Source organism: Salvelinus alpinus, chromosome 4 (assembly GCF_045679555.1).
Source record: "Salvelinus alpinus chromosome 4, SLU_Salpinus.1, whole genome shotgun sequence".
Taxonomy (NCBI): Eukaryota; Metazoa; Chordata; class Actinopteri; order Salmoniformes; family Salmonidae; genus Salvelinus; species Salvelinus alpinus.
Genome location: NC_092089.1, coordinates 4,725,986 through 4,835,985, shown reverse-complemented (window position 1 = coordinate 4,835,985; position 110,000 = coordinate 4,725,986). Strand labels below are relative to the sequence as shown.

General features: G+C 49.4%; 4 protein-coding genes, 2 long non-coding RNA genes and 1 other non-coding gene across 11 annotated transcripts in view; 2 read left to right on the top strand and 5 right to left on the bottom strand.

Moving 5' to 3' along the window:
- Positions 1 to 7,036, top strand: part of spag1b (sperm associated antigen 1b) — a 67,816-nt gene extending 60,780 nt beyond the window's left edge. Inside the window, exons 18-19 of the mRNA XM_071395564.1 lie at positions 1,081 to 1,491; positions 6,502 to 7,036. Coding sequence (XP_071251665.1) covers positions 1,081 to 1,491; positions 6,502 to 6,630 — 540 coding nt within the window. The 3' untranslated portion in view covers positions 6,631 to 7,036. The remainder of the gene's footprint in view (positions 1 to 1,080; positions 1,492 to 6,501) is intronic.
- Positions 7,037 to 15,885: 8,849 nt separating this feature from the next.
- Positions 15,886 to 75,427, bottom strand: LOC139572792 (E3 ubiquitin-protein ligase RNF19A-like). Its single transcript, XM_071395563.1, has 11 exons — positions 75,271 to 75,427; positions 45,743 to 46,589; positions 41,695 to 41,903; positions 40,792 to 40,936; positions 31,463 to 31,625; positions 28,811 to 28,925; positions 24,368 to 24,529; positions 22,857 to 23,070; positions 20,238 to 20,366; positions 19,782 to 20,104; positions 15,886 to 19,163 (listed from the first exon to the last, which is right to left on the bottom strand). Exons 2-11 carry the CDS (start codon positions 46,363 to 46,365, stop codon positions 18,610 to 18,612), a joined length of 2,637 nt encoding a protein of 878 aa, XP_071251664.1. The 5' UTR covers positions 46,366 to 46,589; positions 75,271 to 75,427; the 3' UTR covers positions 15,886 to 18,609.
- Positions 75,428 to 83,052: 7,625 nt separating this feature from the next.
- On the bottom strand, positions 83,053 to 89,028 carry pabpc1a (poly(A) binding protein, cytoplasmic 1a). Its single transcript, XM_071395561.1, has 11 exons — positions 88,220 to 89,028; positions 87,666 to 87,859; positions 87,358 to 87,473; positions 86,740 to 86,886; positions 86,407 to 86,503; positions 86,056 to 86,289; positions 85,540 to 85,903; positions 85,304 to 85,417; positions 84,537 to 84,761; positions 83,556 to 83,779; positions 83,053 to 83,446 (listed from the first exon to the last, which is right to left on the bottom strand). The coding sequence occupies exons 1-10, from the start codon at positions 88,410 to 88,412 to the stop codon at positions 83,562 to 83,564; spliced, it is 1,902 nt and encodes a 633-aa protein (XP_071251662.1). The 5' UTR covers positions 88,413 to 89,028; the 3' UTR covers positions 83,053 to 83,446; positions 83,556 to 83,561.
- On the bottom strand, positions 83,905 to 83,985 carry LOC139574897 (small nucleolar RNA SNORD72). Its single transcript, XR_011674854.1, has one exon. It is a non-coding gene; the product is annotated as a small nucleolar RNA SNORD72 (small nucleolar RNA).
- A 3,737-nt stretch (positions 89,029 to 92,765) lies between the features above and the next one.
- Positions 92,766 to 95,806, bottom strand: LOC139572790 (uncharacterized). The gene is made up of 2 exons (XR_011674484.1): positions 95,691 to 95,806; positions 92,766 to 95,475 (listed from the first exon to the last, which is right to left on the bottom strand). It is a non-coding gene; the product is annotated as an uncharacterized lncRNA (long non-coding RNA).
- A 1,969-nt stretch (positions 95,807 to 97,775) lies between these two features.
- The window catches only part of ywhabl (tyrosine 3-monooxygenase/tryptophan 5-monooxygenase activation protein, beta polypeptide like), a 25,862-nt gene continuing 13,637 nt past the window's right edge, over positions 97,776 to 110,000 (bottom strand). The window contains exons 5-7 of one of the 2 annotated variants that reach the window (XM_071395559.1): positions 106,157 to 106,252; positions 98,775 to 100,104; positions 97,776 to 98,318 (exon numbers count right to left, since the gene is read on the bottom strand). In XM_071395559.1, the coding sequence (XP_071251660.1) occupies positions 100,048 to 100,104; positions 106,157 to 106,252 (153 nt within the window). In that variant the 3' untranslated portion in view covers positions 97,776 to 98,318; positions 98,775 to 100,047. The remainder of the gene's footprint in view (positions 98,319 to 98,774; positions 100,105 to 106,156; positions 106,253 to 110,000) is intronic. The other variant, XM_071395560.1, reaches the window with a different exon arrangement.
- Positions 98,318 to 99,869, top strand: LOC139572789 (uncharacterized). 4 transcript variants are annotated; one of them, XR_011674481.1, is made up of 5 exons: positions 98,318 to 98,562; positions 98,643 to 98,681; positions 98,959 to 99,015; positions 99,095 to 99,195; positions 99,476 to 99,869. It is a non-coding gene; the product is annotated as an uncharacterized lncRNA (long non-coding RNA). The 4 variants fall into 4 exon arrangements; XR_011674480.1 differs by having other exon boundaries at positions 98,318 to 98,658; positions 98,817 to 99,015; XR_011674483.1 differs by lacking the exons at positions 98,959 to 99,015; positions 99,095 to 99,195 and having other exon boundaries at positions 98,318 to 98,658; positions 99,453 to 99,869.

Below are 110,000 nucleotides of genomic sequence, written 5' to 3'. Positions count from 1 at the left end.
CATTAATATATACACTATACTACTGTACCCATCACTGAGGTATGGTATACTACACATTAATATACACACTATACTACCATACCATCACTGAGGTATGGTATACTACACATTAATATATATACTATACTACTGTACCCATCACTGGAGGAGGACTGTACCCATCACTGAGGTATACTACACATTAATATACACACTATACTACCATACCATCACTGAGGTATGGTATACTACACATTAATATATACACTATACTATTGTACCCATCACTGAGGTATACTACACATTAATATACACACTATACTACTGTACCCATCACTGAGGTATGGTATACTACACATTAATATACACACTATACTACCATACCATCACTGAGGTATACTACACATTAATATACACACTATACTACCATACCATCACTGAGGTATGGTATACTACACATTAATATATACACTATACTACTGTACCCATCACTGAGGTATACTACACATTAATATATACACTATACTAAGGACACAGCTAATGTAATAATGGGTAGGACACAGCTAATGTAATAATGGGGAGGACACAGCTAATGTAATAATGGGTAAGGACACAGCTAATGTAATAATGGGGAGGACACAGCTAATGTAATAATGGGGAGGACACAGCTAATGTAATAATGGGGAGGACACAGCTAATGTAATAATGGGTAAGGACACAGCTAATGTAATAATGGGGAGGACACAGCTAATGTAATAATGGGGAGGACACAGCTAATGTAATAATGGGGAGGACACAGCTAATGTAATAATGGGTAGGACACAGCTAATGTAATAATGGGTAGGACACAGCTAATGTAATAATGGGTAGGACACAGCTAATGTAATAATGGGTAGGACACAGCTAATGTAATAATGGGTAGGACACAGCTAATGTAATAATGGGTAAGGACACAGCTAATGTAATAATGGGTAGGACACAGCTAATGTAATAATGGGTAGGACACAGCTAATGTAATAATGGGTAGGACACAGCTAATGTAATTAGGGTCCACAAAGCGGTGTCTAGATGGTCACAAGCTGTCTACTGGTCCTCCGTCAGGTTGAGGGGACTGAGGACGAAGACCGGCAGGCTGCAGAGCCAGACAGGACCAACGCAGCAGAATCAGAGACAGGAGAAACATCAACCCCAGGCCCACCAGAGAACCACTGTGGAGGAGGAGGAGGAGGAGGAGGAGGAGGAGGAGAGGCAATAACCATCAACCTCCAGCCCTCGAACGCCTATGAGTTCAACCAGTCCCTGAACGCAGCGCGGGCCCAGTCCAACCTCCCAGCCTGTGCTGAGCTGCTGAGCTGTGTCCCCCCTGAGACTCTGCCCGTCTACCTCAGTAATCAGCTGGACGGACACACAGTCAGCTTCATTATGCAGGCCCTGGAAACACATCTCCTACAGAAGGACCCTAACCTAGTCTACCAGCACCTCAACCATCTACATACTGCTGACAGGTTCTCGGTATGATCAAGAAGCTTCACCTTGGCCGACATTCAAAACAAACCACAATGCACCAGCATCTCACTGCATTCAAAACAACCCACAATGCACCAACTGCTCCTTGCCTTTTTAAAGTCTTCTATGCAAATGTGATCTTGGTGAACGTTTGAAAAATGTCCTTTATAAGTCAAGTGCAGTGAGATGCTGGTGCATTGTGGGTTGTTTGAAGTGCAGTGAGATGCTGGTGCATTGTGGGTTGTTTGAAGTGCAGTGAGATGCTGGTGCATTGTGGGTTGTTTGAATCCCGGAATGAATGTATTTTTCATTCTTGTTCAGTGTTTTGGATCTTTTAATTTAGATAAACTATACAGTCTGTTGTTAGGTTGTAGAACTGACGCTGCTGTTTTGACCACTGTGTGTCTCTTCTGTTGTAAGGTTGTAGTACTGACGCTGCTGTTTTGACCACTGTGTGTCTCTTCTGTTGTTAGGTTGTAGTACTGACGCTGCTGTTTTGACCACTGTGTGTCTCTTCTGTTGTAAGGTTGTAGTACTGACGCTGCTGTTTTGACCACTGTGTGTCTCTTCTGTTGTTAGGTTGTAGTACTGACGCTGCTGTTTTGACCACTGTGTGTCTCTTCTGTTGTTAGGTTGTAGAACTGACGCTGCTGTTTTGACCACTGTGTGTCTCTTCTGTTGTTAGGTTGTAGAACTGACACTGCTGTTTTGACCACTGTGTGTCTCTTCTGTTGTTAGGTTGTAGAACTGACGCTGCTGTTTTGACCACTGTGTGTCTCTTCTGTTGTTAGGTTGTAGTACTGACGCTGCTGTTTTGACCACTGTGTGTCTCTTCTGTTGTTAGGTTGTAGAACTGACGCTGCTGTTTTGACCACTGTGTGTCTCTTCTGTTGTAAGGTTGTAGAACTGACGCTGCTGTTTTGACCACTGTGTGTCTCTTCTGTTGTAAGGTTGTAGAACTGACGCTGCTGTTTTGACCACTGTGTGTCTCTTCTGTTGTTAGGTTGTAGAACTGACGCTGCTGTTTTGACCACTGTGTGTCTCTTCTGTTGTTAGGTTGTAGAACTGACGCTGCTGTTTTGACCACTGTGTGTCTCTTCTGTTGTAAGGTTGTAGTACTGACGCTGCTGTTTTGACCACTGTGTGTCTCTTCTGTTGTTAGGTTGTAGAACTGACGCTGCTGTTTTGACCACTGTGTGTCTCTCCTGTTGTAAGGTTGTAGAACTGACGCTGCTGTTTTGACCACTGTGTGTCTCTTCTGTTGTAAGGTTGTAGAACTGACGCTGCTGTTTTGACCACTGTGTGTCTCTCCTGTTGTTAGGTTGTAGAACTGACGCTGCTGTTTTGACCACTGTGTGTCTCTTCTGTTGTAAGGTTGTAGTACTGACGCTGCTGTTTTGACCACTGTGTGTCTCTTCTGTTGTTAGGTTGTAGAACTGACGCTGCTGTTTTGACCACTGTGTGTCTCTTCTGTTGTTAGGTTGTAGAACTGACACTGCTGTTTTGACCACTGTGTGTCTCTTCTGTTGTTAGGTTGTAGAACTGACGCTGCTGTTTTGACCACTGTGTGTCTCTTCTGTTGTTAGGTTGTAGTACTGACGCTGCTGTTTTGACCACTGTGTGTCTCTTCTGTTGTTAGGTTGTAGAACTGACGCTGCTGTTTTGACCACTGTGTGTCTCTCCTGTTGTCAGGTTGTAGTACTGACGCTGCTGTTTTGACCACTGTGTGTCTCTTCTGTTGTAAGGTTGTAGAACTGACGCTGCTGTTTTGACCACTGTGTGTCTCTTCTGTTGTAAGGTTGTAGAACTGACGCTGCTGTTTTGACCACTGTGTGTCTCTTCTGTTGTTAGGTTGTAGTACTGACGCTGCTGTTTTGACCACTGTGTGTCTCTTCTGTTGTTAGGTTGTAGTACTGACGCTGCTGTTTTGACCACTGTGTGTCTCTTCTGTTGTTAGGTTGTAGTACTGACGCTGCTGTTTTGACCACTGTGTGTCTCTTCTGTTGTTAGGTTGTAGAACTGACGCTGCTGTTTTGACCACTGTGTGTCTCTTCTGTTGTAAGGTTGTAGTACTGACGCTGCTGTTTTGACCACTGTGTGTCTCTTCTGTTGTTAGGTTGTAGAACTGACGCTGCTGTTTTGACCACTGTGTGTCTCTCCTGTTGTTAGGTTGTAGAACTGACGCTGCTGTTTTGACCACTGTGTGTCTCTTCTGTTGTAAGGTTGTAGTACTGACGCTGCTGTTTTGACCACTGTGTGTCTCTCCTGTTGTAAGGTTGTAGAACTGACGCTGCTGTTTTGACCACTGTGTGTCTCTCCTGTTGTAAGGTTGTAGAACTGACGCTGCTGTTTTGACCACTGTGTGTCTCTTCTGTTGTTAGGTTGTAGAACTGACGCTGCTGTTTTGACCACTGTGTGTCTCTTCTGTTGTAAGGTTGTAGAACTGACGCTGCTGTTTTGACCACTGTGTGTCTCTTCTGTTGTAAGGTTGTAGAACTGACGCTGCTGTTTTGACCACTGTGTGTCTCTTCTGTTGTTAGGTTGTAGAACTGACGCTGCTGTTTTGACCACTGTGTGTCTCTTCTGTTGTTAGGTTGTAGTACTGACGCTGCTGTTTTGACCACTGTGTGTCTCTTCTGTTGTTAGGTTGTAGAACTGACGCTGCTGTTTTGACCACTGTGTGTCTCTTCTGTTGTAAGGTTGTAGAACTGACGCTGCTGTTTTGACCACTGTGTGTCTCTTCTGTTGTTAGGTTGTAGAACTGACGCTGCTGTTTTGACCACTGTGTGTCTCTCCTGTTGTTAGGTTGTAGAACTGACGCTGCTGTTTTGACCACTGTGTGTCTCTTCTGTTGTTAGGTTGTAGAACTGACGCTGCTGTTTTGACCACTGTGTGTCTCTTCTGTTGTTAGGTTGTAGAACTGACGCTGCTGTTTTGACCACTGTGTGTCTCTTCTGTTGTTAGGTTGTAGAACTGACGCTGCTGTTTTGACCACTGTGTGTCTCTTCTGTTGTTAGGTTGTAGAACTGACGCTGCTGTTTTGACCACTGTGTGTCTCTCCTGTTGTTAGGTTGTAGTACTGACGCTGCTGTTTTGACCACTGTGTGTCTCTCCTGTTGTTAGGTTGTAGAACTGACGCTGCTGTTTTGACCACTGTGTGTCTCTTCTGTTGTAAGGTTGTAGAACTGACGCTGCTGTTTTGACCACTGTGTGTCTCTTCTGTTGTTAGGTTGTAGTACTGACGCTGCTGTTTTGACCACTGTGTGTCTCTTCTGTTGTTAGGTTGTAGAACTGACGCTGCTGTTTTGACCACTGTGTGTCTCTTCTGTTGTTAGGTTGTAGTACTGACGCTGCTGTTTTGACCACTGTGTGTCTCTTCTGTTGTTAGGTTGTAGAACTGACGCTGCTGTTTTGACCACTGTGTGTCTCTTCTGTTGTAAGGTTGTAGTACTGACGCTGTCTCTCTGTACTAACAGGTAGTCGTGACGCCGTGTTAACCTGTGTCTCTGTGTATTAACAGGTAGTCGTGACGCCGTGTTAACCCCTGTCTCTGTGTATTAACAGGTAGTCGTGACGCCGTGTTAACCTGTGTCTCTGTGTATTAACAGGTAGTCGTGACGCCGTGTTAACCCGTGTCTCTGTGTTTTAACAGGTAGTCGTGACGCCGTGTTAACCCCTGTCTCTGTGTTTTAACAGGTAGTCGTGACGCCGTGTTAACCTGTGTCTCTGTGTATTAACAGGTAGTCGTGACGCCGTGTTAACCCGTGTCTCTGTGTATTAACAGGTAGTCGTGACGCCGTGTTAACCTGTGTCTCTGTGTATTAACAGGTAGTCGTGACGCCGTGTTAACCCGTGTCTCTGTGTATTAACAGGTAGTCGTGACGCCGTGTTAACCCCTGTCTCTGTGTATTAACAGGTAGTCGTGATGCCGTGTTAACCTGTGTCTCTGTGTATTAACAGGTAGTCGTGACGCCGTGTTAACCCCTGTCTCTGTGTATTAACAGGTAGTCGTGACGCCGTGTTAACCTGTGTCTCTGTGTATTAACAGGTAGTCATGACGTCGTGTTAACCTGTGTCTCTGTGTATTAACAGGTAGTCTGGAAGCCGTGTTAACCTGTGTCTCTGTGTATTAACAGGTAGTCGTGACGCCGTGTTAACCTGTGTCTCTGTGTATTAACAGGTAGTCATGATGCTGTGTTAACCTGTGTCTCTGTGTATTAACAGGTAGTCATGATGCTGTGTTAACCTGTGTCTCTGTGTATTAACAGGTAGTCGTGACGCCGTGTTAACCTGTGTCTCTGTGTATTAACAGGTAGTCGTGACGCCGTGTTAACCTGTGTCTCTGTGTATTAACAGGTAGTCGTGACGCCGTGTTAACCTGTGTCTCTGTGTATTAACAGGTAGTCGTGACGCCGTGTTAACCTGTGTCTCTGTGTATTAACAGGTAGTCGTGACGCCGTGTTAACCTGTGTCTCTGTGTATTAACAGGTAGTCGTGACGCCGTGTTAACCTGTGTCTCTGTGTATTAACAGGTAGTCGTGACGCCGTGTTAACCTGTGTCTCTGTGTATTAACAGGTAGTCGTGACGCCGTGTTAACCCGTGTCTCTGTGTATTAACAGGTAGTCGTGACGCCGTGTTAACCCGTGTCTCTGTGTATTAACAGGTAGTCGTGACGCCGTGTTAACCTGTGTCTCTGTGTATTAACAGGTAGTCGTGACGCCGTGTTAACCTGTGTCTCTGTGTATTAACAGGTAGTCGTGACGCCGTGTTAACCTGTGTCTCTGTGTATTAACAGGTAGTCGTGACGCCGTGTTAACCTGTGTCTCTGTGTATTAACAGGTAGTCGTGACGCCGTGTTAACCTGTGTCTCTGTGTATTAACAGGTAGTCGTGACGCCGTGTTAACCTGTGTCTCTGTGTATTAACAGGTAGTCGTGACGCCGTGTTAACCTGTGTCTCTGTGTATTAACAGGTAGTCGTGACGCCGTGTTAACCTGTGTCTCTGTGTATTAACAGGTAGTCGTGATGCTGCTAGAGACGAGTGAACATGATCAGGTGACTCGGCTGTTTGACCGTCTGTCTGCTGTGGACAGTGATTCCTTCAGTAAGAACGATGTGCAGAACCTGGCCAACAAGTACATCTGACCTCTAACCTCTGACCCTGTCTGGCCTGCTGGAGCACGTCCCAAACAGGCCCCTATTACCTAGTGCACTATGGAGGGATTAAGGCGTCATTTGGGACGGTCGTAGGGCGCCTTCAACATCGCAGCAGACTTTAAATACGAGTCCAGACTGCAAATCACCTTGCATCATAAATAACTACAAAATATTATTTTATAGGTCAAGTCACAATTTACCCATGATACATCACGGTTTTGCTGTTCTCAAACACGGCCCTTCACTCTGGCCTGCGCCCTCCTGTCCTGCGTGAAGCTTCCGACATACTGGATCTATGCAACGTTACACAACATGACTCAGAAGCTGCTGAGCGTACGCAGGGCATTACGGACCCAAACCGACCTGTTTCTTTCTCTCAAGTTCTCTCGGATATAATATATCACATCTCTACTTACCGTTACTAGGTATTTCTCCTTCCAAAGACCTGTTTCTTTCTCTCAAGTTCTCTCGGATATAATATATCACATCTCTACTTACCGTTACTAGGTATTTCTCCTTCCAAAGACCTGTTTCTTTCTCTCAAGTTCTCTCGGATATAGTATCACATCTCTACCTACCGTTACTAGGTATTTCTCCTTCCAAAGACCTGTTTCTTTTAACCCGGATCTGTTTTAGCGTTAGTTGACTGGCAGTACATGTTGAAATGCTGTGAAATATTTAGCTTTTAGAACATTGATGCATAGATCTAATGTACAAGATATCTGCAAGCATCCCCTTCTGGGTCCATGTACTGCGGGCCAGCCCTTCTGGGTCCATGTACTGCGGGCCAGGTCCCTTCTGAGTCCATGTACTGCAGGCCAGCCCTTCTGGGTCCATGTACTGCGGGCCAGCCCTTCTGGGTCCATGTACTGCGGGCCAGCCCTTCTGGGTCCATGTACTGCGGGCCAGCCCTTCTGGGTCCATGTACTGCGGGCCAGGTCCCTTCTGGGTCCATGTACTGCGGGCCAGCCCTTCTGGGTCCATGTACTGCGGGTCAGCCCTTCTGGGTCCATGTACTGCGGGCCAGGTCCATTCTCCAGGCTGCAGAACCATTTCAAATCAGATAACAACCATAACAATTGTATGACTACTTTTCCAGGCTGCTTGACTGGCCAATAGGAGTTTGATTTGTACCGGGTTAGAAATCAAATGTGGAAGGGACAATGAATTCCAAGCTAGAACACATAACGACTTGAATTGACCGGGCTAGCGTTAGCCCCAGAGGCTATTCAGAAAACAACATTGTTGTATTACAGCTTTTATCATCCTGATATTAAACTAGATTAATGCATGCTGCATCAATCACAATATTAACCAGGCGTATAACAATCCAAAAAGCACTATTTCCTCTGGGGTTCAAGGAGTATTTACCATCCATTCTCTGTCTAGAAAGACAATGCTAGTTTTCCTCTGGGGTTCAAGGAGTATTTACCATCCATTCTCTGTCTAGAAAGACAATGCTAGTTTTGGCAGTTGCCTGCCAGTTCTGTGTATAACCCCACTTGTGTGAAAACAATGATGAAGCAACTTACAATGTGCACAATACTAATATGGGTATTATACGGTACTGCAAGTCAAGGTACATGCAAAGTAATTGTGTAAAAACATTTATCTTTTGAAGTTATGAAAATGCCCCAGCATCAGCCAGCCAGCCAGTCAGCCAGCCACCCTTCCATCTGCAGTAGTCAGCAGCCTAATGCTCTGTAACATGCAGCCAAAATGCCCCAGCCAGCCAGTCAGCCAGCCAGCCAGTCAGCCAGCCAGTCAGCCAGTCAGTCAGCCAGCAGAGCACCCTTCCTCCAGCAGTCTAATGCTCTGTAACATGCAGTCAAAATGCCCCAGCCAGCCAGTCAGTCAGCCAGCCAGCCAGTCAGCCAGCCAGTAGAGCACCCTTCCTTCAGCAGTAGTCAGCAGTCTAATGCTCTGTAACATGCAGTCATGCTCACAGTGGGGAGAAGAGAAGCAGCATCTTTGTCAGATGTGCCTTTGGATCTACACTGTTCTGTTGTGTACCCATTTCAGAGGTTCTGTTGTGTACCCATTTCAGAGGTTCTGTTGTGTACCCATTTCAGAGGTTCTGTTGTGTACCCATTTCAGAGGTTCTGTTGTGTACCCATTTCAGAGGTTCTGTTGTGTACCCATTTCAGAGGTTCTGTTGTGTACCCATTTCAGAGGTTCTGTTGTGTACCCATTTCAGAGGTTCTGTTGTGTACCCATTTCAGAGGTTCTGTTGTGTACCCATTTCAGAGGTTCTGTTGTGTACCCATTTCAGAGGTTCTGTTGTGTACCCATTTCAGAGGTTCTGTTGTGTACCCATTTCAGAGGTTCTGTTGTGTACCCATTTCAGAGGTTCTGTTGTGTACCCATTTCAGAGGTTCTGTTGTGTACCCATTTCAGAGGTTCTGTTGTGTACCCATTTCAGAGGTTCTGTTGTGTACCCATTTCAGAGGTTCTGTTGTGTACCCATTTCAGAGGTTCTGTTGTGTACCCATTTCAGAGGTTCTGTTGTGTATCCATTTCAGAGGTTCTGTTGTGTACCCATTTCAGAGGTTCTGTTGTGTACCCATTTCAGAGGTTCTGTTGTGTACCCATTTCAGAGGTTCTGTTGTGTACCCATTTCAGAGGTTCTGTTGTGTACCCATTTCAGAGGTTCTGTTGTGTACCCATTTCAGAGGTTCTGTTGTGTATCCATTTCAGAGGTTCTGTTGTGTATCCATTTCAGAGGTTCTGTTGTGTATCCATTTCAGATGTTCTGTTGTGTACCCATTTCAGAGGTTCTGTTGTGTATCGATTTCAGAGGTTCTGTTGTGTACCCATTTCAGAGGTTCTGTTGTGTACCCATTTCAGAGGTTCTGTTGTGTATCCATTTCAGAGGTTCTGTTGTGTACCCATTTCAGAGGTTCTGTTGTGTATCCATTTCAGAGGTTCTGTTGTGTATCCATTTCAGAGGTTCTGTTGTGTATCCATTTCAGATGTTCTGTTGTGTACCCATTTCAGAGGTTCTGTTGTGTATCCATTTCAGATGTTCTGTTGTGTACCCATTTCAGAGGTTCTGTTGTGTACCCATTTCAGAGGTTCTGTTGTGTACCCATTTCAGAGGTTCTGTTGTGTACCCATTTCAGAGGTTCTGTTCGTTGCAGAAGAAAATTGTATATTTAAAAACATTTAAAATGACTTGTCAAAATATTATAGTGTGTTCTTTCTTTCTTTGTCCACCTCAAAAGTAATCTAAATAAATGAATGTACCATGTTGAATTCAGGGAGACGAGCGGAGCGGCAGCTGTTTGTAGCCTAAAGCGATAGCTGCATGGTCAGCGGGCTAGAGGCTCAGCGGGCTAGAGGCTCAGCGGGCTAGAGGCTCAGGGAGGGAGACGCTTGGTTTAACCATTCTATAGCGATAGCTGCATGGTCAGCGGGCTAGAGGCTCAGGGAGGGAGACGCTTGGTTTAACCATTCTATAGCTATAGCTGCATGGTCAGCGGGCTAGCGGCTCAGGGAGGGAGACGCTTGGTTTAACCATTCTATAGCAATAGCTGCATGGTCAGCGGGCTAGAGGCTCAGGGAGGGAGACGCTTGGTTTAACCATTCTATAGCGATAGCTGCATGGTCAGCGGACTAGCGGCTCAGTGAGGGAGACGCTTGGTTTAACCATTCTATAGCAATACCTGCATGGTCAGCGGGCTAGCGGCTCAGGGAGGGAGACGCTTGGTTTAACCATTCTATAGCGATAGCTGCATGGTCAGCGGGCTAGCGGCTCAGGGAGGGAGACGCTTGGTTTAACCAGTCTATAGCGATAGCTGCATGGTCAGCGGGCTAGCGGCTCAGTGAGGGAGACGCTTGGTTTAACCATTCTATAGCAATACCTGCATGGTCAGCGGGCTAGCGGCTCAGGGAGGGAGACGCTTGGTTTAACCATTCTATAGCGATAGCTGCATGGTCAGCGGGCTAGAGGCTCAGGGAGGGAGACGCTTGGTTTAACCATTCTATAGCGATAGCTGCATGGTCAGCGGGCTAGCGGCTCAGGGAGGGAGACGCTTGGTTTAACCATTCTATTCTGCTAAATATGTAAAAACGTGTTTTAAGTCAAAAATGTAAATGGTTCTTTAACAATAAAACTGGGATAAAGAAATACTTTATACAGGCTTATTTCTCTGATACTATACGAATATATTAATGTTATGAAAAACTGAATAAAACTGAACACCAATTGTCCTCTTGATTCTTATTGTTACTAAAACTGATATCTGCCTCAGAATGCTGTTCGTTGACTACAGCTCAGCGTTCAACACCATAGTGCCCACGAAGCTAAGGACCCTGGGACTAAACACCTCCCTCTGCAACTGGATCCTGGACTTCCTGACGGGCCGCCCCCCAGGTGGTAAGGTTAGGTAACAACACGTCTGCTACGCTGATCCTTAACACAGGGGTGTGTACTTAGTCCCTCCCTGTTCACCCACGACTGCCACGCTGATCTTCAACACTGGGGCCCCTCCTGTACTCCCTGTTCACTCATGACTGCGCGGCCAAACACGACTCCAACACCATCATTCAATTTGCTGATGACACAACAGTGGTAAGCCTGATCACCGACAAGGATGAGACGACCTATATGGAGGAGATCAGAGACCTGGCAGTGTGGTGCCAGGACAACAACCTCTCCCTCAACGATGAGACAGCCTATAGGGAGGAGGGCAGAGACCTGGCAGTGTGGTGCCAGGACAACAACCTCTCCCTCAACGATGAGACAGCCTATAGGGAGGAGGGCAGAGACCTGGCAGTGTGGTGCCAGGACAACAACCTCTCCCTCAACGATGAGACAGCCTATAGGGAGGAGATCAGAGACCTGGCAGTGTGGTGCCAGGACAACAACCTCTCCCTCAATGTGAACAAGACTAAGGAGCTGATCGTGGACTACAGGAAAAGGTGGGCCGAACAGGCTGTAGTGGAGCCGGTCGAGAGTTAAGTTCCTCGGTGTCCACATCACCAACAAACTATCATGGTCCAAACACAGCAAGACAGTCGTGAAGAGGGCACGACAAAACCTATTCCCCCTCAGGAGACTGAAAAGATTTGGCATGGGTCCCCAGATCCTCAAAAGGTTCTACAGCTGCACCATCGAGAGCATCCTCACCGGTTGCAACACCGCTTGGTATGGCAACTGCTCGGCATCTGACCGTAAGGCGCTACAGAGGGTAGTGCGTACCGTCCACTACATCACTGGGGCCAAGCTTCCTGCCATCCAGGCCCTATATACTAGGAGGTGTCAGAGATAAGCCCATAAAATTGCCAGAGACTCCAATCACCCTAGTCATAGACCATTCTCTCTGCTACCACACGGCAAGCAGTACCGGAGCGCCAAGTCTAGCACCGTCATAGGATTCCACCTTTCCAACAAGACAGTTTGTAAAATTTCTACCCTGCTTAGAGCTGCCCCGGTCAACTGTAAGTGCTGTTATTGTGAAGTGGAAACATCTAGAAGCAACAACGTAGGCAACACAAGCTCACCGAACTGGACCGCTGAGTGCTGAAACGCGTCTGTCCTCGGTTGCAACGCTCGCTACCGAGTTCCAAACCGCCTCTGGAAGCAACGTCAGCACAACAACTGTTGGTCGGGAGCTTCATGAAATGGGTTTCCATGGCAGAGCAGCCGCACACAAGCCTAAAATCACCATGCGCAATGCCAAGCGTCGGCTGGAGTGGTGTAAAGCTCACCGCCATTGGACTCTGGAGCAGTGGAAACGCGTTCTCAGGAGTGATGAATTACGCTTCACCATCTGGCAGTCCGACAGACGAATCTGGGTTTGGTGGATGCCAGGAGAACGCTACCTGCCCCAATACGTAATGCCAACTGTAAAGTTTGGTGGAGGAGGAATAATGGTCTGGGGCTGTTTTTCATGGTTCGGGCCCCTTAGTTCCAGTGAAGGGAAATCTTAACGCTACAGCATACAATGACATTCTAGACGATTCTGTGCTTCCAACTTTGTGGCAACAGTTTGGGGAAGGCCCTTTCCTGTTTCAGCATGACAATGCCCCCATGAACAAAGCGAGGTCCATACAGAAATGGTTTGTCAAGATCGGTGTGGAAGAACTTGACTGGCCTGCACAGAGCCCTGACCTCAACCCCATCGAACCCCTTTGGGATGAATTGGAACACCGACTACAAGCCAGGCCTAATCACCCAACATCAGTGCCCGACCTCACTAATGCTCTTGTTGCTGAATGGAAGCAAGTCCCCGCAGCAATGTTCCAACATCTAGTGGAAAGCCTTCCCAGAAGAGTGGAGGCTGTTATAGCAGCAATGTTCCAACATCTAGTGGAAAGCCTTCCCTGAAGAGTGGAGGCTGTTATAGCAGCAATGTTCCAACATCTAGTGGAAAGCCTTCCCAGAAGAGTGGAGGCTGTTATAGCAGCAATGTTCCAACATCTAGTGGAAAGCCTTCCCTGAAGAGTGGAGGCTGTTATAGCAGCAATGTTCCAACATCTAGTGGAAAGCCTTCCCAGAAGAGTGGAGGCTGTTATAGCAGCAATGTTCCAACATCTAGTGGAAAGCCTTCCCAGAAGAGTAGAGGCTGTTATAGCAGCAATGTTCCTACATCTAGTGGAAAGCCTTCCCAGAAGAGTGGAGGCTGTTATAGCAGCAATGTTCCAACATCTAGTGGAAAGCCTTCCCAGAAGCGTGGAGGCTGTTATAGCAGCAATGTTCCAACATCTAGTGGAAAGCCTTCCCAGAAGAGTGGAGGCTGTTATAGCAGCAATGTTCCAACATCTAGAGGAAAGCCTTCCCAGAAGAGTGGAGGCTGTTATAGCAGCAATGTTCCAACATCTAGTAGAAAGCCTTCCCAGAAGAGTGGAGGCTGTTATAGCAGCAATGTTCCAACATCTAGTAGAAAGCCTTCCCAGAAGAGTGGAGGCTGTTATAGCAGCAATGTTCCAACATCTAGTGGAAAGCCTTCCCAGAAGAGTGGAGGCTGTTATAGCAGCAATGTTCCAACATCTAGTAGAAAGCCTTCCCAGAAGAGTGGAGGCTGTTATAGCAGCAATGTTCCAACATCTAGTGGAAAGCCTTCCCAGAAGAGTGGAGGCTGTTATAGCAGCAATGTTCCAACATCTAGTAGAAAGCCTTCCCAGAAGAGTGGAGGCTGTTATAGCAGCAATGTTCCAACATCTAGTGGAAAGCCTTCCCAGAAGAGTGGAGGCTGTTATAGCAGCAATGTTCCAACATCTAGTGGAAAGCCGTCCCAGAAGAGTGGAGTCTGTTATAGCAGCAATGTTCCAACATCTAGTGGAAAGCCTTCCCAGAAGAGTGGAGGCTGTTATAGCAGCAATGTTCCAACATCTAGTGGAAAGCCTTCCCAGAAGAGTGGAGGCTGTTATAGCAGCAATGTTCCAACATCTAGTGGAAAGCCTTCCCAGAAGAGTGGAGGCTGTTATAGCAGCGATGTTCCAACATCTAGTGGAAAGCCTTCCCAGAAGAGTGGAGGCTGTTATAGAAGCGATGTTCCAACATCTAGTGGAAAGCCTTCCCAGAAGAGTGGAGGCTGTTATAGCAGCGATGTTCCAACATCTAGTGGAAAGCCTTCCCAGAAGAGTGGAGGCTGTTATAGCAGCAATGTTCCAACATCTAGTGGAAAGCCTTCCCAGAAGAGTGGAGGCTGTTATAGCAGCAATGTTCCAACATCTAGTGGAAAGCCTTCCCAGAAGAGTGGAGGCTGTTATAGCAGCAATGTTCCAACATCTAGTGGAAAGCCTTCCCAGAAGAGTGGAGGCTGTTATAGCAGCAATGGTCCAACATCTAGTGGAAAGCCTTCCCAGAAGAGTGGAGGCTGTTATAGCAGCAATGTTCCTACATCTAGTGGAAAGCCTTCCCAGAAGAGTGGAGGCTGTTACAGCAGCAATGTTCCAACATCTAGTGGAAAGCCTTCCCAGAAGAGTGGAGGCTGTTATAGCAGCAATGTTCCAACATCTAGTGGAAAGCCTTCCCAGAAGAGTGGAGGCTGTTATAGCAGCAATGTTCCAACATCTAGTGGAAAGCCTTCCCAGAAGAGTGGAGGCTGTTATAGCAGCGATGTTCCAACATCTAGTGGAAAGCCTTCCCAGAAGAGTGGAGGCTGTTATAGAAGCGATGTTCCAACATCTAGTGGAAAGCCTTCCCAGAAGAGTGGAGGCTGTTATAGCAGCGATGTTCCAACATCTAGTGGAAAGCCTTCCCAGAAGAGTGGAGGCTGTTATAGCAGCAATGTTCCAACATCTAGTGGAAAGCCTTCCCAGAAGAGTGGAGGCTGTTATAGCAGCAATGTTCCAACATCTAGTGGAAAGCCTTCCCAGAAGAGTGGAGGCTGTTATAGCAGCAAAAGGGGGGAAACCAACTCCATATTAATGCCAGTGAGTTTGTAATGAGATGTTAGATACTTTTTGGACATGTCATTGATGTTTTGGATGAGCTGCGGGTCACATCCTCTTTTGTCAGCCTTCCTTCCTGCGGTGATAAGTGGCAGAGTAACAGCGCTGTTTGTCAGACCAGGAGACATCACGAAAATACGGTCTTCTCACGAAAACCTCTGTAACGTCCAAAAGGTTTGCCCTACAAACTAAATGTGACCCTCCTGTAGAAAGGGGAGACTCTCACGAAAATACGGTCTTCTCACGAAAACCTCTGTAACGTCCAAAAGGTTTGCCCTACAAACTAAATGTGACCCTCCTGTAGAAAGGGGAGACTCTCACAAATACGACAGTCTTCTCATCTGAAGGTAAACTGGTACCGGTTTTAAAATGATCAAATTACGTTTTTTGCACCCCAAAAAGGGGTTAAAATGTAGAAGACAAATATATATAATTCCTGAGCCTTCTTATATCTCATAGAGGACACCTTATTCCTTAATTAAGATAGAAACTCAAAATAGACAGTCAAAAAAATCTACGGGCTATAGCAGTAAAGACCAAATGCAGTATTTTATCAAATCATTTCCTGATATTTGTTTTTGATACCTACAGGGGTAATATAAGTCTAAATGATCCCTGGTACGACCCTCTTAAAACAATTCCACATGTTATCTCAGTAGAACCTCCTGAAGACTCACATGCTGGTCTGCGATTCATTAAACTAGATCAGCAGTTCCATGTCACTAATACTGTATTTCAGTGTCCTTCTCCAAGCCCCTAGAACACAGTGCAATGTGTTCCAGCAGTCATTCAGTCTCCACATTGAGACCATTAACAACAACCGTAGGGAGGAGAACGACCAGGAAAAGTTAAGAGATATTTAATTTTTTTAGATTATGCATTTACACACATTGTAAAAAAGGAAATTAGCAAACTAATATACAGATACCCTTAAATTAAATTCTAGCCTGGTCCCAGATCTGTTTGTGTCGTCTTTCCAACTCCTTTGGTCATTGCCACATCAAACACAGATCTGGGGACAGGATGTCATTCTGCACAAATTAGAATATCTACCTGGCACTAGTGTTTAAAGTATAGGACAGGAAATGGACAGGGCAGAGCATTAAACAACAGGAAATGGACAGGGCAGAGAATTAAACCAGCAGGAAATGGACAGGGCAGAGAATGAAACAGGAAATGGACAGGACAGAGAATTAAACAGGAAATGAACAGGACAGAGAATTAAACAGGAAATGAACAGGACAGAGAATTAAACAGGAAATGGACATTACAGAGAATGAAACAGGAAATAACCCCAAACAACACGTGTGAGGGGAGGGGAGGAGAGGAGAGGCAGCAGCATTTAAATCAGTCCAGAGATGTCATCCTTCAGCTTCATGTCTTCATAGCCCGGCAGGAGACACGGAACAGACGCCATGCGGCCCTGACACCACACTCTTCTCTATATAGTGCACTACCTGTGCACTGTGTCGGGGAATAGGCTGCCATTTGGGACACAGACAGGAATAGAGGAGGGGGGGAACCCAACTGATGATATCCACATACATACTCTGAGCATTGCAGTACATTTAATGTAACAAGTCTGGTTAACAGCAGGTGCGTAGGCAGACTCTGGCCTCCCGTTATTTGCGTAGCATTTGTAAAGCGTATTGGACAACAAAACACCAAAAAAAGCAGTCTGTATATATTCCTTTTATTTGACCACATGGTGTAGAAATGCTGCACCAGGTGGACTCTGGGCGATGGCAAACAGACGTCATCAAGGGTTACCAGGAACAAGACTTCTCAAGAGCCCGAGTGCTGTCTTTGGTAGGCAATTGAACAAGACGTGTAAGTCTAGCACAGTATTATGAAGCCCTCCTAGTCCGGTATCTCTCTCATGGTCAGAGAGACCATCTGAAATATGTTGTTTTAGGGTTTTTTAAAGTCTAGAAGACATGGGAGAGATGCAGACGATTAGAAAGAGGAAAAACTGCTTTTCCTTTTCAAAAGGCACAATGAGTCATAACCAATGTATATAAAACCCTGGATTGCTGATGTTATGTATTGGCCATTGAGACGTTTTGAAGCCACCGGTCGGCCATGTTGGCTCTCTCCATTAGGAGCAGGCCTCCATATGAATGAATGGAATTCCACAGTATTTCAAATCAAACATTTCAAGGACAACATAACGTGTATTTAAGTATTTTTTGTTGTTGTAGTTGGGGACAGTAACATTAATCTAAAAAGGAAAATAGACCTCCCGGGTGGCGCAGTGGTCTAGGGCACTGCATCCCAGTGCTAGCTGCGCCACCAGAGTCTCTGGGTTCGCGCCCAGGCTGAGCTGGGTTCGCGCCCAGGCTCTGTCGCAGCCGGCCGCAACCGGGAGGTCCGTGGGGCGACGCACAATCGGCATAGCGTCGTCCGGGTTAGGGAGGGTTTGGCCGGTAGGGATATCCTTGTCTCAGTATGTAAAATGTAATAAAAATGTATGCACTCTACTGTAAGTCGCTCTGGATAAGAGCGTCTGCTAAATGACTAAAATGTAAATGTTATATTTTTTATTTTATTTGTATGTTTAGCTCACATAATATAATGTAAAAGTTCACATTAAGGTGTCTGTAATGGAATACATGTTGTAAAAACCAATTAATAAATGCATTTCTTTAGCTTCCAAAACATATATATATATTTTTTTACAATGGAGAGGGGAGAGCCAAGATGGAGGCACGGTGGCTTCAACACAATGGAGAGGGGAGAGCCAAGATGGAGGCACGGTGGCTTCAACACAATGGAGAGGGGAGAGCCAAGATGGAGGCACGGTGGCTTCAACACAATGGAGAGGGGAGAGCCAAGATGGAGGCGCGGTGGCTTCAACACAATGGAGAGGGGAGAGCCAAGATGGAGGCACGGTGGCTTCAACACAATGGAGAGGGGAGAGCCAAGATGGAGGCACGGTGGCTTCAACACAATGGAGAGGGGAGAGCCAAGATGGAGGCACGGTGGCTTCAACCCAATGGAGAGCCAAGATGGAGGCACGGTGACTTCAACACAATGGAGAGGGGAGAGCCAAGATGGAGGCACGGTGGCTTCAACCCAATGGAGAGGGGAGAGCCAAGATGGAGGCACGGTAGCTTCAACCCAATGGAGAAGGGAGAGCCAAGATGGAGGCACGATGGCTTCAACCCAATGGAGAGGGGAGAGCCAAGATGGAGGCACGATGGCTTCAACCCAATGGAGAGGGGAGAGCCAAGATGGAGGCACGGTGGCTTCAACACAGCGCCCCCTGTCAGTCATCTAGTGTATATATAAACCATTGGTTATAACAGATATGAAAGTTATCTTATTATGTGAAGTGAAAGCTTCTTCAGCATTTTAATTTATAAACACATTTTTATTTTACTGAAGGTTGTAAAATATTTGTTAAACAATTTCAAGGAAGTGGCTCTCTGATTGGTGAGTTGTGGCTATTATAATTAACCCTTATAATAGGTACAAATCATCACTTAACAGAAGTGGCCTAATTATAAACTCATTTTAAACCTGATAAGAACAGTAAGGAGGGTGTGGCCTGGTTCATATTAAAAGTTAAACTTTGCGTTTTGAGAGCTTGAAGGTTCCTGAACGTTGCGTCCTGATCCCCAGCTTGACTGACCGTCCGCCCGGAGGTTGGTTGATGTTTTTCTCTGCTATCAGACACAGAGGGGAGACGGACACCTCCGGACAGGGGGAGGAGACGGGGGAGTGAGGAGGGGAGACGGACACCTCCGGACAGGGGGAGGAGACGGGGGAGTGAGGAGGGGAGACGGACACCTCCGGACAGGGGGAGGAGACGGGGGAGTGAGGAGGGGAGACGGACACCTCCGGACAGGGGGAGGAGACGGGGGAGTGAGGAGGGGAGACGGACACCTCCGTACAGGGTGAGGGGCCGGGGGAGGAGGTGCAGGGGGAGTGAGGATGGGAGAGGACACCTTGGGGTGAGGGTAACGTCTCCAGCCGGTCTCCCTCTACTTCAGGCAGAGGGCTGACTGTGGCCCAGCGGGTGTGGTAGTCAGAGGAGGATCCATGGCTACAGGACGTCTTCCTGATGTCCAGGTCAGAGCCACCGCTGAACTCTGACAAGTGGGACGAGTGAGAGTCGGCTACGGAGGGGAGAGAGCCGCTGAGGGAGGGAGAGGACAGGGGGGAGGGGAGAGAGCCGCTGAGGGAGGGAGAGGACAGGGGGGAGGGGAGAGGACAGGGGGAGGGGAGAGAGCCGCTGAGGGAGGGAGAGGACAGGGGGGAGGGGAGAGGACAGGGGGAGGGGAGAGGACAGGGGGAGGGGAGAGGACAGGGGGAGGGGAGAGGACAGGGGGAGGGTAGAGAGCCGCTGAGGGAGGGAGAGGACAGGGGGGAGGGGGGAGGACAGGGGGAGGGGAGAGGACAGGGGGAGGGGAGAGGACAGGGGGAGGGGAGAGGACAGGGGGAGGGGAGAGGACAGGGGGAGGGGAGAGGACAGGGGGAGGGGAGAGGACAGGGGGAGGGTAGAGAGCCGCTGAGGGAGGGAGAGGACAGGGGGGAGGGGGGAGGACAGGGGGAGGGGAGAGGACAGGGGGAGGGTAGAGAGCCGCTGAGGGAGGGAGAGGACAGGGGGGAGGGGGGAGGACAGGGGGAGGGTAGAGAGCCGCTGAGGGAGGGAGAGGACAGGGGGGAGGGGGGAGGACAGGGGGAGGGTAGAGAGCCGCTGAGGGAGGGAAAGGACAGGGGGGAGGGGAGAGGACAGGGGGAGGGTAGAGAGCCGCTGAGGGAGGGAGAGTCAGACTCGGAGGAGTTGGTGCTCTGCTGCTCAAGGAGCCGAGCGTCCATATCCTCCCTGGTCTCCTGTATCTCAGAGCCTCCTCCCTTCTTCAGCTTGCTTTTACTCTTCTTCCCCGAGGAAGAGGAGGACTTGGCGGTGCCATCCTGGCCCTCTGAGGGGCATCCAGAGGGGCAGGACCAGCCACAGCGCCCAGCGTCTCTCCCATCATCCATAGCGTGGCAGTGTAGTTGACCAGCAGACTTACCCGGCTCTATGTCCACCTGCACCTCCATACTGGTCCCGTCTCTACACAGGAGACAAAACACCACCAGACAGAAAGGAAGAGTCAAGTGGGACACACGTTTACAGGGTGAGACACAACACGTCCCCCGTGGAGATATCGTTGAACAGTTCATATTTCTAAAGACATTGCCCTGACCTGTAATGGAGCACGGATCCAGCCATTGCTTTGGTGCTGGTGATGTCACTGATTGTCCCCAAGCTGAAGGTGGCCGACTCTCCGCTGAGACTACACCTCTCCTTCTGGACATCCGCCTGGACCTCCAACCTGGAGCAGGGGACGGGAGGGGAGAGGACAGGGGGAGGAGAGGAGGGGAGAGGACAGGAGGGGAGAGGAGAGGGGGGAGGAGAGGAGGGGAGAGGAGAGGACAGGAGGGGAGAGGAAAGGAGGAGGGGGGGGAGGAGAGGAGGGGAGAGGAGAGGACAGGAGGGGAGGGGAGAGAGGACAGGAGGGGAGAGAGGAGAGGAAAGGAGGGGAGAGAGGAGAGGAAAGGAGGGGAGAGAGGAGAGGACAGGAGGGGAGAGAGGAGAGGACAGGAGGGGAGAGAGGAGAGGACAGGAGGGGAGAGAGGACAGGGGGGAGGAGGGGAGAGGAGAGGAGGGGAGAGAGGATAGGGGGGAGGAGGGGAGAGGAGAGGAGGGGAGGGGAGATGAGAGGACAGGAGGGGAGGGGAGAGAGGACGGGGGGAGAGGAGAGGACAGGAGGGGAGAGAGGACAGCAGGGGACAGGGGACAGGGGGAGGGAGAGGAGAGGACAGGAGGGGAGAGAGGACAGCAGGGGACAGGGGACAGGGGACAGACCTTGTGTATTTTGCCAGTCACGATACACACAATACAAGGTGCATACAGCCAGATGGATCTACAGCCACACAAACACCTGACAGTAAGGTTGTAATTATGTCCAGTCCTGCTGCCCAGTCTCTCATTAGCCGACCCGAACACTGACCCGCTGAGCTGGCCGACCCCCAACACTGACCCGCTGAGGTAGCCGACCCCCAACACTGACCCGCTGAGGTAGCCGACCCCCAACACTGACCCGCTGAGGTAGCCGACCCCCAACACTGACCCGCTGAGGTAGCCGACCCCCAACACTGACCCGCTGAGGTAGCCGACCCCCAACACTGACCCGCTGAGGTAGCCTACCCCCAACACTGACCCGCTGAGGTAGCCGACCCCCAACACTGACCCGCTGAGGTAGCCGACCCCCAACACTGACCCGCTGAGGTAGCCGACCCCCAACACTGACCCGCTGAGGTAGCCGACCCCGAACACTGACCCGCTGAGATAGCCGACCCCCGAACACTGACCCGCTGAGGTAGCCGACCCCCAACACTGACCCGCTGAGGTAGCCGACCCCGAACACTGACCCGCTGAGGTAGCCGACCCCGAACACTGACCCGCTGAGATAGCCGACCCCCGAACACTGACCCGCTGAGGTAGCCGACCCCCAACACTGACCCGCTGAGGTAGCCGACCCCCAACACTGACCCGCTGAGGTAGCCGACCCCCCAACACTGACCCGCTGAGGTAGCCGACCCCCAACACTGACCCGCTGAGGTAGCCGACCCCCAACACTGACCCGCTGAGGTAGCCGACCCCCAACACTGACCCGCTGAGGTAGCCGACCCCCAACACTGACCCGCTGAGGTAGCCGACCCCCAACACTGACCCGCTGAGTTAGCCGACCCCCAACACTGACCCGCTGAGGTAGCCGACCCCCAACACTGACCCGCTGAGGTAGCCGACCCCCAACACTGACCCGCTGATATAGCCGACCCCCAACACTGACCCGCTGAGATAGCCGACCCCCAACACTGACCCGCTGAGCTGGCCGACCCCCAACACTGACCCGCTGAGGTAGCCGACCCCCAACACTGACCCGCTGAGGTAGCCGACCCCCAACACTGACCCGCTGAGGTAGCCGACCCCCAACACTGACCCGCTGAGGTAGCCGACCCCCAACACTGACCCGCTGAGGTAGCCGACCCCGAACACTGACCCGCTGAGATAGCCGACCCCCGAACACTGACCCGCTGAGGTAGCCGACCCCCAACACTGACCCGCTGAGGTAGCCGACCCCGAACACTGACCCGCTGAGGTAGCCGACCCCGAACACTGACCCGCTGAGATAGCCGACCCCCGAACACTGACCCGCTGAGGTAGCCGACCCCCAACACTGACCCGCTGAGGTAGCCGACCCCCAACACTGACCCGCTGAGGTAGCCGACCCCCCAACACTGACCCGCTGAGGTAGCCGACCCCCAACACTGACCCGCTGAGGTAGCCGACCCCCAACACTGACCCGCTGAGGTAGCCGACCCCCAACACTGACCCGCTGAGGTAGCCGACCCCCAACACTGACCCGCTGAGGTAGCCGACCCCCAACACTGACCCGCTGAGTTAGCCGACCCCCAACACTGACCCGCTGAGGTAGCCGACCCCCAACACTGACCCGCTGAGGTAGCCGACCCCCAACACTGACCCGCTGATATAGCCGACCCCCAACACTGACCCGCTGAGATAGCCGACCCCCAACACTGACCCGCTGAGATAGCCGACCCCCCAACACTGACCCGCTGAGGTAGCCGACCCCCAACACTGACCCGCTGAGGTAGCCGACCCCGAACACTGACCCGCTGAGGTAGCCGACCCCGAACACTGACCCGCTGAGGTAGCCGACCCCGAACACTGACCCGCTGAGGTAGCCGACCCCGAACACTGACCCGCTGAGGTAGCCGATGCTGGCTCCAGTACTGACCTGTTCAGGTAGTTGACCATGGCGCTGCCAGACAGAGATCCGGTGATGCTGGCTCCAGCCAGGGCCATGGTGGAGGCGTTCTCACTCAGGTTGTCCCTCATGGCGCCCATCCGGTCCACGTGGCTCCCGCTGGCACTCAGACTGCCCGTCATGCCCCCCACGCTACCCTCTCCGATGCTGGGGTTGTTCCTGGTGTCCGCCACTGAGGTCGTGTCTGAGGAGACGGGGGAGAGAGGAGGAGTTCATCAGAGCTGCTCTATATAAAAACAAAAATAAGACTAGACTTTCTCTTGTTGGTTCCCTCCCTTCTCCGGCCTCGTCTTTTCTAGAAGGTCTGCAGCAAGGTCTTTCTCTTGTTGGTTCCCTCCCTTCTCCGGCCTCGTCTTTTCTAGAAGGTCTGCAGCAAGGTCTTTCTCTTGTTGGTTCCCTCCCTTCTACGGCCTCGTCTTTTCTAGAAGGTCTGCAGCAAGGTCTTTCTCTTGTTGGTTCCCTCCCTTCTACGGCCTCGTCTTTTCTAGAAGGTCTGCAGCAAGGTCTTTCTCTTGTTGGGTCTCTCCCTTCTACGGCCTCGTCTTTTCTAGAAGGTCTGCAGCAAGGTCTTTCTCTTGTTGGTTCTCACCCTTCTACGGCCTCGTCTTTTCTAGAAGGTCTGCAGCAAGGTCTTTCTCTTGTTGGTTCTCACCCTTCTACGGCCTCGTCTTTTCTAGAAGGTCTGCAGCAAGGTCTTTCTCTTGTTGGGTCTCTCCCTTCTACGGCCTCGTCTTTTCTAGAAGGTCTGCAGCAAGGTCTTTCTCTTGTTGGTTCTCACCCTTCTACGGCCTCGTCTTTTCTAGAAGGTCTGCAGCAAGGTCTTTCTCTTGTTGGTTCTCACCCTTCTACGGCCTCGTCTTTTCTAGAAGGTCTGCAGCAAGGTCTTTCTCTTGTTGGTTCCCTCCCTTCTACGGCCTCGTCTTTTCTAGAAGGTCTGCAGCAAGGTCTTTCTCTTGTTGGGTCTCTCCCTTCTACGGCCTCGTCTTTTCTAGAAGGTCTGCAGCAAGGTCTTTCTCTTGTTGGTTCTCACCCTTCTACGGCCTCGTCTTTTCTAGAAGGTCTGCAGCAAGGTCTTTCTCTTGTTGGTTCCCTCCCTTCTACGGCCTCGTCTTTTCTAGAAGGTCTGCAGCAAGGTCTTTCTCTTGTTGGTTCCCTCCCTTCTACGGCCTCGTCTTTTCTAGAAGGTCTGCAGCAAGGTCTTTCTCTTGTTGGTTCCCTCCCTTCTACGGCCTCGTCTTTTCTAGAAGGTCTGCAGCAAGGTCTTTCTCTTGTTGGGTCTCTCCCTTCTACGGCCTCGTCTTTTCTAGAAGGTCTGCAGCAAGGTCTTTCTCTTGAGTCAGCTAACAACTCATTCAGACTAAACATGAGGTTAGTCACAGTGTGTGTGTATGTGTGTGTGTGTGTGTGTGTGTGTGTGTGTGTGTGTGTGTGTGTGTGTGTGTGTGTGTGTGTGTGTGTGTGTGTGTGTGAGAGAGACGTACCAGTAGCTTGCGCCCCGCTCCCTGCGGTCATCTGGTTCTCGTCATCAAACTCGATGCGGACTCCTTTCCCGTTACCAGTGGAGACCCCACAGCCCCCGCTGCGACACAGAGAGATGGGCACCACGCCATAGACGTACGCCAGCATGATGGGCACACCGATGCCTGGACACACACACAGAGAGACAGTTAACCACCTCACACCCTTGGGAGGGACACTAGACAACCAGAGACCACTGTGTCTCCTAACAGCAGTCAGTCAGTCACTACCAGAGACCACTGTGTCTCCTAAGATCAGTCAGTCAGTCACTACCAGAGACCACTGTGTCTCCTAAACAGTCAGTCAGTCACTACCAGAGACCACTGTGTCTCCTAACAGCAGTCAGTCAGTCACTACCAGAGACCACTGTGTCTCCTAACAGCAGTCAGTCAGTCACTACCAGAGACCACTGTGTCTCCTAACAGCAGTCAGTCAGTCACTACCAGAGACCACTGTGTCTCCTAAGAGCAGTCAGTCAGTCACTACCAGAGACCACTGTGTCTCCTAAGAGCAGTCAGTCAGTCACTACCAGAGACCACTGTCTCCTAACAGCAGTCAGTCAGTCACTACCAGAGACCACTGTCTCCTAACAGCAGTCAGTCACTACCAGAGACCACTGTGTCTCCTAAGAGCAGTCAGTCAGTCACTACCAGAGACGACTGTGTCTCCTAACAGCAGTCAGTCACTACCAGAGACCACTGTCTCCTAACAGCAGTCAGTCACTACCAGAGACCACTGTGTCTCCTAACAGCAGTCAGTCACTACCAGAGACCACTGTGTCTCCTAACAGCAGTCAGTCACTACCAGAGACCACTGTGTCTCCTAAGAGCAGTCAGTCAGTCACTACCAGAGACCACTGTGTCTCCTAAGATCAGTCAGTCAGTCACTACCAGAGACCACTGTGTCTCCTAACAGCAGTCAGTCAGTCACTACCAGAGACCACTGTGTCTCCTAACAGCAGTCAGTCAGTCACTACCAGAGACCACTGTGTCTCCTAACAGCAGTCAGTCAGTCACTACCAGAGACCACTGTGTCTCCTAACAGCAGTCAGTCAGTCACTACCAGAGACCACTGTGTCTCCTAAGAGCAGTCAGTCACTACCAGAGACCACTGTCTCCTAACAGCAGTCAGTCAGTCACTACCAGAGACCACTGTCTCCTAACAGCAGTCAGTAGTGACTGACTGTCAACCAGGGTTAACACCAGCCACATGCTGGTAGATTTTGCCATTGTCTGATAGAATGTCTATTCTTCCCAGTCACATTGGCAGGTGGTCACACAGAGAATTTGGGATCTTTTATAAAATCCAAAGCCCACATGCAATAAAAACAATTTTAAAAATGGTGTGTTGTTTTAACATTACATTTATCTCCATTATTTTCCTTAGAAAACGTGGCTGTTAAAAATGTGGGCATCCACCTGGCCACGTTAAAGTTAATTTCCTCCCCTGCAGACAGAGACAGAGTAAAGTATACTGACCCCCTGCCACCACGGGGGACATGATGACAGACAGAGTAAAGTATACTGACCCACAGAGACGGCTGCCACCACGGGGGACATGATGACAGACAGAGTAAAGTACACTGACCCACAGAGACGGCTGCCACCACGGGGGACATGATGACAGACAGAGTAAAGTATACTGACCCACAGAGACGGCTGCCACCACGGGGGACATGATGACAGACAGAGTAAAGTATACTGACCCACAGAGACGGCTGCCACCACGGGGGACATGATGACAGACAGAGTAAAGTACACTGACCCACAGAGACGGCTGCCACCACGGGGGACATGATGACAGACAGAGTAAAGTATACTGACCCACAGAGACGGCTGCCACCACGGGGGACATGATGACAGACAGAGTAAAGTATACTGACCCACAGAGACGGCTGCCACCACGGGGGACATGATGACAGACAGAGTAAAGTATACTGACCCACAGAGACGGCTGCCACCACGGGGGACATGATGACAGACAGAGTAAAGTACACTGACCCACAGAGACGGCTGCCACCACGGGGGACATGATGACAGACAGAGTAAAGTATACTGACCCACAGAGACGGCTGCCACCACAGGGGACATGATGACAGACAGAGTAAAGTATACTGACCCACAGAGACGGCTGCCACCACGGGGGACATGATGACAGACAGAGTAAAGTATACTGACCCACAGAGACGGCTGCCACCACGGGGGACATGATGACAGACAGAGTAAAGTATACTGACCCACAGAGACGGCTGCCACCACGGGGGACATGATGACAGACAGAGTAAAGTATACTGACCCACAGAGACGGCTGCCACCACGGGGGACATGATGACAGACAGAGTAAAGTATACTGACCCACAGAGACGGCTGCCACCACGGGGGACATGATGACAGACAGAGTAAAGTATACTGACCCACAGAGACGGCTGCCACCACGGGGGACATGATGACAGACAGAGTAAAGTATACTGACCCACGGAGACGGCTGCCACCACGGGGGACATGATGACAGACAGAGTAAAGTATACTGACCCACGGAGACGGCTGCCACCACAGGGGACATGATGACAGACAGAGTAAAGTATACTGACCCACAGAGACGGCTGCCACCACGGGGGACATGATGACAGACAGAGTAAAGTATACTGACCCACAGAGACGGCTGCCACCACAGGGGACATGATGACAGACAGAGTAAAGTATACTGACCCACAGAGACGGCTGCCACCACGGGGGACATGATGACAGACAGAGTAAAGTATACTGACCCACAGAGACGGCTGCCACCACGGGGGACATGATGACAGACAGAGTAAAGGATACTGACCCACAGAGACGGCTGCCACCACGGGGGACATGATGACAGACAGAGTAAAGTATACTGACCCACAGAGACGGCTGCCACCACGGGGGACATGATGACAGACAGAGTAAAGTATACTGACCCACAGAGACGGCTGCCACCTCGGGGGACATGATGACAGACAGAGTAAAGTATACTGACCCACAGAGACGGCTGCCACCACGGGGGACATGATGACAGACAGAGTAAAGTATACTGACCCACAGAGACGGCTGCCACCACGGGGGACATGATGACAGACAGAGTAAAGTATACTGACCCACAGAGACGGCTGCCACCACGGGGGACATGATGACAGACAGAGTAAAGTATACTGACCCACAGAGACGGCTGCCACCACGGGGGACATGATGACAGACAGAGTAAAGTATACTGACCCACAGAGACGGCTGCCACCACGGGGGACATGATGACAGACAGAGTAAAGTATACTGACCCACAGAGACGGCTGCCACCACGGGGGACATGATGACAGACAGAGTAAAGTATACTGACCCACAGAGACGGCTGCCACCACGGGGGACATGATGACAGACAGAGTAAAGTATACTGACCCACGGAGACGGCTGCCACCACGGGGGACATGATGACAGACAGAGTAAAGTATACTGACCCACAGAGACGGCTGTCACCACGGGGGACATGATGACAGACAGAGTAAAGTATACTGACCCACAGAGACGGCTGCCACCACGGGGGACACGATGACAGACAGAGTAAAGTATACTGACCCACAGAGACGGCTGCCACCACGGGGGACACGATGACAGAGTAAAGTATACTGACCCACAGAGACGGCTGCCACCACGGGGGACATGATGACAGACAGAGTAAAGTATACTGACCCACAGAGACGGCTGCCACCACGGGGGACATGATGACAGACAGAGTAAAGTATACTGACCCACAGAGACGGCTGCCACCGCGGGGGACATGATGACAGACAGAGTAAAGTATACTGACCCACAGAGACGGCTGCCACCACAGGGGACATGATGACAGACAGAGTAAAGTATACTGACCCACAGAGACGGCTGCCACCACGGGGGACATGATGACAGACAGAGTAAAGTATACTGACCCACAGAGATGGCTGCCACCACGGGGGACATGATGACAGACAGAGTAAAGTATACTGACCCACAGAGACGGCTGCCACCACGGGGGACATGATGACAGACAGAGTAAAGTATACTGACCCACAGAGACGGCTGCCACCACGGGGGACATGATGACAGACAGAGTAAAGTATACTGACCCACAGAGACGGCTGTCACCACGGGGGACATGATGACAGACAGAGTAAAGTATACTGACCCACAGAGACGGCTGCCACCGCGGGGGACATGATGACAGACAGAGTAAAGTATACTGACCCACAGAGACGGCTGCCACCACGGGGGACATGATGACAGACAGAGTAAAGTATACTGACCCCCTGCCACCACGGGGGACATGATGACAGACAGAGTAAAGTATACTGACCCACGGAGACGGCTGCCACCACAGGGGACATGATGACAGACAGAGTAAAGTATACTGACCCACAGAGACGGCTGCCACCACGGGGGACATGATGACAGACAGAGTGACTCCTCCTGCTATCACCAGGTTCCTCCTGTGAGGAGAGATGTCCTTCCCCTCATAGCGGTTATAGATCTGACGGACAGACAGACGGGTCAGAGGTCAGAGGTTATAGATCTGACGGACAGACAGACGGGTCAGAGGTTATGGATCTGACAGACTGGGTTAGAGGTTATAGATCAGACAGACAGGTTAGAGGTCAGAGGTTATAGATCAGACAGACAGGTTAGAGGTCAGAGGTTATAGATCAGACAGACAGGTTAGAGGTCAGGGGTTATAGATCAGACAGACGGGTCAGAGGTTAGAGGTTATAGATCAGACAGACAGGTTAGAGGTCAGAGGTTATAGATCAGACAGACAGGTTAGAGGTCAGAGGTTATAGATCAGACAGACAGGTTAGAGGTCAGAGGTTATAGATCAGACAGACAGGTTAGAGGTCAGGGGTTATAGATCAGACAGACGGGTCAGAGGTCAGAGGTTATAGATCAGACAGACAGGTTAGAGGTCAGAGGTTATAGATCAGACAGACAGGTTAGAGGTCAGAGGTTATAGATCAGACAGACATGTTAGAGGTCAGAGGTTATAGATCAGACAGACAGGTTAGAGGTCAGAGGTTATAGATCAGACAGACGGGTCATAGGTCAGAGGTTATAGATCAGACAGACGGGTCAGAGGTCAGAGGTTATAGATCAGACAGACTGGTTAGAGGTCAGAGGTTATAGATCAGACAGACAGGTTAGAGGTCAGGGGTTATAGATCAGACAGACGGGTCATAGGTCAGAGGTTATAGATCAGACAGACGGGTCAGAGGTCAGAGGTTATAGATCAGACAGACTGGTTAGAGGTCAGAGGTTATAGATCAGACAGACAGGTTAGAGGTCAGAGGTTATAGATCAGACAGACAGGTTAGAGGTCAGAGGTTATAGATCAGACAGACAGGTCAGAGGTTATAGATCAGACAGACAGGTTAGAGGTCAGGGGTTATAGATCAGACAGACGGGTCAGAGGTCAGAGGTTATAGATCAGACAGACAGGTTAGAGGTCAGAGGTTATAGATCAGACAGACAGGTTAGAGGTCAGAGGTTATAGATCAGACAGACAGGTTAGAGGTCAGAGGTTATAGATCAGACAGACAGGTTAGAGGTCAGAGGTTATAGATCAGACAGACAGGTTAGAGGTCAGAGGTTATAGATCAGACAGACGGGTTAGAGGTCAGGGGTTATAGATCAGACAGACGGGTCAGAGGTCAGAGGTTATATATCAGACAGAATGACTCCTCCTGCTATCACCAGGTTCCTCCTGTGAGGAGAGATGTCCTTCCCTTCATACCGGTTATAGATCTGACAGACAGACAGACGGCTCAGAGGTCAGAGGTTATGGATCTGACAGACTGGGTTAAAGGTTACAGGTTATAGATCAGACAGACTGGGTTAGAGGTTACAGGTTATAGATCAGACAGACTGGGTTAGAGGTTACAGGTCATGGATCTGACAGAGATGGAGGTTACAGGTCAGGGGTAATGGATCTGACAGACAGGGTTAGGTCAGGGGTAATGGATCTGACAGACAGGGTTAGGTCAGGGGTAATGGATCTGACAGACAAGGTTAGGTCAGGGGTAATGGATCTGACAGACAGGGTTAGGTCAGGGGTAATGGATCTGACAGACAGGGTTAGGTCAGGGGTAATGGATCTGACAGACAGGGTTAGGTCAGGGGTAATGGATCTGACAGACAAGGTTAGGTCAGGGGTAATGGATCTGACAGACAGGGTTAGGTCAGGGGTAATGGATCTGACAGACAGGGTTAGGTCAGGGGTAATGGATCTGACAGACAGGGTTAGGTCAGGGGTAATGGATCTGACAGACAGGGTTAGGTCAGGGGTAATGGATCTGACAGACAGGGTTAGGTCAGGGGTAATGGATCTGACAGACAGGGTTAGGTCAGGGGTAATGGATCTGACAGACAGGGTTAGGTCAGGGGTAATGGATCTGACAGACAGGGTTAGGTCAGGGGTAATGGATCTGACAGACAGGGTTAGGTCAGGGGTAATGGATCTGACAGACAGGGTTAGGTCAGGGGTAATGGATCTGACAGACAGGGTTAGGTCAGGGGTAATGGATCTGACAGACAGGGTTAGGTCAGGGGTAATGGATCTGACAGACAGGGTTAGGTCAGGGGTAATGGATCTGACAGACAGGGTTAGGTCAGGGGTAATGGATCTGACAGACAGGGTTAGGTCAGGGGTCACCGTACTGTGAGGAGAACCATGACTCTAGACGTACTGAAAACACATTACATGAGTGATGCAGTGGTCCCATCTATTGGCTAACTGTATTATACTGCTGTCTGTGTTCATATACAACACGCCTGTGTAATCGCTGACTTGTACACAGTAGTTGTTGGAAACTACGCTGCAGGTTAAGTTTTACAGTACATTCCTCCATCTTTAGTCCACTAGCTTATTATTATCATTCTGGTTGTACAGACGACTTTCACCTGATAATCACGTCACAACACAGACCCCGTTACTGATGAACGTTTCCTGGTCATCTAGTCGTCAACACGACTTTAATCTGATGCCCTCAGTCTGCCGTGTGTTACGGGCGACCTCACCTTCCTCCCCACGTACACAGGGATGCCTATGATCATGGCGGGGACGGCGATGCCAGCTATCAGAGCGATGCCCACCGGAGCGCCCACCAGCGTGCCCAGCTGCCACAGGATCTTCTTCTTTCTGCTCCATGGCTTCCTGCCCCAGAAGGTACATCCTGACGGGCTGGGGGGGGGGATGAGAGGACATTACAAGACTATCCTGGGGGGGGGGACAGAGATGGTTACAACCCAATCCTGACAGGCTGACCAGAGGACAGAGATGATTACAACCCAATCCTGACAGGCTGACCAGAGGACAGAGATGATTACAACCCAATCCTGACAGGCTGACCAGAGGACAGAGATGATTACAACCCAATCCTGACAGGCTGACCAGAGGACAGAGATGATTACAACCCAATCCTGACAGGCTGACCAGAGGACAGAGATGATTACAACCCAATCCTGACAGGCTGACCAGAGGACAGAGATGATTACAACCCAATCCTACAGGCTACCAGAGGACAGAGATATTACAACCCAATCCTGACAGGCTGACCAGAGGACAGAGATGATTACAACCCAATCCTGACAGACTGACCAGAGGACAGAGATGATTACAACCCAATCCTGACAGGCTGACCAGAGGACAGAGATGATTACAACCCAATCCTGACAGACTGACCAGAGGACAGAGATGATTACAACCCAATCCTGACAGGCTGACCAGAGGACAGAGATGATAACAACCCAATCCTGACAGGCTGACCAGAGGACAGAGATGATAACAACCCAATCCTGACAGGCTGACCAGAGGACAGAGATGATTACAACCCAATCCTGACAGGCTGACCAGAGGACAGAGATGATTACAACCCAATCCTGACAGACTGACCAGAGGACAGAGATGATTACAACCCAATCCTGACAGGCTGACCAGAGGACAGAGATGATTACAACCCAATCCTGACAGGCTGACCAGAGGACAGAGATGATTACAACCCAATCCTGACAGACTGACCAGAGGACAGAGATGATTACAACCCAATCCTGACAGGCTGACCAGAGGACAGAGATGATTACAACCCAATCCTGACAGGCTGACCAGAGAACAGAGATGATACAACCCAATCCTGACAGGCTGACCAGAGGACAGAGATGATTACAACCCAATCCTGACAGGCTGACCAGAGGACAGAGATGATTACAACCCAATCCTGACAGGCTGACCAGAGGACAGAGATGATTACAACCCAATCCTGACAGGCTGACCAGAGGACAGAGATGATTACAACCCAATCCTGACAGGCTGACCAGAGGACAGAGATGATTACAACCCAATCCTGACAGGCTGACCAGAGGACAGAGATGATTACAACCCAATCCTGACAGGCTGACCAGAGGACAGAGATGATTACAACCCAATCCTGACAGGCTGACCAGAGGACAGAGATGATTACAACCCAATCCTGACAGGCTGACCAGAGGACAGAGATGATTACAACCCAATCCTGACAGGCTGACCAGAGGACAGAGATGATTACAACCCAATCCTGACAGGCTGACCAGAGGACAGAGATGATTACAACCCAATCCTGACAGGCTGACCAGAGGACAGAGATGATTACAACCCAATCCTGACAGGCTGACCAGAGGACAGAGATGATTACAACCCAATCCTGACAGGCTGACCAGAGGACAGAGATGATTACAACCCAATCCTGACAGGCTGACCAGAGGACAGAGATGATTACAACCCAATCCTGACAGGCTGACCAGAGGACAGAGATGATTACAACCCAATCCTGACAGGCTGACCAGAGGACAGAGATGATTACAACCCAATCCTGACAGGCTGACCAGAGGACAGAGATGATTACAACCCAATCCTGACAGACTGACCAGAGGACAGAGATGATTACAACCCAATCCTGACCAGAGGACAGAGATGATTACAACCCAATCCTGACAGACTGACCAGAGGACAGAGATGATTACAACCCAATCCTGACCAGAGGACAGAGATGATTACAACCCAATCCTGACAGACTGACCAGAGGACAGAGATGATTACAACCCAATCCTGACCAGAGGACAGAGATGATTACAACCCAATCCTGACAGACTGACCAGAGGACAGAGATGATTACAACCCAATCCTGACCAGAGGACAGAGATGATTACAACCCAATCCTGACAGGCTGACCAGAGGACAGAGATGATTACAACCCAATCCTGACAGACTGACCAGAGGACAGAGATGATTACAACCCAATCCTGACAGGCTGACCAGAGGACAGAGATGATTACAACCCAATCCTGACAGGCTGACCAGAGGACAGAGATGATTACAACCCAATCCTGACAGGCTGACCAGAGGACAGAGATGATTACAACCCAATCCTGACAGGCTGACCAGAGGACAGAGATGATTACAACCCAATCCTGACAGGCTGACCAGAGGACAGAGATGATTACAACCCAATCCTGACAGGCTGACCAGAGGACAGAGATGATTACAACCCAATCCTGACAGACTGACCAGAGGACAGAGATGATTACAACCCAATCCTGACAGGCTGACCAGAGGACAGAGATGATTACAACCCAATCCTGACAGGCTGACCAGAGGACAGAGATGATTACAACCCAATCCTGACAGGCTGACCAGAGGACAGAGATGATTACAACCCAATCCTGACAGGCTGACCAGAGGACAGAGATGATTACAACCCAATCCTGACAGGCTGACCAGAGGACAGAGATGATTACAACCCAATCCTGACAGACTGACCAGAGGACAGAGATGATTACAACCCAATCCTGACAGGCTGACCAGAGGACAGAGATGATTACAACCCAATCCTGACAGGCTGACCAGAGGACAGAGATGATAACAACCCAATCCTGACAGGCTGACCAGAGGACAGAGATGATTACAACCCAATCCTGACAGGCTGACCAGAGGACAGAGATGATTACAACCCAATCCTGACAGGCTGACCAGAGGACAGAGATGATTACAACCCAATCCTGACAGGCTGACCAGAGGACAGAGATGATTACAACCCAATCCTGACAGGCTGACCAGAGGACAGAGATGATTACAACCCAATCCTGACAGGCTGACCAGAGGACAGAGATGATTACAACCCAATCCTGACAGACTGACCAGAGGACAGAGATGATTACAACCCAATCCTGACAGACTGACCAGAGGACAGAGATGATTACAACCCAATCCTGACAGACTGACCAGAGGACAGAGATGATTACAACCCAATCCTGACAGACTGACCAGAGGACAGAGATGATTACAACCCAATCCTGACAGACTGACCAGAGGACAGAGATGATTACAACCCAATCCTGACAGGCTGACCAGAGGACAGAGATGATAACAACCCAATCCTGACAGACTGACCAGAGGACAGAGATGATAACAACCCAATCCTGACAGGCTGACCAGAGAACAGAGATGATAACAACCCAATCCTGACAGGCCGACCAGAGGACAGAGATGATTACAACCCAATCCTGACAGGCTGACCAGAGGACAGAGATGATAACAGGCTGACCAGAGGACAGAGATGATAACAACCCAATCCTGACAGGCTGACCAGAGGACAGAGATGATAACAACCCAATCCTGACAGGCTGACCAGAGGACAGAGATGATAACAACCCAATCCTGACAGGCTGACCAGAGGACAGAGATGATTACAACCCAATCCTGACAGGCTGACCAGAGGACAGAGATGGCTGACCAGAGGACAGAGATGATAACAACCCAATCCTGACAGGCTGACCAGAGGACAGAGATGATAACAACCCAATCCTGACAGGCTGACCAGAGGACAGAGATGATTACAACCCAATCCTGACAGGCTGACCAGAGGACAGAGATGATTACAACCCAATCCTGACAGGCTGACCAGAGGACAGAGATGATTACAACCCAATCCTGACCTGACCAGAGGACAGAGATGATTACAACCCAATCCTGACAGGCTGACCAGAGGACAGAGATGATTACAACCCAATCCTGACAGGCTGACCAGAGGACAGAGATGATTACAACCCAATCCTGACAGGCTGACCAGAGGACAGAGATGATTACAACCCAATCCTGACCAGAGGACAGAGATGATTACAACCCAATCCTGACAGGCTGACCAGAGGACAGAGATGATTACAACCCAATCCTGACAGGCTGACCAGAGGACAGAGATGATTACAACCCAATCCTGACAGACTGACCAGAGGACAGAGATGATTACAACCCAATCCTGACAGGCCGACCAGAGGACAGAGATGATTACAACCCAATCCTGACCAGAGGACAGAGATGATTACAACCCAATCCTGACCAGAGGACAGAGATGATTACAACCCAATCCTGACAGGCTGACCAGAGGACAGAGATGATTACAACCCAATCCTGACAGGCTGACCAGAGGACAGAGATGATTACAACCCAATCCTGACAGGCCGACCAGAGGACAGAGATGATTACAACCCAATCCTGACCAGAGGACAGAGATGATTACAACCCAATCCTGACAGGCTGACCAGAGGACAGAGATGATTACAACCCAATCCTGACAGACTGACCAGAGGACAGAGATGATTACAACCCAATCCTGACAGGCTGACCAGAGGACAGAGATGATTACAACCCAATCCTGACAGGCTGACCAGAGGACAGAGATGATTACAACCCAATCCTGACAGGCTGACCAGAGGACAGAGATGATTACAACCCAATCCTGACAGGCTGACCAGAGGACAGAGATGATTACAACCCAATCCTGACAGGCTGACCAGAGGACAGAGATGATTACAACCCAATCCTGACAGGCTGACCAGAGGACAGAGATGATTACAACCCAATCCTGACAGACTGACCAGAGGACAGAGATGATTACAACCCAATCCTGACAGGCTGACCAGAGGACAGAGATGATTACAACCCAATCCTGACAGGCTGACCAGAGGACAGAGATGATTACAACCCAATCCTACAGGCGACCAGAGGACAGAGATGATTACAACCCAATCCTGACAGGCTGACCAGAGGACAGAGATGATTACAACCCAATCCTGACAGGCCGACCAGAGGACAGAGATGATTACAACCCAATCCTGACAGGCTGACCAGAGGACAGAGATGATTACAACCCAATCCTGACAGGCCGACCAGAGGACAGAGATGATTACAACCCAATCCTGACAGGCTGACCAGAGGACAGAGATGATTACAACCCAATCCTGACAGGCTGACCAGAGGACAGAGATGATTACAACCCAATCCTGACAGACTGACCAGAGGACAGAGATGATTACAACCCAATCCTGACAGGCTGACCAGAGGACAGAGATGATTACAACCCAATCCTGACAGGCTGACCAGAGGACAGAGATGATTACAACCCAATCCTGACAGGCTGACCAGAGGACAGAGATGATTACAACCCAATCCTGACAGGCTGACCAGAGGACAGAGATGATTACAACCCAATCCTGACAGGCTGACCAGAGGACAGAGATGATTACAACCCAATCCTGACAGGCTGACCAGAGGACAGAGATGATTACAACCCAATCCTGACAGGCTGACCAGAGGACAGAGATGATTACAACCCAATCCTGACCAGAGGACAGAGATGATTACAACCCAATCCTGACAGACTGACCAGAGGACAGAGATGATTACAACCCAATCCTGACAGGCCGACCAGAGGACAGAGATGATTACAACCCAATCCTGACAGGCTGACCAGGGGACAGAGATGATTACAACCCAATCCTGACAGGCTGACCAGAGGACAGAGATGATTACAACCCAATCCTGACAGACTGACCAGAGGACAGAGATGATTACAACCCAATCCTGACAGGCTGACCAGAGGACAGAGATGATTACAACCCAATCCTGACAGACTGACCAGAGGACAGAGATGATAACAACCCAATCCTGACAGGCCGACCAGAGGACAGAGATGATTACAACCCAATCCTGACAGGCCGACCAGAGGACAGAGATGATAACAACCCAATCCTGACCAGAGGACAGAGATGATTACAACCCAATCCTGACAGGCTGACCAGAGGACAGAGATGATAACAACCCAATCCTGACCAGAGGACAGAGATGATTACAACCCAATCCTGACAGGCTGACCAGAGGACAGAGATGATTACAACCCAATCCTGACAGGCTGACCAGAGGACAGAGATGATTACAACCCAATCCTGACAGGCTGACCAGAGGACAGAGATGATTACAACCCAATCCTGACAGGCTGACCAGAGGACAGAGATGATTACAACCCAATCCTGACAGGCTGACCAGAGGACAGAGATGATTACAACCCAATCCTGACAGGCCGACCAGAGGACAGAGATGATTACAACCCAATCCTGACCAGAGGACAGAGATGATTACAACCCAATCCTGACAGGCCGACCAGAGGACAGAGATGATTACAACCCAATCCTGACAGGCTGACCAGAGGACAGAGATGATAACAACCCAATCCTGACCAGAGGACAGAGATGATTACAACCCAATCCTGACAGGCTGACCAGAGGACAGAGATGATTACAACCCAATCCTGACCAGAGGACAGAGATGATTACAACCCAATCCTGACAGGCTGACCAGAGGACAGAGATGATTACAACCCAATCCTGACAGACTGACCAGAGGACAGAGATGATTACAACCCAATCCTGACCAGAGGACAGAGATGATTACAACCCAATCCTGACAGGCCGACCAGAGGACAGAGATGATTACAACCCAATCCTGACAGGCTGACCAGAGGACAGAGATGATAACAACCCAATCCTGACCAGAGGACAGAGATGATTACAACCCAATCCTGACAGGCTGACCAGAGGACAGAGATGATTACAACCCAATCCTGACCAGAGGACAGAGATGATAACAACCCAATCCTGACAGGCTGACCAGAGGACAGAGATGATTACAACCCAATCCTGACAGGCTGACCAGAGAACAGAGATGGTTACAACCCAATCCTGACAGGCTGACCAGAGGACAGAGATGATTACAACCCAATCCTGACCAGAGGACAGAGATGATTACAACCCAATCGACAGGCTGACCAGAGGACAGAGATGATTACAACCCAATCCTGACAGGCTGACCAGAGGACAGAGATGATTACAACCCAATCCTGACCAGAGGACAGAGATGATTACAACCCAATCCTGACAGGCCGACCAGAGGACAGAGATGATTACAACCCAATCCTGACAGGCTGACCAGAGGACAGAGATGATTACAACCCAATCCTGACCAGAGGACAGAGATGATTACAACCCAATCCTGACAGGCTGACCAGAGGACAGAGATGATTACAACCCAATCCTGACAGGCTGACCAGAGGACAGAGATGATTACAACCCAATCCTGACAGACTGACCAGAGGACAGAGATGATTACAACCCAATCCTGACAGGCTGACCAGAGGACAGAGATGATTACAACCCAATCCTGACAGACTGACCAGAGGACAGAGATGATAACAACCCAATCCTGACAGGCTGACCAGAGGACAGAGATGATAACAACCCAATCCTGACAGGCCGACCAGAGGACAGAGATGATTACAACCCAATCCTGACAGGCTGACCAGAGGACAGAGATGATAACAACCCAATCCTGACAGGCTGACCAGAGGACAGAGATGATAACAACCCAATCCTGACAGGCCGACCAGAGGACAGAGATGATTACAACCCAATCCTGACAGGCTGACCAGAGGACAGAGATGATTACAACCCAATCCTGACAGGCTGACCAGAGGACAGAGATGATAACAACCCAATCCTGACAGGCCGACCAGAGGACAGAGATGATTACAACCCAATCCTGACAGGCTGACCAGAGGACAGAGATGATTACAACCCAATCCTGACCAGAGGACAGAGATGATAACAACCCAATCCTGACAGGCCGACCAGAGGACAGAGATGATTACAACCCAATCCTGACAGGCCGACCAGAGGACAGAGATGATTACAACCCAATCCTGACAGGCTGACCAGAGGACAGAGATGATAACAACCCAATCCTGACAGGCTGACCAGAGAACAGAGATGATTACAACCCAATCCTGACAGGCTGACCAGAGGACAGAGATGATTACAACCCAATCCTGACAGGCTGACCAGAGGACAGAGATGATTACAACCCAATCCTGACCAGGGGACAGAGATGATGACAACCCAATCCTGACAGACTGACCAGAGGACAGAGATGATTACAACCCAATCCTGACAGACTGACCAGAGGACAGAGATGATTACAACCCAATCCTGACAGACTGACCAGAGGACAGAGATGATTACAACCCAATCCTGACAGGCTGACCAGAGGACAGAGATGATTACAACCCAATCCTGACCAGAGGACAGAGATGATTACAACCCAATCCTGACAGGCCGACCAGAGGACAGAGATGATTACAACCCAATCCTGACCAGAGGACAGAGATGATTACAACCCAATCCTGACAGGCTGACCAGAGGACAGAGATGATAACAACCCAATCCTGACAGGCTGACCAGAGGACAGAGATGATTACAACCCAATCCTGACAGGCTGACCAGAGGACAGAGATGATTACAACCCAATCCTGACAGGCTGACCAGAGGACAGAGATGATTACAACCCAATCCTGACAGGCTGACCAGAGGACAGAGATGATAACAACCCAATCCTGACAGGCTGACCAGAGGACAGAGATGATTACAACCCAATCCTGACAGGCTGACCAGAGGACAGAGATGATAACAACCCAATCCTGACAGACTGACCAGAGGACAGAGATGATTACAACCCAATCCTGACAGACTGACCAGAGGACAGAGATGATGACAACCCAATCCTGACAGGCTGACCAGAGGACAGAGATGATTACAACCCAATCCTGACAGGCTGACCAGAGGACAGAGATGATAACAACCCAATCCTGACAGGCCGACCAGAGGACAGTCTAGGGCACACAGCCTAGCAGAACTCTGGCTATTCAGAGGCAGAACACTGTGGTTACTGTATAGATAGTGATGTACTAGTCCCTGAGTGGTGACTCCTAACCCCTCTGCCCCAGAACACTGTGGTTACTGTATAGATAGTGATGTACTAGTCCCTGAGTGGTGACTCCTAACCCCTCTACCCCAGAACACTGTGGTTACTGTATAGATAGTGATGTACTAGTCCCTGAGTGGTGACTCCTAACCCCTCTACCCCAGAACACTGTGGTTACTGTATAGATAGTGATGTACTAGTCCCTGAGTGGTGACCTCTAACCTCTCACCTCAGGTAGTGCAGGTCAGAGATCTCCTTCATACAGAGCCAGCAGAACTCACAGCCGCACACGGCGCAGGTCATGTGGTTACAGCTGCCGTCGTTCATCTTGATGATGTAAGCAGCGCAGCGGGGACACGGCTTGATGTCGTCGGCTGGGGATGAAGGAAGAGAGAAACGTAGCGTTTGTTTTTAAACAGATACAGGGGACCACCTCCCCTTAAATCCCAGACAGTACCACTCACACCCTCATCTTCATCTAGAACATTCCAACCTGCCTACTTCTATAGCCAGAGGCAGGATCCCCGGTTCTCAACTGGCCCACACAAGGACCTTTGTGGTTTCTGGTTCGGTGAGAGGTAATATAAGGTTCTGGATCGTAGCGGGTTTTGATCTGGTTTGGAAGATGTGAGTTCTGGTTTTAACCATGTGTCTCAGTTGACCGTGTTTCTCGGTAGTTTAGGGTTAAACTTGTGTTTGATCATGTTGACATTTCCTGTTTATTTGATTTAGATGTTCTATGAGCAGCTTCTCCAGGTTGTCATGGAGACTGTTCACCTTCCTGTTTATTTGATTTAGATGTTCTATGAGCAGCTTCTCCAGGTTGTCATGGAGACTGTTCAACTTCCTGTTTATTTGATTTAGATGTTCTATGAGCAGCTTCTCCAGGTTGTCATGGAGACTGTTTATGAAGCGAGTCTCCATCGGGTTATTTTCCGCCAGACCTTTAGCAGCAGACTGCTCACGTACGGTTAACACAACCTACTGGTTTTAAAGTCATTCAAGTAACTTTAGGAAGTTTAAAACAACAGATTTACATCTCGTTTTCAAAGTGTTATATTTGGTTCAAAGCATTCTCTGAGACCTAAACATCAACTGGAGTGTGTGTTTATCTTGTGTGTGTGTGTGTTACCTGCAGCACCACTCTCCTGGCTGTAGCTAAGAGACGAGGAGCTGAAGGTGCGTAGCCTCAGGCTCTGGGCTCTCTGCTGCCGTGCGGCATCACACGTCTGGTTGGGGTGCCACAGCTGTTTACAGTGGTAGCAGAACTCTGTGCCACACCCCTCACGCCCACACGTGATCTTAGGACAGCTGGCACAGCCGAAGGCAATGACTGCATACCTACGGGGGGGTGGTGGGGGTGGACCAGAGGGAGAAACAAGTCAGGGATCCATCTTGACTACAGGACAGAAAGGGATAAAACGCTCTCTGGGCTCAACGTGCAGGAGTCTGAGTCCTCTGAACACTTCCTGTTTCTAGCGATGCTCATTCATTCAGCTTCCTACAAATCTAGCTGCACTAATTCAGCCCAGACAGTTGTCCCCTGCCTGCCTCTCTCTCTCTCTTTCCCTGAGAACCCTCAGACAGAACCCAATGTCTCTATACGTATACTAATGGACAAAGTCATCGATCAGGTGACATCATCTACACCTGTTGTATTCGGCGCACGTGACAAATAAACTTTGATTTGACCATTCATTCCTATGTGAAGACCAATAGCGGGAATTATGCTGAGAGTCAAGATTTTTCACCTTTAAAAAAAATGTACGCCTAGCAATGGATATTGTTTTGTATACATTTCAAAGTGAAAAATCTGAGACACAGTGTAATTCCCATTAGCATTGAATTGCATGCATTTGAAGTCAAGGAAGTGATATTGCAGGCTAGCTCAGTGCTGCCCCCCTCACTGAATAACTCGTGTTGAAGGCCGACCAGGGTACTGCAGGCTAGCTCAGTGCTGCACCCTATCATTGAATAACTCCAGTTGAAGGCCGACCAGGGTACTGCAGGCTAGCTCAGTGCTGCCCCCCTCTCATTGAATAACTCCAGATGAAGGCCGACCAGGGTACTGCAGGCTGCCACTAGCTACTAAATTATCCTTAAGAACTTCTGTGTGTAATTTTAAAACAATCAGTGTATTAGAAGCAGTTATTGGCACCATGATTCTCTTTGAAATGTGTATTTATTCACACAAAGATTGACCATAAATTACGGCCTAGGAACAGTGGGTTAACTGCATTGTTCAGGGGCAGAACGACAGACTTTTACCTTGTCAGCTCGGGGATTCGATCTTCCAACCTTTCGTTTACTAGCCCAACGCGCTAACCACCAAGCTACCCATGGGGCGGCAGGGTAGCCTAGTGGTTAGAGGGGGGCGGCAGGGTAGCCTAGTGGTTAGAGGGGGGCGGCAGGGTAGCCTAGTGGTTAGAGGGGGGAGGTAGGTAGCCTAGTGGTTAGAGGGGGGAGGCAGGTAGCCTAGTGGTTAGAGGGGGGAGGCAGGTAGCCTAGTGGTTAGAGGGGGGAGGCAGGTAGCCTAGTGGTTAGAGGGGGAGGCAGGGTAGCCTAGTGGTTAGAGGGAGGCGGCAGGGTAGCCTAGTGGTTAGAGGGGGAGGCAGGTAGCCTAGTGGTTAGAGGGGGAGGCAGGGTAGCCTAGTGGTTAGAGGGGGAGGCAGGGTAGCCTAGTGGTTAGAGGGGGAGGCAGGTAGCCTAGTGGTTAGAGGGGGAGGCAGGTAGCCTAGTGGTTAGAGGGAGGCGGCAGGGTAGCCTAGTGGTTAGCGCGTTGGACTAGTAACCGAAAGGTTGGAAGATCGAATCCCCGAGCTGACAAGGTAAAAGTCTGTCGTTCTGCCCCTGAACAATGCAGTTAACCCACTGTTCCTAGGCCGTAATTGAAAGTAAGAATATGTTCTTAACTGACTTGCCTTGTTAAATAAAGTTTATTTTTTTTTATTTTTTTAATGAAGATGGACATTTTGCCCTCCACTATAATGTTTTCTGCTAACGATGCCTGCAGTACCACGTTTGGCCTTGAACTCTGTGGCTTCAATGAGAAGGGGGGGGCAGCACTGAGCTAGCCTGCAGTACCCTGGTCGGCCTTCAACTGGAGTTATTCAATGAGAAGGGGGGCAGCACTGAGCTAGCCTGCAGTACCACGTTCGGCCTTGAACCGTGTGGCTTCAATGAGAAGGGGTCAGTCGTTCTCACCTGGCAAGAAGACAACAGCCTGTCAGGAAGTGCTCCAGGCTGGATCAGAGGCAGGGCACGACATTAAACCCCCTTCAAATACAGGTCAGTTTAGCTATTGGTAGTTAAGAATGTCTATTTCACCAGCCACGTTGGCAGGTGGTCAATTTGCAAGGCACTACGAATAAAAACAGTCAAAAATGATATATGAACACATGTGAGTCAGGTTAGAATGCTGCAGTTTTTTGTTTTCAAAGTGTTTCTGCCATTTTGTTTCATAGATGCTAAATGCACATAGAAATACAGATCCTAGATCCTCACCTCACACAGCAACACTGCCTGACAGGGGAGCTGTGTGCAATGATAGATTCCTTTTTGGAGGCGCTACGCACACACAGGCCTTGAAGTTGGTCTAATTTACTGGAAAGTCTACAAAGGGAGACTTTGTCCTGGTGTTTCTTGGCTATTTCCATTGTTTTGTTCACAAGCTCGGTTGGTTTTTCCACATTAGTTTGAGTCTGCTGCTTCAACTGATTGTGAACGCAACGCCTCAGTCAGTTCCCTAATCTCTCTCTCACACACACACACACACACACACACACACACACACACACACACACACACACACACACGTGACAGGCCTCGACCTCGAGCGGTCCCGTTACCTCTGGGCAGCTAAACATTGTCTCTGATATTTTTATTAAAAGACAAAAAAAGTAATTAAATTGAGTAATATACCACATTACTTCTTACTAATACATTTGTTTTTTTTTGTACATTTTTTTTTGTTGTTGATGTAATTATGGGCGAACAAATATTTTGGCTGGTAAAAAATCTGAGTTTCTTACCTGCAGTCTGCCCTGTGTGTCTGAGGGTCTTACCTGCAGTCTGCCCTGTGTCTGAGCTGAGGGTCTTACCTGCAGTCTGCCCTGTGTGTGTCTGAGCTGAGGGTCTTACCCGCAGTCTGCCCTGTGTGTCTGAGCTGAGGGTCTTACCTGCAGTCTGCCCTGTGTGTGTCTGAGCTGAAGGTCTTACCTGCAGTCTGCCCTGTGTGTGTCTGAGCTGAGGGTCTTACCTGCAGTCTGCCCTGTGTGTGTCTGAGCTGAGGGTCTTACCTGCAGTCTGCCCTGTGTGTGTCTGAGCTGAGGGTCTTACCTGCAGTCTGCCCTGTGTGTGTCTGAGCTGAGGATCTTACCCGCAGTCTGCCCTGTGTGTGTCTGAGGTTCTTACCTGCAGTCTGCCCTGTGTGTCTGAGGGTCTTACCCGCAGTCTGCCCTGTGTGTGTCTGAGCTGAGGGTCTTACCTGCAGTCTGCCCTGTGTGTGTCTGAGCTGAGGGTCTTACCTGCAGTCTGCCCTGTGTGTGTCTGAGCTGAGGGTCTTACCCGCAGTCTGCCCTGTGTGTGTCTGAGCTGAGGGTCTTACCCGCAGTCTGCCCTGTGTGTGTCTGAGCTGAGGGTCTTACCCGCAGTCTGCCCTGTGTGTGTCTGAGCTGAGGGTCTTACCCGCAGTCTGCCCTGTGTGTCTGAGCTGAGGGTCTTACCCGCAGTCTGCCCTGTGTGTCTGAGCTGAGTTTCTTACCCGCAGCCTGCCCTGTGCGTCTGAGCTGAGGGTCTTACCCGCAGTCTGCCCTGTGTGTCTGAGCTGAGGGTCTTACCTGCAGTCTGCCCTGTGTGTCTGAGCTGAGGGTCTTACCCGCAGTCTGCCCTGTGTGTCTGAGCTGAGGGTCTTACCTGCAGTCTGCCCTGTGTGTCTGAGCTGAGGGTCTTACCTGCAGTCTGCCCTGTGTCTGAGCTGAGGGTCTTACCCGCAGTCTGCCCTGTCTGTGTCTGAGCTGAGGGTCTTACCCGCAGTCTGCCCTGTGTGTCTGAGCTGAGGGTCTTACCTGCAGTCTGCCCTGTGTGTCTGAGCTGAGGGTCTTACCTGCAGTCTGCCCTGTGTCTGAGCTGAGGGTCTTACCTGCAGTCTGCCCTGTGTGTGTCTGAGCTGAGGATCTTACCCGCAGTCTGGGGCGGGGCACCAGCGGCAGTCAGGGTCGGCCACCAGCCATCGTCTCAACATGAACTCCTCGTACTTCTCCATGAGGGGCTGGTCCCCCAGGATGATGCGGATGTCGTGGGGGTTGAACCTCTCGGAGCACTCTGGACAGCTGATGTTGACCCGCGACTCGCTGATCTCTATCCGTAAGTACTGGCGTAGGCAAACAGCACAGGAGCGGTGGTGGCAGGTCATGATGTCTGGGAAACTGGCCCTAGAGTGACGTAGAAGGCACAGAGGGCACTCCAGCAGCTCTCCACCCCGGGAGGAAGAGGAGGAGGAGGAGGAGGACGCCCCTAGGGAAGAGGTGCAGGCAGCTCCTGCCACTGAGGAGGCAGAGTTCTTATCGTTTAGCATGAGGTCTGAGTGGATGCTGTCTACGCTGGCGATGCCATCTCCTCCTCCTCCTCCTCCTCCTCGGAGCTCCTTGGGCTTCCTCTTGGGGTCCCGGCGCCGTCTGAACAGGTTCCCCATGGACAGACGTCTCTTCTTGGGGGCCTTCTTGACGGAGGGCAGGCTGACTGAGGAGGAGGACTGAAGGTCCCGGTCAGAGCCCATGGTTTGATGCTTCTGGAGGTTCATCATGTCTCCAGAGCGATTCAGGGGGGGGGGGGCTGCCCAACCCCTCACATGGACAGGGTTAGGGAGGCCGGGGGAGAGAGAGGGAGAGACTGGGGGTGGGGTTGGGGACAGGTGGGTCAGGGGTCTAGTGGGGGGGGGACAGGGTTTACGCCATGGTGGTTCTCCTCAGTCCTTTCCTGGGTCTTGGGGGCTCAGAGGAACTCAGAGGGGCTCCTTGTTCTGTCAGCCTGAGGAGAAAAGAGAAGGAACAAACTGTTAACAAGTATTCAACTGCCGCCCGGCGTAATGTCCCACACCGCCGCCCGGCGTAATGTCCCACACCGCCGCCCGGCGTAATGTCCCACACCGCCGTCCGGCGTAATGTCCCACTACCCTCTCTCTAAGCTCCAGTGTAATATCCCCACACACTACATACACCTTAGCCAAATACATTTTAACTAAGTTCACAATTCCTGACATTAAATCCTAGTAAAAATTCCCTGTCTAAGGTCAGTTAGGATCACCACTTTATTTTAAGAATGTGAAATGTAAGAATAATAGTAGAGAATTATTTATTTCAGCTTTTATTTCTTCCATCACATTCCCAGTGGATCAGAAGTTTACATACACTCATTTGGTAGCATTGCCTTTAAATTGTTTAACTTGGGTCAAACGTTTCGGGTAGCCTTCCACAAGCGTCCTACAATATTTGGGTGAATTTTGGCACATTCCTCCTGACTGAGCTGGTGTAACTGAGTCAGGTTTGTAGGCCTCCTTGCTCGCACACGCTTTTTCAGTTCTGCCCACACATTTTCTATAGGATTGAGTTCAGGGCTTTGTGATGGCCACTCCAATACCTTCACTTTGTTGTCCTTAAGCCATTTTGCCACAACTTTGGAAGTATGCTTGGGGTCATTGTCCATTTGAAAGACCTATTTGCGACCAAGCTTTAACTTCCTGACTGATGTCTTGAGATGTTGCTTCAATATATCCACATAACTAGACCCCTGACCCACCTGTCCCCAACCTACCTCTTGATGCCATCTATTTTGTGAAGTGCACCAGTCCCTCCTGCAGCAAAGCACCCCCACAACATGATGCTGCCACCTCCGTGCTTCACGGTTGGGATGGTGTTCTTCGGCTTGCAAGCCTCCCCCTTTTTCCTCCAAACATAACAATGGTCATTTTTGTTTCATCAGACCAGAGGACATTTCTCCAAAAAGTACGATCTTTGTCCCCATGTGTGAAATACATTTTCCATAACCATATTGTATTCTCAGCTGGTGTACAAAACCGAAAGTAAATGACGCAAAACATGTACTTAAGAACAGGAAGTATAGAAATAGCGCACATAAAACAGATCTACGGCTTCTTAGAGACTTGCTTTCAATGAGAATGACAGATCTATAACACACATTTCTATGTGAATTTGGTCAGGTCGCCCAAAAAGTGACACATTGCAGCTTTAAGTGACACGTCTGATCCTCAGAGCGATTCCTTTACCGTGGAATTACCCTAGAGTCCTTTACTGTGGAATTACCCTGTAGTCCTCCACAAAACAGCCTTCTGACAAGAAGAGCCCTGAGCTCTTCCTCCAGGATATTACTTCCGAACCCACTTCAAAAGACCACTGTTCCTCCTTTAGGGCTGCTCTGAACCCTAACTACTACGGTGAAATAGCACAAGAGGTTTCTCCTAAACGACGAGTGAGACGGGACAGTGCTTTCCAAAAGGAGGGAGAATAGAGGATATTGCATTTCAGTCAGATTGTCCTGACAGCTGTACTGGTACGTGTTCATCACCAGGAGCAGATGTAAGAGTTGTGTTATTCTGATGGGGGGGTTTGGGGACAGGTCAACTAGCTGGCCCGTCTCCAGACAGGGGGTTTCAGTAGCCTCGCAGAATGAAACACTCAACTCATCTGGACAACAACTGAAGTCAGCAGAGAGAAGAGCTTATTCAAACTCCTCACACAGCTTTATTAAGACGATAAACTAGAACCAGCTGAGCACAGGCCTGAGAAAAGGTGCCAGAGAGAGAGAGAGAGGAGGGGTGAGAGAGGTAAGGAGAGAGAGAGGTAAGGAGAGAGAGAGGTAAGGAGAGCGAGAGGTAAGGAGAGAGGGAGAGAGAGAGAGTTACGGAGGGAGAGAGAGAGTTACGGAGGGAGAGAGCTTTATTAACATAGCTTTATTAAGACGATAAACTAGAACCAGCTGAGCACAGGCCGGAGAAAAGGTGCCAGAGAGAGAGCTAAGGAGAGAGAGAGAGGAGGGGTGAGAGAGAGGTAAGGAGAGAGGGGTGAGAGAGAGAGGTAAGATAGAGAAGTAAGGAGAGAGATAGGGGAGAGAGAGAGAGGAGAGAGAGTTACGGAGGGAGAGAGAGAGAGTTACGGAGGGAGAGAGAGAGAGTTACGGAGGGAGAGAGAGAGAGTTACGGAGGGAGAGAGCTTTATTAACACAGCTTTATTAAGACGATAAACTAGAACCAGCTGAGCACAGGCCTGAGAAAAGGTGCCTGAGAGAGAGCTAAGGAGAGAGAGAGAGGAGGGGTGAGAGAGAGGGGTGAGAGAGAGGGGAGAGAGAGAGGGGAGAGAGAGAGGGGAGGGAGAGAGTTACGGAGGGAGAGAGAGAGTTAGAGGGAGAGAGAGAGTTACGGAGGGAGAGAGAGAGTTACGGAGGGAGAGAGAGAGGTGAAAGGAGAGAGGGAGGGATATGAGGGATTTGGTCTCTTCGGAGAACGCCAAGCAGTCTTCTCTCTCTCAGCTCTAGTCCTGTGGTCCAACCCATTCTGCTCCAGTCTTCTCTCTCTCAGCTCTAGTCCTGTGGTCCAACCCAGTCTCCTCTCTCTCAGCTCTAGTCCTGTGGTCCAACCCATTCTGCTCCAGTCTTCTCTCTCAGCTCTAGTCCTGTGGTCCAACCCAGTCTCCTCTCTCTCAGCTCTAGTCCTGTGGTCCAACCCATTCTGCTCCAGTCTTCTCTCTCTCAGCTCTAGTCCTGTGGTCCAACCCAGTCTCCTCTCTCTCAGCTCTAGTACTGTGGTCCAACCCATTCTGCTCCAGTCTTCTCTCTCTCAGCTCTAGTCCTGTGGTCCAACCCAGTCTCCTCTCTCTCAGCTCTAGTCCTGTGGTCCAACCCATTCTGCTCCAGTCTTCTCTCTCAGCTCTAGTCCTGTGGTCCAACCCAGTCTCCTCTCTCTCAGCTCTAGTCCTGTGGTCCAACCCATTCTGCTCCAGTCTTCTCTCTCAGCTCTAGTCCTGTGGTCCAACCCAGTCTTCTCTCTCTCAGCTCTAGTCCTGTGGTCCAACCCAGTCTCCTCTCTCTCAGCTCTAGTCCTGTGGTCCAACCCATTCTGCTCCAGTCTTCTCTCTCAGCTCTAGTCCTGTGGTCCAACCCATTCTGCTCCAGTCTTCTCTCTCTCAGCTACACAATTACAGCAGGTAGGATTTTTACCTTTCGTTTGGAGCCCACGGCAATTAGGCACCAGAACCTGCTGTGTTGAAGGGTTCCCAATAGATACCACAGCCACAAGGTAGGTGAAGAGCCTTCTGTGTTAAAGGGTTCCCACTAGATACCACAGCCACAAGGTAATCAAAATCCAGTGGAAATGCAGAGCTCCAAATTCAAATAAATTACTATAAAAATTTAACTTTCATGAAATCACACATGCAATACACCAAATTAAAGCTACACTTGTTGTGAATCCAGCCAACGTGTCAGATTTCAAAAAGGCTTTACGACGAAAGCACACCATGCTATAATCTGAGTACAGCGCTCAGAGCCCAAACAAGCCAAAAAGATATCCGCCATGTTGTGGAGTCAACAAAGTCAGAAATAGCATTATAAATATTCACTTACCTTTGATGATTTTCATCAGAATGCACTCCCAGCAATCCCAGTTCCACAATAAATGTTTAGTTTGTTCGATAAAGTCCATTATTTATGTCCAAATACCTCCTTTTGTTTGCGCGTTCAGTACACAATCCAAACTCACGACGCGCTGGCAGGTCCAGGCGAAAGTTCAGACGGAAAGTCACAGTAGAAACATGTCAAAATAAGTATAGAATCAATCTTCAGGATGTTTTTATCATAAATCTTCAATAATGTTCCAACCGGAGAATTCCTTTGTCTTCAGAAATGCAATGGAACGCAAGCTACCTCTCATGTGAATGTGCATGACCAGCTCGTGGCACTCTGCCAGACCTCTGACTCAATCCCCTCTCATTCCCCCCTCCTTAATAGTAGAAGCATCAAACAAGGTTCTAAAGACTGTTGACATCTAGTGGAAGCCTTAGGAAGTGCAATATGACCCCATTTCCACTGTATCTTGGATAGGCAAAGAGTTGAAAAACTAAAAACCTCAGATTTCCCACTTCCTGGTTGGATTTTTTCTCAGGTTTTTGCCTGCCTTATGAGTTCTGTTATATTCACAGACATCCTTCAAACAGTTTAAGAAACTTCAGAGTGTTTTCTATCCAAATCTACTAATAATATGCATATTCTAGCATTTAGGACAGAGTAGCAGGCAGTTTACTCTGGGCACTTTTTTATTCAAGCTACTCAATACTGCCTCCCTGTCCCAAAGAAGTTAAAGGGTTCCCACTAGATACCACAGCCACAAGGTAGGTGAAGAGCCTGCTGCATACCTGTTCCTGGTTAACATCCCACTTCCTGTGAATGGTAGAACTGTAGCTCACCACCGCCAACACTTGGTCTGGAACGTAATTAGTTAGCCAGCGTGAGCTAACTACCGAGCTAGCATACGAACTCTGTAGCACGGACTAGATCCTCCATATGACGTTGAGGAAAAAGTGCATTTTGGGTAGTTTAGAAAACTTCCGGATATAAATTCATGTAATAACCCGAAAACACAACTATGTTTGTACTTCTAGGTAACCGGATGGTGACTACAACTAAGTTACTAAGTCTCTGAGCACAGTAGGTGCACAGTAGGTTCTCTACACCGGTGAGGAGAAACTCCTTCCTCCTGCCTTTACTCTCCAGACCGCTCTGCTGCGTGTATGTTACTGGAATCCAGTCGTAATCTGCCGCTTAAATAAACACAGGAAAATATGTTTTCTAAAACATGGGCGCGTGACGCAGGAACAGCAACTCATAATGAAGCGTGCCTCAGAGGATGATTACCTTTCACCATACAACTGCAGGAAGATACGATCTAGCATCACCACCCTTCGACAAGCTGAGAGCTCATCCCATCCACCTCCCGTCCACCTCCCCCCCAGACCTCCCGTCCACCCCCCCCCCCAGACCTCCCGTCCACCTTCCCTCCCCAGACCTCCCGTCCACCTCCCCCCCAGACCTCACGTCCCATCATGTGATCTCAAATGCCCTGAGACTCAGTCACAACAGATCTACTGGGACTCAGACAGTTAAGTTCTCTCCATAGAGCTCTTAAGTTCTCTAGAAGAGCTCTTGATTTCTCTCCATAGCTCTCCAGAAACACTTGAGAAGTCAAAAGAGCCTTCTTCCCTGTGAAAGAATGATGTGAGGGACTGGAGTCCTGACAGAGAGAACATGTAGATCTGAATAGGAAGTGAATTTGTTGACAGTGGCCCACAGACATTGACTCACTGGCTAACGTTCAAAACCACACAGTGGATTACTGGACCTTTAGAACACCCAGAGAGTCATTTCCCAAACCTGTTACCGCTGGTTAAATATTTACTGACTGACCCTCAGATACAACAGGGAGGGTTGTCTCCTGACTGACTGACCCTCAGATACAACAGGGAGGGTTGTCTCCTGACTGACTGGCCCTCAGATACAACAGGGAGGGTTGTCTCCTGACTGACTGGCCCTCAGATACAACAGGGAGGGTTGTCTCCTGACTGACTGACCCTCAGATACAACAGGGAGGGTTGTCTCCTGACTGACTGGCCCTCAGATACAACAGGGAGGGTTGTCTCCTGACTGACTGACTGACTCTCAGATACAACAGGGAGGGTTGTCTCCTGACTAACTGGCCCTCAGATACAACAGGGAGGGTTGTCTCCTGACTGACTGGCCCTCAGATACAACAGGGAGGGTTGTCTCCTGACTGACTGACCCTCAGATACAACAGGGAGGGTTGTCTCCTGACTGACTGACCCTCAGATACAACAGGGAGGGTTGTCTCCTGACTGACTGACCCTCAGATACAACAGGGAGGGTTGTCTCCTGACTGACTGACCCTCAGATACAACAGGGAGGGTTGTCTCCTGACTGACTGACCCTCAGATACAACAGGGAGGGTTGTCTCCTGACTGACTGGCCCTCAGATACAACAGGGAGGGTAGTCTCCTGACTGACTGACTGACTCTCAGATACAACAGGGAGGGTTGTCTCCTGACTGACTGACCCTCAGATACAACAGGGAGGGTTGTCTCCTGACTGACTGGCCCTCAGATACAACAGGGAGGGTTGTCTCCTGACTGACTGACCCTCAGATACAACAGGGAGGGTAGTCTCCTGACTAACTGGCCCTCAGATACAACAGGGAGGGTTGTCTCCTGACTGACTGACCCTCAGATACAACAGGGAGGGTTGTCTCCTGACTGACTGACCCTCAGATACAACAGGGAGGGTAGTCTCCTGACTAACTGGCCCTCAGATACAACAGGGAGGGTTGTCTCCTGACTGACTGGCCTCAGATACAACAGGGAGGGTTGTCTCCTGACTGACTGACCCTCAGATACAACAGGGAGGGTTGTCTCCTGACTAACTGGCCCTCAGATACAACAGGGAGGGTTGTCTCCTGACTAACTGGCCCTCAGATACAACAGGGAGGGTTGTCTCCTGACTGACTGGCCCTCAGATACAACAGGGAGGGTTGTCTCCTGACTGACTGACCCTCAGATACAACAGGGAGGGTTGTCTCCTGACTGACTGGCCCTCAGATACAACAGGGAGGGTTGTCTCCTGACTGACTGACCCTCAGATACAACAGGGAGGGTTGTCTCCTGACTAACTGGCCCTCAGATACAACAGGGAGGGTTGTCTCCTGACTAACTGGCCCTCAGATACAACAGGGAGGGTTGTCTCCTGACTGACTGACCCTCAGATACAACAGGGAGGGTTGTCTCCTGACTAACTGGCCCTCAGATACAACAGGGAGGGTTGTCTCCTGACTGACTGACCCTCAGATACAACAGGGAGGGTAGTCTCCTGACTAACTGGCCCTCAGATACAACAGGGAGGGTTGTCTCCTGACTAACTGGCCCTCAGATACAACAGGGAGGGTTGTCTCCTGACTAACTGGCCCTCAGATACAACAGGGAGGGTTGTCTCCTGACTGACTGGCCCTCAGATACAACAGGGAGGGTTGTCTCCTGACTAACTGGCCCTCAGATACAACAGGGAGGGTTGTCTCCTGACTAACTGGCCCTCAGATACAACAGGGAGGGTTGTCTCCTGACTGACTGGCCCTCAGATACAACAGGGAGGGTAGTCTCCTGACTGACTGACCCTCAGATACAACAGGGAGGGTTGTCTCCTGACTGACTGACCCTCAGATACAACAGGGAGGGTTGTCTCCTGACTGACTGGCCCTCAGATACAACAGGGAGGGTTGTCTCCTGACTGACTGGCCCTCAGATACAACAGGGAGGGTTGTCTCCTGACTGACTGACCCTCAGATACAACAGGGAGGGTTGTCTCCTGACTGACTGACCCTCAGATACAACAGGGAGGGTTGTCTCCTGACTGACTGACCCTCAGATACAACAGGGAGGGTTGTCTCCTGACTGACTGACCCTCAGATACAACAGGGAGGGTTGTCTCCTGACTGACTGGCCCTCAGATACAACAGGGAGGGTTGTCTCCTGACTAACTGGCCCTCAGATACAACAGGGAGGGTTGTCTCCTGACTGACTCTCAGATACAACAGGGAGGGTTGTCTCCTGACTGACTGGCCCTCAGATACAACAGGGAGGGTTGTCTCCTGACTGACTGGCCCTCAGGTACAACAGGGAGGGTTGTCTCCTGACTGACTGGCCCTCAGATACAACAGGGAGGGTTGTCTCCTGACTGACTGACCCTCAGGTACAACAGGGAGGGTTGTCTCCTGACTGACTGGCCCTCAGATACACCAGGGAGGGTTGTCTCCTGACTGACTGACCCTCAGGTACAACAGGGAGGGTTGTCTCCTGACTGACTCTCAGATACAACAGGGAGGGTAGTCTCCTGACTGACTGACCCTCAGATACAACAGGGAGGGTTGTCTCCTGACTGACCGACTGGCCCTCAGATACAACAGGGAGGGTTGTCTCCTGACTGACTGGCCCTCAGATACAACAGGGAGGGTTGTCTCCTGACTGACCCTCAGATACAACAGGGAGGGTTGTCTCCTGACTGACCGACTGGCCCTCAGATACAACAGGGAGGGTTGTCTCCTGACTGACTGGCCCTCAGATACAACAGGGAGGGTTGTCTCCTGACTGACCCTCAGATACAACAGGGAGGGTTGTCTCCTGACTGACTGACCCCCAGATACAACAGGGAGGGTTGTCTCCTGACTGACTGGCCCTCAGATACAACAGGGAGGGTTGTCTCCTGACTGACTGACCCTCAGATACAACAGGGAGGGTTGTCTCCTGACTGACTGGCCCTCAGATACAACAGGGAGGGTTGTCTCCTGACTGACCCTCAGATACAACAGGGAGGGTTGTCTCCTGACTGACTGACCCCCAGATACAACAGGGAGGGTTGTCTCCTGACTGACTGGCCCTCAGATACAACAGGGAGGGTTGTCTCCTGACTGACTGACCCTCAGATACAACAGGGAGGGTAGTCTCCTGACTCCAGTAGCCAGATACAACAGGGAGGGTTGTCTCCTGACTCCAGCAGCCAGATACAACAGGGAGGGTAGTCTCCTGACTCCAGTAGCCAGATACAACAGGGAGGGTTGTCTCCTGACTCCAGCAGCCAGATACAACAGGGAGGGTAGTCTCCTGACTCCAGTAGCCAGATACAACAGGGAGGGTAGTCTCCTGACTCCAGTAGCCAGATACAACAGGGAGGGTAGTCTCCTGACTCCAGTAGCCAGATACAACAGGGAGGGTAGTCTCCTGACTCCAGTAGCCAGATACAACAGGGAGGGTAGTCTCCTGACTCCAGTAGCCAGATACAACAGGGAGGGTAGTCTCCTGACTCCAGTAGCCAGATACAACAGGGAGGGTAGTCTCCTGACTCCAGCAGCCAGATACAACAGGGAGGGTAGTCTCCTGACTCCAGTAGCCAGATACAACAGGGAGGGTAGTCTCCTGACTCCAGCAGCCAGATACAACAGGGAGGGTAGTCTCCTGACTCCAGTAGCCAGATACAACAGGGAGGGTTGTCTCCTGACTCCAGTAGCCAGATACAACAGGGAGGGTAGTCTCCTGACTCCAGTAGCCAGATACAACAGGGAGGGTAGTCTCCTGACTCCAGTAGCCAGATAAAACAGGGAGGGTTGTCTCCTGACTCCAGTAGCCAGATACAACAGGGAGGGTAGTCTCCTGACTCCAGTAGCCAGATACAACAGGGAGGGTAGTCTCCTGACTCCAGTAGCCAGATACAACAGGGAGGGTAGTCTCCTGACTCCAGTAGCCAGATACAACAGGGAGGGTAGTCTCCTGACTCCAGTAGCCAGATACAACAGGGAGGGTTGTCTCCTGACTCCAGTAGCCAGATACAACAGGGAGGGTTGTCTCCTGACTGACTGACCCTCAGATACAACAGGGAGGGTTGTCTCCTGACTGACCCTCAGATACAACAGGGAGGGTTGTCTCCTGACTGACCCTCAGATACAACAGGGAGGGTTGTCTCCTGACTGACTGACCCTCAGATACAACAGGGAGGGTTGTCTCCTGACTGACTGACCCTCAGATACAACAGGGAGGGTTGTCTCCTGACTGACTGACCCTCAGATACAACAGGGAGGGTAGTCTCCTGACTAACTGGCCCTCAGATACAACAGGGAGGGTTGTCTCCTGACTAACTGGCCCTCAGATACAACAGGGAGGGTTGCCTCCTGACTAACTGGCCCTCAGATACAACAGGGAGGGTTGTCTCCTGACTGACTGGCCCTCAGATACAACAGGGAGGGTTGTCTCCTGACTAACTGGCCCTCAGATACAACAGGGAGGGTTGCCTCCTGACTAACTGGCCCTCAGATACAACAGGGAGGGTAGTCTCCTGACTAACTGGCCCTCAGATACAACAGGGAGGGTTGTCTCCTGACTGACTGGCCCTCAGATACAACAGGGAGGGTTGTCTCCTGACTGACTGGCCCTCAGATACAACAGGGAGGGTTGTCTCCTGACTGACTGGCCCTCAGATACAACAGGGAGGGTTGTCTCCTGACTGACTGGCCCTCAGATACAACAGGGAGGGTTGTCTCCTGACTGACTGACCCTCAGATACAACAGGGAGGGTTGTCTCCTGACTGACTGACCCTCAGATACAACAGGGAGGGTTGTCTCCTGACTGACTGGCCCTCAGATACAACAGGGAGGGTTGTCTCCTGACTGACTGGCCCTCAGATACAACAGGGAGGGTTGTCTCCTGACTGACTGACCCTCAGATACAACAGGGAGGGTTGTCTCCTGACTGACTGACCCTCAGATACAACAGGGAGGGTTGTCTCCTGACTGACTGACCCTCAGATACAACAGGGAGGGTTGTCTCCTGACTAACTGGCCCTCAGATACAACAGGGAGGGTTGTCTCCTGACTGACTGACCCTCAGATACAACAGGGAGGGTAGTCTCCTGACTGACTGACCCTCAGATACAACAGGGAGGGTTGTCTCCTGACTGACTGGCCCTCAGATACAACAGGGAGGGTTGTCTCCTGACTGACTGGCCCTCAGATACAACAGGGAGGGTTGTCTCCTGACTGACCCTCAGATACAACAGGGAGGGTTGTCTCCTGACTGACTGGCCCTCAGATACAACAGGGAGGGTTGTCTCCTGACTGACCCTCAGATACAACAGGGAGGGTTGTCTCCTGACTGGCCCTCAGATACAACAGGGAGGGTTGTCTCCTGACTGACTGGCCCTCAGATACAACAGGGAGGGTTGTCTCCTGACTGACTGGCCCTCAGATACAACAGGGAGGGTTGTCTCCTGACTAACTGGCCCTCAGATACAACAGGGAGGGTTGTCTCCTGACTCCAGCAGCCAGATACAACAGGGAGGGTAGTCTCCTGACTCCAGTAGCCAGATACAACAGGGAGGGTTGTCTCCTGACTGACTGGCCCTCAGATACAACAGGGAGGGTTGTCTCCTGACTCCAGCAGCCAGATACAACAGGGAGGGTAGTCTCCTGACTCCAGTAGCCAGATACAACAGGGAGGGTTGTCTCCTGACTCCAGTAGCCAGATACAACAGGGAGGGTAGTCTCCTGACTCCAGCAGCCAGATACAACAGGGAGGGTAGTCTCCTGACTCCAGCAGCCAGATACAACAGGGAGGGTAGTCTCCTGACTCCAGCAGCCAGATACAACAGGGAGGGTAGTCTCCTGACTCCAGCAGCCAGATACAACAGGGAGGGTAGTCTCCTGACTCCAGTAGCCAGATACAACAGGGAGGGTAGTCTCCTGACTCCAGTAGCCAGATACAACAGGGAGGGTAGTCTCCTGACTCCAGCAGCCAGATACAACAGGGAGGGTTGTCTCCTGACTCCAGTAGCCAGATACAACAGGGAGGGTAGTCTCCTGACTCCAGTAGCCAGATACAACAGGGAGGGTAGTCTCCTGACTCCAGTAGCCAGATACAACAGGGAGGGTTGTCTCCTGACTCCAGCAGCCAGATACAACAGGGAGGGTAGTCTCCTGACTCCAGCAGCCAGATACAACAGGGAGGGTTGTCTCCTGACTCCAGTAGCCAGATACAACAGGGAGGGTAGTCTCCTGACTCCAGTAGCCAGATACAACAGGGAGGGTAGTCTCCTGACTCCAGTAGCCAGATACAACAGGGAGGGTAGTCTCCTGACTCCAGTAGCCAGATACAACAGGGAGGGTAGTCTCCTGACTCCAGTAGCCAGATACAACAGGGAGGGTAGTCTCCTGACTCCAGTAGCCAGATACAACAGGGAGGGTTGTCTCCTGACTCCAGTAGCCAGATACAACAGGGAGGGTAGTCTCCTGACTCCAGCAGCCAGATACAACAGGGAGGGTAGTCTCCTGACTCCAGCAGCCAGATACAACAGGGAGGGTAGTCTCCTGACTCCAGTAGCCAGATACAACAGGGAGGGTAGTCTCCTGACTCCAGTAGCCAGATACAACAGGGAGGGTTGTCTCCTGACTCCAGTAGCCAGATACAACAGGGAGGGTAGTCTCCTGACTCCAGTAGCCAGATACAACAGGGAGGGTAGTCTCCTGACTCCAGTAGCCAGATACAACAGGGAGGGTAGTCTCCTGACTCCAGTAGCCAGATACAACAGGGAGGGTAGTCTCCTGACTCCAGCAGCCAGATACAACAGGGAGGGTAGTCTCCTGACTCCAGTAGCCAGATACAACAGGGAGGGTAGTCTCCTGACTCCAGCAGCCAGATACAACAGGGAGGGTAGTCTCCTGACTCCAGTAGCCAGATACAACAGGGAGGGTAGTCTCCTGACTCCAGTAGCCAGATACAACAGGGAGGGTAGTCTCCTGACTCCAGTAGCCAGATACAACAGGGAGGGTAGTCTCCTGACTCCAGCAGCCAGATACAACAGGGAGGGTTGTCTCCTGACTCCAGTAGCCAGATACAACAGGGAGGGTAGTCTCCTGACTCCAGCAGCCAGATACAACAGGGAGGGTAGTCTCCTGACTCCAGCAGCCAGATACAACAGGGAGGGTTGTCTCCTGACTCCAGTAGCCAGATACAACAGGGAGGGTAGTCTCCTGACTCCAGTAGCCAGATACAACAGGGAGGGTAGTCTCCTGACTCCAGTAGCCAGATACAACAGGGAGGGTAGTCTCCTGACTCCAGTAGCCAGATACAACAGGGAGGGTAGTCTCCTGACTCCAGTAGCCAGATACAACAGGGAGGGTAGTCTCCTGACTCCAGCAGCCAGATACAACAGGGAGGGTAGTCTCCTGACTCCAGTAGCCAGATACAACAGGGAGGGTAGTCTCCTGACTCCAGTAGCCAGATACAACAGGGAGGGTAGTCTCCTGACTCCAGCAGCCAGATAAAACAGGGAGGGTAGTCTCCTGACTCCAGTAGCCAGATACAACAGGGAGGGTAGTCTCCTGACTCCAGTAGCCAGATACAACAGGGAGGGTAGTCTCCTGACTCCAGTAGCCAGATACAACAGGGAGGGTAGTCTCCTGACTCCAGCAGCCAGATACAACAGGGAGGGTAGTCTCCTGACTCCAGTAGCCAGATACAACAGGGAGGGTAGTCTCCTGACTCCAGTAGCCAGATACAACAGGGAGGGTTGTCTCCTGACTGACTGACCCTCAGATACAACAGGGAGGGTTGTCTCCTGACTCCAGTAGCCAGATACAACAGGGAGGGTTGTCTCCTGACTCCAGCAGCCAGATACAACAGGGAGGGTTGTCTCCTGACTCCAGTAGCCAGATACAACAGGGAGGGTAGTCTCCTGACTCCAGTAGCCAGATACAACAGGGAGGGTTGTCTCCTGACTCCAGTAGCCAGATACAACAGGGAGGGTTGTCTCCTGACTCCAGTAGCCAAATACATTGATGGACAACATAGTTGGGCCCACTAGCTCCAAATGAGCCACCAAGCTTAGACACTGACACCAGACTGACAGGCCCAGTCCAGAACCACAACGATACCGCCGGTGTCATAATGAAACCAGACTGACAGGCCCAGTCCAGAACCACAACAATACGGTCGGTGTCATAATGAAACCAGACTGACAGGCCCAGTCCAGAACCACAACGACACGGCCGGTGTCATAATGAAACCAGACTGACAGGCCCAGTCCAGAACCACAACAATACGGTCGGTGTCATAATGAAACCAGACTGACAGGCCCAGTCCAGAACCACAACGACACGGCCGGTGTCATAATGAAACCAGACTGACAGGCCCAGTCCAGAACCACAACAATACGGTCGGTGTCATAATGAAACCAGACTGACAGGCCCAGTCCAGAACCACAACGACACGGCCGGTGTCATAATGAAACCAGACTGACAGGCCCAGTCCAGAACCACAACGACACGGCCGGTGACATAATGAAACCAGACTGACAGGCCCAGTCCAGAACCACAACGACACGGCCGGTGACATAATGAAACCAGACCGACAGGCCCAGTCCAGAACCACAACGATACGGCCGGTGTCATAATGACACCAGACCGACAGGCCCAGTCCAGAACCACAACGATACGGCCGGTGTCATAATGACACCAGACCGACAGGCCCAGTCCAGAACCACAACGATACGGCCGGTGTCATAATGAAACCAGACTGACAGGCCCAGTCCAGAACCACAACGATACGGCCGGTGTCATAATGAAACCAGACTGACAGGCCCAGTCCAGAACCACAACGATACGGCCGGTGTCATAATGACACCAGACTGACAGGCCCAGTCCAGAACCACAACGATACGGCCGGTGTCATAATGACACCAGACTGACAGGCCCAGTCCAGAACCACAACGATACGGCCGGTGTCATAATGAAACCAGACCGACAGGCCCAGTCCAGAACCACAACGATACGGCCGGTGTCATAATGAAACCAGACCGACAGGCCCAGTCCAGAACCACAACGATACGGCCGGTGACATAATGACACCAGACCGACAGGCCCAGTCCAGAACCACAACGATACGGCCGGTGTCATAATGAAACCAGACCGACAGGCCCAGTCCAGAACCACAACGATACGGCCGGTGTCATAATGAAACCAGCCTGACAGGCCCAGTCCAGAACCACAACGATACGGTCGGTGACATAATGACACCAGACTGACAGGCCCAGTCCAGAACCACAACGACCACAGTCATACCAGCAGACCACAGTCATACCAGCAGACCACAGTCCTAACAGCAGACCACAGTCCTAACAGCAGACCCCAGTCCTAACAGCAGACCGCAGTCCTAACAGCAGACCGCAGTCCTAACAGCAGACCGCAGTCCTAACAGCAGACCACAGTCCTAACAGCAGACCACAGTCCTAACAGCAGACCACAGTCATAACAGCAGACCACAGTCATAACAGCAGACCACAGTCATAACCTAACTGGAGAGAGCAAAGTGGCCACATTCTTATCCTGCTCTGGTCAATTCAGCCCTTCTGCACATTCCTCTGCTGCTGTGGGGAAAGGAGTGGCACGTGGCCAGGGCTTTAGTGGGAAGGGGTGGCACGTGGCCAGGGGTTTAGTGGGAAGGGGGGACAGACAGGACAGCCAGCCAGGCCAGGTCATTAGTGGGAAGTGGGGACAGACAGGACAGACAGGCCAGGGCATTAGTGGGAAGTGGGGACAGACAGGACAGCCAGGCAGGCCAGGGCATTAGTGGGAAGTGGGGACAGACAGGACAGGCAGGCCAGGGCATTAGTGGGAAGTGGGGACAGACAGGACAGGCAGGGCATTAGTGGGAAGTGGGGACAGACAGGAAGTGGGAAGTGGGGACAGAAAGCCAGGCCAGGGCATTAGTGGGAACAGACAGGACAGGCAGGATAACAGTAGAATGATTGATGTGGTCTAGAGATGGAGTTGATCAGTCCATCCCAGCTCCACTACTCACTGACCAAGCGTGGAGTAAGGCTAGCTACAGGTTCTCCGGGTTAACCTAGCTACAGGTGCTCCGGGTTAACCTAGCTACAGGTGCGGCCGGGTTAACCTAGCTACAGGTGCGGCCGGGTTAACCTAGCTACAGGTGCGGCCGGGTTAACCTAGCTACAGGTGCGGCCGGGTTAACCTAGCTACAGGTGCTCCGGGTTAACCTAGCTACAGGTGCTCCGGGTTAACCTAGCTACAGGTGCTCCGGGTTAACCTAGCTACAGGTGCTCCGGGTTAACCTAGCTACAGGTTCTCCGGGTTAACCTAGCTACAGGTGCGGCCGGTTTAACCTAGCTACAGGTGCGGCCGGTTTAACCTAGCTACAGGTGCGGCCGGGTTAACCTAGCTACAGGTGCGGCCGGGTTAACCTAGCTACAGGTGCGGCCGGGTTAACCTAGCTACAGGTGCTCCGGGTTAACCTAGCTACAGGTGCTCCGGGTTAACCTAGCTACAGGTGCTCCGGGTTAACCTAGCTACAGGTGCGGCCGGTTTAACCTTGCTACAGGTGCGGCCGGTTTAACCTAGCTACAGGTGCTCCGGGTTAACCTAGCTACAGGTGCTCCGGGTTAACCTAGCTACAGGTGCTCCGGGTTAACCTAGCTACAGGTGCTCCGGGTTAACCTAGCTACAGGTGCTCCGGGTTAACCTAGCTACAGGTGCTCCGGGTTAACCTAGCTACAGGTGCTCCGGGTTAACCTAGCTACAGGTGCGGCCGGTTTAACCTAGCTACAGGTGCGGCCGGTTTAACCTAGCTACAGGTGCGGCCGGGTTAACCTAGCTACAAGTGCGGCCGGGTTAACCTAGCTACAGGTGCGGCCGGGTTAACCTAGCTACAGGTGCGGCCGGGTTAACCTAGCTACAGGTGCGGCCGGGTTAACCTAGCTACAGGTGCGGCCGGGTTAACCTAGCTACAGGTGCGGCCGGGTTAACCTAGCTACAGGTGCGGCCGGGTTAACCTAGCTACAGGTGCGGCCGGTTTAACCTAGCTACAGGTGCTCCGGGTTAACCTAGCTACAGGTGCTCCGGGTTAACCTAGCTACAGGTGCTCCGGGTTAACCTAGCTACAGGTGCTCCGGGTTAACCTAGCTACAGGTGCGGCCGGTTTAACCTAGCTACAGGTGCTCCGGGTTAACCTAGCTACAGGTGCTCCGGGTTAACCTAGCTACAGGTTCTCCGGGTTAACCTTGCACATCTACCTACATGTACATATTACCTCAACTAAACAGTGCCCCCGCACATTGACTCTGTACTGGTACCCCTCTCATTCAGGCCAAAGAGTTTAATCAAACCAGAAAATCTTGTTTCTCATGGTCTGAGAGTCTTTAGGTGCCTTTTGGCAAACTCCAACCAGGCTGTCATGTGCCTTTTACGGAGGAGTGGCTTCCGTCTAGCCACTCTACCATAAAGGCCTGATTGGTGGAGTGCTACAGAGAAGGTTGTCCTTCTGGAAGGTTCTCCCATCTCCACAGAGAAACTCTAGAGCTCTGTCAGAATGACCATGGGGTTCTTGGTCACCTCCCTGATCAAGACCCTTCTCCCCCGATTGCTTAGGTTTGGCCGGGAGGCCAGCAGTCTTGGTGGTTCCAAATTTCTTCCATTTATGAATGATGGAGGCCACTGTGTTCTCGGGGACCTTCAATGCTGCAGAACTTTTTTGTTGCCCTTCCCCAGATCTGTGCTTCGACACAATCCTGACTCTGAGAGGTCTGAATACTTTCTGAATGCACTGTATTAGCAGAGTTACTGAAGGACAGGGACATCTGCCAAGTCTATAGATTTATACTGTACATAACACTCAGATGCCATCTGACTGTCAGGCGTGTAAAGGGTTATAGCGTCTCTATATGATACGTACAGTATAACTCAGATACTATCTGACTGTCAGCCGTGTAAAGGGTTATAGCGTCTCTATATGATACGTACAGTATAACTCAGATACCATCTGACTGTCAGCCATGTAAAGGGTTAGTGTTTCTCTATATGATACGTACAGTATAACTCAGATACCATCTGACTGTCAGCCGTGTAAAGGGTTATAGCGTCTCTATATGATACGTACAGTATAACTCAGATACTATCTGACTGTCAGCCATGTAAAGGGTTAGCGTCTCTATATGATACGTACAGTATAACTCAGATACCATCTGACTGTCAGCCATATAAAGGGTTATAGCGTCTCTATATGATACGTACAGTATAACTCAGATACCATCTGACTGTCAGCCGTGTAAAGGGTTATAGCGTCTCTATATGATACGTACAGTATAACTCAGATACCATCTGACTGTCAGCCATGTAAAGGGTTATAGCGTCTCTATATGATACGTACAGTATAACTCAGATACCATCTGACTGTCAGCCATGTAAAGGGTTAGTGTTTCTCTATATGATACGTACAGTATAACCCAGATACTATCTGACTGTCAGCCGTGTAAAGGGTTATAGCGTCTCTATATGATACGTACAGTATAACTCAGATACCATCTGACTGTCAGCCATGTAAAGGGTTATAGCGTCTCTATATGATACGTACAGTATAACTCAGATACTATCTGACTGTCAGCCATGTAAAGGGTTATAGCGTCTCTATATGATACGTACAGTATAACTCAGATACCATCTGACTGTCAGCCATGTAAAGGGTTAGTGTTTCTCTATATGATACGTACAGTATAACTCAGATACCATCTGACTGTCAGCCGTGTAAAGGGTTATAGCGTCTCTATATGATACGTACAGTATAACCCAGATACTATCTGACTGTCAGCCATGTAAAGGGTTATAGCGTCTCTATATGATACGTACAGTATAACTCAGATACCATCTGACTGTCAGCCATGTAAAGGGTTAGTGTTTCTATATGATACGTACAGTATAACCCAGATACTATCTGACTGTCAGCCGTGTAAAGGGTTAGTGTTTCTCTATATGATACGTACAGTATAACTCAGATACCATCTGACTGTCAGCCATGTAAAGGGTTATAGCGTCTCTATATGATACGTACAGTATAACCCAGATACTATCTGACTGTCAGCCATGTAAAGGGTTATAGCGTCTCTATATGATACGTACAGTATAACTCAGATACCATCTGACTGTCAGCCATGTAAAGGGTTAGTGTTTCTCTATATGATACCTACAGTATAACTCAGATACCATCTGACTGTCAGCCATGTAAAGGGTTATAGCGTCTCTATATGATACGTACAGTATAACCCAGATACTATCTGACTGTCAGCCATGTAAAGGGTTATAGCGTCTCTATATGATACGTACAGTATAACTCAGATACCATCTGACTGTCAGCCATGTAAAGGGTTAGTGTTTCTCTATATGATACCTACAGTATAACTCAGATACCATCTGACTGTCAGCCATGTAAAGGGTTATAGCGTCTCTATATGATACGTACAGTATAACTCAGATACTATCTGACTGTCAGCCATGTAAAGGGTTAGCGTCTCTATATGATACGTACAGTATAACTCAGATACCATCTGACTGTCAGCCATGTAAAGGGTTATAGCGTCTCTATATGATACGTACAGTATAACCCAGATACTATCTGACTGTCAGCCATGTAAAGGGTTATAGCGTCTCTATATGATACGTACAGTATAACTCAGATACCATCTGACTGTCAGCCATGTAAAGGGTTATAGCGTCTCTATATGATACGTACAGTATAACTCAGATACTATCTGACTGTCAGCCATGTAAAGGGTTATAGCGTCTCTATATGATACGTACAGTATAACTCAGATACTATCTGACTGTCAGCCATGTAAAGGGTTAGTGTTTCTATATGATACGTACAGTATAACTCAGATACCATCTGACTGTCAGTCATGTAAAGGGTTATAGCGTCTCTATATGATACGTACAGTATAACCCAGATACTATCTGACTGTCAGCCATGTAAAGGGTTATAGCGTCTGTATAATGGGCTAATAGCATAGTCATATTTGGAGTCTCATGTGAGGTATAATAATAATAATATACTGTATACACTCAAATATTACTGCCCACTACATGTACGATACAAACATATGTGCAGCAAAGACAAATGAAAACATCACAATCCATTGTTCTGTTGTTAAAGCCACTATGACAAATAGAAGAGGAACGTTTCCAATCCCAACAAAGACAGCAGTCTCCCTCCCTCCTCTCCTCACTCGCTGTAAAGGAGAGGAAATGAGGTAAGCACCCAGGCATCCCTGGTCCTGCTACGCTGGGGAAGCATGGAAGAGATGGGAGAAACAGAGGACTGAGGAGAGGAAAGAGGGAGGGGAGGGAGAGGTAAACTTGACTGATCCCTGAAGAAATACTCCACCCGTAAAGAAACACTCCACCCGTAAAGAAACAATCCTTCAGTAAAGAAACACTCCACCCGTAAAGAAACACTCCACCCGTAAAGAAACAATCCTTCAGTAAAGAAACACTCCACCCGTAAAGAAACACGCCTTCCGTAAAGAAACACCCCACCCGTAAAGAAACACGCCTTCCGTAAAGAAACACCCCACCCGTAAAGAAACACGCCTTCCGTAAAGAAACACCCCACCCGTAAAGAAACACCCCACCCGTAAAGAAACACGCCTTCCGTAAAGAAACACCCCACCCGTAAAGAAACACCCCACCCGTAAAGAAACACGCCTTCCGTAAAGAAACACCTCACCCGTAAAGAAACACCCCACCCGTAAAGAAACACTCCACCCGTAAAGAAACACTCCACCCGTAAAGAAACACCCCACCCGTAAAGAAACACGCCTTCCGTAAAGAAACACTCCTACCGTAAAGTCAGGGACAGCCAGAGAAGCAGGATAAACATACAGCTAACAGCTCCTATAAATTGTGTCGTGCAGATCAGACCAGGGGGAATCCCCCCCACCCCTACTCAACCCCACCCAAGCTGTTAAAAATATCCCTCAGTAAAAGACGGATAAGTCAATGTGGGAAAAGTAAGCCCCCCTCCCAAAAAAACAGACCAGCAGCTCAAATGCTCACACATTGAGACCTCATATCAGAGGCAGTAGGCCTCATCTTTACACTGACGCACATTTGAGCAGGTGTGAGTTGACGTGACAAGGCCTTTAGGTTTTCCCTTGAAGCTGATAGCTGTTCCAGAGAATCTGTGGAGGGCAGAGGAAGAGAACCTTCAGGAGTACCTCGAGGGCCCCTGAAAAGGTCCTGACATGAGGCTTCAGAAGTACCTCGAGGGCCCCTGAAAAGGCCCCGACATGAGAGCCTTCAGGAGTACCTCGAGGGCCCCTGAAAAGGCCCCGACATGAGAGCCTTCAGGAGTACCTCGAGGGCCCCTGAAAAGGCCTCCGACATGAGGCTTCAGGAGTACCTCGAGGGCCCCTGAAAAGGTCCCGACATGAGGCTTCAGAAGTACCTTGAGGGCCCCTGAAAAGGTCCCGACATGAGAGGCTTCAGGAGTACCTCGAGGGCCCCTGAAAAGGCCCCGACATGAGAGGCTTCAGGAGTACCTCGAGGGCCCCTGAAAAGGTCCCGACATGAGAGCCTTCAGGAGTACCTCGAGGGCCCCTGAAAAGGTCCCGACATGAGAGCCTTCAGAAGAACCTTGAGGGCCCCTGAAAAGGCCCCGACATGAGAGGCTTCAGGTTTCTGTTTAACAAGAGGACACTGACAACAAAAAGACAAAGTCAGCTGAGTTCAGAAAGGAACAGAACGAGCATCTGAAAAAAAGACTAATAGGCATTACATTACCCCGTCCATAACTATAAAAAATAAAAAACAGATTTTTGGTCTATATCACCCAGCCCTAGATTAGGTTCTGTTTGGCCCAGGCTATATCACCCAGCCCTAGATTAGGTTCTGTTTGGCCCAGGCTATATCACCCAGCCCTAGATTAGGTTCTGTTTGGCCCAGGCTACATCACCCAGCCCTAGATTAGGTTCTGTTTGGCCCAGGCTACATCACCCAGCCCTAGATTAGGTTCTGTTTGGCCCAGGCTATATCACCCAGCCCTAGATTAGGTTCTGTTTGGCCCAGGCTACATCACCCAGCCCTAGATTAGGTTCTGTTTGGCCCAGGCTACATCACCCAGCCCTAGATTAGGTTCTGTTTGGCCCAGGCTACATCACCCAGCCCTAGATTAGGTTCTGTTTGGCCCAGGCTATATCACCCAGCCCTAGATTAGGTTCTGTTTGGCCCAGGCTACATCACCCAGCCCTAGATTAGGTTCTAAACCCTACCAGAACCATCTTCAACCCTCGTCTCTCTGCCAGATGTTAAACACCTCAAAATAGGCTCAGTGTTGTTGCTTCTGTAGCGAGAGAGCCACAATATGGAGGTGATCTGGTCCTCTGCAAACAGCAGTCTGAACCCACATCATTAACCTGCCTGTTCAGGGATGACCCTGCCTGTTCAGGGATGACCCTGCCTTACCTGGTCCTCTGCAAACAGCAGTCTGAACCCACATCATTAACCTGCCTGTTCAGGGATGACCCTGCCTGTTCAGGGATGACCCTGGCTTACCTGGTCCTCTGCAAACAGCAGTCTGAACCCCTCATCATTAACCTGCCTGTTCAGGGATGACCCTGCCTGTTCAGGGATGACCCTGCCTTACCTGGTCCTCTGCAAACAGCAGTCTGAACCCCTCATCATTAACCTGCCTGTTCAGGGATGACCCTGCCTTGCCTGGTCCTCTGCAAACAGCAGTCTGAACCCACATCATGACCCTGCCTGTTCAGGGATGACCCTGCCTGTTCAGGGATGACCCTGCCTGTTCAGGGATGACCCTGCCTGTTCAGGGATGACCCTGCCTTACAGGTCACAACATTTTCAACGTTGGCCCAATGTTTCAGATTTAAAAAAAAAGTTGAGCATTACTAGGCCTACTTGGACTCTATAATAAGATTTGGTAATATTTCCCAGACACCACCACTCTCATCCTGCTCTCAGCAGGCCCGCAGCTGTACACAGATAGCTGCTTGGTTGGCTCACATACGGTTCAGTGGAACACCCACCTTGAAATCCACTACAAACAATCTGTCAACAACGATATATTAGCCTGGGAAACAGAGCACTGTGAGGTCCACGGTTTAGGTTAGGACAAGACAACGATATATTAGCCTGGGAAAACAGAGCACTTACTGTATATAACCATGATATTACCTGGTACTCCCTGTATATAACCATGTTATTGCCTGGTACTTCCTGTATATAACCCTGTTATTACCTGGTACTCACTGTATATAACCATGTAATTACCTGGTACGTCCTGTATATAACCATGTTATTACCTGGTTCTCCCTGTATATAACCATGTTATTACCTGGTACTTCCTGTATATAGCCATGTTATTACCTGGTACGTTCTGTATATAGCCATGATATTACCTGGTACTTCTTGTATATAGCCACGTTATTTTTATTCGTTATTCACGGTGTCACTATTTCCATTTTCTCTTGTTGGAAATGGACCTGTAAACATTTCACTTAGTCTTCGCCCGTTGTTTACACCAGTTGTTTACACCAGTTGTTTACAAGTGAAGCATGTGAAAAATACAATGGAAGTTGATTAGAAATAGCAGCCATGTAAGCAGGCAGGCAGGCAGTGCCTGGACACATTTAGAGCGGTTTAATGCCAGATAAACTTGCAGCAGCTTGCTTGGCCACTAGCAGGCCTATATAAAGAACCTGTTAAATCTCAACACATCACGGTTAGGAGATGGAGTATTTTACACACTGAGCCGTGATGCCCTGCCCTGGGCCTCCGACGCCCTGCCCTGGCCCTCCGACGCCCTGCCCTGGCCCTCCGACGCCCTGCCCTGGCCCTCCGACGCCCTGCCCTGGCCCTCCGACGCCCTGGCCCTCCGACGACCTGCCCTGGCCCTCCGACGACCTGCCCTGGCCCTCCGACGCCCTGGCCCTCCGACGCCCTGCCCTGGCCCTCCGACGCCCTGCCCTGGCCCTCCGACGCCCTGGCCCTCCGACGCCCTGGCCCTCCGACGCCCTGCCCTGGCCCTCCGACGACCTGCCCTGGCCCTCCGACGCCCTGGCCCTCCGACGCCCTGCCCTGGCCCTCCGACGCCCTGCCCTGGCCCTCCGACGCCCTGCCCTGGCCCTCCGACGCCCTGCCCTGGCCCTCCGACGCCCTGCCCTGGCCCTCCGACGCCCTGCCCTGGGCCTCCGACGCCCTGCCCTGGCCCTCCGACGCCCTGGCCCGCCGACGCCCTGCCCTGGCCCTCCGACGCCCTGCCCTGGCCCTCCGACGCCCTGCCCTGGCCCTCCGACGCCCTGCCCTGGCCCTCCGACGCCCTGCCCTGGCCCTCCGACGACCTGCCCCTCCGACGCCCTGCCCCTCCGACGCCCTGCCCTGGCCCTCCGACGCCCTGCCCTGGCCCTCCGACGCCCTGGCCCTCCGACGCCCTGCCCTGGCCCTCCGACGCCCTGCCCTGGCCCTCCGACGCCCTGCCCTGGCCTTCCGACGCCCTGCCCTGGCCTTCCGACGCCCTGCCCTGGCCTCTGATGTCCATGTTGTAAAACAAAGGAACAGCAGAGATGGGTAGAATAAGGCAGCTTAGTTTTTTTTATTTATTAAAAGACACATGTTCCTCTGAAACTAGTCAGGCCAATAAAACAAATGGTACAGTCTGTTGGAAAAAAACTAATGCTATCCAATCATCATATCCAATCACGCTGTTTATTTACACCGAACTGAGCCCAGTGGTTTTCCATTGCATCTTCAATTAGTCCGCGGAGCAGTACGCCACAGGGCTCCACATACAGGGAGGTTCTGGAAACCCTCCGGGCCACTCAATCAGCCACGTCAGTGGCCCGCACGGGCAAGATCATTTTTGCTGTTGTTGTATTAAATGCCATTTTTCAATTATAGGCTATTTAAATGATGGACAATAAATCCTGCAGCAGTTATTCTATGTAGATTATTTAGGCAGCAAGAGAGCAGCTCTCAACCGGTTGACGGATGGAGCAGCCCACAGAACAAAGCACGACAGCGGATAAGACAGGAGGTAGGTAGGAACCCTTAGGCCCTGTCTGGGGGTGTCATCGGATGGGGCCACAGTGTCTCCCGACCCCTCCTGTCTCAGCCTCCAGTATTTATGCTGCAGTAGTTTGTGTCGGGGGGCTAGGGTCAGTCTGTTATATCTGGAGTACTTCTCCTGTCTTATCCGGTGTCCTGTGTGAATTTAAGTATGCTCTCTCTAACTCTCTCTTTCTCTCGGAGGACCATGCATCAGGACTACCTGGCATGATGACTCCTTGCTGTCCCCAGTCCACCTGGCCGTGCTGCTGCTCCAGTTTCAACTGTTCTGCCTGCGGCTATGGAACCCTGACCTGTTCACCGGACGTGCAACCTGTCCCAGACCTGCTGTTTTCAACTCTCTAGAGACGGCAGGAGCGGTAGAGATACTCTGAATGATCGGCTATGAAAAACCAACTGACATTTACTCCTGAGGTGCTGACTTGCTGCACCCTCGACAACTACTGTGATTATTATTATTTGACCCTGCTGGTCATCTATGAACATTTGAACATCTTAGCCATGTTCTGTTATAATCTCCACCCGGCACAGACAGAAGAGGACTGGCCACCCCTCATAGCCTGGTTCCTCTCTAGGTTTCTTCCTAGGTTCCTTCCTTTCTAGGGGGTTTTTCCTAGACACCGTGCTTCTACACCTGCATTGCTTGCTGTTTGGGGGTTTTAGGCTGGGTGTCTGTACAGCACTTTGAGATATCAGCTGATGTAAGAAGGGCTTTATCAATACATCTTATTGATTGACTGCAGTGCATCTCCTCCTCATGGGCTGCACCAGATTTGCCATTTCTTGCTGTGAGATGTTACCCCACTCTTCCACCAAGGCACCTGCAAGTTCCCGGACATGTCTGGGGGGAATGGCCCTAGCCCTCACGCTCCGATCCAACAGGTCCCAGACATGCTCAATGGGAATGAGATCCAGGCTCTTCGCTGGCCATGGCAGAACACTGACATTCCTGTCTTGCAGGAAATCACGCACAGAACGAGCAGTATGGCAGATGGCTCATCCTGGTCATGTCAGGATGAGCCTGCAGGAAGGGTACCACATGAGGGAGGAGGATGTCTTCCCTGTAACGCACAGCGTTGAGATTGCCTGCAATGACGACAAGCTCAGTCCGATGATGCTGTGACACACGGCCCCAGACCATGACGGACCCTCCACCTCCAAATCAATCCCGCTCCAGAGTACAGGCCTCGGTGTAACACTCATTCCTTCCACGATAAACGTGAATCCGACCATCACCCCCGGTGAGACAAAACCGCGACTCGTCAGTGAAGAGCACTTTTTGCCAGTCCTGTCTGGTCCAGCGATGGTGGGTTTGTGCCCATAGGTGACGTTGTTGCTGGTGATGTCTGGTGAGGGCCTGCCTTACAACAGGCCTACAAGCCTTCAGTCCAGCCTCTCTGTCTGGTGAGGACCTGCCTTACAACAGGCCTACAAGCCCTCAGTCCAGCCTCTCTCAGCCTATTGTGGACAGTCTGAGCACTGATGGAGGGATTGTGCATTCCTGGTGTAACTCGGGCAGTTGTTGTTGCCATCCTGTACCTGTCCCGCAGGTGTGATGTTCGGATGTATCGATCCTGTTGTTACATGTGGTCTGCCACTGCGAGGACGATCAGCTGTCCGTCCTGTCTCCCTGTAGCGTTGTCTTAGGCGTCTCACAGTACAGACACTGCAATTTATTGCCCTGGCCACATCTGCAGTCCTCAAGTAGATCCTTGCAGCATGCCTAAGGCACATTCACACAGATGAGCAGGGACCCTGGGCATCTTTCTTTTGGTGTTTTTAGAGTCAGTAGAAAGGCCTCTTTTGTGTCCTAAGTTTTCATCACTGTGACCTTAATTGCCTACCGTCTGTAAGCTGTTAGTGTCTTAACGACCGTTCCACAGGTGCATGTTCATTACTTGTTTCTGGTTCAATGAACAAACATGGGAAGCAGTGTTTAAACCCTTTACAATGAAGATCTGTGAAGTTATTTGAATTTTTACGAATTATCTTTGAAAGACAGGGTCCTGAGAAAGATACTTTTCTTTTGAAGCTCATCTCCTGAAGAACCTCTCCCTTTCTTTCTGTGTCACCACATACACACAACCGAGGCTGTGGGGGCAGCCAATAAATCCTCATGTAGAGGAACAGGCTCGGACCCTCAGCCTTCTGGTCTCAAGCCCAGCGAGCCATCAACTGTGCCACAAAAAACATTTATAAGAGAGAGTGGAATACTTAGAAACCTGGGTTGCTAGACAACTCCCGCCTTTCACACGACAGTTTCACAGCGCCTCTTAAAGGCTCACCACAGTGATTTCACAATCTACGCAAACGGCACTACGGAGCGCCATTCGCTTTGCGTTCCAGAAAATTCCATCACACAAAAGTACAGTGGCAGGTGGGAGGTGCACGCCCGTACCGATAGCTTCATTTTGCACAGACAAAACTGTGGTTCTACGCTATACATACAAAAGTATGTGGACACCCCTTCAAATTAGTAGATTTGGCTATTTGACCTTACTGAAGAGCTCAGTGACTTTCAACGTGGTACTGTCATAGGATGCCACCTTCCCAATAAGACAGTTCGTCATATTTCTGCCCCGGTCAACTGTAAGTGCTGTTATTCTGAAGTGGAAACGTCTACGAGCAACAATGACTCAACCGCGAAGTGGTAGGCCACACAAGCTCACAGAACGGGACCGCAGAGTGCTGAAGCGTGTAATGTCTGTCCCCGGTTGCAACACTCAGTACCGAGTTCCAAACTGCCTCTGGAAGCAACGTCAGCACAACAACTGTTGGTCGGGAACTTCATGAAATGGGTTTCCATGGCCGAGCAGCAGCACACAAGCCTAAGATCACCATACGCAATGCCAAGCGTCAGCTGGATTGGTGTAAAGCTCACCGTCATTGGACTCTGGAGAAGTGAAAAACGGTTCTCTGGAGCGATGAATCACGCTTCACCATCTGGTAGTCCGACGAACAAATCGGGGTTTGACGGATGCCAGTAGAACGCTACCTGCCCCAATGTATAGTGTCAACTGTAAAGTTTGGCGGAGAAGGAATAATGGTCTGGGGCTGTTTTTCATGGTTCGGGCCCCTTAGTTCCAATGAAGGAAAATCTTAACGCTACAGCATACAATGACATTCTAGACAATTCTGTGCTTCCATCTTTGTGGCAAAAGTTTGGGGAAGACCCTTTCCTGTTTCAGCATGACAGTGCCCCCGTGCTCAAAGCGAGGTCCATACAGAAATGGTTAGTCGAGAACAGTGTGGAATAACTTGACTGGCCTGCACAGAGCCCTGACCTCAACCCCATCCAACATCTTTGGGGTGAATTGTAACACCGACTGCGAGCCAGGCCTAATCGCCCGACATCAGTGCCCAACCTCACTAATGCTCTTGTGGCTTAATGGAAACAAGTCCCTGCAGCACACAGCAATGTTCCAACATCTAGTGGAAAGCCTTCCCAGAAGAGTCGAGGCTGTTACAGGGGGGGAAGCAACTCCAAATGAATGCTCATGATTTTGGAATATGATGTTCGACGAGCCGGTGGGAACATTCTTTTGGCTATGTAGTGTAGTTAGCCTCTATGAATACAAGTACTAGTTATAACATACTGTTACAGGGAAGCGCTCACCGGACAAAAACACACGGAAGTTATTGGATGCAACGTCCGTTCACGTCCGACACCAAAGTAATGAAACAGGCAGGTTTGTGAGGCTCGAACCCTCAACCTTCTGGTCCGAAGCCCGGCGCGTCATCAACAGCGCCACAGAAACATACCGGCACTTAAAAACTAGAGTCGCTACAATTACAATAATTATTACCTGGGCGCTGGACACTTTCTCCCCCCCAAAAAATCCCGATAGCACAGCAAAATATTTAGGAGCATATGCCCCCCAAAATGGTAGCACAGTAGTCATGTCAATAGCTTGTTTGATAACAACTTAAATCCACCGTCTGACCAAACATGAATATAACTAACCCCAATTAAAATACAAATAGGGTATTGATTATGTTCCATATCTGTAAAATGAAACACTGTCGCTACAAGAGGCAGACAGAGCAGAATCGGCCAGATGGATGTTTAGCTAGCTAGCTAACGTTAGGTTAGCAACAGGACGCCAACAACTGCATGGAATGTTCAGAAAGACAGCTTGCCAAAAAAAAAACGCCTTCAAGTATTGTTAACGTACCGTTTAACAACTGTAATGCCGTCTGTCCTGGTCAAATGTCAACAAAAAATTATTTCTCTTCAACAAACCGCCCCCCGAGAAATCCTTATTAAATATACTTTTCCTAGAGTCCGTCGCGTCCCACCTTCTTTCGCTCTGAGCTGATCAAAAGACAGGTCGCGTTCTCTTCCAAACAGAAAGTTCAAATCTTCTCGCGAGATCTCGACCAAGTCATCGTAACTCTGGAGTATGGCACGACAATATGTTTCCTTTCATATGAGAAATAACTAATACCCTTACATCAATCATGCAAAGTCCTATAGAGAGCAAACTTTGTAAATAGTCATGGTCATTTTTAAATACATACAGTGATAAAGTTGTAATTTACACAGAACGATCATCAAGAGCTACTCGATGTTACTGTTACAGTCCACAAAAGAGTCCTTTCACTGCGCCTACCATCATGGTTTACATTATTCACATGCTTCTCATAACTGTCAGAGTTGAGAGATGCTTTCCGGAAAACGTTCAGGCTTCAAGGAATGTGGTTGCCCATGTCACAGACATAAATCTGTCAGACCTGTCTGTCAAAGAGCCAAAATATCCAGGAGTTAAAAAGTGGAGAGGAGAGAGAGGATTCCCTGGTGTCAACTTGAGGCTCAGTCAGTCCGCAATATCTTTATGATAACTGACCTGGAATAAACAGAGTTTACTGTTGATGAGTTTTATAGCTGAAAGTAAAAGTTTAGTATTTTATTAGGATCCCCATTCGCTAAAATATGAATACACGCTTTTATACATTTATGCCTTAGCATTCCATGCATCACGTACTCATTATAACGGCAACACTGCAGCCATTCATTTTCTCATCTATTGCCATCCTTTGCTCTACTGTTACAATTGCTTTGTCTAAACAGGTCCTGATATCCTGATCTCACATTCACCTTGACTCCTGATATCCTGATCTCACAGCCACCTTGACTCCTGATATCCTGATCTTACAGCCACCTTGACTCCTGATATCCTGATCTCACAGCCACCTTGACTCCTGATATCCTGATCTCACAGCCACCTTGACTCCTGATATCCTGATCTTACAGCCACCTTGACTCCTGATATCCTGATCTCACATCCACCTTGACTCCCGATATCCTGATCTCACAGCCACCTTGACTCCCGATATCCTGATCTCACAGCCACCTTGACTCCCGATATCCTAATCTCACAGCCACCTTGACTCCCGATATCCTGATCTCACAGCCACCTTGACTCCCGATATCCTGATCTCACAGCCACCTTGACTCCCGATATCCTGATCTCACAGCCACCTTGACTCCCGATATCCTGATCTCACAGCCACCTTGACTCCCGATATCCTGATCTCACAGCCACCTTGACTCCCGATATCCTGATCTCACAGCCACCTTGACTCCCGATATCCTGATCTCACAGCCACCTTGACTCCTGATATCCTGATCTGACAGCCACCTTGACTCCTGATATCCTGATCTCACAGCCACCTTGACTCCTGATATCCTGATCTCACAGCCACCTTGACTCCTGATATCCTGATCTCACAGCCACCTTGACTCCTGATATCCTGATCTCACAGCCACCTTGACTCCTGATATCCCGATCTCACAGCCACCTTGACTCCTGATATCCTGATCTCACAGCCACCTTGACTCCTGATATCCTGATCTCACAGCCACCTTGACTCCTGATATCCTGATCTCACAGCCACCTTGACTCCTGATATCCTGATCTCACAGCCACCTTGACTCCTGATATCCTGATCTCACAGCCACCTTGACTCCTGATATCCTGATCTCACAGCCACCTTGACTCCTGATATCCTGATCTCACAGCACCAGTTGTTCTGTAAACAACCAGAAAGAATAGCAATCTCACGTTAGATCCATAAAAACTTGAATACTCACAAAGCAGAGACATATATTTAAGCAATAAGGCCCAAGGAGGTGTGGTAACGCGGAGTGCCTGGACACTGCCCTTAGCCGTGGTATATTGGCCATGTATCACAAACCCCCCGAGGTGGGCGCCGTTGACGTGGATGTCGATTAAGGCAGCCCCCCACCCCCCTCAACTCCCCGATTCAGAGGGGTTGGGTTAAATGTGGAAGACACATTTCAGTTGAATGCATTCAGTTGTACAATTGACTAGGTATCCCTTATTCCCTTATTGCTGTTATAAACTGGTTACCAACGTAATTAGAGCAGTAAAAATAAATGTTTTGTCATACCCGTGGTATACGGTTTGATATACCACAGCTGTCAGCCAATCAGCATTCAGGGCTCGAACCACCCAGTTTATAATTAAGGGCTATGTCCAGGCACTCTGCGATGCGTCGTGCCTAAGAACAGCCCTTAGCCGTGGTATATTGGCAATATACCACACCCCCTCGTGCCTTATTTCTTAATTATAAACCGTCTAGTTTGGGTCCTGGATGCTGATTGGCTGAAAGCTGTGGTATATCAGACAATATAACACGGGTGTACCTCAAAACTACTTGTTTACTGTTCTATTTCTGTCGGTAACCTGTTTATAATAGCAATAAGGCCCCTCGGGGGTTTGTGGTACATGGCCAATATACCACGGCTAAGGCCTGTATCCAGACACTCGGCGTTGCGTCGTGCCTAAGAACAGCCCTCATCCGTGGTATTTTGTCAATATGGAAAACAGAAAGGAAAACACTGCTGCTCATGCTCCCAGGTGATATTTATTTATAACAACGTTCCGACCCTTAGGTCTTCATCAGGCATCCATATCCCATCGGCAATATTGCTTGGCCTCACTGCTTAAATATGCATCTATATTCCATTGGCCTCATTGCTTAAATATACGGGTGTACAAAACATTAGGAACACCTGCTCTTTCCATGACACAGACTGACCAGGTGAATCCAGGTGAAAGATATGATCCCTTATTGATGTCACTTGTTAAATCCACTTCAATCAGTGTAGATGAAGGGGAGCGGACAGGTTAAAGAAGGATTTTTAAGCCTTGAGACAATTGAGACATGGATTGTGTATGTGTGCCATTCAGAGGGCGAATGGGCAAGATAAAATATTTAAGTGCCTTTGAACGGGGTATGGTAGTAGGTGACAGGCGCACCGGTTTGTGTCAAGAACGGCAATGCTGCTGGCTTTACCCCCACCAGCCTATAGGGAGGTCTTCTCTCTGTGGGGGTCATGTGACCCGGGATGCTTTACCCCCACCAGCCTATAGGGAGGTCTTCTCTCTGTGGGGGTCACGTGACCCGGGATGCTTTACCCCCACCAGCCTATAGGGAGGTCTTCTCTCTGTGGGGGTCACGTGACCCGGGATGCTTTACCCCCACCAGCCTATAGGGAGGTCTTCTCTCTGTGGGGGTCACGTGACCCGGGATGCTTTACCCCCACCAGCCTATAGGGAGGTCTTCTCTCTGTGGGGGTCACGTGACCCGGGATGCTTTACCCCCACCAGCCTATAGGGAGGTCTTCTCTCTGTGGGGGTCACGTGACCCGGGATGCTTTACCCCCACCAGCCTATAGGGTTGTGTTCTCTGTGGGGGTCACGTGACCCGGGATGCTTTACCCCCACCAGCCTATAGGGTGCTCCAGTTTCAACTGTTCTGCCTGCGGCTATGGAACCCTGACCTGTTCACCGGACGTGCTACCTGTCGCAGACCTGCTGTTTTCAACTCTCTAGAGACCGCAGGAGCGGTAGAGATACTCTTAATGATCGGCTATGAAAAGCCAAATGACATTTACTCCTGAGGTGCTGACTTGTTGCACCCTCGACAACCACTGGGATTATTATTATTTGACCCTGCTGGTCATCTATGAACATTTGAACATCTTGGCCTGTTATAATCTCCACCCAGCACAGCCAGAAGAGGACTGGCCACCCCTCATAGCCTGGTTCCTCTCTACCCACTACAGCCAGAAGAGGACTGGCCACCCCTCATAGCCTGGTTCCTCTCTACCCACTACAGCCAGAAGAGGACTGGCCACCCCTCATAGCCTGGTTCCTCTCTACCCACTACAGACAGAAGAGGACTGGCCACCCCTCATAGCCTGGTTCCTCTCTAGGGTTCCTCCTAGGTTCTGGCCTTTCTAGGGAGTTTTTCCTAGCCACACCGTGCTTCTACATCTGCATTGCTTGCTGTTTGGGGGTTTTAGGCTGGGTTTCTGTACAGCACTGTGACATCAGCTGATGTAAAAAGAGCTTTATAAACACATGTTATTGATTGACCAGTTACCAGGTATTCAACACTAGCATAGATCCTCCTTATCTAGCACCAGTCAAACAGAGGACCAGGGTTACAAGACATATCAAATAAAGATAAGCCCTTATTAAAACAAAGTCCTGGGAAACGTCTTGTTTGTCCAAGCCAGACGGGCTTCACCCTCCCAGAGGGAGCAAATTACACCACGACATTGGAGGATCTCTACAAATTACACCACGACATTGGAGGATCTCTACAAATTACACCACGACATTGGAGGATCTCTACAAATTACACCACGACATTGGAGGATCTCTACAAATTACACCACGACATTGGAGGATCTCTACAAATTACACCACGACATTGGAGGATCTCTACAAATTACACCACGACATTGGAGGATCTCTACAAATTACACCACGACATTGGAGGATCTCTACAAATTACACCACGACATTGGAGGATCTCTACAAATTACACCACGACATTGGAGGATCTCTACAAATTACACCACGACATTGGAGGATCTCTACAAATTACACCACGACATTGGAGGATCTCTACACACATTAATTATGGGCCGAATATTAACATTTAAAACAAATTAATTTATTAATTTGAATAGATTACCATTGATTAGGCCTACATGAATTGATTACCATTGATTAGGCCTACATGAATAGATTACCATTTATTAGGCCTACATGAATTGATTACCATTGATTAGGCCTACATTAATTGATTACCATTGATTAGGCCTTCATTAATTGATTACCATGAATTGATTACCATTGATTAGGCCTACATTAATTGATTACCATTGATTAGGCCTACATTAATTGATTACCATTGATTAGGCCTTCATTAATTGATTACCATTAATTGATTACCATTGATTAGGCCTACATTAATTGATTACCATTGATTAGGCCTACATTAATTGATTACCATGAATTGATTACCATTGATGAGGTCTACATGAATAGATTACCATTCATTAGGTGATATTGGTGTCTAGCTGTAGGCTAGTTGTCTAGTGATATTGGTGTCTAGTTGAAGGCTAGTTGTCTAGTGATATTGGTGTCTAGCTGTTGGTTAAGGTAAGGACAGCCAGGACGGCCCGGCGGTTGAATGGTTAAGGTAAGGACAGCCAGGACGGCCCGGCGGTTGAATGGTTAAGGTCAGGACAGCCAGCACGGCCCGGCGGTTGGATGGTTAAGGTAAGGACAGCCAGCACGTCCCGGCGGTTGAATGGTTAAGGTCAGGACAGCCAGCACGGCGGTTGGATGGTTAAGGTAAGGACAGCCAGCACAGCGGATGGATGGTTAAGGTCAGGACAGCCAGCACGTCCCGGCGGTTGAATGGTTAAGGTCAGGACAGCCAGCACGGCGGTTGGATGGTTAAGGTAAGGACAGCCAGCACAGCGGATGGATGGTTAAGGTCAGGACAGCCAGCACGGCGGATGGATGGTTAAGGTCAGGACAGCCAGCACGGCGGATGGATGGTTAAGGTAAGGACAGCCAGCACGTCCCGGCGGTTGAATGGTTAAGGTAAGGACAGCCAGCACGGCGGTTGGATGTTAAGGTAAGGACAGCCAGCACGGCCCGACGGCCACTAATGGCAACACAGGGAAGAAGCAGATGCCACCCGGAGGATGCAGTGGCCTAATATTTAGGTATTAGGGACAGGGAATACTGGCCAACCTGTCACCCTCCAGTCCTCTGACTGGTCGACCTGTCACCCTCCAGTCCTCTGACTGGTCGACCTGTCACCCTCCACTCCAGTCCTCTGACTGGTTGACCTGTCACCCTCCACTCCAGTCCTCTGACTGGTCAACCTGTCACCCTCCAGTCCTCTGACTGGTTGACCTGTCACCCTCCACTCCAGTCCTCTGACTGGTCAACCTGTCACCCTCCAGTCCTCTGACTGGTCGACCTGTCACCCTCCAGTCCTCTGACTGGTCGACCTGTCACCCTCCACTCCAGTCCTCTGACTGGTCGACCTGTCACCCTCCACTCCAGTCCTCTGACTGGTTGACCTGTCACCCTCCACTCCAGTCCTCTGGTATTAGGGACAGGGAATACTGTTTGACTGGCAGCAGCAGGATAATATAAGGGAGAGATATTTGTATGACTATTTTAATGTCTGGCAGTATAACAGAGATATGTCATGGACATTACGGTTGACTGGAATACTGTGGCAGAGACAGAACTAATATTAGGGTCATGGACCTTGACAGAACTAATATACGGGTCATGGACCTTGACAGAACTAATATTAGGGTCATGGACCTTGACAAAACTAATATTAGGGTCAGGTCGACCAGTCATTCAGAGCACTGGAGTGGAGGGTGACAGCGCGACCAGTCATTCAGAGGACTGGAGGGTGACAGGGCGACCAGTCATTCAGAGGACTGGAGGGTGACAGGGCGACCAGTCATTCAGAGGACTGGAGGGTGACAGGGCGACCAGTCATTCAGAGGACTGGAGGGTGACAGGTTGACCAGCCAGAGGCCTGGAGTGGAGGGTGACCAGTCATTCAGAGGACTGGAGTGGAGGGTGACCAGTCAGAGGACTGGAGTGGAGGGTGACAGGTTGACCAGTCAGAGGACTGGAGTGGAGGGTGACAGGTTGACCAGTCATTCAGAGGACTGGAGGGTGACAGGTTGACCAGCCAGAGGCCTGGAGTGGAGGGTGACCAGTCATTCAGAGGACTGGAGTGGAGGGTGACAGGTCGACCAGAGGACTGGAGTGGAGGGTGACAGGTTGACCAGAGGACTGGAGGGTGACAGGTTGACCAGAGGACTGGAGGGTGACAGGTTGACCAGTCAGAGGACTGGAGTGGAGGGTGACAGGTTGACCAGTCAGAGGACTGGTGTGGAGGGTGACAGGTTGACCAGTCAGAGGACTGGTGTGGAGGGTGACAGGTTGACCAGAGGACTGGAGGGTGACCAGTCAGAGGACTGGAGTGGAGGGTGACAGGTTGACCAGTCAGAGGACTGGTGTGGAGGGTGACAGGTTGACCAGTCAGAGGACTGGTGTGGAGGGTGACAGGTTGACCAGTCAGAGGACTGGTGTGGAGGGTGACAGGTTGACCAGAGGACTGGAGAGTGACAGGTTGACCAGAGGACTGGAGAGTGACAGGTGTAAGATCACTGGCTGACCAGTCACACATCTGCCTTTAATATTGCCAGTCATCTCAGAAGAAAACTCTCATTACTTAACAAAGAGAGACCATATTTGGGAGGTTTTAAGGCAATTGGTGATCAGCTGAAGCTGTACAGCACACATCCACGAGTCACTTCCATTATTTCAGGAAAACTACAGCGCCACCTAGTGGCAGACTATAGCTCCTGCCACTCCATGCTAGTGCTCTGCAATAACCATTATCTCAAAAGGACAGGTCAGCGTTTCCATTAGCGACTACAGTGCACTAATGGAAGGAGAAACAACTACAGCTCATCGTCGTAATAACTCTGCCTTTTAGATTGGCTATAATGTAAATGCTCATCTACCAATCGACAAAGAGGTTAGACGAACCTTCATGCACCCAGCTCAAGGAAGAGGCAGCCATTTTAAGTGTTTGATATCTTTATTAAGCAGTTTTCAATCCAAATGACTTTTCAAAGTACTCAGCTATCTCCATCTCTGAACACAACAGCTGATATTCTGAGTACTGATACTGGAAGAGGAAATAAAACAATGGAATGTTTTTTTTATGGTCACATTTTGTCAAACATTTTTCAATAATTAGATAAGTTTTGCTATTTTTTTTTGTTGGGTCCACTTTTGTACTTTTAATAACAAGGACTAGATTAATCTTCTCTAGACCTGGCAGATGGTGTATTCATTTTTTGTAAAGAAATACTTTATTCATTTTGCAATGTTTTCAGAGTTTTCAGTTTTTTTCCCATGTTTAAATTTTTCTAACGTTTTCTTCGGTGAAGCAAGTTAAGGATTACCGTCTCTGAAACAAACAAAAAAACACATGTTAACATTAGTAGCATACTTAACATTGATGTAACACTTTATAAAAACATCTTAAATAATACATTAACATTGTAAATAGTTCTTACCGGTTCTTAGCTGGGGACTCCAGCGGGGTTGGTGGGTTTCTGGGCGGACTCCTTGGCCTGGTGAGCCTGCAGCACAGCAACAGCCTCGTCCACCTTGGAGCGGAGAGACTCGGGAGACTCCAGCATGTGGAGCAACTCAGAGTTATCTATCTCCAACAGCATGCCGGTGATCTTTCCAGCCAGGCTGGGGTGCATGTTCTGGATGAGAGGGAACAGACGCTCACCTGGAGAATGAGGAGGGGGGGGGGGGAGAGAATTCAGCATCAGTAAAGGACCCAGAAAAAGGATGAGCAGACATTTAGGGCCAACAGATGTTCCTTCTTCAGTGTTCATGATGGATAGTTTGGGCTCTTTGTCTCAGTAAAAACAAATAAGAATCACTGAAATTCATATGTTCAGACATTTGTACTGATAACATCATTAACAAAGAGCACATAAAAATGTTGATTGTCTTTTAAAAAGCTGCAAATGGTTTAACTTTTTTGGGCAACCAGAGCAAATTCACATAGAAATTGGTGTTATAGATCTGTCATTCTCATTGAAAGCCAGTCTAAGAAGATATTGATATGTTCTATGTCGCTATTTCTATACTTCCTGTTCTTAAGTTGTTTTTGTTGTTGTTGTGTATTTTACCAGCTTCAAATAACTGAAAATACAATATTTGGGGTTTATTGAAAAGATATTTCACAGCGGTTTAGACGGTACAATGATTCTCAACACAATGACTGCTTATTTTGTCAGATAAATTGAAATTATCCAAACTATTTGAATTTTAGCAACCAGGAAATGGTCTGGAGAAATCAATAGGCGAATCAGCCAATCCACAACAGTGGGCTGGTAAGTAACATTACGAAACACTATCATTCCACTATTACCACAGATATATATTATGGACATTTCCCCCTGACATTATAATACAGAAAGCACCTTTAACTGAAGGAGATGGGAAGGTCAGTAACGAAGACGTGACCAGAGACTCACCCAGCATCTGCTTCTGTTCCTGTGGAGGAGCAGCCGCCAACATGGAGGCCGTCAGAGGCTCCTGTCCCTGGACATGGACAGCAGGCTGCTGCATGGGCACCTGGGGCTGGCTGGCCATGTGCTGCTGGGGGTTCCTCACACCTGCTGCATACTTGTACTGGGGCATCCTCACTGGGGCTGCAGCAGCAGCTGCACCGGTAGGACGCTGGCCCAGGGCCTGGGTGGCTGGAGAGAGAAGAGGAAGTCAGTCAACATCCAAGAGACACATTCATATAGTTTGAGACATAGTGAGCGTACAAAACATTAAGAACACCTTCCTAATATTGAGTCGCACCCCCCTTCTGCCCTGAGAACAGACAATTAGTCGTCATGGACTCTACAAGGTGTCGAAATCGTTCCACAGGGATGTTGGCCCATGTCCTCCAATGCTTCCCCACAGCTGTGTCAAGTTGGCTGGATGTCCTTTGGGTGATGGACCATTCTTGATTCACACAGGAAACTGTTCGAGTGTGAAAACCCCAGCAGCGTTGCTGTTCTTGACACAAAACGGTGCGCCTGGCACCTACTACCATACCCCATTCAAAGGCTCTTAAAATATTTTGTCTTGTCCATTCACCCTCTGAATGCCACACATACACAATCCATGTCTCAAGGCTTAAATCCTTTAACAGACGGTATAAAACCGAGTAAATAGTAGCAAGATGAAAGGTGGTTGTGAAAATCATAAAGGTATATATGCAGGGGGCTGGTTCACCGGCTAAACTCACCCATTCTCTGGCCGGCCATCATGCGTGGCACCTGGGAGGACGAGGGTCTCATGGCCCCAAAGGTCTGCGGTCTGGGGGCGGACGGACGCATGGCGTTGGGCATGTTCTGGAAGTCTGGAAGCAGAAAGGGGACAATTAAACATCAAACAACTTCCTGGATTAGAGAATTGGGTTCGAGTCTGGAGTGAAACTTGACTAAATAAAAAAATGGTTGTGTCAACTATGTAGATAATTACGTTGTGGTCTGACACCCTGGGTGGCCCAGCGTGGGCCTGGTCTCAGCTGAGCCAGCTGATTGGTGGAGTAGTAGGCAGCGCGGTTCTGAGTCTGGGGGATGGCGGCCATGAAGTAACCCGAGGGAGGGGCAGGCTGGTAAGGGTTGAGGACCGGGTTGGGTACGGGGCGGACGGTGGCCATCCTCTGCATGTACTGGTTGGTGAGGTGAGCCTGGCGCTCCTCTTTCCTCTGAGCCAACGCCACGTACAGCGGCTTGGTGGCCACGATGCGACCGTTCATCTCCGTCACGGCCTTGGTGGCCTCCTCCGGGGAGGAGAAGCACACGAAGCCGAACCCCTTGCTGCGGCCACCTTCCATCATCACCTAGAGGAAGAGGGACATTAGATTAAAGGGGTTTCTGATCCAGAAAGACAGGGGCTGGTAGACACACTGCTATATAGAAACAGGCAACAAGCGTACCACCACAACGACTGTAATGGTTCAATCAGAGGGTGATGTTGACTTAGGAAGGTTACCTTGGCGCTGGTGATGGTACCGAAGGGAGAGAACTCCTTCCTCAGACGCTCGTCGTCAAGGCCATCGTCCAGATTCTTCACGTACAGGTTGACCCCCTGGTACCGGGTCATACGGTCCTGTTTCATCTGTTCAAACTTGCGTTTCAACTCCGTCTGGCGTTCTCCCTTCTTCTGGGCGCGTCCCACGTAGACCTGACGGCCGTTAAAATCCTTCCCGTTCATCTCATCTACGGCCTGAGAAGATACGGATACAGATGGTCCCGTTGAGGTCAAAAAGAAAATGGCTGTCTTCCACTTAGCTCTATTCAACATCCAGATACTGATAATAAGGAAATGTACGGCCCAACTCACCCTCTGAGCATCCTCGTGCCTCTCAAAGCTGACGAAGCCGAACCCTCTGGACTTCCCGCTGTCGTCCGTCATCACCCTGATGCTCAGGGCCGGTCCCGGAACAATAAGAGTCCAACACAAAAACGCCATCAAATTCTAATTCTACGGAACCGACATTTACTACAAGAGGAAACAAAAATCGACAATCTGGGCTAGATTCATTATAGTGAAGTGACAAAACATTTGTTGTTGGGACATAAATCAGGTCGGATCCCTCCTCGCTTGGTGCCCGGTTGCGTCCTAATGAACACATCCCCGGGGGGGGGGGGGGTGTAACACATCACACGTAGAGGACACTTACCATATTTTCCAAACAGCTCCCTCAGCTTCTCGTCGTCCATATCCTCCCCAAAGTTCTTGATGTAAACATTGGTGAACTCTCTGGCTCTGGCGCCAAGCTCAGCCTCGCGCTCTTTGCGAGATTTGAAGCGTCCGACGAACCTATTGTATGTTAATAAAAATAAATATTGTGTGAGTTGAATAATGTGTAGAAAGGGCTACCTGTTCTGTAGAGGATGGGGGGGGGGGGCAGAAACATGAGCTTGGTAATGTTTGTTACCACCATATTGACTAAACCCCCCAGGAAGAGTATTGAGTTTGATAAGGCGGTGAGTAGAGAAGCACAAGGCCACAGAGCAACAGTTCTATATTAGTCGACACTTTAAAAAAATAAAAACCTGAGTTAGTAATATTAAAGTTAGAACTCACACGAAAACCAATCCTACTTTAAATTGAACAAATCTTTGAACCAGTTGAAATTAAAAACCAGTTCACATTCACAACTCAAAGTTACATTTCCTGTACGGTTTGAGTTATTGTTGCATTTTAACACTGTGGACGGCTGACTAGGGCCCCCCCCCCCCCCATCTATTATCGACTACGTCCAAGTTCACAAGGACTGATCGCACTTACACTTTTCTGTCATTGAGCAGCATGCCGTTCATTTTCTCAATGGCTCTTTCAGCAGCCTCCTGGGTCTCAAAGTGCACAAAGCCATAGCCCTTTGAGCCATTCTCATCACAAACCACCTTGGGAGAGAAAGGACATTGGGAGAGCACAGGCAGTGGTTTAAAAAAAACAAACATCATGCGTACAAAGACAACAGACTCAAAATTCAACACACATTTCAACCAACACTGCTGCAGGGGGGGGGGGGGGCATGCGGAACAACACAGCATATAAGGCAGCCACACACAGCCAGAAGAGTCTCTTCGGCCTACCTTGCACGATAGGATGTTTCCGAAAGCTGAAAAGGTGTCATAGAGGGCCTTGTTGTCAATGGACTTGTCCAAGTTCTTGATGAAAATGTTGCCCACTCCACTCTTCCTCAGGGAAGGGTCACGCTGAGACCACATGATACGCAGAGGTCTCCCTTTGATGACGTCGAAGTTCATGGTGTCCAGGGCACGTTCGGCTAGAAACATATCAGGAGCCATACCATTAGAATGCTGTCGAAGGAAACCGCGCCATTGTACGTGGGGGGGTAAAAGACCATATTGTAGCGGTAATGCAGCCGATACTCCCAATTAATTATTGAACCCAACACTACAGCAAATTAGGACACTGAAAGACTAGTTGGCCCACGTAGCTTGCTGAACTGAAAGCACGTTTATCAAATGGATACGCATGATTATTTACTAGACCAGATGTTATTCACCACCCCGGCATGACATTTTTTGGTGCAACGTGAACGTGTGAGCTACGTCATGCATTCTTTTTTACTGTTGCATCCATACCATTACGATTAAATGTTTTTAAAATCATCAATAGTTACCATCGGCTGGTTGTTGGAAGTTAACGTAGGCATATCCGAGGGATCGACGAGTGATCATGTCCCTGCAGACTCGAATCGAGAGGATAGGCCCGGCGGGGCTGAACTTCTCGTACAGCATGGCCTCGGTGATATCCTGGTGCAGGTCTCCGACGTAGAGCGAGGCCATCGGGTAACTGGGCGCGCTTGGATTCATGTCTACTCTGGACTGTGTTGTCAAGACGATGTTTTGTTTTAAAAAATACGGAAGGTAAACACGTTACGTTGTCAGGCTAACGTCTGCGAAATGGTGTCTTATGACACCGAAGATTCGTTACTGGATTTAAAAAAAAATGTTTTGGACGTTAACGTTACTTCGCACTTAGGCCAAAAAAAAGCAATGCGGGCCGGATAGCTAATTCTGCTACCTAGTGACTAGCAAGCTAACGTTACCTTCTGAGGAAATAATGTCGACCAAAGTTGCTAGTAGCTACAATATTCTTAAAGTACGACTAGTTAGCGTTACAATAATAACAGATGCGATATCGACAAACTGCTACGTTAGCTTCTAGCTAAAAATGTCTCAGTTAGCTTGCTATCAATGTGAAATCACCCACGCCTTCAACAATGTTATCAAGGGAGCAAAATGGCCTTCTCTTCCGAATTCTCGTCCTATTTTCGACGGGTTACTTTGTTAGTCCTGCTTCACCGAGTTTTTTTTCTTACAAAAATATTCTTCCCTGTGTTTATTTTTTTAGTTTTTTGTTTTTTGATAATAAAATGTGTGCCGAGGCTAGCTCCGGAACACACTCTAGCGTAGCTACGCAGAAGGGAATGAATGTGTGGTCATGTGGTGTGGAACCCCCTTAAACACAGATCTCGCAGGTTCTCTCGATGGTTTGCGTCATCGGATCCTATCAACTCGAGATCTTATTAATCAATACCTCTTATGATCAATACACTGTTTTTTCCCCCTCTTCAATTCTACCAAAATACTATTCCTTGATTTTTACCGCTATTGCTGCTCTCAAATTTCTGGTATTAGCAAATGCAACATAGCCATTTGTCTTTGAGGTTATACAAGATCACGCATGGTTTTATATCTATAACAGGGAAATAACGGGGGAAAGCAGCATCCACAGGTTCTTGTCTTCAGGTTCAAGACAGAAACGTGGTTATCACAGATAGTAACTAATGAGCAGGGTCGCTGGTGGATGCCCACATTTTCTTCCCGATAATAATGAAGATAATACTGTAACGACCCTGGGTTAACACACAGCTGTCTGTGCGGGTCGCTACAATACATAGAAAACGCATGCACGTGTAATGTTATAACACACAAACACGTTGTTTTGCATGTGGGCTTTGGATTGAACTGACTGACAACCCGCCAATGTGGCTGGTAACAATAGACACTCTATCAGCCAATGCCAAACTCTACCAGCATTAGGCTGGTGTTCATTTCCCTCCCTGCTGATGAGGGTGTCAGTCTGGTATATGTGCAGATGTGGTACTTTTGAGTCATAAAGACATTTGCAGTATGCATGCAGTAGCTGTTTAAGCTAATATTTGTTATAACTAACCCACCAAAGCTTGTCGTTCCATATGGGAGCAAATTAATCATAGTGGGGCAGAGCCAAGCAAGAGCTATTGAGATTCTATTGGTGCGTTCAAGCATTTATTTGCATATTTACGTTAGGGAACGCCTACTCTGTGAAGTGCGCATGTGTAAAAACTCATTTCTCGTTTGCACTCCTAAACAACACCATTCAACAACAACAAAAACTTTGGCAAAGGTTAAAGTCTACAAAACGCAGTCCACTTTGTTTGTTATTGATTCTAGTTTTGGAAACAGAAAACTGAATGGAGTCCAAATGTTTCATAGATGAAAAAATTAGCAGAACGTTGGCATAAATTCATTTCGTTCCATCTTCTCCCACTGCTGGCCACTGGACTTCCTCTCATTACCATATTTGGTAGTGAGAGGAAACGCCAACCCGCTTCACATTTATACTTTCGGAAAAATATATGGCTCATTGTTCTGTGGTTTAATTTGTAATGTTTTTTTCCCCACAGTAGAGTTGGATTAAGGACACCTTCAGCCTGCTCCTTCGTCTCACAACCACCAGGGGGAGCAGTCAGTAGGAGAAAATAATAGAATACATTAACCATACAGGTCTGAGCCCAAACCTGGGCCTGCTTCAGTGTATTTCTGTGGTGGTGATAACTGTGATTTGAACCTCAAATGAGTCCGTAGCCTGGTGTATTTGGGACAAAACTCTGTCTAGAATACCCGTTTCCCCCCCAAATCCTCGTTCTGAATATACCAGACCACAAACCCAGGTGTGTATGCTAACCACATGTACGACTCCTGCTGTGGTGCATTTGGGCCCCAATTGTTTTCAGTCTCTCCTGACAGACGAGTTTTGGTTCCGGGTGTGGAAATGACTATTGTTTTACCCCAGTGGGAGGTGTGGTTGTGTTCAGGATCTATACATATGTTAATAAAACCCCAGGGGTTTTTCACACGTCTCCAGTCTCCCCAGTGATCCAGTCTCACTGATAAGGAGTGATTATGTCAACAATAGTCTGTTTCACTCTCAGAGACATTGAGGAGCCCACGGGAGGGTTGTAATGAGACGCTGAGGAGCCCACGGGAGGGTTCTAATGAGACACCGAGGAGCCCACGGGAGGGTTCTAATGAGACGCTGAGGAGCCCACGGGAGGGTTCTAATGAGACACTGAGGAGCCCACGGGAGGGTTCTAATGAGACACTGAGGAGCCCACGGGAGGGTTCTAATGAGACACTGAGGAGCCCATGGGAGGGTTCTAATGAGACACTGAGGAGCCCACGGGAGGGTTCTAATGAGACACTGAGGAGCACACGGGAGGGTTCTAATGAGACACCGAGGAGCCCACGGGAGGGTTCTAATGAGACACTGAGGAGCCCACGGGAGGGTTCTAATGAGACACCGAGGAGCCCACGGGAGGGTTCTAATGAGACGCTGAGGAGCCCACGGGAGGGTTCTAATGAGACACTGAGGAGCCCACGGGAGGGTTCTAATGAGACACTGAGGAGCCCACGGGAGGGTTCTAATGAGACACTGAGGAGCCCACGGGAGGGTTCTAATGAGACACTGAGGAGCCCACGGGAGGGTTCTAATGAGACGCTGAGGAGCCCACGGGAGGGTTCTAATGAGACACTGAGGAGCCCACGGGAGGGTTCTAATGAGACACTGAGGAGCCCACGGGAGGGTTCTAATGGCCCTCAAGCTGTGGGTTTAATGACCAACACTGAGTAATGGCCCTCAAGCTGTGGGTTTAATGACCAACACTGAGTAATGGCCCTCAAGCTGTGGGTTTAATGACCAACACTGAGTAATGGCCCTCAAGCTGTGGGTTTAATGACCAACACTGAGTAATGGCCCTCAACCTGTGGGTTTAATGACCAACACTGAGTAATGGCCCTCAAGCTGTGGGTTTAATGACCAACACTGAGTAATGGCCCTCAAGCTGCTCCTTTTATACCCGGCCCTCGAGTCACCAAGGGTTGTACGTTTTGTTTTGTTGCCCTAACACTACATACCTGATTCAAATGATAAAAGCTTGTGATTAGTTGATTATTTGAATCCGCTGTGTAGCGCAAGGGCAAAATCCAAAACGTGCCCCCCTTGTGGTCCCGAGGACCGAGTTTGGGAAACCCTGGATTATAGGCACATTTTGTGTGTGAATTCAAGGCCTTTGGATCTCAAGCCTTAAACCTCCTGCACCATGCTCTCTGCCCCTGCTCATTGGGCTGCTCAGTTATTGAAGGTGTACATTACTGCCATCTGCTGGATCATAAAAATACTGCTGCAGTAATTCATTTAATTACCCCAAAAATGTTTTATTTTTATTTAACTTGGCAAGTCAGTTAAGAACAAATTATTACACACAGTGATGGTTTAGGAACAGTGGGTTAACTTCCTTGTTCAGGGGAACAGTGGGTTAACTTCCTTGTTCAGGGGAACAGTGGGTTAACTTCCTTGTTCAGGGGAACAGTGGGTTAACTTCCTTGTTCAGGGGAACAGTGGGTTAACTTCCTTGTTCAGGGGAACAGTGGGTTAACTTCCTTGTTCAGGGGAACAGTGGGTTAACTTCCTTGTTCAAGGGAACAGTGGGTTAACTTCCTTGTTCAGGGGAACAGTGGGTTAACTTCCTTGTTCAGGGGAACAGTGGGTTAACTGCCTTGTTCAGGGGAACAGTGGGTTAACTTCCTTGTTCAGGGGAACAGTGGGTTAACTTCCTTGTTCAGGGGAACAGTGGGTTAACTGCCTTGTTCAGGGGAACAGTGGGTTAACTTCCTTGTTCAGGGGAAGAACGACAGATTTTTACCTTGTCAACTCGGGGATTCGGTTACTGGCCCAACGGTCTAACCACTAGACTACCTGCCTCCCCAATACATTCATACTGTTGATCACAACCATCAAAACAACATTCGCAATGCAAATGATGGGCATTTAATTCATTTGGTCAGTACTTGAAGGGTGTCATTTCCAATGTGATCGAGTTGACAACACTGATTGGAAGGTGAGCGTTCAAATCTAATCAAACTTTATTTATCACATGCGCCGAATACAACCGTTGTAGACCTTACGGTGGAACGCTTACTTTTACAAGCCCTTAACTTAACCAACCATGCGGTTCAAGAAAGAGTTAAGAAAATATTGACCAAATAAAGTAAAAAAAATAATAAAAAGTAACACGATAAAATAACGCGGCTATATACAGGGGGTACAGGTTAGTCGAGGTAATTTGTTCATATAGGTAGGGGTAAAGTGACTATGCATAGCGAGTAAAACAGCGAGTAGCAGTCGTTTAAAAACAAAAGGGGAGGGGGGGTGTCAATGTAAATAGTCCGGGTGGCCATTTCAGTAATTGTTCAGCAGTCTTATGGCTTGGGAACAATTAATCAAATGGCCACCGCCACCCACCCGGACGACTTACAATGGCCACCACCCCCGAATATTTACATTAACCCCCCCTCGTGAAAATTCCCATGACATTCTGACTCAGAATCTAGTTGTATCAGGGCCATGTAACCTTTGGGCCGGCCAGCTTCGTGATCACCAACATTCTAATGACAAACACCATACGAGAGATTTTATACCTAAGCCCTACTTCCAGCCTTCTCCACTCTCCTATGGGAGCAGCCAGAACATTTTGGATACTGAAGTTGGAAATATGCCTAAAAATGTAACAGTTTCCAGACCAGGGGCAAAAATAAGTGAGATTTACTAAAAATAAAAAAAACAGATAGACATTGGTATTGTATTGTATATCCCCCATTAGTTCCTGCCAAGGCAGCAGCTACTCTTTCTGGGGTTTATTATGGATCCCCATTAGTTCCTGCCAAGGCAGCAGCTACTCTTTCTGGGGTTTATTATGGATCCCCATTAGTTCCTGCCAAGGCAGCAGCTACTCTTCCTGGGGTTTATTATGGAGGATCCCCATTAGACTGGACTGGGTGAATGGTCTGATAGGGCTGAGTGACTGGTCTGGATGGGCTGAGTGACTGGACTGGGTGAATGGTCTGGATAGGGCTCAGTGACTGGTCTGGATGGGCTCAGTGACTGGACTGGGTGAATGGTCTTGATAGGGCTGAGTGAATGGTCTGGATAGGGCTGAGTGACTGGACAGGGTGAATGGTCTGGATAGGGCTGAGTCACTGGACTGGGTGAATGGTCTGGATAGGGCTGAGTGACTGGACTGGGTGAATGGTCTAGATAGGGCTGAGTGACTGGACTGGGTGAATGGTCTAGATAGGGCTGAGTGACTGGACTGGGTGAATGGTCTGGATAGGGCTGAGTGACTGGACTGGGTGCATGGTCTGGATAGGGCTGAGTGACTGGACTAGGTGAATGGTCTAGATAGGGCTGAGTGACTGGTCTGGATAGGGCTGAGTGACTGGACTGGGTGAATGTTCCTGTGAATTAGAGAGAGGGAGACAGAGTGTGGGGGGGGAAATCAGTAAGTCATGTTAGACTTTCTCCGTATCATTGATCATCAGCCCCCGTGAAAGGTGGAAGGTGGAAGGTGAAAGGTGGAAGGCAGACATTCAGAAAGTAGGCCAATAGTCAAAGCAATTAATATAGTATCCTCACCATTATGCCGATAACAATTAATATAGTATCCTCACCATTATGCCGATAACAATTCATATAGTATCCTCACCATTATGCCCATAGCAATTCATATAGTATCCTCACCATTATGCCGATAACAATTCATATAGTATCCTCACCATTATGCCCATAGCAATTCATATAGTATCCTCACCATTATGCCGATAACAATTCATATAGTATCCTCACCATTATGCCGATAACAATTCATATAGTATCCTCACCATTATGCCCATAGCAATTCATATAGTATCCTCACCATTATGCCGATAACAATTCATATAGTATCCTCACCACTATGCCTATAGCAATTCATATAGTATCCTCACCATTATGCCCATAGCAATTCATATAGTATCCTCACCACTATGCCTATAACAATTCATATAGTATCCTCACCATTATGCCCATAGCAATTCATATAGTATCCTCACCACTATGCCTATAGCAATTCATATAGTATCCTCACCATTATGCCTATAACAATTCATATAGTATCCTCACCATTATGCCTATAACAATTAATATAGTATCCTCACCATTATGCCTATAGCAATTCATATACACTGCTCAAAAAAATAAAGGGAACACTTAAACAACACAATGTAACTCCAAGTCAATCACACTTCTGTGAAATCAAACTGTCCACTTAGGAAGCAACACTGATTGACAATACATTTCACATGCTGTTGTGCAAATGGAATAGACAAAAGGTGGAAATTATAGGCAATTAGCAAGACACCCCCAAAAAAGGAGTGATTCTGCAGGTGGTGACCACAGACAACTTCTCAGTTCCTATGCTTCCTGGCTGATGTTTTGGTCACTTTTGAATGCTGGCGGTGCTCTCACTCTAGTGGTAGCATGAGACGGAGTCTACAACCCACACAAGTGGCTCAGGTAGTGCAGCTCATCCAGGATGGCACATCAATGCGAGCTGTGGCAAAAAGGTTTGCTGTGTCTGTCAGCGTAGTGTCCAGAGCATGGAGGCGCTACCAGGAGACAGGCCAGTACATCAGGAGACGTGGAGGAGGCCGTAGGAGGGCAACAACCCAGCAGCAGGACCGCTACCTCCGCCTTTGTGCAAGGAGGTGCACTGCCAGAGCCCTGCAAAATGACCTCCAGCAGGCCACAAATGTGCACAAATGTACAATTCATATAGTATCCTCACCATTATGCCTATAACAATTAATATAGTATCCTCACCATTATGCCTATAACAATTAATGTATTATCCTCACCATTATGCCCTTTTCTACATCTGCCTTTCAGGAAGCAGGAGAGGAGGTTTATGAATTATACCCACACTAATAAAAAGGCTGATTTTAACTTACTGTATTGGCTGATGTAACTCGCTGAAGTTCACGATGTGCTCCTGCGGGGGCGCCCACACACACAAAACATCAGCATTGACTGTAGCTGACCTGTATATAGTGTTGTATTGAACGTGTAAGACATAGCTATGAAGAGGGACAGATAGGTAACCATTTACAGTAACTGCAGTTCATTACCACCTTTCTGCAGGTACCTCCGGCCGGGCCGCTTCATCTTGTAGCAGGTTGAGGGAGTAACGTTAACTTACTTCCACTAGCTAGCTACTACTGCTAGCTAGCATGAGGGACTAACTTACTTCCACTAGCTAGCTACTACTGCTAGCTAGTATGAGGGACTAACTTACTTCCACTAGCTAGCTACTACTGCTAGCTAGTATGAGGGACTAACTTACTTCCACTAGCTAGCATGACTATAGCCAGGTAGGTCTAGCTAGCTAGCCAGTCTGCTAGCTAGTTAGCAGTAACGTTAGCTGACTAATGCTAGCTAGCCAGGAAGTGCAAGCCAACTTTGTTCAGTTGTTGTTGAGTGGGTTCTATTGGCATGCTAAACTTCATGATAAATTAAGCATCTTGACTCTATGCTGCAGACACTGCAGGTCAACCCAGTGTGTAAACACACCCACAATGCACCATGAATATTATATTAGGGAGCGTGGACTTCCTGGTATGAACAAAACTAATATAAAAAGTGTGATCCATGGAGACAGTTCTGCTCTACAATAGGCAGAGGTACAGAGCTGGGGGATGTATGGTCTATGTTGAAGGAGATGACTGTGACCACCCCTCATAGCCTAGTTCCTCTCTAGGTTTCTTCCTAGGGAGTTTTTCCTAGCCACCGTGCCTTCTACACCTGCATTGCTTTGCTGTTTGGGGGTTTTTAGCCTGGGTTTCTGTACAGCACTTTGTGACATCAGCTGATGAAAGAAGGGGCTTTATAAATACGATTGATTGATTGATTGGATAAACAGCCCCAGGTCATGATCAGTTCTGCTAGAGAATATTTAAGCATCTACCTGATGAGGTCATGTATGTTCTCTTGGGATTATTCAATACGATTTGGAGTGAGAGGGTTTATACCTTCCGGTTGGAAATACGCAGTAATATTATCATTGTAAAGCCGGTAAGGACCTTTTCATGTGTAAAAGAAAAAAGATGACAGTCAACAGATTGTCATATTTCCTGGAACATAGAGGTTTATTGAGTCAATGTCAACGTGGATTCCATAAAGGTAGATCTAGTAAAGGTGATGCAATGAAGTTGAAAAATTAAGGTTGGACTGAAAACCCACAAGACGGTAGATCTCCAGGAAGAGGGTTGGACTGAAAACCTACAGGACAGTAGATCTCCAGGAAGAGGGTTGGACTGTAAACCTACAGGACAGTAGATCTCCAGGAAGAGGGTTGGACTGAAAACACAGCCCTGGTGTAGATGAAAGTGCCTTTGAATGGGGTATGGTAGTAGGTGCCAGGCGCACCGGTTTGTGTCAAGAACCGCAATGCTGCTTGGGTTTTCACACTCAACAGTTTCCTGTGTGTATCAAGATTGGTTCACCACCCTAAGGACATCCGGGCCAACTTAACACAATTGTGGGAAGCATTTAAGTGAACATGTGGAATGCTGTCGACACCTTGTCTGTGTGTTCCTAATGTTTGATATATTTAGTCTATACTACTGTTCTATGTAATTCTGAGCAGCTCAAGAGGTTGTGTGGTTGGGGGGGGTAGTAACAGGACGACTCCAGACACGAGTGATTCAGAGAGAACAGTAGTTCCAACCAATTGTTTCCTAAAGGGAAATACAATGTTTTGTTTGTGTGAACCAGCCAACCTGAACTGTTTGCAGTAGGCCGACCCCTTCATTTCATACTCTGGATTAGTCACGGGACCCGATGGATTGGGTCACGGGACCCGATGGATTGGGTCACGGGACCCGATGGATTGGGTCACGGGACCCGATGGATTGGGTCACGGGACCGATGGATTGGGTCACGTCGTAGCCAGATTTAAGATCTCTTACCAAAAGGTGTCGAGGGAAAAAACACTGGAGATTGGAGCTTTAAAATAATTCAGATCAGACAACGTAAAAAACTTTTAAATTATCTTTTTAATTCCACATACATGAAATAACATTTCCCCCCCAGATAACAGTTATGCTCGGGTGTTTCGTATGAAAATTTCCAAAAAAAGACATATGGACATAGACAGCCAAGCCCAACAGCAACCTCCCTTTTCTCCCCCGTTTAACTAGTTCTTAACCACAAGTATCAACATAAAACATGAAAATAAAAACCTTAAATTGGGGAAAAAAAGCACTAACTAGATAAAGCACATGGGGAAATTCTTCCTGCTCTGCTGGTTATGAAACAGTCCAAGTATTACCAGTGTCCTCTTTGTTGTAGACTTTCCCCCCCCATACCTCCTAATTGACACAGAAATACAAAATGGCGTTAGCAGGTCAGTCCAACAGAAGAAGAAGAAGCATAGTGACAGTTTCTATGGAATGTAACATCTTTATCCAATGTTCTCTCTCAAATGGAAACTCTATTCCCTATATATAGTGCACAGGTGTTTGACCACGGCCCATAGGGGTTCTGGGCTAAAAGTAGTGTACTATATAGGGAATAGGGTACTGTTTGGGGTGCAGCACAACCACCACGCTAACCCACCATCGACAGACGCCTCAGGACTATCCCCCCTAATGCTCCTGCCGTCAGTCGCCTGGCTACAGACTAAAAAAAACGCTTCGCTGCTGCCTCCTCCAATCAAGAGAGACTGATGTCGAACCACAAACAAAGGTAGTGAGTCGACCAGGTTAACTCACAACCTGAACACAGGTAGTGAGTCGACCAGGTTAATTCACAACCCGAACACAGGTAGTGGACTAGACCAGGTTAACTCACAACCTGAACACGGGTAGTGGAGTCGACCAGGTTAACTCAAAACCCGAACACAGGTAGTGAGTCGACCAGGTTAATTCACAACCCGAACACAGGTAGTGGAGTCGACCAGGTTAATTCACAACCCGAACACAGGTAGTGGAGTCGACCAGGTTAATTCACAACCCGAACACAGGTAGTGAGTCGACCAGGTTAATTCACAACCTGAACACAGGTAGTGAGTCGACCAGGTTAATTCACAACCTGAACACAGGTAGTGAGTCGACCAGGTTAATTCACAACCTGAACACAGGTAGTGGAGTCGACCAGGTTAATTCACAACCTGAACACAGGTAGTGGAGTCGACCAGGTTAACTCACAACCTGAACACAGGTAGTGGACTAGACCAGGTTAATTCACAACCCGAACACAGGTAGTGGAGTCGACCAGGTTAATTCACAACCCGAACACAGGTAGTGGAGTCGACCAGGTTAATTCACAACCCGAACACAGGTAGTGAGTCGACCAGGTTAATTCACAACCTGAACACAGGTAGTGAGTCGACCAGGTTAATTCACAACCTGAACACAGGTAGTGAGTCGACCAGGTTAATTCACAACCTGAACACAGGTAGTGGAGTCGACCAGGTTAACTCACAACCTGAACACAGGTAGTGGAGTCGACCAGGTTAACTCACAACCTGAACACAGGTAGTGGACTAGACCAGGTTAATTCACAACCTGAACACAGGTAGTGGAGTCGACCAGGTTAACTCACAACCTGAACACAGGTAGTGGAGTCGACCAGGTTAACTCACAACCTGAACACAGGTAGTGGACTAGACCAGGTTAATTCACAACCTGAACACAGGTAGTGGAGTCGACCAGGTTAACTCACAACCTGAACACAGGTAGTGAGTCGACCAGGTTAACTCACAACCTGAACACAGGTAGTGGAGTCGACCAGGTCAATTCACAACCTGAACACAGGTAGTGAGTCGACCAGGTTAATTCACAACCTGAACACAGGTAGTGGAGTCGACCAGGTTAATTCACAACCTGAACACAGGTAGTGAGTCGACCAGGTCAATTCACAACCTGAACACAGGTAGTGAGTCTTGCCACATTGCATGAGTTGAGAATTTACCCCCCCCCCCCCCTTCAACATACATGTAACACCCTATTGCTCGCCCACAAATAATTATACGCTCAGTAGACAAGTCCCTCACCTCAACCTACCATACTGTACATCCCACCAAACCCCTCCCACAACCAAGTCCTGGAAAGCACCCCCCCCCCCCCCCCCCAACAATGATTCCCGAAAGAAGAGTAAACGTATGGAGGTGTGAGACGACGTGACAGACAGAACTAAAGGAGAGGCGTTGGGCAGGATGAGGTGGTCAGTCCGTCTGTCTCAGTGGTGATAGATAGGAGGATGATGACAGTCAGTCAGACAGACAGACCAAGGGGAACAGGGACCAGGTCAGTCTCTACCCTCCTCGGCATCCTCTCCATCTCCCTGGTTGTCTGAGGTCCACAGCTACAGAGATGAGAGAGAGAGGAGACAGAGATGAGAGAGAGATAGAGAGAGAGAGGACAGAGATAGAGAGAGAGGACATAGATAGAGAGAGAGAGGACAGAGATGAGAGAGAGGACAGAGATGAGTACATTCACATTACACGTCAGTAGAGCCGACCCGGGACTGAGTACATTCACATTACACGTCAGTAGAGCCGACCTGGGACTGAGTACATTTACATTTAACATTTAAGTCATTTAGCAGACGCTCTTATCCAGAGCGACTTACAAATTGGAAAGTTCATACATATTCATCCTTACATGTCAGTAGAGCCGACCTGGGACTGAGTACATTCACATTACACGTCAGTAGAGCCGACCCGGGACTGAGTACATTCACATTACACGTCAGTAGAGCTGACCCGGGACTGAGTACATTCACATTACACGTCAGTAGAGCTGACCTGGGACTGAGTACATTCACATTACACGTCAGTAGAGCTGACCCGGGACTGAGTACATTCACATTACACGTCAGTAGAGCCGACCCGGGACTGAGTACATTCACATTACACGTCAGTAGAGCTGACCCGGGACTGAGTACATTCACATTACACGTCAGTAGAGCCGACCCGGGAATGAGTACATTCACATTACACGTCAGTAGAGCTGACCTGGGACTGAGTACATTCACATTACATGTCAGTAGAGCCGACCCGGGACTGAGTACATTCACATTACACGTCAGTAGAGCCGACCCGGGACTGAGTACATTCACATTACACGTCAGTAGAGCCGACCCGGGACTGAGTACATTCACATTACATGTCAGTAGAGCCGACCCGGGACTGAGTACATTCACATTACACGTCAGTAGAGCCGACCCGGGACTGAGTACATTCACATGACATGTCAGTAGAGCTGACCCGGGACTGAGTACATTCACATTACATGTCAGTAGAGCTGACCCGGGACTGAGTACATTCACATTACACGTATGAGTCTAGTACACGACACTTACTGTCAAGTTGTCTCTCAGTAGCTGCATGCCCAGTGACAGCAGGGGAACTATGAGTCAAGTTGTCTCTCAGTAGCTGCATGCCCAGTGACAGCAGGGGAACTATGAGTCTAGTTGTCTCTCAGTAGCTGCATGCCCAGTGACAGCAGGGGAACTATGAGTCAAGTTGTCTCTCAGTAGCTGCATGCCCAGTGACAGCAGGGGAACTATGAGTCTAGTTGTCTCTCAGTAGCTGCATGCCCAGTGACAGCAGGGGAACTATGAGTCAAGTTGTCTCTCAGTAGCTGCATGCCCAGTGACAGCAGGGGAACTATGAGTCAAGTTGTCTCTCAGTAGCTGCCTGCCCAGTGACAGCAGGGGAACTATGAGTCAAGTTGTCTCTCAGTAGCTGCATGCCCAGTGACAGCAGGGGAACTATGAGTCAAGTTGTCTCTCAGTAGCTGCCTGCCCAGTGACAGCAGGGGAACTATGAGTCAAGTTGTCTCTCAGTAGCTGCCTGCCCAGTGACAGCAGGGGAACTATGAGTCAAGTTGTCTCTCAGTAGCTGCATGCCCAGTGACAGCAGGGGAACTATGAGTCAAGTTGTCTCTCAGTAGCTGCATGCCCAGTGACAGCAGGGGAACTATGAGTCAAGTTGTCTCTCAGTAGCTGCATGCCCAGTGACAGCAGGGGAACTATGAGTCAAGTTGTCTCTCAGTAGCTGCATGCCCAGTGACAGCAGGGGAACTATGAGTCAAGTTGTCTCTCAGTAGCTGCCTGCCCAGTGACAGCAGGGGAACTATGAGTCAAGTTGTCTCTCAGTAGCTGCCTGCCCAGTGACAGCAGGGGAACTATGAGTCAAGTTGTCTCTCAGTAGCTGCATGCCCAGTGACAGCAGGGGAACTATGAGTCAAGTTGTCTCTCAGTAGCTGCATGCCCAGTGACAGCAGGGGAACTATGAGTCAAGTTGTCTCTCAGTAGCTGCATGCCCAGTGACAGCAGGGGAGCTATGAGTCAAGTTGTCTCTCAGTAGCTGCATGCCCAGTGACAGCAGGGGAACTATGAGTCAAGTTGTCTCTCAGTAGCTGCATGCCCAGTGACAGCAGGGGAACTATGAGTCAAGTTGTCTCTCAGTAGCTGCATGCCCAGTGACAGCAGGGGAACTATGAGTCAAGTTGTCTCTCAGTAGCTGCATGCCCAGTGACAGCAGGGGAACTATGAGTCAAGTTGTCTCTCAGTAGCTGCATGCCCAGTGACAGCAGGGGAACTATGAGTCAAGTTGTCTCTCAGTAGCTGCATGCCCAGTGACAGCAGGGGAACTATGAGTCAAGTTGTCTCTCAGTAGCTGCATGCCCAGTGACAGCAGGGGAACTATGAGTCTAGTTGTCTCTCAGTAGCTGCATGCCCAGTGACAGCAGGGGAACTATGAGTCAAGTTGTCTCTCAGTAGCTGCCTGCCCAGTGACAGCAGGGGAACTATGAGTCAAGTTGTCTCTCAGTAGCTGCATGCCCAGTGACAGCAGGGGAACTATGAGTCAAGTTGTCTCTCAGTAGCTGCATGCCCAGTGACAGCAGGGGAACTATGAGTCAAGTTGTCTCTCAGTAGCTGCCTGCCCAGTGACAGCAGGGGAACTATGAGTCAAGTTGTCTCTCAGTAGCTGCCTGCCCAGTGACAGCAGGGGAACTATGAGTCAAGTTGTCTCTCAGTAGCTGCCTGCCCAGTGACAGCAGGGGAACTATGAGTCAAGTTGTCTCTCAGTAGCTGCATGCCCAGTGACAGCAGGGGAACTATGAGTCAAGTTGTCTCTCAGTAGCTGCATGCCCAGTGACAGCAGGGGAACTATGAGTCAAGTTGTCTCTCAGTAGCTGCATGCCCAGTGACAGCAGGGGAACTATGAGTCAAGTTGTCTCTCAGTAGCTGCATGCCCAGTGACAGCAGGGGAACTATGAGTCAAGTTGTCTCTCAGTAGCTGCATGCCCAGTGACAGCAGGGGAACTATGAGTCAAGTTGTCTCTCAGTAGCTGCATGCCCAGTGACAGCAGGGGAACTATGAGTCAAGTTGTCTCTCAGTAGCTGCATGCCCAGTGACAGCAGGGGAACTATGAGTCAAGTTGTCTCTCAGTAGCTGCATGCCCAGTGACAGCAGGGGAACTATGAGTCAAGTTGTCTCTCAGTAGCTGCATGCCCAGTGACAGCAGGGGAACTATGAGTCAAGTTGTCTCTCAGTAGCTGCCTGCCCAGTGACAGCAGGGGAACTATGAGTCAAGTTGTCTCTCAGTAGCTGCATGCCCAGTGACAGCAGGGGAACTATGAGTCAAGTTGTCTCTCAGTAGCTGCATGCCCAGTGACAGCAGGGGAACTATGAGTCAAGTTGTCTCTCAGTAGCTGCATGCCCAGTGACAGCAGGGGAACTATGAGTCAAGTTGTCTCTCAGTAGCTGCATGCCCAGTGACAGCAGGGGAACTATGAGTCAAGTTGTCTCTCAGTAGCTGCATGCCCAGTGACAGCAGGGGAACTATGAGTCAAGTTGTCTCTCAGTAGCTGCATGCCCAGTGACAGCAGGGGAACTATGAGTCAAGTTGTCTCTCAGTAGCTGCATGCCCAGTGACAGCAGGGGAACTATGAGTCAAGTTGTCTCTCAGTAGCTGCATGCCCAGTGACAGCAGGGGAACTATGAGTCAAGTTGTCTCTCAGTAGCTGCATGCCCAGTGACAGCAGGGGAACTATGAGTCAAGTTGTCTCTCAGTAGCTGCATGCCCAGTGACAGCAGGGGAACTATGAGTCAAGTTGTCTCTCAGTAGCTGCATGCCCAGTGACAGCAGGGGAACTATGAGTCAAGTTGTCTCTCAGTAGCTGCATGCCCAGTGACAGCAGGGGAACTATGAGTCAAGTTGTCTCTCAGTAGCTGCATGCCCAGTGACAGCAGGGGAACTATGAGTCAAGTTGTCTCTCAGTAGCTGCATGCCCAGTGACAGCAGGGGAACTGAGTCTAGTTGTCTCTCAGTAGCTGCATGCCCAGTGACAGCAGGGGAACTATGAGTCAAGTTGTCTCTCAGTAGCTGCCTGCCCAGTGACAGCAGGGGAACTATGAGTCAAGTTGTCTCTCAGTAGCTGCATGCCCAGTGACAGCAGGGGAACTATGAGTCAAGTTGTCTCTCAGTAGCTGCATGCCCAGTGACAGCAGGGGAACTATGAGTCAAGTTGTCTCTCAGTAGCTGCATGCCCAGTGACAGCAGGGGAACTATGAGTCAAGTTGTCTCTCAGTAGCTGCATGCCCAGTGACAGCAGGGGAACTATGAGTCAAGTTGTCTCTCAGTAGCTGCCTGCCCAGTGACCGCAGGGGAACTATGAGTCAAGTTGTCTCTCAGTAGCTGCATGCCCAGTGACAGCAGGGGAACTATGAGTCAAGTTGTCTCTCAGTAGCTGCATGCCCAGTGACAGCAGGGGAACTATGAGTCAAGTTGTCTCTCAGTAGCTGCATGCCCAGTGACAGCAGGGGAACTATGAGTCAAGTTGTCTCTCAGTAGCTGCATGCCCAGTGACAGCAGGGGAACTATGAGTCAAGTTGTCTCTCAGTAGCTGCCTGCCCAGTGACAGCAGGGGAACTATGAGTCAAGTTGTCTCTCAGTAGCTGCATGCCCAGTGACAGCAGGGGAACTATGAGTCTAGTTGTCTCTCAGTAGCTGCCTGCCCAGTGACAGCAGGGGAACTATGAGTCAAGTTGTCTCTCAGTAGCTGCATGCCCAGTGACAGCAGGGGAACTATGAGTCAAGTTGTCTCTCAGTAGCTGCCTGCCCAGTGACAGCAGGGGAACTATGAGTCAAGTTGTCTCTCAGTAGCTGCATGCCCAGTGACAGCAGGGGAACTATGAGTCAAGTTGTCTCTCAGTAGCTGCATGCCCAGTGACAGCAGGGGAACTATGAGTCAAGTTGTCTCTCAGTAGCTGCCTGCCCAGTGACAGCAGGGGAACTATGAGTCAAGTTGTCTCTCAGTAGCTGCATGCCCAGTCACAGCAGGGGAACTATGAGTCAAGTTGTCTCTCAGTAGCTGCATGCCCAGTGACAGCAGGGGAACTATGAGTCAAGTTGTCTCTCAGTAGCTGCATGCCCAGTGACAGCAGGGGAACTATGAGTCAAGTTGTCTCTCAGTAGCTGCATGCCCAGTGACAGCAGGGGAACTATGAGTCAAGTTGTCTCTCAGTAGCTGCATGCCCAGTGACAGCAGGGGAACTATGAGTCTAGTTGTCTCTCAGTAGCTGCATGCCCAGTGACAGCAGGGAAACTGAGTCAAGTTGTCTCTCAGTAGCTGCATGCCCAGTGACAGCAGGGGAACTATGAGTCAAGTTGTCTCTCAGTAGCTGCATGCCCAGTGACAGCAGGGGAACTATGAGTCAAGTTGTCTCTCAGTAGCTGCATGCCCAGTGACAGCAGGGAAACTGAGTCAAGTTGTCTCTCAGTAGCTGCATGCCCAGTGACAGCAGGGGAACTATGAGTCAAGTTGTCTCTCAGTAGCTGCATGCCCAGTGACAGCAGGGAAACTGAGTCAAGTTGTCTCTCAGTAGCTGCATGCCCAGTGACAGCAGGGAAACTGAGTCAAGTTGTCTCTCAGTAGCTGCATGCCCAGTGACAGCAGGGGAACTATGAGTCAAGTTGTCTCTCAGTAGCTGCATGCCCAGTGACAGCAGGGAAACTGAGTCAAGTTGTCTCTCAGTAGCTGCATGCCCAGTGACAGCAGGGAAACTATGAGTCAAGTTGTCTCTCAGTAGCTGCCTGCCCAGTGACAGCAGGGGAACTATGAGTCAAGTTGTCTCTCAGTAGCTGCATACCCAGTGACAGCAGGGGAACTATGAGTCAAGTTGTCTCTCAGTAGCTGCCTGCCCAGTGACAGCAGGGGAACTATGAGTCAAGTTGTCTCTCAGTAGCTGCCTGCCCAGTGACAGCAGGGGAACTATGAGTCAAGTTGTCTCTCAGTAGCTGCATGCCCAGTGACAGCAGGGGAACTATGAGTCTAGTTGTCTCTCAGTAGCTGCCTGCCCAGTGACAGCAGGGGAACTATGAGTCTAGTACACAACACTTACTGTCAAGTTGTCTCTCAGTAGCTGCATGATCAAGGTGCTGTCTTTGTAGGAGTCTTCACTCAGAGAATCCAGCTCTGCGATGGCGTCGTCGAAAGCCTGCAGGGAAAAACAGAAGTTAACACGTCACAGTGTTGTTCTCCATGTCATATTGACGACATCAACATCGTTTGGTTTTGTTGCTGGAGAGGAAGGCATTTCTCACTGTTAGTTGGTCATTAAAACCTGGTAGGACAGAGGGAGACACGCTAGCTAGAACCTTCTCGCCCTGGTAGGACAGAGGGACACACGCTAGCTAGAACCTTCTCGCCCTGGTAGGACAGAGGGAGACACGCTAGCTAGAACCTTCTCGCCCTGGTAGGACAGAGGGACACACGCTAGCTAGAACCTTCTCGCCCTGGTAGGACAGAGGGAGACACGCTAGCTAGAACCTTCTCGCCCTGGTAGGACAGAGGGACACACGCTAGCTAGAACCTTCTCGCCCTGGTAGGACAGAGGGACACACGCTAGCTAGAACCTTCTCGCCCTGGTAGGACAGAGGGACACACGCTAGCTAGAACCTTCTCACCTCGGCTCTGGTTGGCCAAAAAGCATATCCCCCGTGTCGTTCACTGTCGTTCAGGTTCTACTGTAGCTGACAGGGTGACGTGTGGACAAAAACGGCATAAAACCGGGTGCTTCACAAAAGCATGATCAAATTAATTAGCCAGCTACAGTAACTTTGAGAAACATTAAGAAAAAGTTTGGTCGATTTTTTTGTTTTGTTGTCAAATTAACCAGTTATCTACCTTTGATAAGCAGCTAGTTAGCTCCCATACCAATTTCAAGTCTTTCTGAACAAATATCTGACTGAATCAGAAATATGAAGTTATTTCAGAATGAAAGTTAACTGGCTGGTGCATCATGTTCTGACGTTATGTTAGCTAGCTGTCCCCAGTTAGATAATGCTCTATGACATTATGTTAGCTAGCTATCCCCAGTTAGATAATGCTCTGTGACGTTATGTTAGCTAGCTATCCCCAGTTAGATAATGCATCATGACATTATGTTGGCTAGCTATCCCCAGTTAGATAATGCTCTGTGACATTATGTTAGCTAGCTATCCCCAGTTAGATAATGCTCTGTGACGTTATGTTAGCTAGCTATCCCCAGTTAGATAATGCATCATGACGTTATGTTAGCTAGCTGTCCCCAGTTAGATAATGCTCTGTGACATTATGTTAGCTAGCTGTCCCCAGTTAGATAATGCTCTGTGACGTTATGTTAGCTAGCTATCCCCAGTTAGATAATGCATCATGACGTTATGTTAGCTAGCTGTCCCCAGTTAGATAATGCTGTGTGACATTATGTTAGCTAGCTATCCTAGTTAGATAATGCTCTGACGTTATGTTAGCTAGCTATCCCAGTTAGATAATGCTCTGACGTTATGTTAGCTAGCTATCCTAGTTAGATAATGCTCTGTGACATTATGTTAGCTATCCCCAGTTAGATAATGCTCTGCCGTTATGTTAGCTAGCTAGATAATGCTGTGTGACATTATGTTAGCTAGCTATCCCCAGGTAGATAATGCTCCGTGACATTATGTTAGCTAGCTATCCCCAGGTAGATAATGCTCTGCCGTTATGTTAGCTAGCTATCCCCAGTTAGATAATGCTCTGTGACGTTATGTTAGCTATCTAATTTGGAGTTAACTACTAGTGCTGAGCGATTAGTGCATTTTGAGGTTCGGTTTGGGTTGCATTCTTAAATAAATAAAAAAATTAAATCACGTTTTCTATTTCGGGTTTGATGATTTGGATTGACTGCTGTAACACAGAATAAAACAGTTGAATAAAAGTCCCATGGATGGTAGTGACCGCCCATTACTGCTGATCACTTATTAACGTTACTTATAAATATATTTCAGTTGTGAATATTACATTTTTCTTTGAAGACTTTATTATTTCATGTCATCATCTCATCTCTATAGAGCTGCTGCCAATGCCGTCCATTTTGTAGTTTTTCAAAGTAAATAAGGCAGACTTTTGACCGGCCGATTATCAACAATCGATCACGTAGATCGTGTATTTTCAGGTAGAGATACCTTGAAGCCCCAGCTGCCCTCTCCGTCCCCTCATGATCATGTATCTACCCTCTCCGTCCCCTCATGATCATGTATCTACCCTCTCCGTCCCCTCATGATCATGTATCTACCCTCTCCGTCCCCTCATGATCATGTATCTACCCTCTCCGTCCCCTCATGATCATGTATCTACCCTCTCCGTCCCCTCATGATCATGTATCTACCCTCTCCGTCCCCTCATGATCATGTATCTACCCTCTACGTCCCCTCATGATCATGTATCTACCCTCTACGTCCCCTCATGATCATGTATCTACCCTCTCCGTCCCCTCATGATCATGTATCTGCCCTCTCCGTCCCCTCATGATCATGTATCTACCCTCTCCGTCCCCTCATGATCATGTATCTGCCCTCTCCGTCCCCTCATGATCATGTATCTGCCCTCTCCGTCCCCTCATGATCATGTATCTACCCTCTCCGTCCCCTCATGATCATGTATCTACCCTCTCCGTCCCCTCATGATCATGTATCTACCCTCTCCGTCCCCTCATGATCATGTATCTACCCTCTCCGTCCCCTCATGATCATGTATCTACCCTCTCCGTCCCCTCATGATCATGTATCTACCCTCTCCGTCCCCTCATGATCATGTATCTACCCTCTACGTCCCCTCATGATCATGTATCTACCCTCTCCGTCCCCTCATGATCATGTATCTGCCCTCTCCGTCCCCTCATGATCATGTATCTACCCTCTCCGTCCCCTCATGATCATGTATCTGCCCTCTCCGTCCCCTCATGATCATGTATCTGCCCTCTCCGTCCCCTCATGATCATGTATCTGCCCTCTCCGTCCCCTCATGATCATGTATCTACCCTCTCCGTCCCCTCATGATCATGTATCTACCCTCTCCGTCCCCTCATGATCATGTATCTACCCTCTCCGTCCCCTCATGATCATGTATCTACCCTCTCCGTCCCCTCATGATCATGTATCTACCCTCTCCGTCCCCTCATGATCATGTATCTACCCTCTCCGTCCCCTCATGATCATGTATCTACCCTCTCCGTCCCCTCATGATCATGTATTTTCAGGTAGAGATACCTTGAAGCCACAGCTGCCCCCTACGTCCCCTCATGATCATGTAGTTGTCTATTCTGCAGCAGGTGTAAAAGACAAGGGACACTGAACAAAAATATAAAAACGCGACATGCAACAATTTCAACGATGTTACCGAGTTACAGGTCGTATAAAGAAATCAGTCAATTGAAATAAATTAATTAGTCCCTAATCTATGGGTTTCACATGACTGGGAATACAGATATGCATCTGATGGTCACAGATACCTTAAAATAAGGTAGGGGGCGTGGATCAGAAAACCAGTCAGTATCTGGTGTGACCATCATTTGCCTCATGCAGCGTGACACATCTCCTTCACATTGAGTTGATCAGGCTGTTGATTGAGGGGAATGTTGGGTGACATGTCTGGTGAGTACACAGGGCCACGGAGGAACTGGGACATTTGCAGCTTCCAGGAACTGTGTACAGAACCATGTGACATGGGGCGGTGCTTTATGATGCTGAAACATGAGGTGATGGAGGAGGATGAATGGCAAGACAACAGACCTCAGGATCTCATCACCGTATCTCTGTGCATTCAAATTGACATCAATAAAACGCATTTGTGTTCGTTGTCTGTAGCTTATGCCTGGCTCATACCATAACCCCACCATGGGGCACTCTGTTCACAACGTTGACATCAGTAAACCTCTCGCCCACACAACG

What these genes read in the sequence shown, in the direction of transcription:
- LOC139572792 (XM_071395563.1), bottom strand. Translation starts at nt 46,365, where the DNA reads ATGATGAACCTCCAGAAGCATCAAACCATGGGCTCTGACCGGGACCTT. An exon ending in GGTGGCAGCCGTCTCTGTGG is followed by an intron (nt 24,530 to 28,810) that starts GTCAGTATACTT and finishes GTGTGTGTCCAG; the next exon opens with GCATCGGTGTGCCCATCATG. An exon ending in GGATCCGTGCTCCATTACAG is followed by an intron (nt 20,105 to 20,237) that starts GTCAGGGCAATG and finishes TCTCCTGTGTAG; the next exon opens with AGACGGGACCAGTATGGAGG.
- pabpc1a (XM_071395561.1), bottom strand. Translation starts at nt 88,412, where the DNA reads ATGAATCCAAGCGCGCCCAGTTACCCGATGGCCTCGCTCTACGTCGGA. An exon ending in GTACCATCACCAGCGCCAAG is followed by an intron (nt 85,904 to 86,055) that starts GTAACCTTCCTA and finishes CTCTTCCTCTAG; the next exon opens with GTGATGATGGAAGGTGGCCG. An exon ending in GATGGCCGGCCAGAGAATGG is followed by an intron (nt 84,762 to 85,303) that starts GTGAGTTTAGCC and finishes TTCTCTCTCCAG; the next exon opens with CCACCCAGGCCCTGGGCCAG.